The sequence below is a fragment of the Leptosomus discolor genome, chromosome 6, assembly GCF_034619465.1.
Source record: "Leptosomus discolor isolate bLepDis1 chromosome 6, bLepDis1.hap2, whole genome shotgun sequence".
In the NCBI taxonomy this organism is placed as follows: domain Eukaryota; kingdom Metazoa; phylum Chordata; class Aves; order Leptosomiformes; family Leptosomidae; genus Leptosomus; species Leptosomus discolor.
Genome location: NC_141396.1, coordinates 60,492,700 through 60,636,878, shown reverse-complemented (window position 1 = coordinate 60,636,878; position 144,179 = coordinate 60,492,700). Strand labels below are relative to the sequence as shown.

At 44.4% G+C, this 144,179-nt stretch overlaps 2 protein-coding genes across 3 annotated transcripts; both read right to left on the bottom strand.

Moving 5' to 3' along the window:
- Nucleotides 1-467: 467 nt before the first annotated feature.
- Nucleotides 468-22,821, bottom strand: EXOG (exo/endonuclease G). Of its 2 annotated transcripts, XM_086466946.1 has the most exons (7): nt 22,671-22,818; nt 21,202-21,351; nt 17,572-17,711; nt 17,417-17,478; nt 15,712-15,819; nt 12,561-12,675; nt 468-1,059 (listed from the first exon to the last, which is right to left on the bottom strand). In XM_086466946.1, the coding sequence occupies exons 1-7, from the start codon at nt 22,816-22,818 to the stop codon at nt 598-600; spliced, it is 1,185 nt and encodes a 394-aa protein (XP_086323072.1). In that variant the 3' UTR covers nt 468-597. The 2 variants fall into 2 exon arrangements, with proteins under 2 accessions (XP_086323072.1, XP_086323073.1); XM_086466947.1 differs by lacking the exon at nt 17,417-17,478 and having other exon boundaries at nt 15,712-15,788; nt 22,671-22,821.
- Nucleotides 22,822-33,261: 10,440 nt separating this feature from the next.
- On the bottom strand, nt 33,262-129,904 carry ACVR2B (activin A receptor type 2B). The gene is made up of 11 exons (XM_086466773.1): nt 129,853-129,904; nt 52,726-52,933; nt 48,916-49,025; nt 47,403-47,554; nt 46,132-46,275; nt 44,910-45,053; nt 43,881-44,029; nt 40,129-40,243; nt 37,085-37,223; nt 34,609-34,739; nt 33,262-33,456 (listed from the first exon to the last, which is right to left on the bottom strand). The coding sequence occupies exons 1-11, from the start codon at nt 129,902-129,904 to the stop codon at nt 33,262-33,264; spliced, it is 1,539 nt and encodes a 512-aa protein (XP_086322899.1).
- Nucleotides 129,905-144,179: the final 14,275 nt, after the last annotated feature.

Here is a 144,179-nt window from a genome sequence, read left to right as displayed (position 1 = left end):
TGCTAAAGTATCCAAAGCACACAAGGTCAGGAGAGGTAAGGGACAATCTGGTTTGGGTAACGCAACTACGTAAAGACTGTAAGGGATTCAGATGCTGTCTTACAGCTCTCCAGTAAGAAAGTGTTAAATGAAATCTTTCTAAATTAATTTCATTTTTAAAAATGCCCGAAAGTACCATTGCTTCTACAGCATCATGCTGAAAGCCATTTGCAGGCGGAATTACATTTAAACACGTTCCAGTTATACTCCCAAGGTGTCTACTATCTATTTTTATAGTATTCCTAGAAGGGATTCCATACAAACCCCAAGTCTGACGTCTCGCTTGCAAAATAGCACAAAGCCTTTTCTGGAGGTCCAGTAATCTATTCATGCCAGAAAGGGGTCATTTTCGTTTCCCACATTTCAGTACTGCAGCAAACCACGTGTGTGCATCATGTTACAGGAGAATGAACGTTATTCCAAACCCATCAGCTTCCAAATGTTTCTTTATTGTTTTCACGGTTCAAAAAAGGGTAATTCACAGAGCCCTTGTCTTTGTGTTTGCCTTCAGCTCCCCTTTCAAAGTGCAAACCCCCAAACATCTTCCTGAACAAGTACTCAGCCAGCTTTCCCCTCTCTAGCTGCTAGCTCTTTTTCCTGCAGTAGTTCTTCTTCCTTCTTCTTGTGAAGCTTTAGAAGATATTCATCGGGCTCAATTCCTGCCTCCCTTAACTCTGACATGGCTTTCTCCAGCCGGTGCAACGTACGGGCACTTTGCACTTTTCGAGCGGTGATGTACAACGTAAATTCCTTGAAGCCCATCAGTTTACAGGAATCCACCTCACAGATATTTTTAACATCTTTGCTTTTGTCCACCTGGGGAAAGAAAACTAAACCAGACATTTTTTCCAGATCTTCAATGTTTACTTGGAACTCAGTCAGCTGGTGACCGAAGCCTATGGGATCGTTTGGCACCACAAAAGCCCCCAGGACCAAGGGCTCTGTAGACATTCTGCTTCTTCTGGCAAGGATCACCTTGTACAGGTGGGATGGCACAGCTACATCATCCTTCCCGATTACCTGTCAAAAGGAAAGTTATGTTAGAGACACAGATCTTACCATTTGAGGGGGAAAAAAAAAAAGGGAGACTAATCTTACTACCCCTAAAAAGGAGCCACAGCACATAACTCCACCATAATCACGCGCAATATTATCAGACTAGACCCTGAGGTGGAAAGCACCATTTCATTGCAGCTCCTTATATAGCTGGTCAGGAATGAGCTAGTTATTTGCTGCCTGATTCTCTCTCTCAAACACGGAAAGCAGGGCAAAGAACACTTTGCTGCAGGGTTTTTTTGGCCACTGTTGGTAGGAGACTTTCCCAGAAGGTTCTCTGCCTTTCTCCTATAACACCATTGACTTTACATCATACTGTTAAGAAGAATGATGCAGACAAAAGGTGAAAAGATTAGTAAAAATCTGTAAAGATCTGTGACAAGGAGCTCTGGTAGAAGAACAAACTCAAATCTCCCAACGCAACTTCAATTACAGCTGAAACTGAACCGGAACCAAATCTGAAAAATACATTTGGAAACAGGGAGTCAGCCATGACCCCAGCTCCCTAATGCTGGCGCAGATCTGTAAGCGTAGCTGACTTGAAGGGATGGCAGAGCTCCTTTCTCAGACTGCATCACCTTGTTAACGCTTGAAAAGCTGTTTTCAGTAACAGTGGCTCTATACTAGGTTCCTGACCTGACAGTTTCAAATCATGCAGTTTTTCACATGCATTTCAAATCAAGTCTGACTTACCTTCTGTTAGTTACTTTTTTGTATCTCAATTGCCCATACACAGGCTGTTTTTAAAAGCTCCATTACCTAAGTAAGCATTTTTTTGAGGGGACCTGGATATGAAGAAGTACATTCAGTGACTCAGTACATTCAGTGACTCAGACTCTCTTGGAACAGAAGTCTACCCAAAGAAAATGCACCTATTTCTTCCATAAATTCACTATGATTCCACTGAAGAGCTTGCACATGTTGGGTTTCCTGCTCTGTCACTCAGACCAGGATCCAGGAATTTAACTCGAGCACCAGGAGGGATCAGGACTCTGAATTCACGTGAAATCTGTTAAAAGCTCACACACATACGTATACACTAGACACCCCCACCCTGTGTCAGGAATAAGTCCAAGGGAATATACCTATTGATGATAAACGTAATCTCTCCAGTACTCAAAAAGTGGTGCTCGTGCATGCACTGTATTAGGCTTTTTTTTTCTTCAGTACTGCTGAACTGAATCTGCCACACTAACGATGTGTAACAGGCTCACACATGGAAAATCTGAGTTTTGCATAACCCTTCTGTATAACTAACCTTCTAAAATTTGTACTTTTATTCTAACGACGACAGAAAAGATGCAGACACCTTACAAAAACTACAAAGGCATCTTGTTTTACACATAAAATCCAGTAATTTGGTACTACTTCCCATATTTGCAATACCTGCAAAAGCAAAGACTACTTGTTTTGATTTTTTGACAGCTTTTGTTAGTTAAAATGCAACTTCAGAGAAAGCAGGTATTTATTTCACTGCCACAACCAATCACATTGATTGAAAGTATTTTACAGACTATTCCAGTTCAGACATGCTTTGTCCATTCATATATTCAGTATAACTCAACCACAAAAGAAACACTTCCTATGTATGCTTTATTCTGAGAGTATCCAGCACTTCTGCCAAAGAAAGTACATTTTTGAAACTAAACTTTGCCTGTGGCTACTGAACCAAGGTTCGCATCAGTCTGTTCCAACAGTTAACTCACTTCAGTTATGAATTCTTCCAGTGCTTCAAGTGTGGCTTCTAGCTCTGTTACCATTTTTTTAAGTGACCGGTCTTTAAGTCTTACTGGTTAGACCAAACCCAGAGAAAGTACCTTCAGGAGAAAGGGAAACCTCTGATGAAGAAAGTTTTTTCATGTTTTCTCCAACAATGTATTAGTAGCAGTAATGTTTCTGGCAAACACGTGCTCTTTGATTTCTTTACTCTGTTACAGAGTATTTTCCTCCCCTTCCCTAAACTAGGCTATTTAACAGCTTTGCTGTAGTTAAAATGTTCTTTGTTGTGGTGGTTTTTTGTTTGCCACCCCCCCTTTTTTTTTTTTTTTTTACAAAAATGATCTTGTTCACGCCACCAGCCTTCTAAATAAAGCTCTGCCTAGACATCTAACAATCATTGAAACTGGTAAGCAAGAACTAAATGCCTTATGCCAAACCTACCTTCCCTTTCAACAACGACAGATGTCTTGATGGGGAAATTAGAGCTCCTGAGTGTCACAGCACTTTGCATTTAGCAGTCAGTGTGGGTGAAACCAGAGTTACAGCTCCTCAGAATCAACTCCATAAATAATCAAAACTGACTGACGCTCAGGTGACTTCAAAATACACTAAAAACTACGCATCAACGCACTGTTGTATCTAGAGGGTTAAAACCAATCTACAAAATGGATGGTGTTGGGAGTGTAACCTATTTGAGATAGACGGCACTCAAACTGGGGAGTGCATGCAACGTATGGGGGGTGAGAGGGAGTATTGGGGGTGAGAGGGAGCGAGCCCAGGAACAGGAGAAGATCTGAGGGGGAGAGGAGGGGCTCCTCGTTTCCATATTCACCCAAGTACAGGCAGTGCCTGACACTGTGGAAGGCAGAGGGGGCTGGAGCATCTTTTCTCCCCCTGGAGCAGGCAGCTTGCAGAGCCTGCACTGCCACCCCACCTCCTGCACACCCCCCAGGGCAGGGCAGAAGAGGAGGAGGAGGCTGTGCCCCGCTGCACTGCACCCTGACGCGGCTGTGGCCTCCCGAGAGAAGGCAGAGGTGAGACTAAACCCTGTTCCCCAGATTCTCGCTGGGCCAACAGTCTCCTGACCTGCAGTGCCTTTTCCAGGCTTTTTCACACAGTTTTTTTCCACATGTATATGTACTAGGTTCTCCTTGCCTCCCTCCCCTTCTCAACACCTCCCACACACAGACACATACCAACATCCTCTGTTGGTTGTACACAAGACCAGAGGAAGGGTGAACAAGCAGATGGAGCTGTTACAAGTATCTCCAGTTAGGGGGTACACGGCATAGGTAAAGCAAACAGGTGAACACGTGTTGAGTGAGCCCGCGGAGGGAACAGGGGACTGAGTCCGAGGACTGAGTGGGCAGACGGAAAGGCTGGGGAATGAATAGAGCTGCACGTAGAATAGTTCGGTATGAAATGGAAATGTTAAATGCCTGAAGAGGGTGTTAAGGGAAAACAGACCCCGTGCTTATGTAATATTATGCAAATACATACATTCTATGCAAAATAATGCAATTTATGCATAGTATATGCACCTATGAAGGAGGGAAGGAAAGAGAGGACTAGTTCAAAATGAAGGAAGCGGTGGCCTTTGAGAAATATAGATCTAAATACAACTCTATACAGGCAATGGCCATACATGTAATTTGTGTACCACTTCAGTTCCACATAAGCTCTCTTCTGAGGATTTAAATAAAATCTAAGTAGTGCACAGGCTTTACACTAGTCCTCTGAATAGCAGTAAACTGCATCTGTAATTATTTCACTGAGTTCTAATACTGTTAAAGTGATTAAAACGAACTTCAGCCTGCCAAACGGCCAGAGTCCCTAAGTGTCCTTCCCTTATACAAAACAGGGCATAAAAGTTCTATTCCCTGGTCATTCTGCTGGAAAACACCATCAAAGGAGGGTGCCTGATTTCTCTAACTCAGTAAATATGCATAACAAAGAATACATATGATTTTTTCTGCAGTTAAAGCTTATGTGAACCGTGCACAGGATGCATCGCCAATAATTTCTGCAGTCAGTGTGACCCAATGGTTTCTGTTAAAAAAGGAAATGCGGTTCTGGAGCTCGCCATACTATTTCCATCATTATGCTCTGGAATACACCACAATTTGCTTTTTCATGGGACTAGATACAGAAGCTGCAGATAAATATTTCCATAGGGTTGCTCCCCCTCCCCCTCCAGCTCAACAGCCAGGGAAAGAAGTGTGATTCTGTAGAAGTGAAGTTTGCAACAGAAGCAATAAGCAGGAAAAACAAACTCAACAATTCATTTCCTATTGCCACCTAGAGTTATTCCTACCTAACTGCAGCAGTCTGAACCACCATTCTGACCTGCACCCACCCATTTATCTCAATGTGTGCCTAACAGAGGCAGATAGCATATGCTCCTATTGTAACAGAACAGAAAATGGGTTAAGATTATCCATGCACAGATGTTGACTTTGATTTGTGCTAGTCTATCCACAGGCAGCAGACGATCTTTCGGCAATCAATGCCTGAAACAGCTATCTGTCCCAGCTGGAGAAGAGCAACAGTTTTTAACAGTATCTGTGATTCAAGAAAAAAAAAAAAATCTTACACGCTAGTATAAGCAAGAAAACACAGCAATGGCCTGCTGAAAATCCCTGCTGTCCCACGTGCCTTCACACCATGTTTATAACAGGCCACAAGGTAAATTTTTGTGTAATCCTTTGAAAATTTCCATTTTTCTATTCCTATAAAATTTTGCTTAATCTTTCAAACTTTCAACAGCCTCATAACAGGAGAAAAAAAAAAGCACTCAAGCCAAAAGCCTTCTTTTTCTAGCATTAAATATATTCCTTTCCCAACATCATTTGGGAAACCAATGGGACATTTCAGATACTATTTCCCTTTGCTGTCTGGATCAGTTCAACATAAAAATGTTCATTGCTGTAACTTTTTGCAGCTGCTTATTCCTTTCACTTTTCCTTTGCTCTTGTTTTCTTTGGTGATCTGGTGCTGGCTGAAGCCCTATGACTGAACTGGTGACATCTAATAGCGCAACATTACAATAATGTCATTCTCACCACAGTGTTTATTGGTTTTTATTATTATTGACATTGTTATCGACACTCCACAAGTGTATATAAATCTGTAATACTTCTCAATGCCCAACTAAACGTGGACAGCTGTCATGAGGATGGGCCACTAAAACTTGTGCAATTCCTGACATTTAGAGGTGTTTACATATTGCTAAAACAACAAACGTGTTGGTAAGCAGTTAAAAGAGCTCACAGGGACAGAGAAAGGCAAGGGCAGAAGTAAGATGATTTCTTAAAACAGAGAGAACTCAGTGAGCTTTGATAAATTCAAAGCAAAGTCACTGGATGGGGATTTGGCTTAAGCTTGGCTTTCCTCACAATTTTGGCCAAATCCCTAAAACTACTCTTGGTCGTCATTTTTAAAATTGGAGGAAAGACAAACTTGATACTATCTGTGGAGTGCTTAAGCATCACAATAAATAATGAAGACCTTTGCTAATGGCATTTAGGGTAAGTTTAAGCATATGGCATTAATGAATGTCACCTTCGTGGTGGCAGATAAATACGCAGCAAAGCAGCCCCTAAAAATGACAGTTCAGAGCTTATGAGAAAGAAAACATCATTCTTACATAAACAGGAGAAAAGGAATATCTAAGGTGTAATGGCAGAATGCTTGAAACTATGTTAGAAGAAAACAGTGTTACACTCGCTAGAAATTTTAAAAAAAGTTTAAAACATACACAAATGTTATCATATTTTCCTTTTTATACTGGACTTATTACAGCTTCCCAGAGTGGTAAGAAAATTATTATCTTCTGAAAGGGTAGGAATAATTTTTAAAGAAAGGAACCATGAATATAAAAGTAGTATTTTGCCACCTAGTGACTAGAAAATGAAAATCAACCGTGATAGCCTTTCATCAGTGAGAGCCAGCTTTGGATTGGCAATTATCCGAGATTCTCTTAGAACCTGGTAAACAGAAATCACATTCAATCACGCCTTAACTGCTAGCACACACTGAAGAGTCCCTGCATCAAAGGGCACCATCATCAAATACATTAAAATGATAACTCCAGAAATTTCCTCTACACTCTAGTAACCGTTTCTTCACTCCCTCTGTATAATAACCAGAGTCCAGAACTAAGCCTTACTGCAAACCAGAACCGCCTGAAAACAAACATACGCACAATTCTCATGTAGCAGCACTTCCATCTACATCCGGCAGTAACAAAATTAAGACTTCTGTCACATTTCTTGATGGACAGAATTCAAGGACATCATTCCTGTCACCCAAAACAAGACTGCAGCTTTCTCTGAATAGGGATTCGTTCTGTTTTAGCTGTAACTAGAGGCACAATACTGACCGGGCCCATCAGATGTTTTACTGTAGATAGTACCATTCCTGCTGATATGACCCCAGGTTTGACAATCCAGAGTTTTATTATAATTTGATACTAAACTCCCTATAGAAACAGACTTTCTGGCAGTATAAAAAACTCCCCTTGCTATCAGTATAATTTTATTTACTTGATCATTGTGACAGCATTAACTGCCTTCTCTCATATTTGTGACAGGCAGCACTGATTCTATTATAGTGGTTTTTCCCCAATATTTGAGAGAACTGTCATACGGCATTGAAAAGAACTGAGGGGTGTGAAGACAGACCTAGGAATACAGAAAATACTACAGATAAAAATCATAGTAACAATCTACAACAAGACTGCAGAGCCAAGCACTCCAAAATGTAAATGTGTGTTGTTCAGGAAAACTTAATTTGCTACGGCTGGTCTGATTGCTATGGCCAAATCATTTGGCAATCCTAAAAAAGAAAGAAAGAAAGAAAGAAAGAAAGAAAGAAAGAAAGAAAGAAATTAAGATTAAAAAAAAAAAAGAGGAGATGGCAAAAAAAAAGCTGCCCCTAAATACATAGTTAGGGCATTAAGACAGACATCTCAACTCCCCCCCCACCCCTTTTTTTTAAAAAAATAAAGAGTGTGTGTATACACATTATGCTACTGTATTTACACGACGACAGACTACTACTTCCACTGAATCCATTTAGGTTACTTAATACTGAATCCACTACAGTCCCTATCACCACTCTTCCTATAATAAAAGAACCTTTGGGACGGGTACAGTGCTAAATAAAAGCAACCCCATAAATCTATCCTGCACCTTTGGTGTCTCTTCTCCTCCACTCTTAACCCAGTGTCTATTATTTTCATTTGTACATCACGTCTAAATTTAGGGCTGACAGAGCTCTCGTCATTTACACCAGCTGATCCAAGATCTAGCCCTTTGTCTATAAATTTTGCAGGACATGTATAGTGGACCTAGATCCAGTAGTTGCCCGCACAGCCTTGAGCCCAACAAACAGTAACAGTCCCCAGGTTTATTCCCTTCTTTAACAAGGATTCCTTCCCCTCTAGTATCTTGACTAGGAGGAAATCTCTACTACTTCTGAAAGTTGGCTGGGGAAAACCATAAAGTACCATCTTACATTTGAGAGGTGCAATTTGTTTCCCGGGGACTTATTTGCCACAGAACTAGATGACAAGTAAGTGTATCCTCTGGTACAGTTACTGCGCACCTCTGGCCCAGTCCAATCACTCAGTTTTGAAAATTAAACAGGAGACACGATTCCAGTATGAACCCAGTATGTCACTAAAAAGTACATCAAAATGTCTTCTTAAGAAAACGAAACCGTTATCTAAACTGTGCTTCCGTTCACCAACCATAGCCAAGTCTTCTTAAATTAGTATTTACTATGATGGCATTGAGGATAAAAAGGGTGGAGCATTGAGCATGACGCAGAAGATTTATTGTAAAATTTGTATTTCAAATTCCAAATCTGCTGACAGAGTAAAATCATTAAAGTGACAGTCACTGGAGAGCACTAACGTATAAAACAAGACAACGTCATTTTGATTTGATCTGGACAAAGATGAAAAACCTGCATCTGCCTCTCCAATTACACAGAACAGATTTTTCCTGTTGGCGTCCTATTTTACATATATTCTCAAAATATGCTTTCCAGATACCAAGCACAGTCATCAATCTGCTCTGCAATAAAAGCCTCTGCTGGATACAGATGAAATGACAGAACATATCTGAGGATACAGCAAGTTCAGCCAATAGATAGAACAACACTGGCATCTAAGGAGTTCAAGGTTAATTCCCTTTCTGGAATTAAATGGCAAATGGTACCAGAGTCCAAGCAGGAACTGGGAACAATGCCATGACCGATGCTCTGTTTTTCCTCTATAGTCATCTAAAAATAACCTTTTTGGATGTCCGATGAGAAAAACACCAGCCTGTAAAGCCATGGATACGTATTTCTCCGCTCCTTTAGCCAAAACCAAGGAAACTAAGGTTGAAGAGAGGATCTGAAACAAATCAATGCAGACACATTCACTGTAGTACTTCTGTTTTCTTTTTTCCACAGTTCTAGTCTCAGAGGAGAAGAAAAACATTAGGAAGGAGCTCAACCTTAACAGTCACATTGCCAGATTACAGGTTGTGAGTTTCGGCGCTATTGTGTACACCACAGCACTTCTCCTTAAACAGCACATACAAAGAAAAAGGACACCTTCTCACATCAGCTTCATAAGCCCAAACAATGAAGACTAAAAGCCTTTCATTTCTAAGTCACTTGTTTGAACCTAGCAGAGTTCACTCTGAAAGACAGCTAAGAGGCACCTTCCCTTCTCGTTCAGCTGCCAACTCCTAGTGTTCTTGGTTTAGGGGCGGAATCCCAGACTACCAACATCAACAGCAATGACTGCAATTATATCCAAGGAATCTGTTTGAAAAGAACTTCTCTCCAGTGCTTTGACAGGTTGTGTTCCCTCTTCTAAGTGTATGTGTTGATGAAAGCAGAAGGAAAAAAAAAAACAACCAATCCACAGAAAACCTAACACACCACTCTACTCCACTCTGAAGTCTCTCTCCCCAAAGGACAACTTCAACGGCAAGCACACAAACTTACGCCATAAAGATATTTCAAACTATCAAAACAATTCACAGCCTATATTCATTCACACTTAGGAGTGTAGCCAAAGAGGACCCAAATCAAATATTTTAATATTTAATACAATTAATTAACAAAATTAATTAAAAAAACCCAAAATCAACATTTTACTTTTACCACCTGTAGACGGCATTATCTGTACTTAAATACACCTTAAATACCAATCAATTTACACAATGAACGTCATAAGAAGCTGAGTGAAGGATTTACAAATGTGGCCAAATGGTGAAATGAAAACACGAATACCATCACTCTACCATTTTCAATCTCACACCGAACTTCACTTCACAGTTTATATTTAAGACCAAAACTGATAAAATATTCATAAAAGACCAGAGTTGTCATTAAACCCCAAAGACGATGAAGACATCCTGGCAACAGACAAGAACAGAACAGTATGATGATCAAAGCAGCACGGACATTTTGTGCCACTATTATTCCACCACCATATCCTGGTACCAAGTTATTTTGAATAAAGGCAGTAAGATGCAGCGCCTGCTCTTATTTTTACCTGGGGAATACTAAAACTTACATTTCAAAACCAAAATGGAGAGCCACAATCATTTTTCAGAAAGGTAATCTTTCTCATCTAAGTAAACACCTTCTCTAGAGAACAACTAGTAAAAGATGACCAAGATTGAAGTGAAGCAGTTGATAGATGCAGCTGATTGACAGATGATTCAACTGCTTCCTGGAAAATAATTTCCAGTTATAAAATGTTCAAGTCAGCTCAGGATTTTTAATTCTTTGCTATGTAAGTTGAATATGTCTTTTTAGGGATAAAAATACATATGCAATACCCCAACAGTTACAGGAAGACAAATTCCAGCAAGCTGTGTGCAAGCTTGGAGAACTCTTTCGGTACCATTCTGCATGACAGTAAGCCAAACACTCAGCCTGAGACTGCTGAAAGGGAACATCTCCCTCTCACGAAAGGGAACATGTTCCCAGCTATGCGCTTTTGGCCATATCTCATGCTGTCACCAGTATGGACTCCTCTGTGTGCTGCTCTATCTTACTACAGCAGTAGAAAACAAGCCCAGTAAGCAAAGAGAGAGTCCACTATGGATGGTTTTCTATTGCATTGGGTGATTGAGCACCTTGTGGAAGGATCTGACAGTCATCAGCGCTGGCAGACAAGGGAAAGGACTGGAAAGTATAATGGGCAACAGCAAAGTCATCACTCTCCCTTTGGGTGGCAAGGAACCATTGCCTGTCTGAAGCTGGCTTTGCCACCAACTTATCATGTGGCACTGGTCATATCCCTTAACCATGGCGTATTTATCCACTCGAAAACGAGCACAGTTGTCACCTTACTCACAAAGATGTGTGGTGAGAGCTGAAGTTTGGAACTGCCACTGAACATGAAAAAGATAAATTACTATTACTGCATTTTCATATCCATAACATATGACTGTCTGGAAAAAAAATAACACCAAACCCAAAACCAAAGCTGTGATTTTGTCACAATCAAGGTTATAGACATGTGCGGATGGAGACAGTTTTTAAAGAAGTAAAAAGGTAAGAGCGAACAGGAGAAACATTCTCTCATGACTGAGTTCCAAGTTCAATCAAATGGAAATCAGCTGTGTATTTATAACGGAGAAATAATGCCTAAATCTTACCGCTAAACAAGCCAGTGTTGAAAGCTGAACATCTCTCTCTTTTGTGTCTCTCATATCCCTCTGAAACAGGGGCTTGTTATAACAAGCTCGTTCATTGCTCCTCAGAGAACTAGTTGGACAGCTGAATCACTCACGAGCTGAAGCTGCAGTTGATCCAAGTACTTATTTTCAAGGAAAAGTGTTTTTTCAAGAGGCACAAAATACAGCATTTATTATTTGCGTTACGCAAGCTTTCATCTACCAACTGAAAACAGGAATAATATCTCATTACAGCAGGGGCAGAAGGTAACACTCCCTCCCTTGAATATCTTACTACGCTCAGATCCTACAGATGTCTAAACACATGCTTACAAAGAGTAAGTCAGGATAAGGAATAATAAATTCACCTCTCAACTTGATAGCCTCTCCTACCTGTCTATCAGTAAATTTCTAGAGACTGTGCATGATCAATCCTAAATCTTAAGGTATCTTAAGCAGGTAATAAAAATGGGGGACCAAAAGAAGAAGGGGGGTTATCAGTACCGTGGACCAGTGATTATACTGCATTCAGCTAAACCTACTGAACTTGCACAAAATATACTCAGAATCTCAGTTGCAAGGCCCCACCTAAGTGATGCACAGGGGACATCAGCAAAGAATTGCTTTTGAAATTAACAGAGCACGGGCATTCCAACACCCCATACAGTTCTGAGAAACCCATACTACCTTTGTATTGCACTGGTTCTAAAAAATATCAATAAATAAATGAATAGATGCCTACACATCAGCAAAACCCACTAACTCTCTGCTTAGATACTGCCACGTATTATACAAGTCAGAAAACAGCTTCACTGCAGAATATGAACAGACATTTAGTAGATTCCTTTGAAACGAAATTATTTTAAAATCATACTTTTTCACGTGTAGACAAGATAAGAACATCTCTACTGAACTTGTCCCATCCAGTATTGGACATTTTGTACACTTCGCATGAGCTAAGATGTTTAACTTTGTTTTATTATGCTACAATTTCAATTTTAAATAAATAAATAAAGCATTACCACTGCACCATTACCCAGCAACACATATACATACCTGGTAAGTAACGCTCTTCTTTCCATCATCATTCGTTTGAGGCAAGGTCAGAGGTCCAGAAACCACCCAAACATCCTCAAATCTCTCAGTCAATTCCCGACAATACATTTCCATTCTGGAACACATTTGTCAGACAGGGTACAGTCAGCTGGGAAAACTTAAACATAATAATCTCTGAAACATACTGGGAAGGGCAAGATGAACTACTGACAGTTTGGCAGCATTTTTCCAAACTCGTGTGACTGACTCGCAAGCCAAAGAAGGCAAAACACAGGCCCAAGTCATGCTTCCCACTTGTCCCAGGTTCACTTTGTTACAGACAGGCATGAGTTTACCACACGCATTTCAAAATGGTTTCTGTAGCCTTACCACCTGTCCTGAAAATCTGAGTTCTCTACTTACTCCCACACTTGACACTAGTAAGATACTGTTGATGGTCACTTGGGATTAGTAAAATACTTGTTTTAAACCGCAAATTCTGGTGTTCTTACTCCAAAAGGTTTTACCACATTACTGAATTCGTATGTTCCTCCCCAAGGAACCAGCATCCTGCAACAGACAGCTCCTTCCGTAGCTCAAAGGACTTAGGAAAGTTTCTACGTGCCATTCCCACTAAGTCTACCCATGGGTTTTTTGTATAAAACTCTTTAAAAATAAAGTAGCAACTTCAGAAATACTAACATTATTTTTGCTTTTTTAAACTAATCGACTCAGCATACAATATTTCTCCAAATAAGGTGGTTTCTGGAGCATGTCTATTTTACACAGAACAAAAGATTATACCCTGTCTTTGATCTAACACCCTAAGTGTTTAGAAACCACGTAGAGTGAGCACCCATTGGTCCTTTACTAAAGATAGAGTTGCACTTCACTCAAATGGACAAACACACCAGAACATGAGACAGATGCACCCAGCTCATTTGGCTGCCTCTGAAAAGGGGAGGTTTCACCCCCTTCTCTGTCTCATCCCTGTTCCTCATCCCTCTCCCACGGGCCACCTTTAGCACTGTTCATCTGTCAGTAACCCTGAACAAAACCAGCCTTTTTTTTTTTGTGCTGGGTTAGTGAGTTAAATCAACTCACACAAATCAGAATCGGCAGGAATGAGCCCCACGAACCAGAATTAGCAGGAATGAGCCCTTTCTTCCTTGGTAATAATGAGCTGCCACGTGGTACACCAAAGCATCGACCACAAGCTGATTTTTTTTTTCCTGCTGTCATCAGCTTTGCTTCCAAGCAGCTCAGCTCCTCAGGCTGTCTCACTGCATGGCAATACAAACACCACCTGGCACAAGGAAAGAATGGGAATAAATGCAGCTACAGAGCAAACTGCCTTTGGTGGCAGCAGGGACAGAGATCAGATTACAGTGACCATGAAATCGCACTCATAAGAAGATAGAAAATGACAGTTATACATCAGGAAAGAAAGCAGCATGCATGTTGGTGGGATGAGAATGAGGAATAAATACCAAGGGGCAGTTAGACCACACCACTGAACCAATCTAATAGCTTACTATCTAATAGCTTGCTGAAAGATGCAGTCCTGCTCTCCCCTTTCCTACTGCTCCCCTTGTCTGCCCAAGCTGAACAGCCCTACTCCATCTTCTGTGTTGGCTCTGGCACTCATCTCACCAGTTGATCCAATTTTCTAATCTGGCAGAAACATACCCAAGCAAAACAAAATGCGAATCAGTTTAACTGGGTTAGCAAATGGAATTGACTCGCCGCAGTCAGGCTAGTACCAGAGCTGGAACTGGGAAAACAGCAAAACCACATGGCTGGATCACTTCAAAAAACAACAGGCTGTTAACCTGGCGAAGCTGTATTGTCTACCCACACCTCAGAAGACAATTTGAGAAGCAAACCATAAAAAAAAAAAAAAAAGAAGAGAGTACTGAAGCCAGGAAGGGATAAAACACATGTGAAATCTGGTACCCTTGAAACTATTTATCATTAAACAAGTGACTGACAAAACACGTGGCACAAATATCTTGTTCATGTATTTAAACTGTGGGGATAGGGTGCTGGGGTTGGGAGAAAGCGGTAATAGCTGCTTAAATTGTGTGGCCAACAGTGCCAGGGGAAATTTTCAAGCACTCCCCATGGCTTCCTGATCAGGCAAGAGATCCTGCTCAAGACAAATAAAGTGTTTCCAACCTTCAATTAGTACAAATGCCTAGCTTTGGTATAAGGAAATTTTATGCTCAAATACTCGAGGTATTAAAACAATAATAAAAAAAAAAACTTAAAAAGTTATAGCATTTTATTTGTCTATAAAACCGTATAACCTTCCTGAACGCCTCATATGATTTTATATGCATTCTTGTAAAACTGGAAAGCCGTGTGTAGTTGAATGATGATGCATTTTTGATAGACTCTTAGTACAATACCATACATAATTTTGCTAACCTTCCCTTGAGCAAATCTTGTGAAATTCATCATTTCCCCCTCCTGTTTCTGAGCCTTAACATTCTGTAAGTCCTCTGCAAGAAGCACTGGATGAATGCGACTTTTATTAATGTTTTTCTGTGCTCAAAGGAAGGAAAGAATAAAAATCCTGCATGAACAAAGTTTAAATTTATCAACCACTCACTTCACCTCAAACCCAACCCAGCCAGCTCTCACAAGTGACAGAGAACCTGCCTGACTGCTACTTGGAAGTCAGCACTCGAAGAAGCACCTAAGACCTGAAGTAGTCACGACTCAGTGGGGAGCCCTCAGTTCTCCAATTCAAAGTGAAGCAATATCCACATACAGAGATGTGAATACTTTCACACTGGAAGTGCTTTTTTGAGGCAGAGATGTTAAAGCAAGATCTAAACCCTTTCCTTGCTTCTCTGGAATCTTCCTTAAGGACAGAGATGTTAAGCCTGGTACCTTTACCCACATCAGCCAGAAGAAATCGTATCTATTCTAAATAAATGTTCTCTACAGTCTGACTGAATAAAGAACTAAAGTAGTCATTATATTGTTCTTGCACTGCGAGGACTGAGCCGCCTTTTATTTCACAGAAAGTTCCTATGCTCTCTACCGATAGCCTATAAAGTGCCCTGGAATACTTGGAGGGGAAGAGGCTTTATAAATACAGCATTTTTGATTTATGCCACTGCCTGATATTTTTCACTTAGTTTACTTACAAGTAATTCCTCACCTGTTCCAAAATCCAGCATTGTTTTCATAATTCTGAGGCACAATGTTAGACAGATAAAATGTTTCGGCCATAGCTCTCTGCATAGAGAAAGAAAATAGTATGATTTCACTGAAACATTTATGAGCTGAAAACACATTTTACAAGTTTTTGGATCCGAATCTATTTCTACTTCACTCTTAATATCATCAACATAAAAGGTCAGATAAAACCTAAGTCGGAACATCTACAAAAACATTCTGGATTAAGAGGTGCATTACTGAGGTGCAAACCTTGCAAAACGTACCTTTTTTTTTTTTTTTTTGACAAAAATGTAGCACAAGAACACCCAATTTTAGAGGCAGAGGAATGACTACGTCACCCAGTGTCAGTTTTGTAATGTCTTTGGAAGCAACCAGCTACTCTTTTTGAACGGGGAGGATGCTTTCAGCCACGCTTTTCATTTATTTCACTGCCTAATGGCTAGCTTCTTCCTTCCCTTACAAGACAAGGTTTTATCAAAAATGTTCATCTGTATTTTACAAATACATAACATGCAGGCAATGAAATGATTTATGAGACCATAATGGTCAAACACCTACGTATCTGTTTGATTCTATATTCAAAAAGTGTCATAAACCTCTCTGAATTGAAGCCCACATCTCTCCAGCTGCTAAGAACCTAGCGCTAAAAAACTACGTATATGGAGGGAAATACAGGAGAATAAATTTCCAGGATCTTAACCCAGATCTTCACAGGTCCTGTACTTGTCAATATTTTTCAAATACTACTTCTTCAAAGTGAAGGGGCTGACAGAACTCCTTAAGATAATGAGCAAACACTACCTGCACTAATTAAACCGTGAAATTTTGAGCAAACACTACCTGCACTAATTAAACTGTGAAATTTAATTTTTATAATCCTGTATTTGAAAGATTGTATCATCCCACTGCATTTCAAGCCAGGTCCAGGATCTCTCTGCACAGGTAGCTCACCAGCAAAAACTCCCCAGATATCACAAATAACTAACCACAAAGGCACTTCCAGCAGAAATAAAACAACCGGCTCTTTCACCCACCACATGCCAGTGCTCTGTCACTCTGCCCCACTGCATGCTATTCTGCCTGGCAGAAACACAAATTCAAACTGCTGCTTAATTGACAAATTGCTGCATTAGGCACATTTCACAAGAAGATCCAATAAATCCAAGGCTGCTTTGTTAGTCAGCCAAGGCATTAGGGCATGCCTTTCTTACAGCTCAAATCAACGGCAGGTGAAGACATTTTAGAGACTGAACGAACTATGGCAAAAGAAGGTTCTAATTTACCTCACACACACCACCAGAAAGAAAAAAGCCTTTTAAATCATCCAGGCAATCCCCTTGCCAACACAGAGCAGTACTTAACAGCATCTTTGCTGTGCCCAATCTAGCCTTAAACACCTCAGCACCTGCTGGGCAGAATGAAGTCATCGTTTCCTCTCTCCCTTTAACTGAGCTTTGGCAGACGCTTTTGAGGTTTGTTTGGTGAAGGCTATCATCTTCATTTAACAGGCAATGTGATGTACAAGAGGTTGAGAAGACTTCACACTATAGTGTACAAGATATACTCACATCCCCTCTGCCAAACAAGCTACTCTAGGTGTGATTTAATGAAGAGAGGTATGTCACCAGAGGATGCACCTGAAGCAGACTGTGAGAGCATCCTACGGTGCTCAGCCAGGAACAGACCTTGTAACTGCAAGTCCAGGTCTGTGCATCAATAATGAGATCATGTTCCATCTCAAAATAAACTGCAAAAGGAACATTACACATTACTTTTAAGGGTCTTTTGACCCTTTCTGACTGATAAAACACAAATTAGAAAGAAAGAAAAAAGATCCTACTGTTGAAAATTTGTTATCTCCTGCTGGTGCCATGTGTCCTCGTGACCAGCCGCTCCCAAGGTAGTCTTCATTGACAGCACTAAACATTAGAGGGATGTTAGGATCTGGCCTGAATTTACAGTGCCTTCGGTCTGCATTGCCTGAGAAACAACATGCTAAATTGTTAGGTCAGCATTAAACCATCACAACAACTAGACAAAAAGAATTGGTTCAGTCACATCTTGCCAAACGACCTATGCTTAGGGGACTCAGCACGTTGATCTAAATTGAGTATTTTTCTCCTCAACCATACACGAGAAGAATTCAACTTAAATATCTGTGCTCCAGTCCTAAACTCATTCCCACTACACATTAGAAATTCTAATTTCTAGAAATTCTAGAATTTCCTTTTATAGAGGAAAACCAAAAGCAAAATACATTAGCTTTATCATAAATGCAGATTAATATAAAAGGCAAGACTGCTAAAGGTATAAACCAGCATAGATTCACTTTTTAGGACAATGAAGATATGCAGATCTTCACCAGCTGCAGGTCCATCTTATGTTTGATCCACTACAAGGATTTCTTCTTTTTCCAAGTCTAGCCTGGAAGCAGAATGGGTTTATCTTGATAAAGTTACACTTGGTAAAATGATAAGCACATTCAAGAGAATGGTGTTTTGTTCTTCATGGGCACAGAAGTAAGCACAGAGCTTTCCCATTCCTTTCCAAGATTCCCCTTCTGTCTTTCCAGACATTTGGGAATTACACAAAAAAATAACTAGGCCCAAGTCTTCTGGAAGACAAAAACTTGGGGGGGGGGAGGGTTGTGGGGGGAGCTAACTTAACTGTCACAGAGATGGCAACCTGCTCTAAGCTGCTGTCTTTGCTGGGGAGACTGTGACTTCTTCCCAGATTTACTGGCCATACACCTGTACTTGCATCCTTGCACTGTGTGGAGTCCCAGGAGACCTGGAAAAGAAGTCACTCTGAGTGGGCTGCAACTTTGAGACCACTTCATCCCAAACAGGGACTACTTCCTTGGAAAAGTGATGGCCAGAAGAGACTTGCATGAATTTTCTGGCACTGACAACCTCCAGTAAGACACCATCTTTCTTAGGGAATGGCCTGGCACCCAAGATCATCCATCGTTAAGGAAGGTGCTCCAAAAAAGCAGCAGAGGCACACGCAAGGGCTGACTCGGCTGTGCCTGTGCAATGTGTCAAGAGAGCTGCAAAATAACTGGCTTAGAGCACCATCACTGCTGTCTACAAATTTCTTTTTTCCCCAAATGACAATCCAACTCGAAGTAGCTGCAGCATACTGAATTTTCTTTATAAAATTCAGGGTGTCATCTTAGGCATCATGTCACAGATGCAATACACAGGACCATTACAAAGTCTCTTTTCATTTAAGCATGGATCAGGGCCTGTACACACCAGAGAGAACCTTCCTCAAACTTGGCACTTTATAAAGCACTTCCCGTTGCAATATAAGGCGAGGGGCAATTTTCCATAGTGATCACTGCTGGTGCTTAGAATTGCTTTTTCTTCTATAGCTGACTGGGCATACACACACAAACTGCAGGTGCTCTGGCTTTTGTGTCATGTCAATACCATCACCGAGCGCATATGTGCCCTACGCTGCCCTGTGCGCCGCACTGAGAACAACGTGTGGCTCAGGCTCTCCACTTGGCAGCTCTCTGAAGAACCCCAGAATATCCAAGGACCACAAGGAAGAAGGGAAGAGGTGGAAAACGAGCATGCATATGGATAATGCACCTCTTGGAAACCAGTGCCTGTAAGCAATTTCTTTTTCTTTGCTGACCGTCTGTGCACAGGTCCATGGAGATGATGTCAAAAGAGAGAGGTGGTCAGAGCATCTTTATGCGGGGCAGGTAGAAGGACAGAGCTTCACTCTTCTTTTTTGGTAAAGCATGTGACACAGGACTGATGCTTAGGAAGCAACACCGATAAGTTTATCAGCGTGCAAAACCACAGAATTCTTACTTGTAAAAAATCATATTTAATCTCAGTATTTAAGACAAAGTGTAATTTATGAATTAAACTTGAAAAATGGAAAAACAGATCCTCATTTATTCTCTGTTCACTGCTTTGCTAAAGATGGCTAATTTCTTCCGTAACCAGTTTTGTACGTCTCACATTTAAAGCTAATTTCTTTCCACCATGTTTTTTAAACATTTAAGTTCTTATTATTGATATTAAAATAATTTTTTTTACATCACATCCTTTCAAAACTCCACGACAAGGAACATTTTTGTGACCTTCCCCGACCAACACAGCTCTGCCTCAGATCTCAATTAGAGGAGCTATCAGACATAAATCAGAGCTGAACGCCTCAAGATGCTTAGTTTCAGCTTGCAGGTTAGTCGTATCTGATCATTTGGAAAACATTTTAATAACTCAGCTGTTAAGGCTCACTTGAAAGTAAGCCTGGAATTACTGCTTTCCTCTCAGAAAGAACTGGAATCAGCAATGCTACTTAGGGGTTGGTTATAAATATTTTCAGGATCACGCTTTTAATTTTCAAAGGTAATTTGAAGACAGTGATTAAGATATATTTAGAGGGGTACTGCGTTCATAAAACATTTTACAATTATACAGTTACCTCCATTACTAATAATTTGCCTTATAAAAACTGAACTAATGCTATAAACTTAATTTACAATGACTGTATACCACTCATATTTCATTCACCAGTGACAGCAAAAAATCACTGAGCCGCTGTCTTGCATAGAGAACAGGGGAGAGCATTAGATAATGCACATCAGAAAATACAACAAAACTGCATCAAAGTAAGTAATGGCTGCAGGGAGTAGGTAATGCCCTATGTAGCTTTGAACAATTACAACTCTTGATGCCCTTTGCTCCATTTTTATCTCGCAAATGGACATTCATCTTCCCATTCTGAGCAAATGTCTTTAAGATCTGTGGATGAAACAGTCTGGCCACTAAAGGCGTTGACTCCACAAGCATCCACACATACAGAGCAATACCTAAACTGACATAAATTGGACCACAGAAGTAATGACACTAGCTAAGGACACAACAGCAATTTTGATGTGCTTGAGCAATAACAATGAACTTTGCAGGTCTGAATCAGGTAAAGAAAGTTTAATTTTTGGTGTTTCATCTTCTCTCCATTCATTAAAAGAGTTAAGTTAAGCTTCCCTTTTGCAACATGGCTTACAGCGTTTACACTGACACAGCTACATTGATCTGGTGCTTAAAGACTCTTTCATAACAGAAATGTCTCACAGAAGGTAGCTCCGGTTCTTCCTTGTTCCTCCCTTTCGTACCCAGCCCTTGGGCCAAGTGTATCTTGCAGGCTTCACAAGACTGAACATACAATATCAGACTAGTCCCAACAAGAGAAAGAATACTGAAGAGGCCTGCCAACCTGCAGTGACAGATCTCTTTTAAATCACTGGCAACATCAGCCTTCATACTGTCACAAAGCTGACATCCACCCAGAGGCACACTGCCTCCAGTGGGACTGTGAATAGGCAGAAAAATCCCTACCTAGAGATCACTACAGGATTTTTCTCCCTGCCTACTCCTGGGTCTGCCTTCTGTGAACTGCAAAGCCCATTCTGGGCATCATAAAGATAAGTAAATAAACACCTACATACCCAGTGTCTTCTGTTTTGAAATATGTTCTATCACCCATCTAGGCACCCGCTTTGCCTGGTCATAAGACAGTGCATGATTTGTGTAACATCTGGTCTCTGTTCCAGCTTCAGGGAATCCGTATTTTTCCAGTAGAGACTCTTCCACTGGTTCTAAGGAGAAAAATAAACAGAAAGCCATCCAAAGATGAAATGTGATCAGAAAACAAGACAGTAAGAAAAGCATCCCAGTAGATGTAAACATACTGTATAGGGAACTACTTGAGATTACTGTCACAATCAACACCTAAAAAAAAAATACAGAGCATGCTATCCAGTGAAACACCTTTCTACCAAAAAAGCTGTGCTTTTCATCGTGTCCTCACATGAGGATCTCAGCTCTAGGACCAACTCATCCACTCCAGTGCCTACACACATCTACCTAGCAGTTGCTCTGTGCTGGCCTTCAGTAGAAAAGCTACCAGATATTTAGGGACAAATCAGGCAACACGGAGTTACAGACACAGGAGATCAACACACACAATTCACCCTTCAGAGCTGGAAATCACACTCCTCCTCACAAACTGAGATGTACAAGTTGAGCAGAAGCGCGAGTCCTGCCCTCACTGGAACGCTTACACTCTGCTGAATGAATGAAAGCTTTGCTTTGAGATTATTTTATTTCTGCAAGTAACATTCTTCTGTCATGGAGGAATATTTACATCCGTCTTACTGACTTCCTTGTCCTCCAGCCATCTGTTCGACAGCAACTCACATTTTTAGAGCCATTCTTCCTGTGCTTTCCAACGCTCCAGTACTTTTAAACCCTTCAGGCTGCAGAGAAAGCCATTCATTCCCACCGGAGCCTGGTGCCCCCCAACAGCCCCCTCCCTGCACCTCACACCCCTGTTAGCCCCCACAGCGAGCGGGCCGGGGCCTTCCCAAGCGAACAGCCACCACCCGTGCTGGCCTTGGCAGCGCAGGGGAAGCAACAGCTGAAATTTAGTTACGGCCTGACCTGAATTGTGTGTTTAAAAGTAAATATATCTGTATATGTACGCACGTATCTTTTATGGGGATGTTACCAGGCACACAGGACAACTGCTCCCCACCCCCCACTGCAACACGGGATGTTTGCAGCCACGGTGGAAGCCACAGCAAACCACTTTCCTCGCGTATCGCCAACATTTCGCTGTGAGCAGGTGCAGCAAGGGCAAGCTGCGTTTTTAGTGCAAGTTACAGCCCAGCATCCTCAAGCAACCTCCCCCCCCCCCCCCAGCCCGGCGCAGGTAGAGCGAACTCCCCGCCCTTCCCGGCACGCTGTCCGCACCCCAGGACGGAGGCAGCTGGGACAAGGCCCCTCTGAGAGGAGGGAGCGGGCTGAGGGGCAGGGGCGGCTGCGGGCAACGGGGCCGCCCTGAGGCGCCGCCGCTCCCGCCCCGCGGCACCACGAGGCCGCCGCGCCCGGCCTCCCCTCTGCCCGCGGCTCTTACCCTCCGGCAGCGCTCTCCCGGGGACCGGCTCCGGCTGGCTCTGGCTGCGGAGGAGCCGCCAAGCAGCCCAGCAAGACGCGGCGGCGCCCGCGGCGGCCCCGCAGACGAAGCCGCCCAGGAAGCGGCGGTGGCGGGGGAAGGCCGCCATGGCGGCGGGCCGGCGTGAACCCGCGGTGCCGCGCTGCGCCGCAGCGCCCCCTGCCGGCCCGCCCGCGGCGGCGCAGGCGCCTGGCCGCTATGGCGGCGTCGCCGGAGGGCGGCGGCGGGGAAAGGCAACGGGCCCAGAGGGATTTGCCCGAGAGCTGTGAAAAAGGGAGAGCGAAGGAGCGGGGCTCGCCCTCACGGAGACTACAGGGAGAGGGGTGGCTAAACTAGGCCCCAGCCAGAAAGGCGAGGGGCGGTGGCCCTGGGCTCCAGCCCCAAAGGAATGTGTGGGGTTGGGTTTAGTCGCCGTTGGGTGCTTTGACATCAGGCTGTTCTCAGGGAAACCACCAGCCCAATTACTATTTTTCCCTCAGAGATGGCTGTTAATGCTCATATTGGCCTCATGTGGGTCCACAGTAAGCGTTTCCAACCCAACACCAAGCGAGAGGCTTTTTTGTTGGAAGAAAGGACCAGTTTAGCAATGGAAAACGCCGGAACATGAGGGCTGCGTTGCCATGCCACCACTTTACTGCACGCATCGTGCCCAGAGAGGTCCAGCCATGCTTCAGTGGGTGGCTGAGGACATCTTCTTGCCTCATGTTGTGGGGATAACAGAGCTCACTGTTCGTACGAGAACAGGGAGCTCAAGCTTTTTTAATCTTTTTCCAGGCCCAGTCCGCCTGCCCCAGTGAATCTTGTTTGGTGCTCAGCTGAAGCTGAGGAGGGGAAAAAAAAAACCCCAAACCGATGGTGTATGGAAGCTGCATCTCAGTCACAGGTCCGATGCTTGCCCTGATGGCAGGGACCACATGTCAAAGCTATTTCTGACTGGGAAACCTGCAGCACTTGTGCATGCTGCATGTCTGCTAACAGCCTCCCTTGCCCGAAGAAATACCCAGCTGTCCTCGCCGAGGAGGACCTGGCTGCGCAGTTGCAGTGGGCACATCTCGAACAGGGGCACGCTGGTTCACGCTGTTCGTGGCTCTAACAGCAGCTGCACGTTCAGTGTGAGTTTCCCTTCCAGCAACTGTTCAGGCATGAGCGGGCAAGTTTTAAATCAGGCTGGAACCGCGTAGGTGATCCCTGTCCCTTGTTCTCTGCTCCTCTGCTAGAGCTGGTGGCAGGGAAGGGCGGACACTTCACTGCAAGGTCCTAGGATTTAGCTAAACCCTCCCATCAGTGGCAGCTGCAGCTGGACTTCATATTGATAGAGCTTAACATACACACAATTCTCTGTGCAAACGGATCTTCGCTGGGAATGATAAGCTACGAGAGGCAACACCCTTAGAACAACGCAGCGATTCAAACTAATTCCCTCTTCCCTTTGGAAGAGCTCACAAATGATGGGTAGTAGAGGCCTCAGCTATGCCTCTGCAGGGATTTTGTTAGGGATTTTGGATAGCATTAAACCAACAAAACATTCTTCTATAAAAATGGAAACACTCCAGCTAGATGCCAAAGACAATAAAATGGCAATGATTTTTAACGTCGCACCAACAAGAGAAGCAATTATTTGTAATTTACTGTTTATTTTCATATACAAAAAGATAAACTTGAAATAAGTTCTTTCTAGTTTTTTTCCTCCTATCTGTTGGGGTGTAGCTGCTTCACACAGGGCAAATACTACATTCATACTGGTTTATTCGGACACCCAGTGCAAAGCTGAAGCAGCAAAACTCCAACTTGGCAGATCTAATTTCAAACTTGAGACTCATTTCTAAAATACCACAGTAAAAAGGAACAAAGATCCACTGCAAATTCATGAACTATGATACAATGTTCTTTCCAAAATGTCTTCATTTCATAACTGCAATACAATGGATGTCTGCATTAGGCCATTTTATGTATACATTTTATATATATATACTTTTGCAGAATATATATATATAAAATATACATATATAAAAAATCAGCACACTTCAATCCAAAAGGGGTTACAGCAACGAGCTTAACTCTCTGTATACTTTTTTCTTTAACAGGATACTTTAGTATAACTTTTGTTAACTCAGTAGTACAAGCTATCTCTGTTCTACATTTTTATAGCTACAAGAGTGAAATATAACCTACAACATTTACATTTCACATATCTTGGTATACAAACAGTACTTATTGAATTTGAGCCAAGGACCAAAGACTCTTTAAAAATTATTTCACCATCTGATAGAGCTTCCTGTAATTTACACTGTTTATTCTGCAATCTTCTAAATCATTTACTTAATCTCATAGTTTTGAGTTTAAATCCATTCAAACTGGAAATCCTGGAGAAACAGGTTACTGCAAACTCTTATGTATACTCTATATATACAAGTTAAGTAACACAGCGTAATAAGACTTAGCTATTTATCCTAAAACTGATATACACATATTTCACTACGCTAGACAAGTCTTAGGATTTTTATTTTGTTTCTTTAAATAAAGCACAAATTTAGAAGTAGCTGGTAAAACTTACAATAAGATGGTTTAAAATGACAAATGGTTAGGGCGAGATTTCTTTCTGCTGGTGCCAAAACATTTTCTGGTGAGTTTTGTACTATGCTGTGTTGTTTAACTGTATGTGTCTAATGTTACATGCAGAAAGCTCTTTCCACAAGAATTGACATCAAACTGTACTTAAGTCAACTTTACAGTATAAAATTTGTCAAACTTAAGGACGAATGTGAAAATATTAACAGGTGAAAGATCAGGCTTTCAACTCTATCATGAGGATCATGCAGAATTCATAAGCAGATAGTTTGAGCAGATTGACAATGGCATTGTGCGGACTTATGGCATAGAATTGAGGTCAAGAATGTTACTTAGTTTGCAGTAACCACCTCCTTCAATTCTCATCCACCAACAGATCGACTTTTGCATCATAGTTATTCCATTGGAAGGCCAGCAGCATTGCAAAATGCCTCCTTCTGGGAGATTTTAGTGCTTTTGTAAACGATTTACCAAAGATAATCATAAACCATCAATAGCCACAGAAACATTAGACAGTCGAGGAAAAAATGGGGAAAGAGAAACATCTCCTCTTCTTCCTTTAGTAACAGTAAATTAATTAAATTAATTAATTAAATGAATTACTAGTAATAGTAAATTCAATACTGTTTGGACTGGAATTCATTACTGTTTTGTCCAAGTAAAATACAGACTGTAACGTTACATCAGCCACATGGATACATTTTTTAAAAACAGGAACACGCACAGTAAAATGTTAATGAAAAAATGGTCTAACTTTGTTTTTCCCCAGAAAATATATCCTGAACAGAATTCTCTTCAGCAAAGTACCATTAAGAAGTCACTGTGGTTGAAGGTCTGCTTTTATGAGAGGGTTCTTGGGTGAAGGTAGACGGAAAAAGGGATGGGACAGACAGGTTCTAGGTCTTGCCAACACATTTTTTTGCTATCCGCAACGTTGCTCTGATGCAAAGAACACCTTCAGGAGCTATGAAACGCTCCAACGTCCTCCTCCTCCTCTGTCATGGCTGGATTTTTGGTTTGGGTTGGTTTTTTGGGGGGGGTTGAGGTGTTTCGTTTTTAACGGGGGTGGCAATGCAGAGATGCCAGTGACTACTGAATTTGGATTTTAATTGACTAGGATGGTTACTGGTTAAACTTCAGTTCCTCAAAACAGTGGAAAAGTTGAATAAAGTATGGCCAATGCCTTCCTTTTCACAAAAACAGAAGCTATTAAGTCTTCCCAGAACATGTTTTAGTTTTGCAATACTAACCTTACTGGAATGTTATACACTGAGGTGTTTTTTTGTTGTTGTTGTTGGTTTTCTTTCAACAACTGAAAAGAATGAGAGGCCTCTGCTTCAAAATGGGCCAAAAAATGCAGACATAGTGTTTTAATCACATCATCTGCCCCATTAAAATACTGAAATAAAACGCTAACAAAGGAAGCACTTTTCAGAAGACACTTTCTTGATATATATCCAGCACAATGCCATTATAGAGCTTCAGGGAAGCCCTTTTGGTTTCAATGTTGGAAAACAAAAAGGTTTTGCTTTTTTCCTTCAGTCCTTGGGGATCACTTTCCATTTACATATACGTATCATATACATATACTTGTATGTATGTATATGATACACATATATAAACACCCATATATAACAAGGTTCCTGTTTGTGTATGTTACAATATTGTAGTATCAAGGAGAATCCAGATAGCAACACTGTTTAACATGAGGTTTGAGGTAATTGGTTCTTGAAATACCTGGATCACAGACTGCATCCAGAAATAACAGCTGGGCAATGAAAAGTGTTTTTTCAGACAGAAAAAACTAGTAAAAGGAAAAAAATAAAAGCTTACAGCAGTTGCTTTTACATGGAAAAATAAAGGCACAACAGAATAGCATTACATTTCAGAACAGCTGGATGGACATAACACAAGTATGATCTCTTTCTGTGGAAGTCCCGACAAAAAGGATTACTGCTTACTTGATCGGTTAATTCTTCAGTCAGGGAACCGAGCGTTACCCTAAAACTAGAGTTTTAAAAAAGAAGTCCCATGTACGTAAGGGACCAGGTGTGTTTAGAAAGTGCTTCGGGAACACACGCACACTCATGGTCCCACAGAACAAACTGGATGCCAAGTCTCCCCCTGGCTTCCACAGGGCCAGGACTTCACCAAGAACGCAGATGTAGGACTCGGCAATTGCAGGAGCCTGCTCAAAGTCGTTTAAGCACTAATTTCAAAAGGCACACTGTCAAACCAGCTTCAAGGTAGTGCAATGCATCATTTGGTTTAAAGCTTTTGTCGGTAACTCTTACTGAACTCTGCTGCCAAGGGGAAGGGAACCAAAAAGACCGGCGTTAATTTTCAGTCCAATGGGAAAAGTTAGCGTAAGTGAAAAGAATACATTTAAAGTTTTTTTTCTTTAATACTTTTAGAATACCTTGGATTGGTTACATAAATTTGGAATGCTCTTTTTCTAAGTAGGACTTTGGACATGACAGTGCTCCTTTCCTTTAGTGCCTCCGTCCCAGACCGTAAAATCTGACGTTGGGAACACAGAGCACATATCTGTGTGTTCTGGTGAAGCCTGATTAGTTGTGTCACTTCAGAGAGAAGGAACTTCTAGGAATTGGTTTTATCAGGACTCTACTGGCAACAGCTCCTTACAGATCATATTGTCAATGCTGCAGAGGCAGCTGCTATAAACGGATACGGCGGTGAGCGAGATCAGCCCGGCTATTTGGTCTCGGTAAATTCGTAACGCCCTGACTTCACAACTCTCTGCAGCATCACGGCATATGCCAAAAGACACACTGCTCACACACGGATACTCGCGTGAATACATGAAAAAAACTCCTCCTGGTTAAACTGAAGATGGGCATAGAAAAGCAATCAGCATCTTTAGCAGAAGGGATGTGACATGCAAGATAACCTAAACATATACTCAGTGCTGTCCTCAACGCATGTCCAAGTACATCCAAACTTGCTCCTCAAACTGGTTTCAGGCTAAACTTGTTCTATCCTCTAGACTTTGATGTAGTGCACACAATTTAAACATTATATATATATTTATTTATTTATTTGCTGTGCGTACACAGACCTTTCTCCCTTTTCCCTGCAGAAACATATTAGACATTACAAAAATAATTTGTGGTATAAAAGAATTCTCACACAATGTAGAATTTTTGTTTGTATATGTAACTAAAATATATATTTTTTTTCTAAAAGTAAAAAAGTCAAAATGTCCTTATTTTCCTCTATTATATAGTCTATTTTATTTACAATGTTACCAAACAATATTCTGTATGTAAAAGTGAATAGTTTGCGGGACACTTCCTGCTTAGCAACTTCTCAAGCGGAGTGTGGCTTGAAGAGGACTGCAACAACAGCACTGTCACGTTATCCACCAGCACCTTCCTCTGCGATACGAGTTTCTTCCACGCTAAGTGAAACCAGATCTTTCCCCTGCGAAACAGGGCAAGTTCTGTCAGCCTGCCTAGAAAGTAGCACAAGAGGAATGAAACGGGTGTTCTCCAGTTTCTGTGCTGTGATATTAATATGAACAAGATTCCTCATGGTGAGGCCTGACCCAGCCAACCTGGAAATACCCCCCAGCAACGTTGCACTGAGTGGACCCAAGGCTTCTGCTGCTTCTACTGAAACCAGCAACTTCAAGTGGGAACAGCAGGGAGTCGCTGTGCAGTTACTGGGGGGGGGGGGGCACTCACGGACCTTCTCTTTGAAACAAACACAAAGATCTTGGCATTTCCATAGGTGTAACCTTATCTACCGTAGCATATTCTCTAAGAAAATTTCAGCTGAAGAATGAGGCAGAATAAAAAGTCGTTTTCTTTTGTCTTAAACAGAGAAAACTTTATGATCAGGACTAGCTAAAATCCTTAATCATAATGAATAACCCTAGTGCTACTTAACTGATGATTAGACTGATTTATAGCCATCCCTTATAACATGCACATGTATTTCAACAGGAGCCACAATTTCCAGCCTTGCTGTCCTAATGCAATTTCATTAGCAAGTCACAGCTCTGTCATCTCAAAAAAACCCCAAATTGAGCTCCTGTGGTATTTCCAGTTTCAAAATGTGAACTCAAACTTCCTCCACCTAGAAAACCAGCCCAGCCAGTGCAATAAATTCCTAAAGGGAGTTACACCGGAGAGAGGGGAATCCTGGCTCCTAAAGTCAAGGAGAATTTTCACCCAGAATATTCAAGGTTAATATTCACCTAAGAACTGCCACACAAGAGAGGAAGGTCAACGACAAAATTCTACAGCAAAGTTTTTGAAGAGCTACTTCCTCTAAGTCTGAATGGGAAGTGAAATTTAGTGCCTGGGAAGTAACGTAAGAGGTGTTGTACCCATCGTATTCAAGGGAGTGTTGAGAGGAAAAGAGCCGCAGTTGCTTATTACAGCTACACCTATGGATGTGCCTGACTGCTGACTTGGAAAAAGCCTCTGCAGTACTGAACAGAACCAAAGTCATAGTCAATGAGAGTTCAAATGCTAGATTAGCAGTGAGGAAACTACTTGCTTGACAGCTCAAGTGTTGAAAGACCAATAAGTTAATCAGAACTTGACTTCATTAATAAAATAAATAAATACCAGTTTAAAAGAACAGCTTTAGCTAAACTGGTACGAATTGGTAAATAAGCAGAAGTTCAGGATTTCTTTCTCTGCTGTAATCGCAAAGACACACATACCTACATACATTTAAAATTTGTAACTGAGCACACACGCAATTTGGAAATTCTTTTTAGAATCAGTTTCTGAATCCTGTTGACAAGATGATCTATAAGGAACCATTACACCAGGGAAGATGTAATACTTTACAATCAACATTTGGTCAAAGTTTGTACGGTCGTGCAGTTCCCCGCAGTAAGATACGCTACACGTGAGAATTTTTGTTTATGCTTTCTCAAAAGAGAAGATTTCAGAGACTGTCTAATAGGCTATTAAAATCATATGGCACTTTCAATAAATACTTTAAAGCTTCTTAAAGAAATCAGGACAAAAAAGCAACTGCTGTAATTAGCCTGTTTTAGCCATAACACATAATGCTGAAGGAAAAAATCCAGAACAGCAAACAGATACTAACAGTTAAAAGACAGTACAGCTTTTTTCTTTCTGCAGCAATATGAACTGGCTCCCATTCCCAGGGGAACGGGAGCAAGCCCACCTCGAAACAAGTATTCACTCAATCGTAACTGTTCTACGCTCCACCCCAACCCTTACATCACTTCACTTCTAAAACATAGTCACATTTTTATATAAATCTCAGTGCAGAAATGTATTAAACATGAAAAATACTGATCCTGCAAACCTTTACGACCATGCTTAACATTGAGTGCCTAACGTCATGACACCAGAAGAGCTACCTACACGCTGAACGCTAAGCATAGGTATGTTGCAGCATCAGGCCCAAAGATGCCAACCACCACCGGGGACATCGGATGGGTCAAAATGGTATCGTTCTGTCTGGTTTTGTCAAGGTGTTCTCAAGAGAAGCACATCAAGAAACAGAAACTTCCAAACCTACACACAGAAATACAGTGACATGTGTGTACATACTAATATGCAATATACATTCAGTAACTTGAAAGAATAGGTTAAGACTTTATTCAGATAGACAAATTAAGGCAATTATCTTAATGTCTCTTCAAGATAAAGGACCGTGTCCTCATTTGTGACCTCTAGGTTTTAAAGCTATATTTTTCAAGAAATATATTTCAATTTTCTTTATATTTTCTCCAATTAGCGATTTTGTTTGCTTAATAAATTATACCTGTGCAAGGGTGCACGCTGACAATTTGGCAGTGGCAAGAAGTCCAATTCATTTATATAATACAGACTTTTTACATTTTAATTACAGGGTGATTAGTTTAGGACTGCATTTTGGCTTAACACAAAGAAAAAATTAGAAGTTCTGGCCATCCAATGGACATAACTTTGTCAGTCTAGCAAGACACAGAATTCATGTTATATTCAAAGTCAAAAAAATAAAAATAATAATAAAAAAAGAAAAAAAAAGATGTACTGTCCTTTCACTAAAACAGACCAAAAAAAAATGACACAGAATGGAAACAGCCTTCACAAATAAGAGTGAATAATGCCCAGGTACCTTATATAGGCAGTTATTCTACAACTGTATACAGTTATTTACAATGGTGCTTTATAAAACAAAAAAAAAATAATGGTAGCACTTCCTAAAAGATTTTGGAACTTTTTTTCTTTTTTTTCTTTTTTTAAAACTCCCTTGTCATAAAAGCCAACTTACATTAAAATATACTTACTACAAGACAACACAACTAACAAAATATATAATAAAACTCATACAAGTAGAAAATTCTGAGGTATTTCTGGTTTGAGGTGGTCTGTGGTCATGAAGTTTTAATTTTTTTTTCAGTTTAAACCTCGGAAGCCACGTAACGTGTGTGTGTGTGTGTGTTTTGTGGTTTGTTTTTTTTTTTTTTAGCTTTTTTTTTTTTAAACATTGCATGTTTTGCAAATTAAAAAAATATTTCAATGTTGAATCAGCAGCATTAGGAACATTCACTGACCAGAGCGAGTTTATGGCATAATAAGAGTAACGGTATTTTAGAATATGCACCACTTTAAGACAAAAGAGTTTCGTCACAGAGTAAGGAGAAAGCAGCGTCAAAGAAACCAGCCGGAGAGATGCTGCGATAATCACTGCTGCTGCTCAGCTGCCTCTGCATCCTGCAACCGGGCAGTTCATAGGCTTCTCGGATGCTACAGGAGCCATCTGCCTCTGGTTCAGATATTTCCATCCCCCCCCAACCCAAAATTAAAAATAAAATAAAAAAAGCAACATAGAGCCAGTTTTCGCACTTTTCCTCTTTTCACCATCTGCACCGTTGGCTCGGGCTGACGGATAATCAACCCCAAGGCTGAACTGCCTGAACTGGCTCGCACCGAAAGCAAGATGCAAAAATTTTCCCGTCTTCCAGTATTTTACCAAAGTGCTTCTGAAAACACACTTTCCACCTCTTCCGATTACACTGCTTAAAAGCATCCTTCCCATCGCTATTTGGAGTCGAAAAATTAAAGGTAACTGTAGTTCTACTTTGTTCTCTTACGACCCAAGCCCGAGATACTGGAGGAAGAAAGAACTAGCACCTTGCTTACAACCACTGGCTCTTTAACTCAGCTTTCTCCATACACTGCAGCTGTTAATACTCTGCCCAGAAATGTCCTTCCCCTCCTCTAATGGTTACCTGAGAAGTAGCTCCATAGCAAATGATGTTTCCCCAAATGCTGCCAAGTCCAACGTCACTCTCCCCACCCCTATTCTATGCTCCCCCCTTCAATTCTACCATCAAGAATTAACATTCTCTGCCCAGTTACTTTTTTTTCCATGTTACAATGACACCCGTTAGATCCGTAAAAGACACATCTGCTGTTTTTCGTTGAAGCTCACTTCCGAAAAAAAAAAAAAAAAAAGGAACTGAACCCAAAACCAAAACAAAATGGGGAAAAAATCCTTTTGAGGAAGGTGTATTCTTTATATAACAGTCTTAAGTTTCCTCCATGGTTTGCAGCATTGCGTTTTCTAAGATGGTAGGTGGTTTTCCTTTATGTCACAGATGCTCCACTCAGAAGACAGACCAATAAAGAGAAACCCAGAAAACTGAATAAAATAAAACCAACTGAAGTGAGTTTGTTGAGGTTCTGAGGTACCTGCACCTTTTCTGCATTCATTAGTCGGCACCTGAATGCTTGCTGAAATGTCCATTTTTTTAATACAGTAGAGCAATGTGCTGGTAAAATTGATCCAATCCAAAAATAATAATAATAATAATAATAACAATAATAATAAAAAGTCAAGATAAAATAGCAGCTGCATTCATGTGTTTGTTGGATTTTTGTGGTTTTGTTTTTTTTTTTTGTGTGGGTTTTTTTTTTTTTTTAAACTTTTTTCCTTTTTTTTTAAATCCACTGAGTCTGGAAAGACAAAAGTGAACCAGGACTTAGATACTAGACTCTTTGGGCGGCAAGTCCACGTTGGTGACGGACGTCACGATGGAGACGAGGCAGTCCGAGGTAGTGCCGTTTACAGACTTGCGGATCTGCGCAATGCGCTCCTCGACACAGCCTGCCGAGAGCCGAGCCTCCGCGTCGTGGTCCCAGCACTCTTCGATGGTCACGCAGAGCTGCGCCAAGCCCTGCGGACAACAAGGGGGAGAAAGCACCTTCAGCAACAAAGTCTGCTCTGGGGACCATCTTTGCAGCAGACGGGGAGGTCCACTTAACACAGCCTAATGCTGTAAGGAAAAATTAGGCATATTTTCTCCACAGTATGCAAATTATCATGAGATTAGCTTTAAAAATTACTTTAAATATGTGTTTTCGTGGTTTTTTAAGCTTCTGCTTTCTAAGGCTGTAGGGCTTGGTCACATACAGCTTTTTTCAACAGCTCCAAAAGCACTTTTTAAAATATCAAAATACATCCTGAGATTCAGCAGTTGAAGTTTTAAAAGACAAGACATCAATATTACAAATCCCATGATAAAACCGTGAGAGCTGGCAGCACCGTATTAGTTACTACGAAACCTTTGCTTTGCAATCACTTCTGTAGATACAACCAAAATAACCAGATTTAACACTGCTGGAAGAGCACAGCTCTCATTTGAACTGGAACACTCATCTTTATCTACAACCCGCAGTTCTCCTTGACTTCTAGGCAACAAGTTAGTACACCTGAGTCTAGCCAAAACCGTGGTAGTTTGGTCAGAATAGAGGCATTTAGCTTCTTACTGGAGTCCTGTGAGATTTCATCATCTGCTTAGCTTCTCAGTTTGAAAAAAAATCACCTCTTTTATTAGAAACACGAGCCTGAAATGATCTACCTCTGGGAAACCCATGCTGCATTTTGCTTCATTGTCTGCTTGCCTTCATGTCTAATTAATTTTTCCTCAAAAAATTGTTCAAGTCTTGCATGCTATCTAGCTTGTAAGGAACGTGCCTCCGATGGTATGGATTGTTTTCCTTTTCTTAATGAAAGGGACTTTACTTTCCAGTCTTTCACCATATTAAATGAGTCCTACTGAACCACCACACGCTCCACGTTCAGCACCGTCTGACCTTACTCAGCTGGTTTACTCTCTAAATACAAGGGACAAATGGAAAGGCGTGCATGAAGATGTTGAGCAACCCCTCATTCCCCAGTGCCGACTCTCTCTAGCACCAGGGAGCAGGTCTATGCACCAGGGCAGACTGGTTAGATTCCCTCTGAAGCTAACAAGTTATGCATACCCACATCCCTCATTCCCGTCACACAGGAAAACATTTTCCACCGTTAATCAGGAGGGACGTACAGGGTGTTTCAGCCAGTGATCCTTGAACACGGGGCGCATCTTCTTGTGAACCACCACTTCTTGCAGGTCCTCGAGGGATGGGTGCTGACCTATTTCTTCTTCGAAAGGCAGCATGTATTCATCCACTGGACCTAAGGTGCAGATGGAGAACCGTATTAGTGCTGAAATGTCCTCTGCAGAGCCACATCCTCCCCACGCATGAGTGAGCTGCGACTCCAGAGCGACCTCAACCCACCGCAGCAAAGCCTGAAGTTCACATGACATTGCAGACAAACGTGATTTACATTCCTCCTGCACAACGGACTTTGCTGTCCCTGCTGCTTGTCTGGCCATGCGTTTTCCACCTCATTCAGTTATGAATCCGAATCCTCAGCTGGGCCTCCTGATCCCACCACTCTCCTTGAGGAGGCCGGCCGGGTAGTCCACGATTTATTTTAATAGAAAGAGCAAATCAGCCCGTCCTCCTCACATTTTAGCATAGCAATTCAACACACAATAACCTAGAGAAAGGTTTCAGCATGAGCATATTTTCATTTCAGGCACTGATGAGCAAGGTCAAGCATATACAACACTTATAATTTCTTGCTTTGTGATCTGGCTTGTTCATAGGTTTGAATCAGCCCTGTCACACTGGAGCCAGATGCACTTGTCCCAGGTACCAGCTCCTAAGTGCAAAATGATTTCTGAACACTTTAGTTATACCACTTATGGCTGTGAACTACCCTGGGCCACGGGAGTGAGACAACTGTTATGAGTATCAGTGCAGACGCCGGACAGTAGCAATAACTTCTGCTCATCGAAACGTCATTTGGCTTTTGGCAGTGCATAGACACTCTCTCACAAACAGCAGCCCAGCTTAACTGATGGGCTTCCTCAGGCTGCTCCGCAGCACCACGTACGGTTTCTCGGTAGCAAAGAGTGACCTCTTTCAAGAGTGGAGATATTTCAAGAGGGCCTTCCCAGACTTAAAAGAGCTGACTACTTCAGCTGGTCATGAACTGTGACACTAACATGATGTTTAAGTACTCTAAAAAAAATGAAATTACTAAAACAGCTTATGATTGTTCTTGTTGACACAATGCCAGACATTAAACCAAACTGAAACACTCGTTGCAATGGCACAGTAAGGCTCACGACCTTCCCTTCCAAGAGGAATCAAGGCTATGAAGAACTGCACTGGTGATCTCCAAGCCAAATCTGCCGTATACACAACATCACTTCTGAGCTAGAAGTGCAGATGAGGTTCAGCGTAACTCCCCATCATCCCAAAGGAATCCTTCCCTCTGATTTAACAGTGCTGTGCATGGCACCTGGAGTGTCTTGGCCAGCTGCTGCCTGAAAAGAGTTGGAAGGAGATCTCAAACACGACAGGCAAAAATCCAAGTGGATATTGGGGGGGCCTCAACAGAGAAGGGTTTTTATTACATGAGTGATCTGGGTACCACCATTTCACCCCACTGTGCTCCCACCTCCCTGCTCTTCTGGCATTTTATCTGGTTAGATGGTAAATTTTTGAAGAAAAGACCTTCTCTTACCACACACCTATACAGACATCCTACTCATCATCAAACTCCTCAGTCCTGCTGCAATACTAACAAAAACATTTGAAGTCCAGGTGAGGTACTGTTAATTTATGAACTTGATATTCAGACCAGAGCACCCGTATCTATACAAGAAGAAGTTGGAGCAAGTGGCCTTGGAGCTACCACAATGAAACGATCAGGAAGCCCCTGACCAGGGGGAAGGTCCTGCAAATGGCAGAATGTGCTATTTGTACAGAAAAGATGCCCCATTTTGCAGCATCATTTGAGGATATAAAAACTGAGAAAGGAAAGACGGTGGAAGTTCATTCTTTCGGATCTTCAGAAGAACGTGAGATCCTCCAAAGATGGAAAAACAAACTCAGCCCATTGCTGAGAGAGGGCTTGACCAGCAAAAGTCAAAGATTAATACCTAACGACTTACAATAGCAGGGAAATGGGCTTGCTGATCCAAGAAGATCCTTCCAGCCCTGTGTTCCTGCTATTTCACTGAGGTGCTTCACTTCTGGGCTTTCCATTCAGGCTACCACACTGCCCTGCACAAGTGAGGTGTGACAGCCAAGCTGAACACAGCTCTCCTCCAGATCTCAAAGCCTGCCTTGGTCACAGGCAGGAATGCAGAGTGCCACAGAGAGCAGCACAGAGCAGGCTCAGGACTAAAGGACACCTACCACTGATGGAGGAATCACCTACTCCTGCTCTGAGTTCTCTGCCAATTTGCGATGTAACCGGCGTAGTTAAAAAGCACTTTGAGACTTGAACACTGAGAATGACAGTTTATGTTAAAGAACAAGCAAGTGAAAAACAGGTTAGCCGCTTAATAAAAATATGTCATTGATTATTATGTTTTTAAACAAGGCCAGGCCCATTCTCTGGACCACTAAACCGCACTGAAACAGAGCCCTCCCCAAGGAAAAGATGATCTTCATTCTTACCATCAACTGCTCTACATCTGGAGACTAGCTCCCACAGCACCAGTCCCATTGCATACATGTCTATTCTCAGGAAGGCGTCTCGTTGGAAGTTGATTGCTCCCTCTAACACTTCAGGAGCCATATACCTCCTTGTTCCCACCTACAGAGAAAAAACACAACTCAAGTTACATTCCAGTTGGGCCTCTGCTGGTTGGAGATGAGTGACAGTCGGTTTCATTAGCCTTAAGGCTACTTCTGCTAAAATTGCACCTCACTTGAAAAATAAGCAAAAGGGAGCTGTTTTTTCTGACACCGATTCTCATTAAGATCACTCGATTCTAGATAAGCTACCTGAAGGAAAAAGCCAAAGTGCACGGCTACATGTGTGATATTCATTCAGCGTACGCTACAGGTCTAATTAGCATGCAGCATGGCACGGTGAGTATGGATGAAATCCTGCCTTCCCTGTGTCCCACTGCATCTTGCTCCAGCAGCACATGCTGCATGAGAAAATGCTGTCTTTGGAGACACACAAAACACCCTGAGGTCAAGTCAGACTTGGTTATCGTAGTTGTTGAAAGTTCAATCCCCTTTAACTCCAAAAAATTAAATATAAAAAAAAACCCCAAACAAACCAAGAGAAGAGTAAAATAGATATATCCTGAAATGGTAAGAAAAGGTGTTGGTTTGACAACCCTGGGTAAAACAAGTCTCCTGCATCCACAGGAGTAGCAAAGCATGAACCCTGCAAAGTCTACCCTGCCCTGGCTTGCTGCAATCTGGTTTGGGAAAGATCCCCTCTTGCTTTGAGGGGATTCAGTCCTCATTATAGTGCCTATCTTGTTGTGTTTAGTCCAGGTAAAGCCATGCTGAGCTCCTCATATAGCTGTGGTTACATACATGGCGGAATTATAGCCCATAATGTAGGAGAGTGGAAAGGAGAGCAAGGGAAAAAGCACCTTGTTAACACGGAAATTTAAATGCCTTTAATATTTTCCTTCAGAAAATTCTCATCTGTTCTTGCTGTCACCTGAAGCAGTGGGGACAGGGGGAAGCCAGGACGTGCAAAGGTGTGCAAAATACTGAAGAAGTCCAAAAAAAGGTGCAAAAATGAGGAAAGTGGAGGAGAACTAATCCAGAGAAGTGTTCACTCCTGAGATAAAGGTAAAAAGGGAGCCTGCACTGGAGATGGGCATTCAGAAAACCCTGGAGGCATAAGGATGAGACGCTGGCCTTGGTGTGCCCCAGCACGAGAGCAGAATGAGAAGCCGCTTGCTGCAACGCAAAGGCAGAAAATGAAGAACCCATAAAAACGTAGTAAATTGTTTACGCAGCGCAGAGCCAGCTCGCAAGATCTGCCGTTGCTAAAGGTCACCCAAGCAGTCGGCCTGGCTGAACTCTTAAAACAAAACGAATAATTTTAGGAGTATTAATATTTGTACTGTAATATTAGTATTAGTATTTAGGAGTCTTTAATATTTGTGTTATGCTCTAGATAGGTGGTCTGGGCGGTGGGTGGGAACTGGCTGGCAGGCCGCACCCAGAGGGTGGTGGTAAATAGCTCCTTTTCAAATTGGCAATGTGTCACAAGTGGGGTCCTCCAGGGATCGATATGGGGCCCGATGCTGTTTAGTATCTTCATAAGTGATCTGTACGATGGTATTTCTTCCCTGTGAGGGTGATGAGGCACTGGCACAGGTTGCCCAGAGAAGCTGTGGCTGCCCTCTCCCTGGCAGTGCTGAAGGCCAGGCTGGATGGGGCTTGGAGCAACCTGGTCTGGTGAATGGTATCCCTGCCCAGAGCAGGGGGGTTGGAACTAGATGATCTTTAAGGTCCCTTCCAGCCCAAACCATTCTATGATTCTGTGATTCTATGATCAAGTGTACCCTGATGAAGTTTGTGGATGATACCAAACTGAGTGGGAAAGTGGACGCTTCAGAAGGGATAGCCACCCTGCAGGAAGACCTTGATAGGCTGGAAGAGTGGGCTAACAAGAATCTTATGAAGGTCAACAAGGACAAGTGTAAGGTCTTGCACCCGGGAAAGCATAATCTAGGAGGGCAGCACAGGCTGGGATCTACCCAGCTGGGGAGCAGCTCTGTGGAAAGCAACCTGGGGATCCTGGTGGACAACAAGCTCAGTATGAGTGAACAGTGTGTGCTGCGGCAAAGCAAGCCAACAGGAGGCTGGGTTGCATCAACAAGGGCATCACCAGCAGAGACAAAGAACTCATTATCCCACTCTACTCAGCACTTGTCAGGCCACCCCCAGAATACTGTGTTCAGTTTTGGCTCCCGCTACGCAAAAAAGATGTGGACAGGCTGGAGAGGATCCAGAGAAAGGCCACAAAGATGACCAAAGGACTCAGAAGCCTGCCATATGAGGAAAGGCTGAGAGAACCGGGTTTATTCAGCCTTGAGAAAATAAGGTTTAGGGGAGACCTTATCACCATGGTCCAGTGTTTAAAGGGTGGCTACAAAGAAGATGGAGACTCCCTTTTTACAAGGAGTCACATCAAAAAGACAAGGCGTAATGGGAACAAGTTACTTCTGGGGAGATTCTGACTGGACTCAAGGGGAAAATTTTTCACAATGAGAACAATCAGCCATTGGAATAATCTCCCCAGGGACGTGGTGGATTCCCCAACATTGGACACGTTTAAGATTCAGCTGGACAAGTTCTGGGCCATCTTGTCTAGACCCTGCTTTTGCCAAGAAAGGTTGGACCAGATGATCCTTGAGGTCCCTTCCAAGCTGGTATTCCACAATTCTATGAATATTTAACACCCAGACAATAAAGATTCACCAAGCACCATGCTTGAAGGAAGGAGCTGCCTGCCCCCAGGCCTGGGGGGACCTCACCTGCACAGTGGTCAGGAGGGTTCAAGCATTCTCCCCGCTCACCCAGATCAAAGCAGCTCCTGGAATTTATGTCTGAGCACAAGCTTTTACAGAAAATACATATCTTGAAGAGAATTAAAGGCATCTATACAAACTACCCCCTGCTCCCGAGGAGGAATGGCAAGCCCAGCTTTTTAAAATGTTATTGTTAAAGATAATCATTACCTGTCCATGAGTGTCCCCTGGAGGTTTTCCAGGTTCAAACCGTACAGCTAGTCCAAAATCAGCTAGCACTGCCGTCAAGTCGTTCTTCAGCAAGACATTTTTACTCTTGAAGTCCCTACGGACAAGCCAAGAAGCAAGTTTGGGAAGGGTTTATTACAGCACGTGTCTAAATCACATTGCAACACACCGTGTTGTTAAGTCTATAGGCTTAACAGCCCCCAGTAAATCAGCTCCTTCCTTCCTTCCCCAGCTGCCCAGCACGGCCAGTGCTGGCAAATTTGGCTGCTCCTCGCTGCCCTTGTCCCTGAAGCACAACGAAGCAGCCCTGTGCTGCCCAGCACAGACTCAGCCAAACTCTATGGTGGACTAACCTCAAAATAAAAGCAAGGAGTGCTATTAAGGGGGTGTTTTAATTAGAGCAGGCAGTATAAGACTCCATTTCTTGCTTTGAGCACCAGCTGTGGACCCCCACCTCTGGGCACTTCTTACATTTCCCACTCCCAACAACAAAAGTAGGACAGGTTAAGGGGGTGCATTTACTTTTTATCCTAGAAAGGATGTTTTCTCCTATCTACAAAATTAGATCTTCCTGGAAAATAGCAGATGCTGGTGAGACTCTCTTCACCCTGGCTACATGCTTCAACAGACTTTTGCCATAGTCATCTATTACACTTATGTTTTAATTGCTGGATTGATCTTCCCTGGAGAATTTGGAGGGCTGGAAAGCGAGCAGGGAAGGGGGTGAGCCCGCACTCAGACAAGCTGTCAGGATCAGACCGGGCAGCTGACGGGCAGGTGTCAGCGTTTGCAGTAGAGATGGTGGGTCTGTGCTTGAAGGTGGCTTAAAGGGGACATTTGTGTCAGTTCTGTGCTGCAGCGGAATTGTTTCAGGGCAACTCAGGTAAATCCGCAGGGGCTGGAAAGCAGGGGTGAGGAGTGGAGGAGGGTCACACCGAGATGCCTAACCAGTCGAGCCCTGTTCCCTGGGCTTCCCGCATTTTCATCTGAATAGGAATGTTTGGCAATCTAATTAAATTACAGACCTTAGACAGCAGATGGCAATTGTCCTGTATGCTCAGCATTACAATTTCCCTATCATCAATTCACTCGGTGACCCTGCTGATTGCAGGACATTGCAGGCCTGCACAAAATAATTAATGAGGGCAGATACAATTGTTCCGCACTAGAGAGACCTGTCAAAATTCTTTGGGAAGAGAGAAACTGCTGGACCATAGAGAAGGGCTGCTCACTGCTGCACTGGATGCCAGAGCACCACTTCAAGCACCGCGAGCAAAAATTGTCCTGTACCACCCAGCCCCTGATGCTGAGCTTAAAAAATCAGAAGAAAGGCTTTTTCCTTTCTAAGCTAAACACAGCATGATGGGCATTTCTGGCTTCAGGATCAAGACAGGGCAAGTGGGTGTGAAGTTGGAGAGCATCATGCAACCAGGGAACCCCAGCAGAAACCAGCTTCCATCACCTCAGGGGGACACAGGGGGGTTCTAGGGACACAGTACAGTTTTTCAGAGCCTGCAAAACATTTGTACTCCTCCCTTACACAGAAAAACACCATTTACCTAATACTTGTCATCTCAGAGACTGAATGCTTCCTTGCGATAGCAGTTTCCCCACACATCCAGAAAACAGCCATCATCTAACGACACAGATAAACTCCTTTGCTCTGTCAGCATTAGGGGATTATGCCCTCCAGGATGGTACAGATTGTACACGAGATTTTTGCAAGAAGGTGGCTGAACAAGGAACATGCAGAAATTATTAGGCAGTCTGCCTGAACAACCCATTTCCAAAGTGAAGCGAGATGTAAACCAGTATTATTGTATGGGCATTTGCTGCTGCTGTTCACCCGCTCTGCCCTTTGGGCATGCAACAGTTAACTACCACCTCTTGATACATGATGCAGGGATTTCCCTTTGTCCTTCCTTTTCCACCCCTATTTCCATACATTTCCCCATTTTTCCATGCTTTCCTTTCTTCCACAAACCACCTTGAACTGGCAAGTGTGAGCTGCAGTGCAAATGTACACAGGACAGGGAGAAAGGCCTGATCCAAACCACGCCAAGTAGAATTCCCACTAACACCGTATGCATTAGACCATCCTACCACAGTCACTGATAAAGGAAAGAGACCTGAAAAGAAGAAAATATCTTTTTCCGTGTAATGCTTCAACCTAGGGAATAAGAGACCGAGCGGACTACGAACGATGGGTGTGTTAACTCCATTCAGACACCAGAGATTTTATTTTCAGCTTCCACGTGGGGGCACTTTCGCACCAACAAGCGATCCCATAACCTTAATCCTCTTTGTAGTGCTGGGGGCCAGTAAGGAGTTAGCTGAATCCCTGCCCAGCAGTGACTCGGGGAGTCCCACCTGGCAACCCCAGCATCTTCGCATGCATTGTGTGAAGCCATTCAGAAATACCACCCCCTCCCCCGATTTAAAACGTATTTAGTGTTTTCTTTTAAAACAAAAATAAAACTAAAAGCAATGGGATAATCCAAGGAAAATCCTCTGTGTCCTGAGATCCCTCTTCCGTAGCTATGTGCTAAGTTCACACAAATGGTGCATTCTCCATCTTTTATCATTTGATAAATGGATGGGGACACTAATGAGCACGATCTGTTGCTTTAAAGTCTTTCTATAGCCTTTCTATGTTCCCCACCCTCAGGAATTTTCATGTATAAACCACTGCCTTTATTCCACAGGGACAAATGTCAGGGACACAGGGGTCAGCTCCAGGAGCAGCACAAAGGCAGCTGCAGGCTCTTTCAACAGCCCCCAGCTCTCAGAAACCTTCAGGTTCAGGGAGGGGGGTTGTTTTGGGGGCAGGGACACCCTCGCAAAAACAGGGATTATCTTGCCATACTGTAGATGGGGTACAAATTTCTGCAGCTGGACATGGGGTCTAAGTCCCTCCTAGATGGGTGGAGGGGGAGTATGGCAGCGGATTATGGTGTGAGCCCACATAAATCCCTTCTGGAAAACTCCCCCCTCCTGCCATGCCACTAGCAAACCCATCCAGGGCGACCAGTGTGGGATTTGGGAGAAGGGCTAAAACAAGTATCATCGCAATGAGGATGGTTTAACTCACAGCTTTCTGGATTCCCACTGTCCCCACAGCGCTGCCACCCAGGTGGGCTGAAGCGTGTGCCAAGACGCCTCAGAGGCACCGTGGTGCCCGCTCTGTCTCTCACAAGCACCCTGGCATGATCTGGGCACTGTCAAACTACAGTGAAAAATAAAGAGCAGCCATTTTCTGCATTTCTGCAGTTTCTCCATTTCCTACCTAATGACCAAAAGCTCTGTGGGAAGTTATCAGTCTAAAATACTTAGGGAAACACAGGGTGCAAATCTTGGTACAGCCATAGAAATAAACAGATTACAATGTGATTTATCAAGCACAGTCCTTTCAAAGAGCAGTTCTGCAGCAACCAGATTTCCCTTCCCACTACATGTCAAGAGAACAGTTGATGGAAGAGGGAAGCACCTACCCTTCAGGCATTTGCCATAAACCACTACCAACCATACTGACTGTTTCACGGACAAGACTCTCACTTGCCCTTCACCATTTCATATCTGGTTGAAAAAAAATAGTCTTAGCACAGGATTTGTTGAGTTAAAAGGCATTTACTTCCTCAAAGCACGACCTCCTCCTCCATTCAACAGCATAATTTCGCAGAGGTTGTGAACATTTGAACGCAGCACTTGAATGGCATCAGTGAAAAAGGCAGTACCTGTGTGCTATAGCAGGCTTGTGTCCTTCACCTTTGCACCAAGGGACATCTTCATGAAGGTAGGACAAGCCACGGGCCATCGTTTCTGCAACATGGCAGAGCTCATTCCAGCTGATAATATTGCCCTTCAGGTAATCCGTCAGAGAGCCCTGTGAAACAGGACATTATACATTCTCAATCGCAGACCCTGCTACGTGACAGATGTGCCAACTCATCAGTTCAGAAAATTGTTTTAATGAGTGCTTGAGAAATTTGAACCTTATTTAATAGAGGGAAAAAATCACTAGTGAAAGTAAAAAAGAAGAAGAAATAAAAACCAGAAGCCTTCATGAGTCCTCACCCCTTGACAGCACAGAAAGTATCTGAATGTCTAAAAGGAATCTACTAATCTGCCAGTAAAGAGGAGGGAGGTAAGAAAGGGACAAAATAATCTCAAAACAGAGCATTTCATCTAACCTAAGGGGAAAGCCTTCCATGCAAGATGATGATGCATTCTATCAGCTGGTTGTTGCAGTAGACCTTGGATTATACAGAGGGATAACGCTGTTGGCTCAACCCCGGATTTGTGCATGTTTGTTTTATTTTCAGTGTTAGTCATGTTTGATAACTAAAGCAATCCATGAAACAGGAGATATGTCCCGAGCTTCAAAAGGAAACACAAACCCTCACAAGCAAGGGGTGAGTTGGGACTGCCACGGTCTGCAACACCCAGCTCCCATGTGCTCATCTACACACGTTAAGAGACGGTGACCACTACATACGTGAGCTGTGGCCTTTTGTGCCTCTCTTTCCCAAAGTCCCACCTTTATTAATCCTATGTTTGTGTAGGAAAGCCTTGAAAGCTAAAGGAGGGGCCTTTGAAGGAGGGGAGCAGAAGCACTTCTCCGCTACCACTGAGCCATGGCTCACCAGGGACAGACTGGATGGATTACAGGGGAGATTCTGGGAGAATATTAGACACCAAATCCTGCTGCTTCACAACCAGCCACCTCTCCGCCTTCCCAAAATGTACGTGCAATGATACGTTACCTTGTCGTGGAAAGCTGTGATCAGCCAGAGCTCTGTCTCTAGGTTTGTCCCTCTTTTCTCTGCTGCGATAAACTGCAAAAGGTTTTCATGCTTCATGCCAGGAGTATTGAAAATCTCCCTCTCACTCTGCCAAGACTGCTTATCCTAAAGCAGGGAGAAATGCACCGTCAAACATCATGCTTCCCTTTAAAGCAAACAGCTCTTTCAGCTCAGTCATAGCTGCTCATGGTCCTCTTAATATCATCCTCTGGCATTCAGGTGTGATGTATCCCTTCAAAATGAGTCTTTTTTCATAAGGAGTAGATGCTGGAGAAAGACTGGAAGTTGCTATTTTCAGTCTCTCTTCTCCAAAATTATCCTCAGCTATTCCTAAAGCACATGTGTGGGGAGGAATCCAAACTCAACCTCACTCACAAGATTTCCTAAGGATGCTTGAAAGAATAAAGCCTGTGCATACAGCACCCAGACCTGCATTGTAGCCGTAATTGTTACAACTGCAAAGTCTAATCTGGCCTCTATTGAATATTTACTAGTAGGTCACAGCTGGCTTGGACAGAAGATGTGCAGATCTCCTTTAGCAGCGTTACAACAACAAATACAGGGCAAAAAATTAACAAAGAAGCAGATAGCGGAGGAGCATGAAGATGTTTCAGTCATTCTTCCTTCGTTTGACTTTTGATTGCTTTACTCTTTCCATCTGCAATTCCTAGAGAGTCAAGTCAGGAGTGTTCAAAGGTTTCCTAGAGCAGAAGACGTGAGCTGACAGAAACGCTGCAGTGCAGTTAGCTTTCACAGCGCTGGGGCTGTGCCTCTGTAAGCCGTAAACTGTTTGCTAGGTTTGGGTTCGGATTTACTGTCTGCCAAGGCAGGACACACAAAGCCGGGGCTTTGGTCCTTTGGGTGCGCTTTGGGCATCACAGCTGCACACTGCCTTGCACATCGACTTTAACAACACATTTGCAGCAAAGTTAAAATACCCTGTAGATTTCAAAATGTGCTTGTTTTTGCCTTTCTTGCAGCAATTACTATTAAAGGAAGCATTTGGTAATGAGATACCACAGAGAAAAGTGTAGGAAGGGAGGGTCCTCGAACTTTTTCACCAGCAGAAGAGTCCAAACGCATCTTTGCTATGGTCTTAAAAACACCCCCATAAGCACTTAGAGCATCTCAGTACCACTGAGGAAGCCCGGCGAGTGAGAACCTAATGCAATGCCCTTCTCACCTGAATAGGGAAGATTTTAACTGCTACGTAGTCATTCATCAGCTGAGCCTTCCACACGCAGCCAAAGCGTCCCCTCGCCTTGATCTCCAAGAGCTGCAGAGGCTTTAGGCCAACCAGGGGAGAAGGGGGTGGTGGGCCAGGGTCCTGCATGAGAAAAACATTGTCACCAGCTGAAGCTGGACTGTAAAACAAAGGGAGGGGAGGAATGAAGAGATTGCTTATGGGGAAAGAGGTGTAAAGAAGTGACATTTTATTTAATACAAACTATTTCGATGTACTGTTTGCAGCAAGAGCAGCCCAAAATTCCCTATCTTGCTTTGTAGGGTATTTGTATAGAACATATGTAACAATCTACACCTCCAAGTGTCACTTTGTGTGTCAAACTACTGCCTGCCATCCTCTGGCAAAACCTGAATCCTCCTGTGTTTTCAAAGCAAAAGCTATTTTGGGCTGTAAAACACCAACGAACTCAAGGCTACCTCCTGCCAAAAGTAGAAACTTTTTGATCTTTGTGACCCAACAGCCAACTACACCTAAAACCTCCCACTGCTTTGCGCTTCATTAGATGTGTTTCACATAAGCCTAGCAATGGGCAGTAAACAGGTCTGTCAGCATCATAAAGATCTTATCTGCTTAAACTCTGCATTTGTCCAGGAGAACAACACAACCCTGCAGGACCCATGGGCTTGGAGCTCTGTCCTATCTGCTTTCAGATGGGAAAGGTTCACAGTATGGGCTGTAATGGGCAGAGGAGGGAGGGAGAGGTAGCTGCTCAGCCCTTCAGAAGATACTAGAAGGCTCAGGGCACAGCAGAGCCAGCAAGGACCAGTTCTCGATGGCTTTGGGCAATGAGAATGACCTCCTGCATGCATTCTCTGATGGCTCATAAAAACTGAGCTTCCACAGGGAAAGCATCTCCCCTCACCCCATAAAGCTGGTAGGAACTTCATCATCTCTAATCTCTGATCCTCTGCAAAGTTGGCTGAAATCAGGCAACTGGTCTGAGAGTCTGGACAGAAGGGTAGCCACCAAGCAGGGCTGTGTAACTCCATCCCTTAGGAATTTCGGACATGGTGATAACCCTGTCTAAACACCTCAGCTTCACAGGGGATGCTAATGCCACCACAGAGGCCAACTCTACCACCAACTTCAAAAAGACAGAGAAGAAAAGTTAAGCCACCTGAAAAGAGAAGCAAAAGTGGATGTGAACATATACTAAGCAGCTTCTGTGCCCTTTGTAAGGTCCAAATAAAGAGCAGCAACTCCCTCACCTCATTAATGTCAACGTGCCCGTAGGGAGGCTTGCGGTGACGGTACATCCAGAAGGCCAAGAGGATGGCCATGGAGAGGACAGCAATGGGGAGCAGCGAGTACACCAGGATGTTGAGCAGGGAGGGTGTTGGTGGCGGCGGCTCGTATATAACTGCGACAAAAGAGCAGGGTAAATGAGGGAAAGGACCCTTCAGGCATGAAACAGCACTGTCAGCTGCATGTCCAGATACAACCAAACCCCATCTTTCCTTCTACTCCAAAGCTGACAATGCTTAGTGGCCTGTCTCGTCACATCCAACAGCATTCATAAGGCTCCGTGGTTTACCCTTTTCCATATGGCTATTAGTAATGGAGTTACAATGGTCCAAACCACACTTTGCAAGCCGAGCCTCCATCTGACCTTTATTTAAGATGGGTATTTCTTGCTGGGATACGTAAAAGCAGGAAATTTTCCCCTCTTAACCCTTCCAAATGTATTAAGTAAGCACGAAATCCCTCGCAGCGTTGCTTTGCCTTTCACAGTGATTGACAAGATGTCAGCTTTTAGTAAAATGCTGCCGGAGCCACAATCAAATGCACTATTCCCACAGTAGTTCTTGTTCCAAATTACATCAGTGCAGTTGAGACACAAACAATGGGAATACTAAATGGAGCCATGTTGCTATGTTGGAGACAGGGAAGGAAAAAATAGCAGGACTTTCCAAATTAAACAAAAAACTGTGAGACAAAGAATATTTGCTACTAGGTTGCTACGGGTACATTAATAACAGGAGATAATAAAACCCATGTAAACAATTAAAAACCTAACAGGAAAGCCCAGGAAAATCTGATAACGGTCTACTGGAACATCTCAGTAAATGTAGGTAGTTGATAGCAAAAGAAACCATCCTAAGGAAAAGATCCACCTGCTTTAAGAGTTTTTATTGAATGACACTTTAGCAAGCATACAGCTAAAAGAAACATCATTTTTCTATTAGCCTCTGAAGAAGGACCTGCTATTACTTTTCTTCCTTGAAGTACATCCACAAACTCTGAAAGCTGACACAAACATCCATTCCCTTTCAATCCCCAGACCAACAAAATAGCGATCAAATGCAAAAATCTCAGATGCCCAAGGTATTTGGAGACCTGTGACCTATGAGAATTAATGAAGGTGCCAAATACCTTTTAAGAGTTTGAGTCTTGATCCATGCTGTATAAATCACTCTGCCATCTTGCCCTTGTGCAGGATTTTGTTTTGTAATATCCCACTGTGAACGTCCACCCTAAAGAAAACCTAATCCTTACTGATGGCATCCAAGGTGTTGGTACAACACACTTTACTCACAGAGTGAAACAACCTTAAAAAACTATTCTTAAAGAACTGCAGGAGAATGATTTCTGGACGTTGTAACCAAAATGGTACTGTGTGCCCTGTCGATGTATTTTTTGCTCAACATCCAACAACTCAAAGTCACCACAAACTAAGTCTAGAGGAAAAGACCCCAACTCCCCGCCCACCCAGTCACTCACCTTCTGGGCCGGTGACTTCAGGCAAATGGGTAAATTTCTCATTGCAATAGTTGCCCTCGCAGCAGCAGAAAAATACTTGAGGGTTTTCTTCTGTGGCTACACACTCCTGCCTGCGTCAGGGAGGGACAGACATGTCAATGAAGGAAAGAGAAAAACAAAGTCAGGCAACTCCTGCCTCTTGTCTTTGGGAGCCGACATGCCCCAAATTGTCTTCTCCACGCGCCTTCGCCTGCTCCTGCGCTGCACAGATCGGCAGTCTCCTCTTACAGAAAACAACTGGGCACTCCAATACCCCAGTGGATAGCAAAGACTCTTGAAAAGACCGTAAAGGAAACAAATGCTTCCATATGTACTGAAGGCATTAGATGGTGAGTAATAAATAACAGCCCCTGCCACTAACTGAATGAGACGCAGAAAAATGATGGAGAAATGTTCATTCCCTGAACAGTGTCTTTCCCGCAGCCCCTATGTATGCTGTCACGGGAGAGAAGTATTTGATCATGCAATTAAAAGATTGGGCCATAAAGCACATAGGACGAGGGCTGAGCTAAGACTGCCCTCACAGCCTCAAGCATCACTAACTCCATGCACTAGAAGGGCACCGGACACCAGCAGCAACAGTCCTGCTGCAGGCAGGAGGGAGGCTGAAGGTTTGGGGTGCGGGGTGGTTTTTTTTGAAGTTTAATTTTCAAATGCTATCTCCTTCTCCTTTAAAAAACTTAATCCTGCACAAAAGCCTTCAAGAAAATGACGTTGCAGCTCTCATTTTTTGTATTTGCCCGTTATCCAGGTAGCACTACAGCCTTCTCAGCACTGAGGTTTCCTTCCACTCTGTGCAGGGCTTTAGGAGATTTCCATGGATCAGACCAACTCCGCTTCCACACATCCTCCCTCTCCCACAGATCAATGCCAAAAGAGAAGTGCAGTGACTTCTGCAGTGTTGTAGAAGTCATTTCTTTCTCTTTCTTAAATGCCCACTTCCCTTCCCTTCCATGGCACCCTCTGCTTTTAGCTATTAGGGTTGCAGAGCTGCTCTCCTCAGAGAACTGTATCAAACTATTTCCTGAAGCCCAGCTAAATTATATGCATAACTTCCTTCCTTCGACCACTCGGAGGAAGTAGCAAAACAATCATATGTGTTTGACATTATTACTCATTTATGAACCCATGCCAAGCCTCCCTTTCTGTGGTATCACTGACATACTGCCACGAGAAGAATGGAAAGCGTCCTCTTCAATCAACACAGGGCAGTTTTCAGCGCTTTATTCCTTTTGGGGGAAAAAAGCGGCTATAGCCGAAATGTCTCCTGCAAGGTCTCAGCTGGGAAGGACTTGGTTTGTTTTTCAGGCTTTTATTTTTTTAAACTTCAAAGAAAAAAAAGCAGCTATTTGACTTATTCAAATGAACAAAGACGTTTCAACAAGTTAAGCAATGTTTCCAGATGCTTTTTCGTGAAATCAGATAACAAGCCGTTTGGATTTAACAGCATCAGTATTGGAGTCTTCAATAGAAAACACATCCTTTGCTAAATCTGTTGGTTAAGAAATCAAGCTAATGAGTGAAAACAGCCTGCTCCACATCTGCAATTCATTATCCCTGTCTTTGAGTTGGTGTGCACTCAGGGCAGCCATCCAGGTACATATGACATGTTATACTTAGCAAATATTACAAATGAGACAGTGGGGGAGAATGACACATTTTTCTATGGCAGCGAGGGCACGCTTCAGAGCGGTTCACGTGCTCTTCAAGGGAACGTGAACACCACCGCTCCGGTGGGGCTGCGTAAATAAACGAAGAGCACGCAAGTCGATTTTTAAACAGTACCTTTTTCCTACAACCTTAAATGTACATGTGCCACGTTCTTGTTTCCTTAAGATAAAGAGCAGAGTAAGAAGCCATCACCCTCAACGTCCCAACCCTTGCACTCCTGAATTTTTCACCTTCCAAGCAACAAGGAGGCAGCGCCTGGTACATACCAGCACATGCTGCCTGTGCTGAAGACAAGCTGCAGCCTGGCAGAATAGGACCATGCCCTGCATCCAGGGGACACTTTTGCAGGTATAGGTGCATCTCCCGAGGCTGCACCCAGGAGCTCAGCATCCAAAGGTGCTGAAGACAGAGACAAAAAAGGGTGTCAGCACAGCATCATCGATGAAAAAATCATCTTTTTAGCCATTTTTGCCATCTTGGGATGCACACCACCTGCATGAAAGACTGCTAAGGGCACCCAGGGGAAGGGAAAAAAAAAAAAGACATTTAAACAGCCTTTATTTAATTAAAGCTAACCTTTATTTCAAATGTTGCTTTCAACACTTGTACTGTTTGTTAATTCTCAGAAGATCTTTTAGCTTTGCTCTGGAACTGCAGCTTTGAAGAATCAGGCTGAAGGATAATGGATGCTCAACCCTGAGGCTGCCAAAAGGCTTGTGAGGAGCCCTGGAAACTTTTTACCATTGTAACAGAGCAACACATTATGACAAAGTTTAAGAACCACTACATCCCCACACAGAGACACTCAGTGACAATACAAGTGTCACTGTATACGAGAGCAGGCACTGAAAGGAGAAATCTGTTTACTGTAAACACTTCTGCTTGGAAGTAGGAAACAAGAATGACCTTCTGTTCTCAGAAGGATCGACATTAAGATGACTAATGGGCCAAGGAGGATTGATTTATCGGGAAAGAATAAAAATTTAACTATATATAGAGCTTGGCTATGCAACTGGCAAGGGAATAGGTGTGGTGGGAAAGTAACCCCAGTGCTAATAATAGAAGGAAGATGAGGAACGACTCACAGTCAGGATAAGCTAAGACAACGGGCACAAAAGCAGGGATAGTGTACAGCACCAAACACAGAAAACTCTGCAGCCATGGGACAAATCTAGTCTCAGCTTAAGCCTCAGGCCTTAGGACCTGATGTCCTAAAACTTTTGGAATGAGAAGCTGCAGAGATGCGCAGCTGGCAATTGCATAAAGGTGAGATCAACCTACACTAGGAAATCCCAGAATGTTACGTTCTGTTAATCCTTATCGAAAGGGTTCGGTTTGGGTGGGTTGGTTGGTTGGTTGGTCATTGTGGGGTTTTTTAACAGAAACACTGAGTCTAGAGCTACTGAACGTTGTCCTTTTAAACTGTGAAACTTCAGAGGGCTATTTTCTTTAGCTGTAATTCTTTTCCCCTCCGTAGAATTGCATCAAGGGAAATGAGAAAAGGCCAGTTTATTTTTCCAGGTATTTAATGAGGCTGGAGTCTTTGTGCTACAAAACCTTGCTCCTTTTCAGCTTGCTACAGGCAGTGACACACAAACATGCGTATCGCTTTTGCTGCCCCACTCTTTCTCCTGGCCTATCTCTTAACTCAGCTGAAGAACAGTGAAACTTTTTGCAACATCACAAATGCCAGAATATCTCAACCTCTAACCACCCCCAGATATCTGTGACTTTCTAGAGAGCTCCAAATGATTCCAAGTTTTCCTTTGTATCGCCAAATGCTCTTGGAAGAACATATTGCTCTTCATTTGATGGTACAGGACACGTTTTTCAACGCGTGCCAGAATTATCAAAGCTTTGCTATGGAAAAAAAACAAACAACCACAACAAAAACCGCTAAAAGTGCCTTTTGCAGCTTCTATTTAGAAAGTCAAGGCAGATAAGTGACAATTCTGAGAGCTACATTAGCAACAGAAGTAATTACAGGGGATGAATGGGCCAATTGACTTGGACTTTCTTTTCCTCGATGCAAAAATCATGAGCCTTTGCACTCAGAGGAACAATTAAACCTGTATTCAGAAAAAACAGTTAGGCTATTACCTGTCATAACAGTTGAAGTCATCTAACCAGCAGCCTTTCTTCACCAGCTCAATGGAGCCTGAGTTGTTTCTCCAGGAGGCGTAGCAGTGGAGCCGCTTGTCCTTCTCCCCCTCGCAGCGCTCCACGCCGCTCTGGTTGGTCTTCTCCAACTCCCAGTTGGCGTTGTAGTAAATGCATTCCCTTGTCTCAGCCTCCCCACGGCCCGGTCCTGAAGAAAAATTCAAACCCCAAGTATGGTCAAGCCAAATCAGAAACAGATCCCAGGAGACACACCTCCATGTGGCTGTGCTTTTAAGCGATGCATGCATTTGCCTCCCTGGGAGCGAAGCAGCTCATCGATGTGAGCTTCAGCAAGGTGTGGAGGGTTATTCTCCTTTGCTGGTCTGAGGTGGGGAACAGAGCAGTCAGGTTTGCCTAGGCTCACAACAGGAGCTCATGGTGAAGTCAAGAGCCCAGCTGAGAGGACCCCTAGGTCTCCTCTGGCCAGTGCTTCAACCACAGGACCCTAATGGGAGGATGTACAAGGCAACCCATACCCAGTATTTTCTAACCACAGAAGCTGGGCTTAGGAAGGACAACCTCTTGGGGTGCTACTTGCTGGGATGTCACAAAACAGAATTACCCTCCCTCTCCACCACTATTTTGGGAAACACCACCTAAAAATAAATGGTTTCTTATGTGGGTGGGATGTAACTGAGAACAGATAATATTCATCCTGCAGAGAAGGGCCACACCAGTGCCTATTCCTCACTTAGCTCCCAGTTCAGGCTTATTTGGATAAGTCTCCATACGATAAATGCCATGTTTTTAGCTGCAGTTGACACAGCTCTCGCTGCCTCTCCACCCGAGCAAGAGCTTCAGCAAAAAGCAACTCTGTTCCCCAAACAACTCTGGCCACCCCAAATGGATGTTTGGCCACCTCCAACAGGAGTCTCCACAGCCTGTGGGTCTTTCCCCCTTTACAGTCTTGTACCAAAGGCCCTAGAGTACCTACTGCCCCAAGTGAAACCATGGCACAGCACTGAAACACGATTACAGACACCCATTAAAAATGGAGTCAAGAAAGGGAACACTGATATCTGAAGGTAACATGTTTTGCCCTAAGCCTCAGAAATCCTCTTTTCATTTAGAAATATTCTGCTTTGTGGCATTTTGAGGATTAGTTTAAAATGAGAAGAATGAAGCAAACACACGACACGTAAGCATGCAACCAGAAAAGGTACCATGAAGCTTGTGCTTTCATAAATCCTGAGATGCCCTGAAGCCATCTCTCTTTGGGATTACCCAACCTAAGGCAAGGTCAGACCTGGCCATTATTTTGATGGATTGCAACCATGGAAAACATAGGTATCCCAATAAAATGTGTTGACAACTGAGTAGAAAACACAAATGGGTCCCACAGGATAGTGAAATGAAAGTGCTGCACTCTCAGAATAGCCAGACCTTTGCAAAGCGCAGAACAGTTTCTGGCTGGAAAGTTTTGCAGTACTTTCATGACTCTGTCTTCTCCAAAGGCTGTGCAGCCTTTATGTTGAGATTAAGGCAGTCAGGGCCATGTCTGGCTGACCTAAATGCAACCCAGCCCATGATTCCCACTCAACATGGCTAACCAGCCACTTCTAAAAGGTCTCTACAAGGTTTTCATAAGACATTAAGCAGCATGTGGCTTACAGCCAGCAGAGAAAACACCCAGCCTGGGAACAGACATCAGCTCCAAGCTTCAAATATCTTCTGTAGCTTCATTGTTTCCACACCTGAACACCCATCCACTACTGATGTAAGCACCCTCAAAACACCCAGCTGGAGAAGGGAGTATTACTTCCTACTAAAGATCCAACACACCACAATTACTCAACTTGTCTCAAGTGAGCAGGATGCTGGGGGAAGCCTGACCTGCCTTTCCACAACCTGCAACTCCTCAAGTTGCCAAGTCTCCAAGCTGCTGCTACCTGTTGGCAGGATTCACCTCCAGTTTTGCAGTGCATTAGAAACAGTGCTTGAGATACAGATTGCATTCAAGCTATAATATAGCCTCATCTGCTGTAAGGAATCAACCTTCTGCTGCCAACAGGCATCAAGCAAGGAGTGCAGCAGACCTGGCATGGAGTGGAAGTGGAACTGCAAGAAGGTTGCAGGAGAAACCATGGTTTCTGCACAGCGAGGCGTGATGTGTCCAACCTGCTCCTGATACCAACACCTGGTCAGTGATGGGTAATTTTCATGGTATGGAGCAAACTCATCAGACTGGGAAGATCTCTTTGCAAGTGGAAGAGGTGTTCAATCCTTCAATAACTCTTTTTTGGGATGAAGGTTTAATCTGCATCGTGGGAGAGACTGCAAGGGAGGAGGGACATGAGAAAGGCATAAAGCTGACTTCTGAAACTGGAAATTATATTCGAAGCACACACGAACAAGAGCTCAGTTTCAATAGCACCTGCAGGTTTTATCGGCACTTGCAAAGCTCCATCTGAGTTTTCTTCTGACAAGTTGCTTACCATAATAAAAACAACCTACCAATATCCCTCAACACAGAACAGTGTCAATATTGACACTCCTTGTTAAAGCCTTGATATTCGTTCTCTTGGTACTTACACCACGCTTTGTTAGTGCAGATTAAGAATTTTTGCTAAATACTGGTTAAATCAGCAACAAAGTGAAGCAGCATTGTCTTGTATGCAGGGAGAGTGATATCTTTTTATTTATAAAGAAATAAGTAACTATCTTAGCTTCATTGCAATACTACACATGGCTTCCAGCTGACACCTGATAGCTAATACTCACTATCGCCGTCTGGTCCAGTCCTTGAAATACATTTTGTAATATCATTTCCATCATCCCAAACTGAATCCCTAGATAGACATTTCCTTTCCCTCCCCAACCCCATCTCGCAGAAAGCAGGAAGGTTTAATGAACCATTTGCCTGGGAAACAGCCCCAGAACCTAATCCTGGCTCAGCCACCTCCATCTGTAACCTCGAGCAATATTGTGTAGCCTCTGTTTTCTCCACCTGCAACGAGGGCCAATGCAATGCACAAAGCTGCGGTGAGATTTGACGTTTCCACTGTGCTTTGAAAAGGGAATGTTAAAAAGATGTGAAGTAGGAGCTGTATCAGCTCTGGGACCAGCAAACCAAGGCTGCTAAATCCTGTGCTGAGCCCAGGCTCCCTTCCCCCAAGACAGTTGTCTTTTCTGGAACAAGTTTCAGCTGAAGACTAAGATCTGCTTGCAAACACGCAAACCCAACTCTGCAAACAGCAACCGTGCCAGGAAAAAGGCCTTTCGCAGTTTTTTCCTTGCTGTCAAAGTTTAGACGAGTTGAATAAAAGCAAGTATAAAGTTTTGGATGACTAAATTTACGTACGTTTTCCTTAAAACAGCTCCTAAGGATGTCTGCATTAAGAAGACACTTTAAAAACCTGCGTGTTTGCTACCCGCTTTCTTTTTATAAAGCCATTTGGTAAGGATCATCATCCTGCTGGGTGCTCACGAATGCAAGAAACTCTTCTGTTTGTGCCCAAGACGGTCTCAGCAGGAAGGGGCATGGCTCCAGGACTGGGTGTTAATTTACCTGCTGCTTTAGCTCATCAAGAAACACTCACACCTCGCTCTGTAACAGATCACGCAGAGACCAAAGTTTGTAGCTAACTGCCTTATCTGCACTCCCTGTGTTAAAACCCTGAACTGAACGGAGAGAGGGGGAATTGAAACAGGGTTTTGTGCCTTTGAGGGAGAATGGTGGGGCGGTGGTGACTAAGAGGAGGAAATCTGAGCTCTGCTCCTGCATCTCTGGGAAGCCATGTGGTTTTTACCGCCTCCTCTTCTGCTCTTGGGCAACGGGTATGGAAGTGCCCGTTCACCCAAGGGCCACTGGAGGTCTGTAAGAAAAACTAAGCTGGACACTTCTGCAGAGCAACACAGGTGGAAGCGGCACAGATCAACCTGTCCTGCTTCTTATTTCAAGTTGCAAGAAAAATCAGAGGGTATTGCCCCAAAATGGGGGCAGGAAGAGCTTATCTCCTTCCACCAGGCACAGCTGATGCATTAGCGCAAGAAGGGTTTGGTTGGACTTGAGTGGGTTTCCCTCAACACCGAGCAGCACAACCTGGCTCAAGGGATGTGTTGAACCAAACCTGAGCAGCTGAGGGAAGGGACAGGATTAATTTCAGCAACAGAAAGCTTTTCCTGAAACAAAAGCCTTTGGGTGCAGTCATAAACCACAGCTTGAGATGGACTAAAGGGGCTGTGTCCTCCTGGTCCTGCACTTCCCTCCCCATGATGCTCTTGCCATCCCTCTCACGTCAGCATCAGCACGTGGTAGGAAAGCTCCTGACCTCCTTCATTTGGTGGCATTGCCTGGTAAGGACACCCATGCTTAGCTTTTGGCAGAAAGTCAACAGGACTTGGGCGTAACGAGATATAAAACATTTGCTAAGCAAGCGCTGGAAGACTGTGGTCAGAATTTGGTTTAATTCATTGGGCCCCCGTTCCCCTCTCACCTCAAACAACTCCATGAGACACAAAGCAAAAGTTGAAAAAAAAAAGTTGTTTCTACCCAGCAGGGACTCCCGTTAGGTACAGGAAAGAGGTGCAAACATAGGTGGGATCTGCTGGCCGCCGCCACACGTATGCGCTTTGCAGGGGAGATGTTTCAACCATGTCTGCAGAAACTACTGCAGGCAGAACTGCCTCGCCGCATAGGCAGCGCTTTGCAGAAAATGCTCAGCAAGGAAACCAGGAGCATGAACACCGGCAGGAGCGTGGCATCTCCAGCAGCGCAGCCTGCTATCAGCCCCACTTCTCTCCATGGAAAAGAGCCTGGTACCAGTGGCTGGGCAAAAATGTTAAACATTTTGATACCATGATACACAAATAGACATTTAAGGGATAAAGTCTGAAGTCCTGTTTGAAATCGAAATCTGAGGAAGAATCAGGCTTTGCAGGAGCAGATGGGTTTCTGGCATCCCACGGCACCCACCTAGCACTTCAGGGGTAACACAGTGTGGCTACTCCTAACACCTTCTTCGAACAAAAGCCGCACACAAATACCTTTACACAAAACAACACCGAGCCCAAATAACTCCCAATACCTCATGAAGGCAGAGGGAGGCTACCCACCATCACCCATTTTTGGGCTGGAAATGAACTTTTTGACCTCAGTCCTGAGAAACTATCATTACGCCGATTCCCTTGGGTCAATTTTCTGCTCCAGATGACTGAAGCATCACTAGGATTTTGCCGAGCAAGACCCCCAGCACCTATCTGAGGCACGTAATGATGGGAAGAGCAGTTGAAACACTGTGCGACATGGGAAGACCTCTCTCCTCTACTTGGGAGTTGCAAGACACAGAGGGAGCTCATTAAAAAGGGTCCTCTTGAACTGAAGGACTTCAGCCTGCTGAGGCATGGGACCTTCCTGCTGATCTGAGACTAAACTCTGCTCTCCTAATTTGGAGCTGCTGACAGATCACTGAGGCTGTGTCATTATCCAACAGCTACTAAATTATAGCCAAGATCCAGTGTAGCAACTCCGGGTCTAGGTGTTAGCAGTTGCTGGGCTCCTAACTCATAATTAGATACATAGGGAATATCTTCCCCAAGGCTGAAGGCTGCTATAAATCTCAGCTCTTTATCTCTGCCTGTCCCCTTTTTAAAACCTAAAATGAAAGTATATATGAAAAGATGGAATGTGTCAAAATAGTCTGCATAAACACTGAGTGATTTACCAGACAGTCTGTTTGCCTAACTGTCAAAACCACCGGGCTTTATATATGAAACTGTGTATGCAACTGAAGTTATTTGCAAACACTGAGTTGTGTCCCTATATAGCTATTTGTACATGTAATTTTATAATATAAAATGACAGAGATTGTACACTGAATTGGGGTAATTGCCCTCTAATTTGGAGGGTAATTGCATGTAGCAATTAAGCAACTGCAGATGCATTCTTGCATGTGTGATTATGAAAGTCGGGCCCTTTGTTTGAGGTTTGGGTTTGTTTTCAAGAGCTATCCCTCAAACCCTGGCATGGTTGAGCAGAGCTGGGAAAGAAGAGGCTGCTGGGTGCTCACCTTGCGGCACAGCATCTGCTGGGATGAGCCATTTCAGCGCTGGCTCATTCCTGCCCCTTCCCATTGCTCAGCGCCTGTGGGGATGCTAAACCTGCCACCTCCGAACCCAGGGCTGCGTTTTGGCATATCCTTCAGTGGGGGGACCATGATCCAAGCACATGTGGAGCACATTGGGAGGCACTGGTAGCGAGGGAAAGGCAGGGAAAGAGGACTGTTGCCCCTCAGCTCTCCCTCTCCCAGGCACCTCCCCAGAAGTTATGTGCAGGACTGCAAATTACAGAAATTCCGATAGTTATTGTTAGCATTTTGGATCCCAAAATCAAGCCAGAGGAAGGCTTGCAACTGGGAAAGTTTGGAAAATGTTGCTCTGGAGAGACCACCCAGTTGCATCTCTACAGAGTCGATAATGAATCCACAATTAGTAAGTGTTGCTCCAGCATTTATTCCCCAAGCAGGGTGATTTCATTCCTGCTGTACTTAAATAATAGGGTCTAAATACGTTTTTAGGCAAAGCATCGAACTAGCGATGACATCTGCGGTTAAGCACATAACTGTACAGGAGGATTTAAAGACTCGTTGCTTGTATCTCCTGTTCTTTCACAAAAGCTTTGAAACGGTAGAGCCCCACGTAACAGAAACAAGCCTCCTTGACTCTGCAGAGCCCCCTTCGCAAGCCAAAACTTCACCCCACTTTCGGAGACCTCCATGGCCACCGTACACCCAGGCACGGAGTGATCAAACATGCAGGGCTTGCCCCTTCCAGCTGTCTGGATGAAGGGATGGGCACTGCCCTGGCTAATTAAAAAAAAACCCAACTGGTAAATCATCGACTACTGCAAAGTGTTTTGGTTCTTAAGCCAGGTCAGGCAAAACCAGGCCCATGCAGACCAGGAACAGCAACGGTGTAACACCAAGGGAAGCTATTACTTTGAATTTTGTTTTCTGTCAATACATTTGGCATATCCCACGATAAAAGAGCTCTAAGTTTTCTAGTCAATCAATGGCTGTTAATCTATTATCTCAGCATATATTGCCATGGTAACCTGCAATGATGCCATTGACAACCAGTCTCAAAAGGACAGGAGGCTTTAAGTCATTTTCTTTTAAAATTAAAAAAGGAACTTTAATATTAAGAAATACATTCTCCTTGCTCACCAGGGATGACAACTCAGGGCTTCTATATTCACACCATGACTCACGCTTCACAGCTTCCACGGACATCTGTGTAGCAATCCCCCCCCCCCCATATATCTCTTTTTTAACTTGGGCTTAAGTCAGTGAAAGATAACAAGGAAATTACTCAAAAGAATTAGATCTTTATTAGAATTTTCCCCCAAACTGCTAGTAAAACCTGTTTTGTAAAATATAGGGAAGATGCTTTAAAAGTCATTACTACCAGCTTGGGGAAAGGACGCAATAAAGGTTTAATTCTTCTGAATAATTTCCCTGGTATTTTAAGTCAAATAGGGTGGATAGAAGAAGGATTGGGAGAAGGACATGCAGCATCCCAGCTCCTTAAAAGTCCATAAAGCCAGGCAGATTCCTGTTTAGGGAAGATGGAGCTGAGCAAGATGACAGCATTATTCAATGTAGTGAAATACGGAGTGTACACACACACACACACACACAGAGCTGATGAGATTAATCTGTTGGCCCAAAGGGGAGGATCACTCAGGGAAAGGTTTAGTAAATCATTCCTCTGGCCAGGCAGAGCGATCCAAGGAGGTTTGGCCAGGTCACCGGCTGGACTGGTGTGCAGCAGGACAGAAACGTTGCCAGCAGTTAATCAATTTTTGGAAGCAGTGCATTTTTGACTTGAACTCAGCTGGTCATTTCTATATTTTATTTAAAGAAGAGATCATTTTAGTTATCCATTAGAAAAATCCTATTTTGTACCATTTCAGTTAAGGACAAAGCCAAAATGTAATTAGATTTCTCCCTTCGCATTGCTAACTGTATCTGTCTCCCCAAAAAAGGTTTTAGTTCTTTAATAAAACCATCAGGGAGATCAATCAAAAGCATTTAATGCCGTGGTGCTTCTGCAGTTCATGTTTAAATGCACTTTGGGTCACCAACGAGGCAATTTGGACAGCAGAGCTCAAACTGGATTAGTAATAACACACAAAAAAGGCCAAATTTCTTTTTCTTGTTTTTTTTTTCTCTATACAGATACACACTCCTCCGCTACACCCAAGCGGATAAAAACAAAATCAAGTCAGCCTCGATGAACACAAAGTCACACATCCAAAAAGGGCCCTGCCACCGACAGCCTGCAGGGTGGTGAAGCTGCAGATCACCCATCCAAACTTCCCGAGATGCTGAGCTGCCGACTATCCATGTGTGACCGTCCCCAAGGATGCCACATTGTGCAGGACCTCTGCCACAAGTGGAGCAGGTGAATGCTGACCACTCCTCCATCCTCATCTCCTGAAGAGCATATCAGGAGACACCTCCTGGCTTGCTTTCCACCACTACACCAAGAAAATGCCTTGCTTCATACAGGATTTCCATAGATGAGAGGCTCTGATTTCCCCCCAGACCACAAGTTTTCAAACAAGCATATAGTTATTGAAATTATTATTTTTTCTTAAATTTGAAGTGTGCATTTATAAAAGCATTAAGCAGACCATTTATCTGGCTTGTAACAGCAATGACTACTCTGGCATGAAAAATGGACCCTTGTGGGCTAAGCACTGTGCAAATAAGCTACCGAGAAGGTTGTCTCAGCCCCCAAACTTTGCAGCCTCAGTGATGGAAAATATTAGAGTTTAATGACAAGATTAAGATATTTCCAACCACACTCCTTAAAATCAAATAGAGGGCAGATTTTGACCAGATGCCACAAATCACTAAGTAAAATATGCAGCAAATTCTGAAATGACATTTAAAACATAATCATTTGTTCTCTCCCATTCTCCTCAGGAGCCAGCATGAGGTCTCTGAAGAGCATGGGAGGAGGAAGTAAATCACGTATGTTCGTAAATATTTTTCCCCCACACAGTGAAGCTTTGAAAAGCTTTCAAAGCAAGCCTACAAAAGAAATTTCCTTCCAGGCAAAGGGATGAGGATACAGGAGCATCTCCTTGTGGAGTACAGAGATTTAAAGAACAGCAACAACCACATGGCAATAGACATTTCACGTGTGCCTGCTCCATCCCACCATCCTCATCCTCCCATGCCACTGCCACCAGCAGAAATACTTTTTAGAGCTCCTGATTTCTAAGGTCTTCTCCAGGGAGAGACCGATGTCTGTCTAACAAACACACCACAGCACACCTGGCAAGCCGCAGAGAGCTTCGGTACCCAAACGGCAGCACCTCAATTCATAATGTACATGTGGTCCTCTGAGATTTATCAGCAGGGACATTTCAAATATGCTTTAAAATGTGCTGAGTCTACTAAGATTGGGCCCCAAGTGCTTTTCTATTGATTCTGCTTGACATTTCCAAATACCACAATTCCAAATTTAATTCACTAGTAATTGGAAAAACTGTAATGCATGTAAATGGACAAGAAGATGTTGGAAGTCCAAAAGGTCAAGCATCAGGAAAGCATGCCCCCAAGAACTAAATGATGTTTGTTTGTCTTCTTGTCACCCTCTTCCACTTGAATAATCAAAGCTCGGAATTGGGCAGTTTTCTCAGCAGGATGAAGGAAGAAAGGAAATAAAAAAGCACAGTCACTCTGAACTGTGGGACGGGGTTCAAAATCACTCTTTTAAACTCCATCATTGACCAAAATTCAAATACATGATAGAGATGACTCACTTAATCAGCAGATTACATGAGCAAGTGGGAAGAATTAATTTAATAACTCTGTCAGTAGATGACGACTCTCTCTATCTAGAAATCAGGTTTCTAAGATTACCTTCCTGCTACTCCATAGCTTTACAGGCATTGAGCTTCTCCTTGCCAGCCAGTTGAAGGGCAGGCAGTGGCAGATAGAAAATCTTACCAGACGTAAGCTCAAACCCCAGTTCCAACGTGATGATGGATGTTTGTTGGTTGATCCCAACTGGAGCGTCTATTTACCTGAGAAAACCAAACTTCTGCTTCAAAGGAACCAAGGGCTTCAAATGCTGTGGGACCATGCAGGGGATGCTTGCTCAGCTCTTTACGTAGAGCCCCGAGTTGCAGCAAAGCCCACGGCTCCCTACAGCATGCTCGAGGGTTCAATGTACTGATGGGTAACTAAGCCCTTTTGGGCAAAGACCATTCGCATATTATAGAAAGTATAGTATGACAAAATTCTCACATTTCTCCATGTTGTAGAGAATAAAACATGCAAATTTTAGCTGCCAGTCCGACATGCATTCCCCAGTGTGTAAGCAACCATGAAGCTCTGACACCCTGGTGCATTTTAGCTCAAAAGGTAAGAATATGATGAAAGCACAGCGCACAAACAAGCACTAGCACAATTTATAGCCAGTGCTACACTGATGAAGGACAAGCATGTGTTACAATATCCCAGTCAGAGCTTCCTCAGTTCAGCCCACAGCAGTATGTATGAAAATACTTGGCAATTTCTTGAAGCAAGCAACATCTTTTACATTACATCCTAGATCTTCAGATCATTCGAGTTTTGCAAAAGAAGAAACCACTGACTTTTAAAAGCCTCTTTCCCAGTGTACACTGGTATTTCAAGAGTTAACAAGCTTCAGTCAAAGCATGCAAAGGCAGCTGAACCTATCCTGAAAGAGAAGGGAGGCAGGAAGAAAAGCAACTCTCTAGCCCTGGCAATCACACACTAGCCTTAAGCCCTCCAAAAGGAAGTAAAGACATTCCTAAAATTCTTCGGAAGATGAGAAGCAAGTTGTCAGCCAAATCAGAAGTCCATTTCTCCGGTCTTTACACACTTAATGGCAAATCCCACACGAGCAATTTTAAAAGCCTCTTTTACAATGGAGTTTTCTCCCAAGTGGCTACAGCACATCTAGGACTTGTCTCATGTTTACAGAAATGTACCTTTCTCCTTTGGGTCTATTGAAAAAAGCTCCATCAAATGACCTGAGGAAGGAATGTAGCACAATCCAATACCATCATGCAATTTCCAGTGATTGTTTCTGCTACAATAATGAAAGGCACGGAAGAAACTGCTGGATAACTGCAATGGTTCTCTAAAGAGAAGTTATAAAAGAGATGCTGAAGAGATATTATGTAAAGGGGATAGGCTGGGTAAAGTCACCTATTAGCTTTCATCTTGATTACATGCACTTACCAGCATCTGGATTCCACTTTGAAATAAAAGTGTTTCTGAGCAGATTGTCCTAGCAAGTGGAACCTCTGCCTGTTTCACAGGTGGAAAGCAATAAAATAATTGCACGCTCTTGGGCAGGTCTTCCCCTTCCTGGTGTTCCATAGTTTTCTTAAGCCATAAGGAAGACTAAATCACTTTGGACCACAGCGTGCACATGGCATGGAAGAAGAAGCACTTACCTTCCATCCGTGTCCAAGCTTTCTCAACAGCTCCACCCCAGAAACTGGGTACATTCCCTTCCAGTCCAACTTTCTATTTAGACGCCTGTATTTAGATGCCTGTTCCCATGGTGACCAGGCTCCAACATCACGTAAAACAAGATAAAGTAATATTCCAAGATTCAGTATTGTAGTCCTAGATAATTTCCTAACCTCAGACAGGTGGGAATCTCCACAAGGCCCATCTCTGATGCTGATCCCACATACTCAGATGCTGATGTATGAGAACAAGGAGACGGAGATGCCCTTGTCTGGGCGCTTTCAGGGACACCACAACTAATTACAGTGATTTATCATGGGAAATGCAATGAGAACCCAAGAGAAGAGAAGGCTCCGGGGAGACCTTATTGCAGCCTTTCAATGTATAAAGGAGGCTTACAAGAAAGACAGAGAGAGGCCTTTTAGCAAGGCCTGTAGTGACAGGACCAGGACCAAAGTTTTAAACTGAAAAAGGTTAGGTTTATATTGGACATAAGGAAGAAATTTTTTATGATGATGACGGTGTGACACTGGAACAGGCTGCCCACAGAAGTCGCGGATGCCGCATCATTGCAAGTGTTCAAAGTCAGGTTGGATGAGGCTTTGAGAAACCTGGTCTAGTGAAAGATGTCCCTGCCCATTGCAGCAGGGGTTGACTTTAAATCTTTAAAGGTCCCTTCCAACCCAAACCTTTCTGTGATTCTATAATGGAGACAGCTGGGTCTCTCAGTATACATTTGTCAGCCACAATTACAGATCTGTTGCGGTGACAAGAAGATGTTTGGTCCCTGGTGATTCTCATCATGTTCAGTGTTACCAGGTGGGATGGACAGCACACAGCACTACTCTGCTGCCAAAGTCACCATTCTGATTCCATCAAGGCCACTAACTGTCCCAAGTCACCCCCTGACTTGCCATATCTTAGTTTCCCTATAGACAAAAACGACTATCAACAGGCACTGACATCTGAAGATCTAGCTGAATTTCTAAGCAATCATATTACATAAATCCTCCCTCTACTAACCTGAACACGCAGTGGAGAGACCTTTCCTGAGATCAGAGTAGGTCAGACCTTGACCTCGACAGAGCAAACCATTTCAAAACCTGAAGATGCTTTACGTTTCTTTCTCTTCCTTCTCCTCCAGATTTCAGTAAGAGGGCAACCAAGGATCAATTTATCCTTGTTTAAACCACTCTGCAAAAATCTTTCAAATACTCCCTCCATAACCTGCTACGTGATCATTTTAGGCTGCAGTCAAACCCCTTCCTTCCTTCTCAAGAGCTTCATCAGCAAGATGCAATAATTGCTTGTTTACCTTCATGTGCATCAGTCATAAGATAGGAGAGGTGCCTGCAGGAACATACACACAGAGGCCTGGCAGCTACACTGAGATAAGCAAACTGCAACCCTGAACACACCTTCTCCCTGCCTCCCCCTCTCAGATATATCCAGGGACACAGGTGTGCAAACTACTCCCAGCTCTCTAATAAAAAGGTACTGCATGAGACATTACTGTTCACTCCCGTTAATCAGCAGAAATAGAAATGGAGGACATACCACCAATAAATTCCATTTTTCACTAAATAAAATAATAAAAAATTCCAAGGCAATGTGAAAAGTTTCACTGTCACGGCAGACAGTTGAGCAATAAAACCACCGAGCTACCCACCAGGTTTGAACACAGAGGTCTCAGTGCTCTTCAGCCAATTTTCCTGAACTTTGGTAAGGTGTTGCAGCTCTCTGAGAAGAGCAAACAAAACTTTCAATAACTTTTCAGGGAGTTCAAGACCGTCCATCTGCTTCCACAGGAGGTGAACACATCTGCCCCAGGCAAGGCAGCAATAAGGATGGGAAACTCTCCACCTTTTATATCTTTCTTTTTGAGGCTGGAGCAAAGATAAGACTACAGGAGAGTTTCAGCCCACCACTACATGTAGACATTTCCCCTGGGTATCATGTCACAGTTCAAGCTTTTCAATATAAATATTCTAATACAGTATTCGCTTTCTTTAATATAATAATACCAGGAAAACATAACCTGTCTTTCTAGCTATCCTGAGACCTCTGGTGAGCGCTAAGAGATGTGCTGTCCTTAATGCTGAATTAAGACTGGAGAATAATACTGCTGATCAATCTCCTCCATCTCTTAAGACGTCCCCTAATTTGCAAGGCTGAGACAACCGACGAAGCGTGAAACAAGTGATGAAGGGTGAAACAATCACAGCTGGTGGGATTCAGGTTCAAAACAAACCTGGAGAAGGCGGTTCCTCACACAAAGGGCAGGCGGTGTGGGGAACCCCTTCTCAGAAGATGCCCCATAACGTTTTAAGAAGAACCATGTGCACTTGCTTGTTCTGCCATTCTTCTCCAGGCATCTTTTGGCAACAGATGGGGTCAGGCCACCGGGCTGTGTGGGCTATTGTTCTGGCCCAGTCTGGTCATTGTTCCATTCCTATACTGTCTTCAAACTAAAAAACATTATTTAAAAATACTTCAAACACTGCAAAACCCAAGCAGCTACTGGTAAACCAAACTCAGTATATTATTGACTGTGACTTCATTCTTGATTTCCATTTGACTTATCCAGACAGTCTGCATTTCTTTTCATGTTGGGATTCAAGGAACCCAATCCCTTCGAACAACTGCCTCCAGCCCAGAAATGCCATTTGGAGCCAACAGCTGCTGGGAGAAGGACAGAACGCCTCCACAAGCTCCTCCCTGCCACAGCCCATCCCCACTCCCCTTCAGATCAATGCTTGCAACCATTTCTCAATGGGCAGAGATTTTGCACAGGGGTTTCATCTGTTCATTGGTATTTTCCATCTTAACAAGTTTTTAATGTTTTATGTAGCAAGGATGCCCCTGCCATTTAAAGAGGGAAGCATGCAGTAGTAATTATTCATTAACAACACATCATAAGTGACCTTTACACTGAAGCAGAGGAAGCAGCTGTGCCTGTCTGGCTGTATTCTGGAACAAGATGTGGACCAAGAGTTTCAAAGGGAGTAAATATTTTCATGCAGAGTAGCCAGCCTAAGCTGTCTTGAAAAGGTGCCTCACTCTTGAGGGGACAAAAGACGTTTAAAACGTCTCAAATTAGATATCCACAAGCCACCACACAGTTTTGAAAAATCTGAGCAGAGAGGAGAAGTTACCATAGTGGTCGGTCCAAGCTGGCGTCTCACAACTACCTTTGATCTCATCATAACAAGGAATTAACATATTGTCTTGCTTGCCATAAAAGGTACATTCTAGCATGGGCTAACTAATGGGGATTAGCTCTCTTGCCACGAAATCTGAACGATGTGGAGTTTCTACTGAAACGCCGCTCTCTGGATTGAATCAAGAACAAGGGCAGACCCACAAGCCTTGCAGCAAGAGCTGGAGTCCCTTGTTTATAGCAGGTTTTTCTAGTGGGACAGGGACTACATGTTAGTTACGCTGATACAAGCCACACTTCCCTAGCGTAGCAAAAATATAACTCCTGTCCCTGTGCCACTGTTTTTTCAGGAGATAATTAAGCTCTTTCATTCTTGGAAGAGGACTACTCCCATCTTTAGGTTGCGATCTCAGGCACACATGGATGCATGTAGGAAGCAGAGCACCGTACACACAAGGGAGAAGCGGAGCCAAGACACACACACACACAGAGTCCAGGCACCAGAATCGTTTGCAAAGTAAAAATAACGTGCATCACTCTATGGACAATTACGTTTTCAAAAGCAAAAAGTGTTTGAAAAATTTTTTGAAGACAGCCAGTAACATTTTGCAAGGATCGCTGACTCAAGCCCTCGATCTGGCTGTTTAGCTGATGACTGGAAAACAGCCCTGGCTATGTTTATTCTTTAGACAAAGTCCAGCTAAAAATGCATCCAGGCTTAAATAATCTGTGTAACAATGACCTCAAAACCCCAAATACAACATTGCATCGCATGCAGGTTTCCCAACAGGATAAAGCATTGTCAGGGCTGATACCCAGCTATCCCCTTTTGATGCGCAGTCTACCAACACCATGTTTTCATCTTTACACCACCATTACTGCTCTTGGAAGTAATACACTATTTCACTTCCATTTGCATTTCAATATGGCCCCAAGGGCTCAACATACATCTGGTCCTCACTGCACTAGCCTTTTCCCAAAGAGGATGCTGCCTAAAGAAGGCAAGACAAAGGATGTACCGTGTCTTGCGCAACCTCACGCATCAGCTCTCGGCTGAAACAGTGAGTGGAGCCTCCTGCATCCTAGCCCAGCGAAGCATCCTGGTTATTTGCAGCTCTCCATGCCAGCACTGCTTTACAAACAGCAGCAAATGTTGTTATCCCAGTTATCGCAGGTGGGGAGAGCTGGAGGAGGAGGCACAGCTCCAAGCCCAAGGTTATACATCAGGTCAGGAATGAGCCACTAGGAATATTTGACTCATCAATGTCAGAAGATCCCAAGCTTTCCATGCTAACTAAACAACAAAAGCTTAACGTAAGACACTATAACGGGGCTGTTGAGCACAGCTTGGGAAATGCAGATCTCACACACAGGCTTGTGGCTTTATATCCATCACCTTGCGGTAACTGTCCCTCTCTCCTCCCCCCACACAGCCCAACCCAGCAGTGGTTTTGCTCCCATCACGAACGTTATGTTCAGTGGAAGAGAAGGACTTCAAGTTTCTTTTAAGACATTCGTACATTTATACACTATGATTATTTAGGATTTGTGAGCTCTTCCAAGTAGCAAAATACTGCTTTTTTCCAGATTGAGAAGTATTTTTATTCACACACTTGGTGTCTCCTGTCCCGATGCTGGCCCTATATCCCTCCTTCAAACCCACCATCCTGGGGCTGAGCACAGGCAGCGATGATAAATGAGACCAAGTGCCTCGCACCAGCCACGTAGCTGATTAACCCTCTCTGTTCCTTGGAGAGCTTGGGTCAGTCACATCAATTTTGCTCATGCCATCTGGGGGATTGGCAGTGGCCACGCTGGGCAAGGGGAGATGGTCCCTCTTGCCCAGTGCGGGGTCAGCCTCCGGCCACTGGTAAGCAGAGAACTGCAGACAGGAGGACCCTCAGACCCATTTTACAATCATCTTCAAATAGGGCGATGCCTCTCAATCGAGCAGCCAGCACAAGCTTCGCCAAGACCCTTAAGCTTTCAGCCGCTCACTTTTCACATCAGCCATGTGTGAGTTTACTCCTACCCAACCACCTGCATGTCCCAACTCATCCCCAGCCTCGACCACAAGAGCTGCTGCACATTTTTTTTACCACAGGTATCTTTAGCAAGGGCTCAGCAACACAGAGTATAACACACTTATCTCTCCATCTATAAAACAAATATATAGGGTTTTTTTTTAAGCAAGGACACGTATCAAAGAGCACAGGATGCAGTGCTGTGACTCACGCAACCAGCAAAGTATAAAATTGGCTGCATGCATGCCCGCATAGGGCATTCTGCAGCTCTTCCTATAATTAGTCCTTCAAACGCTAGAGGGGAAAGTAACAAATTCAAAGAGGTTCCACTTCCCAATTATTCACATATTTCCAAATCAAATGGTTGTCTGTCAGAGAGCAACATGCCATTGCCCTAGGATATCAAAATGCAAACTGAAAAGTCTCTCCAGGAACAGGATTTGCTTTCATTACATTTATATCACCTAATTCATTTTAAGATTATATATAATTAGTCTCTCCCTCCATTCCCCCCCCCCCCCCTCCAGTTCAATATTCTCTCCCAAGCAATTTCAGAACATACCACACATGCCAATGGCGCTTCTTCTAAGGCAGCAGTCTCTTGCCTTTCAAACAATATAAGGAACTTTATTCCTTTTTTTAGCATTTTCTTTCTTTAAATTGCTAAATCTTTCGGGTGCGCATTAGCATCAAACTGCTTCCACAAGATTTTTTTAATTTTTTTTTTTTTTTTAAGCTAACACCTCTGAGGAACATTTTATCTTTACTTTTCATTTGTCTTCTGACTGCCTGAGATTTCAGTCTACCATCCCTAATGTTTTACAGTCGTTTCCCATCACCGTCAGACTCAGCACGCTGTCTTCATTTGAACGTCTCCGCTTTCATTTTAAATCCTCTCGATTCCAGTAGGTAAACCTGCTGTAAGGTTTAATACGAGAGAAAATCAAATCGCCTGGATCGCTTTCCCATCAACACACTATTACAGCATTGGTCTCAGCGAGGATGCAATTCTCTTGAACTAGAAAAAAAGTGAGCCCTACATCCTGAAAAAGGTTTTCAGCAAACACACACGGAGACTCCTGAGATGGGCAAGTTATTTCTGACCAGCTACGAGCATAAACGAATTATTCCATTATTGGTTTTTTTAATAGGGAAGGAGTAGGGTCTTTCCCCATGAGGGAGAGATGGCATTTGCCGCTGCATCCTGCTCTGCTCCAACCTTCTGCTGAGATTTCCCTGAATTCAGGGGAAAAATCATATTAATCATCAAGCACTTTAGCACAGATGATGTTGGGGCTAGATGAAAAGCATCCAGTTTCTATCAGAGGTGAAACAGCACAGTATCAAATACAAGAAATATGCCTGGCGTGCCACCACCGACATCCCAGCGCAAACCACCTAGAGGGTTTTCCTAAGATTAAACAAAGTATTCCCCGATGGCAAGAAGATGCCACAGGGTGTGATGACTCTCCACAGTCCGGGATCCCACAGCACTTTACTGCTTTGCTACCACCACCAGCAATTTCAGCTGCAGCCCTGTACCCACCCTCTTCACCCTCTTGAAGCCATGTTTGTAGGCTTTTAAGCAACAAAACAGGGAAATAAGTTTTAGCTCTTCTTCCAACTTGAAAAACAGATTTATACAAAACCCCAAAAGCAAAGGGATGTTTCACTCAATTCCCACAGGTGCCCACGACCCCGGGCAGCCGGTCCTTGGATCGATGCTGTTTAGCACCAGGGCTTTGAGCATCTCTATATGACTAAGAGAAAAATACCACGGCTCCTAACTTGGAAAACTCACAGCCCTGAAGGTAAAGCCAGAGTGAAGATGGGCTCATTTTATCACAAAATAAACCAGGGGAAGGCAACCTCAAAGGAAGGAGCTGGGCTGTACTAAAATAGGGACCGGCACTAGCGGGCAGGGTTGACTGGATGTATAAATAACTGAAGCAGAAAAGCATCACAGTCCCCCATGAAAAGATAAGGGGGAAAAAAAAGGGGAAAAAAAAAAAGAAGAAAAAAAGCATTATTTAATCCTATCAAGGAAAATGTGGCCTCCTACACTGCTTCCAACCAGCGGACACAGGCGAGCGCAGTGGCTGGAGGAGCCCCGTGGCCGCACACCTCGTGTGCCACCAGCACCTATCATCCCTCCACCCTGACCAGCAAGAACCACACTGGGTGCAAGGACACCAGCACCAAGGCCAACTGGTCGGTTGGGACCATCAGCACAACACCAGCGATGCAGGCAGGGAGAGGATGAGGAGGCAGCGCAGTGTGGAAACCTCTGCCAGCGTGAAGGCATCCCGAATGCACCTCAACCCCTGTGATCTGGGAACTTCTCTCCCTATCCCAAAATTTGACTGAAGGGGTCAAGGAGGAGCATTTCTGGTTTGGCATGTCCAGAGCCAGGCACGCGGGTGAGGAATGAGAAGCGGAGGTGGGGGAGCCTGGCTCAGGCATGGTAAAAAGGGAAAATACAGCGACCATTTATACCCACCATAGATTTAAATTTCTTTTTAGCCTAATGAGTTTCTAGAACCATCTTGAAAATTTCCCCATTCCCTTGCACGACCCTTGGTGCAAATGGCTCCTGCAGAGACGCCTCCCGCAGAGCCATCTAACTTAGAGCAGGCCTTGTGCAAACGCCCCAGAAAACGGTGGTTTGCAAGAAATTTTGATCAGTCTTACTGTTTTTCAGACACTGATCAAGATCAGCAGCACTAGCAGGGTTTTTTCCAGTGTTTTTACTTCTTATTCTCCAACATTATAACCGCTTGTATGCCGCACTGCAATTTCCCATTAAGTCCCAGCAGCTTATTTCCAGCTTTACTCGAATTTTTTGCAAGCTGCTCAACCTCAACTGGGAAGCAAACGTGCTGTTATCCCTCCCTCCTGGCTGATCCTCAGGTATGACTGACATATCAGCTGCAAAGGATTTTCCACATCATGGGTTCCCTCTTAAAATCGCAGCAGACGATCGCTGCCTGCAATCGGTTTGCAGCTTGTGCACACACGGAGCTGTGCCAGCAGAGCTGTTCAGGCTCCCGTTCCTCCTGAATACCCACAGGCGAGCACGTTTATCCTGGAATAATATTGTTTTGTTTCAATTTAGCCTCATGGATACATTGAAATGAAATATAACAGATTAAAAATTAATCTCCGCTCCAGATTAGGAATATCTACACGCATGCAGCCATTTAGGAGAAGCTATTTCACATTAAATTCATGTTGCATTTTAATTTCAATAGCATATCTGACCACATCTTTAGCAGCCACTTCTTAAAAGCTGTAGTGCTCAAGAGCAGGGAATCTAATGAGTTCCTGCAAATAGTTTCTGTATTCAGGAACTAGTAACACTTTAAACCGGGTAGGCAAACACGGGCTATGTTGAGAGAGAGCATTACAACAGCAGTCCAAAGAGCTCTTCCCAACGCAGAATCCAAGGAGCTGTTGGCAGCAGCGCAAGGCAGGTTTGTGCCACTGGAGAAAAGCCTCACGTGGATGCAATTTCCCTGGTGAAGGACAGAGTAACCCACCCTCCTCGCAGAGACTCAAAGTCACTCGAGGACTCGAGCACAGCACTCTGACGAGGACATCTTCCCCACTGCACCCAGTGTTGTGGTGCCAGGACTTGATGGCTGCATCCAACTTCCCCAGCACCCCTTCTGCAGGGTGTCCTCTTGCTCATCAAGTAGGAGAGTCTGCAAATCAGAAAGCCACTGCCCTGAGGTCGTCTGTACCGAAAACCCCCCTCACAGCTCCAGGGATGCCCTCCGCGTCTTCTCAGCATACATCAAAGGCAGTGCCAAAGATGCATTGGATGGGGGATAGTCACCGTAAAGGTAAAACATACTGACAGCTGCTGCAGAAGAGAAGTTAGAAGTCTTCAGGAACGCTGACTATCTGCTCTCCACAAAATCTTTGTTTCCCAGAGCGGCAGACAGCAAGATCAAAGCACATGTGGAAGTCCCCACAGACCTGAGCAACTCCAGGAGGGGCTTCCAAGTGCCTCAGCAGATATTCCCCTTGGCTTCTGGAAGTAGGACTGAGTCAATACCAAGTGCTTTTGGGAAATCGAGCCTCGCAAACCATTCACCTAAGGGATGGCAAGAACAGAGCACGCCGCAGCAGTGTTAGAAAGCAAGCGACTTTTTATTATGCATTTCAAAACACAGGGAAGCTCGATGAATCCGCAAGTTGTTTTCTGGGACACAACAGGAATCTCAAAGTCAGGGTACTCTCAGTAGGAGATTAAGGACTGACAAAATTTTTTTCAGAGGAGTCGTCTGCATCAGCCAGATATGCCTTCCAGGTATTTTCTCCTGATACTATATTCTCTCATCTCATTATCCTAGAAATCAGAAGGTTTTTATCTCCCGATTTTTATTTCCATCTTCCACTCCTAGATGAAGGACACAACTTCTCCACAGTTCCTCTTGGAAGCACACTGACTTCTCATGCTGGACTAGCAGAAGAGCTCAGGCAAACGGTTTTCAACTCAAACACCAGTGTGGATATTAGGTTTCATTAGTCAGATTTCTTGGTCCCACTCCTTCGGCAGAGCTTTCCGTCAGTAGCAACAGCCTCTGCCACATCATGGGTATCCCCGCAGGATTTGGAACCGATACACCCAGTATCATTTTGCTCCTCAGACGACCGAGCTGTTTCCAGCTCTACTGACTGCTAAGCAAGTTTAAGGAGACTCTTATCTTGGAACGGATTTTAAGCCTGAAGAGTACCCAGTAGAAAAAAAGGCAGGCTCTGGATATCAGAAAATAAAGTTCCTCTGTCCATGCTATGTAGAAGGTTAAATTAATGCATCATGGTCCAACAACCTGAACAACTACAAAATCTCAAGCCCATCACACTAAGCTTCTGCTGGGTGACTCCTTTTGTCATCTGACCGCTTCCCTGAATGGTCAACCTATGGCTGGTTATCACACAACATCTCCCAAGCACACAAGTGCATCGTAAATCCAGCTGAAGATAGCATCTCTTCAACTCTGTTTGACCAGGGGATGGAGTAAGTTTGACTGGTTGCAGCTTAGCCCTGTTTTTAAAATGTACTTGTCAGAAAGTGAGAAATACGCATGCTGCCCTCCAAAAATGAGACAGTTTGGAGAGTAAAGCACACGGCTCGCATAGAAACTAGCTTCTCTTAATCATGAAGCGCTTCCCCCAGCTGGCCTTGTAAAATGTCACAGTTAATCCAGCGTCATTGCGAGTGAATATTTTTTGATAATGGATCAGGTGCAAAACTGTAATTTCCTCCAGACAAGGCTGAATCAGGAGGGGGCTGCGGCAAAGGCAGCTCCAGCATGGCAGACCAGGATTTCTTCCCAGTATATCCCCCTCTGGGGAAGAGGGACACGTGTCAGAGATTTTCCACATGGGCATTTCATGGGGTAAAGATCGTTCCTTGCCTGCTACAAGGGGACAAGCGGACCACAGCCTGCTTCTTCGAGCCATCATTCACGCAAGCGGGATTTCCCACAGCTGCCTCGTGTTGCCCAGACCTGAGCCCACCTCTGCCCACAGTAAACCGCATCCCACACACAAGATAAGAGAATGGGACAGAAAGGGAGGCAAACAGATGAGTAATTATATGTATTTTATATTTTTTTTTTCCCAGTCAAAACAAACCATCATTAGTGGCAGGCAGGGATAAGGATGTACTTCACATTCTCCACTGAATAACTGCTCTGTTTCAAGAGGATGAGAGATCCAGAAGGTGAAAGAGATACGGTCCTTGAAGCAGTGGTTGCAATGATGCATGCCCACGAGACAAAACCCACCTTAAAAGACACGCTAACAGCGGGAACCCAGCTAGTAACATGCAGTGACACCACAGTATTTCCATGACGGGACACAGCCCAACCAAGGATGCCATGTCTGTAACTAACACAAGGCAGAGGTTTTCATGTCAGTTTGAATAGTCAGAAGCAAGCCTCTGTTTGCAGGATTTACCCCTGAAAACAAAAAATCTGCCAGGTTTCTGGCTGCCTTTAATTAATGTAGCATCTCTGCTCCAAAGCCAAACTGCTTAACCTCTACCCTAATAAAAAAACATACTTCTTTTCTTGTTAGCATTAAAATATTTGTGAGCACAAGTGCCCATTCTCCATTTCATTTACAGTATAGTTAAATTGAGAGTCACTGGCCAAACAAAGGCCATTAGTACTCTAACGCTCAAAGGATGGCTCATTTTTCTGTGTATTATGAAATACAGATAATCAGTCATTCACATATACTTATTTTAAATGCAATCTCCTTCATCTTCTGCTTTCTTTTTTTTTCCTTTTTTTTTTTTCTGGAATTAAGTCCCAGCAGCAGGTACTATTACAAACAACATTTCACATTCAGCAATCAATGGCTGCATCAGTTCAGCCTCCATCACTAACACAGCTGGCTGAGTTTGCTGGTCCCAGCTGCAGCAGGACTGTATGGCAGATACACCTCTACAAGGGGTCACAAGCGCAGGGTTTACATCTCGCAACATAAATCACAGAACCAAGAGATTTCCACTGATTTTTCCTTCTACTGATATTTTTCATCTTTTTGTTGTTGTTGTTTATAAATGGGATGGTGCCAATGTAAAGCACCAACTCTTTATCAGAAGAGCCTCGTCCTATGCTTACAAACAGCCTCAATACATTAGGTAACGTAGACTGAACTGCAGTAACCATGGGAGGAATTAATGCAAAGGCAGCTCATATCCATACTAGGGGCAGAATAAGCCTGGATAGAACCAGCACATCTGCTCCTACCATCCTCAGTGTATTCTTCAAACAATGGGAAGAAAAGCCTGGAGAAGCACTGACCCTCACTTCATTCAAAGAGTGCCCCTGCTCAATTCATGAAAGTTTGCCTTTCCTTTTTAAGTGAAAAGGCCAGAAGAATACTTGGGAAACCAAAAGATTGCTCGAAAAAAAAAATTCATTTTAACTGCAGAAGGCTTCAAACCATCAAACCCCATAAACTTTGTTTAAAAGATTTACAGCAAACTACTGTGCTGAGGATTTAATTTTTTTCTTTCTGGGTTTTTAGGGGGAGAAAGTAAATATAGTTTTTTAATCAATCCTTCCACAAAGACATTTACAAAACTAATGTGCTGAAGCATAAACTGATACAGTGACAAACCCCTTTTCTCCTTAAATGTGCTAATAAGGTTGATCCTTTCTCCAAAGCTTTGTTCTTGGGAGGTTTCTGCAATGAGTTCACGTCTTTCACCGGCACAGAGCCCTGCTCATGTGGAAATCATCGGGCTGAATACATTTGCTGCCTCATCTGCCCCTCAGCATCGGGTCTCAATTGGGATTTGGGGTGCTGGGCGAATGACTGGCCAGCAATGCAAAACAAAAAAAAAAAAGAAGAAGAAGAAAGAAAAAAGGAAAGAAAAGAAAAAGAAGGGAGGATTACTTTTACAATGCAAAGTGAAGCACCATTTAAAATTGTCTGTCTGGGAGTGGGAGCAGCTAGCACAGGGCATGCCAGTGCTTGAGTGCAGCTTCCTGGCACCTTCATGATGATGAGCAGCAGCATCCACCTGCAGTGCTGATACAGCCAGCAAGGAAGCCCAATCCCACAACACAAATCTATCGAGGCAGCAATAACTCCCTGCTCCGGGTTTAAGAATGGAAACACTAAGCTGAAATTATCTGCAGAGGTAAAACGCCCTAAAGTAGAAGGTTAAGCCAAATGTAAGAAATCCCACCCCACTGAGAGACGCATGGGCGCGGTTTGACTTTTCAAAAGCAGTGAACTGATCAAAGGCACACACGGTTAGAGGAAGACAGTCGATTCACGGGGTCAATATCCATTTTACCCGTTAACACAGCAAACCGGGTGCCTTGCTCGATAAGGAATGTTCAGTGTCGTAGACTGATTCCTGCAAAAAGTCAGGCCGAGATGCCTCTCCTCGCCCTCCACCTCTGTGCAGCAGCAGACCATCGCGCTGACGAGCAACCTCAAAGATGCTCCATCCTGCGGCCACCAAAGTTCAACTCATCCCAGAGTAAACCTCCAGAGTTTCTGCTCTTGCAGATAACTGCAAATAAAACCAACAGCCTCCTCCAACCCACGCTGCAAATAGCTGCCTTATAAGAAGTCCTAGTCCACATACATCCTTGGATGCAAAAGAAGGCCAACGGGGACTTTGGCTCTTCTAGCACCCTATGACTGCCACTGCATCACTTTGAAGACAGATAAAGTTTAAAAACAAACAAAATCCCTGCAACTCACAGCTGCTCTCCTCTATCGGGGCTGTGGCCAAGGAAGGATTCCTCCTGCAGTATTTTTAGCTGAACACGTGCTACGTTTATTTCTTGAAGAGAAACCTCCTCAAGGCTGTGGCGATGAACACATGTGAGAAGGCATTTAACTCTTTCCCACTAAAGAGTCCGTGAGACAAATGTGAGGATAAACGTCCCTGCAGACATTTTACGGGAAGACAGGGATTTTCTTTAATACCCCATGGGCTTCAGCTCCTGCCAAAACTTTTTCCTCCACCCCTGAACAGAGGCACCTTCAAACCCCTTTTACTAGTCTGAGTGTCCAATGGCCACTTCACACCTATGTCCAGAGGAGGAAATTGTATATTAAACAATATTTTCCAGGGATTTCACAAGTGGAGTCATTGCCATAGCACAGCAGGGCTCATATAAACACACCCTGCTAAAAAAATTATCACGTGCATGAACCTGTGATTGCTCCCAGCCCAAGGTACCTGAAAATCTTTCCAGTGTTCAAAATTAAGTTGCCCACAGATGGAGGAGAGAGGCTGGGGACACCCATACACACGTGCACATGGATGCCCTAACCTCTACCCCAGGGCAGGACCACTCATCTCCACACCACTAGCCCACTGCTCCCTCTTAGTTGCTGTGCAGTGCATGATACAGTCCTTGGGAAGGGGCTGTATCCCATTTAAAGCCCCCCTCCCCAGCCAGACTCCTCCATCCAAGCTGGACACTGTGCCCTATGGCCACCCTGCGCTTGCTGCTGACTGATGGTTAGAGGAGCATGGCAGAGGTCTTCCTCCATAAAATAAACATAAATGACTTAGCAGCACACACACAGGCTGGACACACAAGGCAGAGTATAAATAACCTGCTTACCCTTAAAACCTTTTTCCAACTCACCTATGCCAAGTGTTTCTGCAGAATCCCTGTCTTAATTTAGAAACCAAATGTATTTTGACGAGGAGCTGGCACTGAGCACCCTCTGCCTCCGGGCAAGCAAGTGTGCCACGCCAGTGCCACTGACAAGCAAGGAGCCGGCTCCTTCCACCTCATGGTTCCACCTTCCCAACAGGAAGATATTGCAGGAGAACGGTAAGGGATAAAATCAGAGAGGAATGCAGAGTCTGTTCCACAGACATACCCTCTCCTTCTTTTTAAACAGGATCTGAGAGCAGCCTGGAAAGGCAAAGCCCAGCCTGGGGTGCTGGGATCTGCTGAAGTGGCAATGCCAACCCCCCAGGAGCACTCAGGTGAGCTGGCCGAAATGGATTTGAGGCTTTGCCCCAAAGCTAGCCATGTGCGTGCCAACTGCCTCTCAAGTCCATTGCGAGTTCGGATGTAACCAAGGCTCTTAAGGACAGGAGTTCAGCTAATCTGAGCTCATCTCACCCAGCGCCACCCTACCGAACTCCAGGTGCTGACTCGGCAGCACCACAGCGCAAGCCCCACGTTCACCCCTTAGCAGCTGCATTTTACTTCTTAATTGGTCCCTTTCTTCCATTTGAAGCTTAAAGAAGCAGCAGCCTCTGGCCAGAAAACCTTTGTTACAGCAAAAACAGTTCCTGGAGCGCAGCTGGAGTCCTGTGGCACCCACATACACCTTCTCCTCGTGCAGCTGTTTGCCTGTGAAATGTGGTTCCTGCTCAACCGAGTCAGAGACAGCTCACCCATGAGCTGGCACTGGGCTCAACCACTGCTCTTGGCAAAGCCAGCCCAGCTCAGCCGCTTCTTGCACCATCCTGGGGTGATGGGGACGACAAGCAAGGCAGAGCTGACGGAAGGCCAGGTCATCACGGCACATCTGAATTTTCACCTCTGGTAGCAATAGGTAGAAGGCCAAAACTCAGTTTATACAAGCTGAAGTTCTGTTTACTTATGCAATAGGAGATGGAGGGGGCAAGATTATTGCAAGATAATTGCTCCCTTGATTAATTACAAAGCAAAGCCAGCTGCTTCCAATTCCTGCACGATACAGGCTGCTTCCCAAGGAACCAGCCGACACAGGGAAGTTTCAATTGCTTTCCTCCTCAACTGTTTAATTCTAATCTTAAGAAAATAATCACACTACAAACAGTCCCACATCCATCCCCCAAAAGTGCTCACTGCTTAAACTGAATGGATCGCTGCTTAAACAGGAAAAAAAAAAGTCACACGAAAACCATTCATTCAAGATTCATCTGCGCTCAATTAAAGAACACAGGAGCAGCTGATGAAAAACATTTACAAGATATTATTAAATCTTAGAAGGTGGGGAAGCCAAGAGGAATCCAGATATTCAAATTTTTCCCAGGATTGATTTTTATTCCACATGCACCAAAAAAAAAAAAAAAGGCAGTTACAGAAGGTTGTTTTGCCTCAACAGAATTGGTAAGTGCAGCTATCAATAACCATTGCAATAAATAAAACATTTGCAGGAAAGAAAATACCTGCATAATCATAAACTCAATGAAAGTCATCTTTCCTGGTGCGGGGTGTGATGAGCACTAGTTACATGGCCTGGCACAAATTATTCAAATAACAAAGTATTCTGGGACTCATAGTCCAGAGGGTCAAATGGAAACTACAATTGTAAGAGCAACGAAAACAGGGACAACTCAGATGAGTCCAGCATCGTCCTCATGTCCTGCAATAGGGGCACAGGTGGAGAAACCACCGAACCTGCTGCGTTTCTTCCCAGCAAGAGAGAGTTGGCAAGTCCCCAGAAGTGATCCTAGAAGGAGAAAATCCCCATTTGCCTCATTCCCCAGTACAACTCCCGGGCACTGGCCATGATGTTGATGGGCAGCATGTCCCCGGAGCAGCCCAGGGGCTGACCGCGTGGCCCGCATCTCCTTGGGGTCCTGCTGTGCACCACTACTGCCCCTCGAGCCTCGGGGAGGAAATGTTCCTGGAGGGGACAACTTAAGCAGATTTTTGTGACCATGAATCTACCCAGGAGGCTAAATGACACTTGTATGAAAGGGAATGTGCGCCATGGAGCTGCTGCAGCAGGGATCAGGTGAGAGCCATGCAAGTATCCCCGCTCGTGTTTCCCTAGCAACTCCAGTCAGTTCCTGCTTCCCCTTACACATTCCCTTTCTCTCGCTTCAAAGTAGGCCAACTGCTCCATCGCTCAGCCACACAAACCAGGTATTAGGGGAGTTCAGTGAGCCTTATTTCTATTTAATAACAATTTTGATGGAGGATGCTTTCGCATTAAATCCTGCCTCTGCACATGCACTGAAGCTCCCCTGCAAATACAGGAGCGACCCATTTGGAGAAGGGGTGTCTCACCATCCCACTCAAAGCCTCTCAAGCACTCGGTAAAAAAACAAGGACAAAGATGGAAGACCAAACTCCAACACTGACTTGCAAACTTGGAGGTGCCTGGGCAGGTATCACCTAAACCCAACAATCATGCAAGGGGTCTGACACCTTTCGAAAAACCAGCTCTACGGCTCAGACCAAGATATTGAGGTGCTTAAGTATTGTTTTTTTATGGCTGATATCTACAACATCTTTCCCATCCTGGAGAACAAAGCGTAGCCAAGGTACGCACCCTGGACTCCTACCCACCATGCCCTTCACTCCCACGCAACACCAACACTTCGCCAGTTAAACCAGCTCCTGCCACTGCTTTTTTGCCTCCCCCTATCATAAAAATGACACTTGAGAGTTCAGGCATGAATGCCCAAACTCAATGGCAGGCATTAATCAGCCTCCATCCATTCAAACCTATTCCACGACAGAGAAATTAGCTCAAAAAGCAGCTATTTAATCATCCAACACAGCGCTTCCCCCAGCATCGTGACCCCATCCCTGGCTGATGTAGCTACGGCAATGAAAGCTCGAGTTTAGGCACAGCGATATTAGTGGAAAAAATACCAGTGGGTTGGATGGTCTCATTCAAAATACCTCTGTCTGCATAACAAGGATTATTTTGTAGTTATGGAATATATTTGGTCTTTTAGGAAAACACGGAGCTGTTTATTTACTCATGTCACGGGCGTAGCTGAAAAAAGCTGGAGGTTTGTGTTAATTTTTTAGACAGATTCTCAGGGAAAGTGGCAGTTCAGGACTTAAATCCTCCCCTATCGAAGGCAGCACCTAACCATGTGTTTAAACTGAGACTAACAAAGATGCTTGAGCTGCTGGGCTTTGTGGAAGGTGCACACTCAAAATAAAAAAAAAAAAAAAGACAAGAAACAGAGCAAGAAATGCCTCGGGGGAAAGGAGGCAGCCAGCTTTCTCATTAGGAGAAGACATGCCAGATTGCAGCTAAATCTAAATCCACACCACAGGAACACATCTTCATGCCCTCTGAAGCCAAGACCAATTTTCGGTCCCATGGACTAAAAGAAAAAAAAAAAATCCCCCAAAAAGCCCATCTCCCAAACAAATTATTTGATCACTGGTTATTTCTCCTGGTTTTGCACCAATGCAGAAAGAAGGGATCTAGCTAAATTGTTTTGATGCAGCTGGAATTAAAAGAAAACCCGTTGTAATGCTGGGCAATTCGGTGCTGCATGCATATGCACTTTGCTGACTGAAAAGCCTTGCGACGTGCTCGACAATACGCACTCGAAACTTGGCCACTACGGCTAGAAACCACACATGGCCAGAAAGAAAAAGCACTCATGCAGCAGAGGAGAGGCTGTCAATGAGGTACCTTTGAGTGGAGCTTCTCAGTTTATCTCCTCGACTGCACAAAATCCATTACAGCCAGAGATGAAGTCAAAACACTATTAAAAAAAAAAAAAAAAAACCCTGCAGAAAAAGGCAGCGACTGTAAAAGCATGCGGGATTGCACCGGCGCTGGGATGCCCCATCGGCCAGAGGTTTGCTGAGCAGGTCACTGGAGGGCGCTTCCTTCTGCACCTCCATCTGGCAGCTGGGGTTTGCACCCCAACACCCCAAACAGGCCAGATGGGAAAAAACGCCTGGCCAAGAAGATGGCAGAAACACAACTCTTCCAACCCAGCAGCCTTTTCGAAGGAGAACCGTAGAAACATGCGTCGCCTTCGAAAACTTCATCCACTGAGATGGCACCAACATCAAAAGGCTGAGAGGGAGCAGAGCAGGAAAACATGTGATACTATCACCTAATATCTCATTTAAAAACTCTTGGGATAAGAAGAGCTCATGGAAGGAAAGCCCTAGTTTTGAGAAAGTATTTAAACAATTTTGTTGAAAAATGGTTAAAACCAGGAACGTTCATTTTCATCTGCATCTGGATATAGAAATGTGGATGATAAACAACTTAAGTGTAAAAAGCAGAGCATGGTAGAAAGAGCTGCCACTCCTACCCTCCATCTACATACATCCCCCCCAAAATAGGCTGGTTAAAATCTGGTGAAAAACCCCAATTCAGAGAGCATTCAGACAACATGCTTTAGTCCATATCTTTCAGCAAAGGCTTTAACCATGACATCAAGACAACATATATAAATACATGATGGGTCTACACTAGAAACACAAGATGTGCTCCACTGAACAGGGGCCAAAACTGGGACGCAGGAAGACATCAATCAAAATTTCATGTTCTTTGAGTGAATTGTTCAGCTTCAACTGTGCAAAAAAATGAAAAGTCAGAGAAGTTTTGCTCTGGAAACATCAACACGCTCAGCTCTACCCTGCAGGGCCATCCCCCAGCTGCCCTACGGTGAGGGACTTCACTGCAACCTGGAGACTGCAACTCCAGCTGCAACAGGATGGCAGGCAAAGTGTATTTAAATCAAATTAAAACAGTAATGTACCATCAGTAGCACTGTCAGTGAATATATGTTTATTTTATATTCACGTAATGTATTTATGCATGCTTGTATATATATGTGATATTTTAAAAATTCAATAGTAAACCTTTCATGGGCTACAAATCTCTTTTTTTCTTCCACAAAAATGAAGCATTGCCTGCGTTAACTGGCCACAAATCTCTGCAAATTTTTCTATTTTTCTTCCTCAAGAATGAAGTATGGCATATGTTCAGAGATGAGTGCCATGGATCCAGCCCAGCTCCATCATACGTGAATCCTCCTCATGCTGGGGAACACTTTGCATCAGCCCCGTAAGGTTCTATAGGAATATGATTAATAAGGTGACGTATTCCACATAAATAACTTATAAGAAGCCTGCCACCTGGAGAAGAGATGGTTGCCAAATTCACTCTAATAAGAAATTGGAGAGAAAATACAAATACTGGAGTCAAATATCCTCGACTAAGAGGAATCTGCCTGGAAAATACTCTTTTTTTTTTCCTTTCTTCCCCCTCAGCCCTTTCTGGGGGTGAAGGGTGTCACTTGGGGCACATTACAGTTTGAAGCTAGTGTGAAAATGTATGAAGGCAGAACTTATGGACAGGATGGGCTTTCTAATATCAAACGTCCTGCAATGAGTTTTAGGTATCACCCACCCTTGTCCGTCAAGGGTGTCTCTAAACCGCAGCCAAATCCGGATGAGATGCCAACTGCCGGCCAGGAAAGAGTTTATGAGGAATTTCGAGGAGCTGCAGATCAGCTCTTTATTGAAAGGCAGAATAATCTATAAATCACTCCTTCAAATAAATGGATTTGCTTTTGAGCACAGTAATCTGACAGTCCAGCTACACAAACACAACTGCCCCTCAAATAAGAATTTTAATCCTTTAAATATCCCCAGTAGTACACATTAAACAACTTTGAGGTAATTCAGTTTATACTAGAGCTGCCATCAGCGGCCTCCTCTTTCTGGAGCCCCTCTCCTTTTCCATCTGTGCTACGAGTGGGGAGCATCTCCACATGTCCTTCCTTTCCCTCTGCAACCTTCTGCCTTGGCGCGGTCACCATGAAGCCACTGAAGCCACCAACCACCCCAGGTCGCCCTGACAGCGGGGTCTTTACACCCCTCTCCTGCCCTCAAGTTAAAGCCAACTTTTTCTGCTGCTTTGCAACACTCCTGCACTGAGAGCTGGTGGAGAGGCCAAGGAGAAACCACTGCGAGGTCCACCAGAACATCGCTCCTACCAGCCTTTATGAAACGGCACGGAGCATTTCAGGCGATGTATTAAACCCGCAGCTATTACACGCAACAGCTCGAGATTATTTGCTATTTTATAACAACGTATCATGGGATGCTCTGGCATCGCTCCCACTCTTCGAGCGTAACTAACCTCCAAGACTGCTCAGACTGTCAGGAGGCTGATTACACGAAATAAAACACTGTATTTGACTATTAATTAATATTGACTTCACTGCTTGACCCCCGAACATGTAGAAATTTATAGGATCACTCTCCAGGTTTATTAGGGCACTATTAATAATCTGAGAAGTATTTGGAGTCAGTTACCTCAAGGAACTAAAAAGAGCTCTTTGGTATGATGCATACACATCATCTCAGGCTACTTTTGGCTGGGAAAAGCATTTGGCTAATTTTCAATTTGTCAAGTGAGTCCCTGACAAGTTGGTAACGTATAACAGTGCAGATCTTCGGGAATCTCCAGCAAGCTTTTTCTCAGCCGTGGCCGGCCACAACAGCATGGCACAAGGATATTACAAGAAGCAAGATAATAACCAGATGGAGCATAGCAATTATCTAGACTATTTTGGTAGACCCACTGAAGATGAACATGATACAAAAGCCAATTAACTGCAATATAGCTGACATGTAAAATAGTTTCAAATTGAATATTTTTTTTTTTTTTTTTCCTTCTAAGTTTTCCCCCAAATGCCGGGACTTCTTAACATACGATATTCCAAACTGCTTCAGCAAACACAGAATTAGACTTTTCAAAAAAATTTCAAAGGAAGCTTTGAACAAGTATAGAATATTTTAAGTCCATAAAAGAAGTGGAAAAACTTAACTACTTCTGTTAAAAACCTGGGTTTCCTTAAAAAACCAACCAAACAAACAAAACAAAACAAAAACCACAACAGACAAAAAATCCCCCAAACCAAAAACACCTACCCCACACATTATTCTTAAGCTTTTACTTGAAAACTAGAAAGCATCTCAGTTTCTGACATGTATCACATATTAAATCACAAATTAAATCACTATATTTTTGGGTAGTTTATTCAGTGAGAGGGAGGAAACTTAGGAAAAAAGTCTCCAGAAATCTTGCTTCTAAGCCATAGTTTTCTTTACAAAACCCAATGTGCTTTTTAGAAAGGCCAAATCTGTGAATATCAATCTCTAAACACAACAAAGGGTAAATTTAGTAAGCGTGCTTTCTGCAAAAGAAACAATAAGTAAAGTATGTGCAGAGAGAACTAACAGCCTCCAGCATTTCATCTTCCAAATCTATTTGTGACTTACAGATGCTTAAAAGCAGTGGTCCAAGGCCTGGGAGCTCAGTGCCTGAGATGTTAAAAGCACTTTAAATCCTTTAGGCTGCTTTGAAAAATCTCCGCGTCTTTGCCACGTGCGGATATTTTGCACTGCGGAGCCAGGAATCAATGCAAGCATTTAAACTTTCTTTTGTCAGGAATGACTTAAACAGGGAGAGCACAGAGGCTCGTAAACAAAACTGCTGACACCTCCTGCATTACAGAAAGCGAACCATGATGCAGCATTAATTGAACGAGCACCTTCAATCTGTCAAGTCAAACAACACCCACAGGGGCTGTTCCTGGCAGAGCACAGGTTGATGCTGCAGCTGCCAGGGCCATGCCATTAAATGGGGACTTTTTCATGATACCTGAACAACCACGGTAGCGCTCAGGTCTTCTTGGAAAGATGAAAGGACCAGCACAGCTGCTGAGACCGTCTTTCACAGAGCCTGGGCTTGATTATCAGTAACCACGTGGTTCCTGGGAGTCTCACTCCACTCGAAGGTTTCTTGCAGACCGGCTGATTGTAACCTCACTAGCAGATTGCCACCTCCACTGAGTCTGCACAGCTCCTCCAGCCCAAGAAAATGTGTGTTCTCCTCCTTCATATCCCCCTGCACACACTTGTGCTATTTCCACCACAGGAAGTATCACGTGCAAGGGACAGCTCCGTTTTCTCAACAGGCAGAGAGAGGATCAGGTACTCAACAGCTCATCCCAACACAAAAAACCAAACCATGTCCTTCCAGCACTGCAAACTCACAGTTCTGCACAAGTTGTCGAGATGACGCCAAATCCCTTACAGCAGAAAGGAGCTTTCAAAAAACCAGCATCATAAGGAGGAAGGTCTGGGCCACCACACAGGCACAATTGCTCCTGAAGAGCTTCTGCCCTCTCCAGACCAGTAGACTTCACTGTGAATGAATGATGCAGGGGCAAGAAACAAGCAAAACCAAAATCTGACTTAAATGGCTCAACTGCTTAAAATAATTTTTATCATGAGCAATCAATACTTCCAGTTCCCTCCACGCCAAAGCAAAAGCGAGAAATGGGAAAGAGTAAGAAGGTGCTTGATTTTTACCCTTCTTCTCCAATTCCCTTTACCATCGCTGCTCAGAGGAGACCTGCATTACGTTTGCTTTTAAGTGAAGGGTTAGAGTATGACATCTGCCCCTTCAGTGGAGAAAATATAGCACAAATTTAAAAACTACCTCACTTAGGACCAAGTTGACAACTAGCAGGGCTCCAAACTGCTAGAAAGAGAGGTCAGAAGAAAGGCAAGACCAACTCAGGACAAAAACTACCTTCCCAAGGATCTCCTCTGATGGGGCAAAGCAGAAACCAGTGAGGTCTGACCCTATGCCAATTTGATACAGCTAAAGCAACCACTGAACAGCCAATTATCCTCAGCACCTCACTAATGAAAAGACTGTTTTAACCTTTCCTTTTAACCATACTCCATCTTCTCCACTTCTTGAGGCCACAATATTTTGCATCAGGAACTTCTGCTTGGCACTAGAATTAATTCTCCCTACTGACTCATTTTTGGTAAAAACCTGTTAGTGTGAACACTTGAATTCGACAGACATTTGCATTATTCACTCCTGCAACTCAAGGTACTAGACCCCTCTCAACTCTCTCTCGGAGTGAAATTATTGGGTTTTTTCTTAATTACACCATTGGTTAATGCAACCTCTGACAGAGGAAAGGTTGAACATTTAATTTGGCAAGTTTTAGTGCCAATCTGCAATTAGGCCACAGTGATTTAACCTCTATCTCCATGGCAGTGTGCCTACATCACTCTCCTAATAGCACGCATCCCTGCCTCACATATTTCATTGGGATCCTTGTGGCAGCTCTGCCTGAGTGCCCTGGAACAGCAGTTCTCAGCGCAGTCATCAGGGACACTGTGCAACCCCATCACAGAGACATGTATTCTTCCCAACCACCAGTACACTATTTTGGATGTCAAAATCAAAGCTTTCATTCATTAGAAGGCTAATTACACTGCTAATTACACTGTACAGTCAAATACACTGCTTTTCATGCCTCAAAACCACAACTCTGTACAATCTCATACTGCAAAGTTTCAAATAAAGAAAGAAAACATGATCTAGCAATGCTTGCAAACCACTCTCCAGCAACTACAGGCATCCAGATCACTTACGGTGTTTTGCTTCTGAAATAACCCTGCAAAACCCTCTCCATTAATTTTAATGCATGTATGTATAAGCAATCACAAGAAGTACATAACACTAGCAACAAAGAAGAGATTTGCTGGTTGGGGATGACACATCTTGTTCTTCGCATACTGAACGCACTTGTCATGACCTGGCAGTCCTTCAACCCAACCCAAACTGATGCAACCTGATCACGTAAGACAACGAGTACCTCACACACACGTGGGTTTATCACAATGGCAATTTCTTGTACACATCACCAGGAGACAATTTCAGCATGCACACGCTGGGTGCACACATAACATCCACTTAATAGTCTTGAGTACCCTGCAAACACTGATGTATTATTTTCAGCCTCCCGTTGCAGCTGGAAAGCATTAGGTGCTTAGAGAAGAAAAAACTGTATCATGCCAGGAAATGTTTTAACTAGAAAATACATTTAATACATTTAAAAAAAAAAAAAAAAAAAAAAGAAAAAATTCAGTGTAAATTGCAGAGGTACTGCACCATAATCAGCCACAGCAGATTTTAGCCTCAGAGCCAACAGTAACATCCTAACAACCCTTATGCTGTCCATGGACTGTGCAGCCCAGGAGCACACTCAAGTCCGCACGGGAAGGGAAACATCACCGATGGCCCCCAAAGTACTTTTGGTGTTTATTGCTCATGCAGCACCTTCCAGTATTAATGTGTCCTTATCCACTACCTCTCATTTATTAGAGGACAACACTTCCCTATCAACAAGCTATGCTGCCACAAACGAGCAAAGGCCACTAAGGAGAGGGAGTTCACAGGGACTGGGCAGCAGCTCGCTTGGCTCAGTCCTCTTAAAGCTGGACAATTTAACTCCTCCAGTAGTCATGACTGTAAAGGGAGAAGGCTATTTGCCAAAAAAAACATAAACAGCGTTTTATCACAGCGATAACAGCGTTTCCCTGGATAGCGAGGTCTTGCTGTCAGAAAAGGCTCCTCCGGTGACCTCCTGATGCAGCTCAGCATCGTGGTGATGCCTGGGAGCAGCTGGAGGGGCGGCCGGTCCCTTTGCACCCCAGCTCAAGTCCTTACAGACCTTTACGCAAGGAGAGGGGAGGAAAGGGATAGAATCACAAGTTGATGATAAATACCTGCTTCAAATTATCTAGATGACAACCGCAAAGGAAAAAAAAATTTCAAAAACTTCCAACATTTCAAATGGATTCTATCAAACCAGGGCTGCTCGCTATGGGGCCACAGTCTCTGCTCCAGCCCCAGCACTCAGCAAAGCTCACCTTGCTGGATGGCAGATCACAGATTTTTATATAGAGAGATATTCTAACAAACCACCTGGGGGAATCAGCCAAGAGCGGCTTTCTTAAAACAGCAGGAAGGAAAATCACCAGAGACCTGACATACCTGGCAGGACGGGACACCATATACCTGCAGCAGCAATTACAGAGGGGTCTGGCCACCACAGGCTCGGTCTTCCCAACTGCGCTGGCAGGGCACGGTGCAGGCTTCACCCCTTTCTCCTCTAGTCTTGCCTGTGCAGACAGCACGGCCAGGCACCCCTTCCCCAGCTGGGCAAGGGCTGGGTTTGAGGAGTTGCCCACTCCTTAGTGTGGGCAGAGACATCAGCCCCGTGCCTCCTTCCAGGGCTTCAAGACAACTTGTTTGCTTGGCATTGCAAGTAACTGGGGACAGACACACATGGCCAGGCCACCTACCAAACCCCCACCCTAAACTGGGGTTGCTCAAGTAATCAGAGCAGCACCACTGGAAACCTCCCACATCCACGCCCCGTGTCAGCACCAGAGTGAGAAAGCACAGCTCAGGAGATGCTTGTGGCGCCCTGCTCAGCCTGGCATTTTATCTCTGACTTGGGTTAGCAAACACCACCGTGCAGAACACGGTGGAAAAGGGAAAAGCCGCCCTCCACGTCTCGGTTTCACCTAGGAGGTATCCTGCAGCCTCAAAGGGGACGGTGCCCCACCAGGACTTGAGGGTCACAACCTTCGCTTGGCTTTAAGGAAGGGCTCTGCCGATCTTCATCGCTCAAATTCCCCTAATGGCATTTCCAGCCTGTGTCCCCCACCCTGTCCCGCTCCCTCTGGAGGGTCCCTCTGTGATCCAGCCGCCTGAAGAATTTAAGGGGGGATAAAAGCCCCCTCGGTCTCTCAAAGCAGCCCTTCGTTTTGCAGCATCTTACATTTCATCACAGGAGATCAAAGCAGTCCCGATATCCCGACAATGCAAAAGAAACTTCCTATTTTGTGTTGTCCTGCATGAGTTCTCTGTCTTCTGCTCCGAAAGCAGAAATTACAAAATCCCAACCCAAACCTCCACAAAATAAACATCAGCAATTCAAATGAGGCAGCTTTTTTTTCGGTCCTTTTACTCCAGCTACATAAATCAGACAGTGAAAAATAAGACTGTAACACAAAAGACCAATCATAAAAATAGCCCAATTAATTTTCCTCTAAACAGTTCAAATAAATAAGAGTTCCATTTCTGCATTTTGGAACTATTCAATTACAGAAGGAAAAAATAAAATATCCAGCAATATAATGCAGCTATAGCACTTGAATAGCTATGAAAGCAAAAAGAGGAAGATTCATTTATTTATTAAGTTAATGTCGCAATATCTGTACTGCAGGATGATCAACACAATTAGAAGGAAGCTTCAAAACAAAATGCTAAGTCCCCAAAACATTTAAGAGAGCAAATCGCACAGTATATGGCTTTTCTGAAGAAGACTGTGCAGGTCTGAGGTCATTCTGGGCAGTGATGGTTACAGTAACTGCTAACTCATAGCACGACACAGCATAGACAACCATAAACATTTGAACATACTGCTCTGCCATTAAAGCAATCATTAACTCATTACCATCACTATTAAAAACTAACGCTGCCTTCAACAGCATACCAGCTGATCCCTAATGTCCTGCTTACTTTTTTGTAGTGCTAATTCATCAGTTTTGAACGTTTAAGAAATCTTACCCAGTTAAGTAAATCATTAATTGTACTTCTTAAAGAATATATATTTTTTTTAGCATAAATGTTTCTCACTGAGTTGGCAAACAAATTATAATAGGGACAGGGAAGCATGAATAAATTCCCTACATATTTCTACTTCTCACCCCTGTTTTTAGTATCTCATTAGTCATTGAAATACTCAAGTTTCAGACTAAAATGTAGCAAATTCAGCCAAAAAGGAAATTTGATGGGTGTTTTTACTGTTTTTCTTTTCAAAACTGAAAGCCAAGGACAGTAAACTCTCCCCTCATCCTCTCTCCTTCCCACAAACCTGGCAGGCTCTCCAGGCTGAGCTGTGGCTCCTCCTAGAACATCTTTCAGCTGAAATAACTGGACAGAGAAAAGCCAGGTTTTCCCCAGTCCAATTCAGCCTTTATTGAAAAAGCGTCTCTAAGTGTTCTGATAGAAACTCATTTAATTCAATAGTAACAACGCCATTTAATCCTAAAGGCACTTTTTATTTTCTTCTTTTTTATATATATAGATAAAGACTTAAACAAAGCCCTTGATTAAAATTGTTATCTATGCATTGCGGGGAAAAAATATATTTATCAAGGGTCGATTTTGAGTGTTTCCTTCTAGACTATTTGCACAGCCCCAATTGCACCGGGGTCCACTCGGTGCTACAGTAATTCAAGAAATCATCACCAAGCCCTGGGAAGGAAGAGCCTGGGTGCAGGGAAGCAGGCTTGGGGTTATGAGCTCTCTTTGGGGTGCCCAACCAGTGGCTGAGCCCCAGAGCTGATGGGGGTAAAGGGAGGGATGCATGACAGTCCCATGCCTCCCACTGCAGAGGGACCATTCTCACTTCCCAAGCTCAAAAGTCCAAAACCCACCAGGATCACGACCTGTTCTGAGAAGCGCTGGAGATGGGACACCCATAACCACGTGCAACACCCCAGTTTGAATGTGATGACGTGTTTCCAGACCAGAAAAAAAGAGAGAAGAAACTTGACCGATGTTAAACACATCAGCAGCAGGGGCAAAATCACAACCAACACCTACCTGATTCCCAACCTGGCACCACCTCGCCAGGGATCCTCCAGAGCATCCTCACCGCTACGTCCTTCCCGAGGCTCGCTCATTAACACCTCGAGGGATCAAACCTCACTAGGAATCCGCTTGCAGCCCGCAGCATCCCCGCCGGCAGCGCTGCCCTGCCCACAGGCAGCCATTCATAAAATAAAACCCCAACAAAAGACACACACAGAGGCATCTACACACACCTCTAACCGGAGAAAGACCATCTTACTCACTGCTCTCTCCTTCCCACGCTACCTCAAAACACTCATCTGCTGAAGCAATGCGCTGCTTGGCCGGCAGCCAGCTGGAAGCCAAAAGGGGCTTTTCCTTTCCTGCCGCTCAACCTCATTCAGGCACTTCTTGCTTGTACACAACGCTATTTATAGCTGCTGGCGAGCAACCAGGCACAACCCAACCGCAGAGCCCCAGCGGTTCCAAAAAAAAAAGAAAAAAAAAACCCCAACAAAAAGCCCCACCAAAAAAAAAACCCACCCCAAAATAATAACAACTAGAAAACACACTCAAGTGCAATCGGTTTGTTGTTCTGCTCCCACAGATCCCGTCGCGTGCGAACGCGATGGCAAGGGAGAGGAGAAGCGCGGATGGGCTGTTCTGAGTTAAAAATAACCCAGCCAAAAAAGCCACCGCAGGGAAGCGTGACCTTTACTACTACTACAGGAAGAAAGCACACTGCACCCTGCCTCTGCCTGGGTAGGTAGCGCTGCTTTGTAAGGCGGAATTCAAAATAAAAGTGGTGGGGAGAAAGAGAGATGGAGGGAAAACAAGTGCACCAAGAAAAATCTTTAGATACCGCAAATAAAAATAAAGATTTTTTCAGGAATGGTCCACCTTTCCCACCTCCAGAAAGCAAAGCTCTCGTTCCTTTGGACAACTCTTCCCAGGGAGTGACCCTGAAATAAGGTTTTGGAGGGGGAAAGGAAGAAGCAGCTTAGTTTCTTGCATATTATTATTATTATTATCATTGTTGTTGTTGTTATTGTTATTGCTGTTGTTGTTGTTGTTGTTTTGGAAGGAAAAGATAGTAGAGAGGACGCAGTTTCAGTCACAGGCAGAGCTGGCCCCCGGCAAAGCCACAGCCAGGGAGTTCCATCTTCCCATGCCATCCCATGAGTGCCGGGTGCTAGCCATGATGCCACGATAAAACCCACCCCTCAATCCTCCTGGTTTACACCCATTTTCCCCTCAAATCACATCTAATCCCAACAGAAAGACGCTGCTGCCCGTTATGGAGACTTCAGCTGCTGCTCCCATACACCAAAAACATCCTTTGACCTAATTTGACCACTCAGCACTGAACTGTCCCCAAATCAACGACCAGAGGAGAGTTTCATGGCCACTGCTTTGCCCTCCCCCAGCAAAGTGACTGGAGCTGAGATTTTCCCAAAAAACACTGGGTTTTGGCCCTTTCCTCTCTGCTGTGACCCACCTGGGGTCAGTACATGCATTTATTAGAGGACACTCAAAGTTTCTTAGATTTTGGGGAGTAGTGGTGTGACCTGCCAATGACACGTCTTGAGCAAGTGTGCACACATCAGTGCAATTAAACACTTGTTGTAAATTGCACAATTAAAAAGAAAAAATGCATTACACCTCGATGAGGGTGTAAAATGGGGTTTGCGGGTCGGAAAACATCAGCGACCCTGAACTCGCTCTTTCCTCCTCTCCCCTATTTTTCTCCCCCTAAATGAAAGCACTTTGATTTTGCCGAGACAGGTGTTTCAGATACAGCCTGAAAACTAATTAAATCATATCTGCAGCTTGAAAACTAATTAATCCTTTATTCCCTATTATAATAGATAATTACAATGCATGATAGGAAACGACTTGTCAGGTTTTCTGTTTAAAATGCTTGCGCTTTATGGAAAAGAAAACGAGGGAAATGGTTACAGGGCCTTCCCATCCTCCTGCAGCCCACCAGTTGAGGCTGTTAAAAGGGCTGGGGTTTTTTTTAGATGTAGCACAAACAAAAACTACAGTCACTGAAAATAGCTTTGAGAATGAGAGACAACGGTAGGTCAATTTCTCAGGTCATTCTTGTTCATTTGAGTGTGTGGTCAAGGGGCTACCAGCAGTAGCATCCAGGTAGGGATTAGGAGTTTTAAGGTATCAATGCATAGATTCTTAAGGATCCCAGGACTACTTGTGAAGGGTCAAGGAAAGCAGCAAATCAAAGCAACTCTATTGCCAATATTATTGGCCAATTATGCCAAAATGTGGAAGGGTCCACAAAGCCACGTAGGATGAAACCCCCAGGTTCCAAAAAACAGTCATGCCAACGCCAAACAAAGTGAGATGACTCGATTTGCACTCAACAGAAAGCAGCCTACAACAGAAACACACTGTATGACCATTTTCCAAAAAAAAAAAACAAACCCAGACTAATCCTAGTCTTGCTTCCTCCTCCACCTGGTACCTATTCTGCAAACTTCATGACCTCGATGCATCTCCACACTGTCATGCACTCCCATTTTGGGGGAGCCAGAAAAAAAAATAAGGGCAAGTGATCCTGCTCATCACTTCTTTTGTTCTACACCTTCCGTCTGTTTCTGCTTTTTTTTCTTTTAGAAACAGATTTTTCTGAAGCACCTTTCAAAACCACCCAGCTCTCCACTGGGTCCACATGGGGTCCCCCTCCAGACCGCCTCCACCTCCTCAAATGCCCCAAAGCAGCACTGGAAACAACCACTGCCATATAAAATGATCAAAAGTACAGTCAAAGTTGTTTTCTTTCCAAGGAAACTCTTTGCTGTTCAGGAAAATCTCCAGAACTGCGCGTAGCTGGCAGCAGGGAGGACGACACAAGCAATTAGCGCTACGGACAAAGATCTTCAGCACGTTCTGGTGCCAAACGCACTTATTGTATAGCCCTTCAGCAAGATATCCTTGGGAGCAATCGCCTAGAGATTGATTGAGGCACCGTATATCATATTAATGAGGTTAATTATAAACTGTGTTACCAGCAGGGGGACTGAAGGGTGCAAAAACAACTCAAAAGGGCCAGCTCCCCTCTTCCCTGCCCAGGGAAGGTGTCACCAGCCTGGTTTTCCTCTTTCCCCATGGCGATGACCAAGGTCCCACATCCAACAGTGGGTTTAGACCACACTACATCCCAGCAGAAACCATTCCCCACCGCCAATGCATCCAAACCAACTCCTCCATTTCCTCCCTCTCTCCTAAAGTAGCACTCACCCTGCAATCCACAGTTTTCTAACCCAAAAAGGTCAATACATCACCCAATTTCACAACCAATGGTCTGTCGCCAACAGGATGAATAAGTAAAGAGATTTGAGGAGGGGGAAGCAGAAAGAAAAGAGGGGAAATGGCTTTTAAATCAACACAATTAATTGCTTCGGTATTTGTTCCTATATTAGATTAGTAGACTTGGAGGCAATTAGGCATCTTTGACAAGAGGATGCCCTGTGGCAAAGCTTACCCTGCTCCTCCTGCTGTTTAAGAGCTTGGGATGGAAAGGAGAGAGGAAATTCCACTGTTTCAGATTATTTTGTGATAAAAGAAGATCTTTTCAAAGTTTGCACAATAGGTTAAAATATTAATGTGGAACTAACCCTTTGCACTCATCACTTTCCTTTAGAAATACAAAATTAAGTAACGAAACTAACACTGTGTATGAATGAAGACTACCAGGGAGAAATTAAACCCTCCGCCTTGTTTTGCCTATACTGATTTATTTTCTGATTTTCACCCCAACCGAAACTGATACTCTTCTAATAACAGAGTAATAATTAAACCTACAATGGGAAGATGTGTTTCTTCAAGCATTAAATCATCTGAGGATACTTAAACGGACCTTTTACATATACTAGATATCAAAAAAATCTCATCTCTTCACCTACTACTGACCATTTTTGTTGCTTTTGTCAGTATCTCATGGACTTTGCCACCTACATAACAAATACACCCTCCAAAGCCACTGAAGCATAGCTTTGGGTGTGGACTGAAAATACAAATGAGGTTATCTCCTGGTTTTAATCACCCGAGCACAGCCCTCCCTCCACTTCGGTATTACTTAATCTCCACCACAATCCTAGACCTGTTTTCACCCAAACACTCATTGCCTACACTTTCAGTAATTAAGGTTGCAATGGAACAGCCTGGCAGCACTTAATGCTGTTTTTATTAATGCTGTAATGCCTCAAGTTACAAGATATTGAGCCATTTTCATGTTTTTGCAAATGAGGCTAAGGATTCTCCCTGCTCCTGCAGGCTTTCTGGCTCTCCACATTCCTATTAAACGTATCTTTTCGATTCCAGTGCAACACAGACATTTCTAAGGAAGGCATGGCCCAAAAGGCTTTCCAATTGAACTATAGAGTCTGGGCACAGAGAAAGAATTTTTCAAAACTAATTATATTATAGCCTTGATATTTTTGATGTCCAATTTGCCCAACCTTAAAGCTTCTCAATTTTCCAAGAGAAAATTCCAGCTTTTTAGCCACTGAATGTAAACCCCTTTAAAAAGACACCTCTACTTTTCAGCCTCTGAAGGCACTGACAATATTTGCAAAACACTGGCCCAACATCTTGCTGTTATGCTGAGAGATACTCAGTGGCATCTCTTTTGGTCAGTAGTAGCAATATTTTCTTTAAGGAAACTTTGAAGTGGTTTCAGGCAAGTTACAAGACATATTAAAAATGACACGCCATCTGCTTCCCAATGCGATGTTTTGCATTGTGTAACTAAACCAATTTAAGAACTGAAGTCTATTTGACATCTAATTAGTCTGTTTGGTAGCCTGATCACTTGTAGATGTTTTGGAGGAGAAGAAGCACTCTAATAATCTTGATTTTTAAAAAAAAAACAAAACAAAACAAAACCACAATTAAAAATAATTTAGTCACAGAACTGTTTTTCCTTCCTAAATATTTTCTTTTTCCCCATTTAGGAATCAAGGCATATGTTTCTCCCATGCTACCCTCTATTTCTGGTAGAATGTAAATCTAGCCATCCTTTTTTGGGTACCACAATCACAGAGCTTTACCAGAGCCCTGGAAAAGGGAAAGGAACATTTCCTGGGTTGCAGAATCAAAGGCTCCATCATCAGTGCCCAACATCATATGGCAATTTGCCAGGTCATTCATTAGCTTGCTAAAGTTAACACTATTTCTCAGGAAATGCGTGGTCACCTCAAGAGTGATTTATCCTGGCAGGGTACCACTATGGTATAAAAGTGGTAGGCGCAATCCAAACAGAAACAAAACAACCCATACCAGAGCATTGAAAATTCAAAGTCTAGACTGCAGCTTGCATGTTGCTCCAGCTTCCTCACATGCTACACCAGCACAAAGATGAGGACCACAGATAGCTACTAGCAACATGCCACATCTTAAAATATCGAAGCAGGTCAAACTCAAAATGTGAAGTTTTTGAGTAGCTGCTATCTGCTCACCACGGATGGGGATGTTCAGATTCACATATCCATTGGGAACATGCAGCAAGAAATAGTTAACGAGCACCTTTAATAGGGTCTGCCTGTATGACAGTCACACCAAGGAGAAACAACTATTTTTCATGCATAAGCAGATGACAGAGCAGGAAGTGCATCCAACACAGAATCATAGAATGGTTTGGGTTGGAAGGGACATTAAAAGATCATCTTTCCAACCCCCCTGCCATGGGCAGGGACACCTTCCACTAGACCAGGTTGTTCCAAGCCCCATCCAGCCTGGCCTTGAACACTGCCAGGGAGGGGGCAGCCACAGCTTCTCTGGGCAACCTGTGCCAGTGTCTCGCCATCCTCACAGGGAAGAATTTCTTCCTTACATCTAACCTAAATCTCCCCTCTTTCAGTTTGAAAATGTTACCCCCCGTCCTATCACCACACTCCCTGATAAAGAGTCCCTCCCACCTTCCCTATAGCTCCCTTTCAGCACTGGAAGGGCACCATAAGGTCTCCCCAGAGCCTTCTCTTCTCCAGGCTGAACAACCCCAACTCTCTCAGCCTGTCCTCATAGGGGAGGTGCTCCAGCCCCCGAGCATCTTTGTGGCCCTCCTCAGGACTCACTCTTGGAGAAATCAAAGACGAGTTTCCAGCGCTGCAAACTCACTGCATGCACCCACACATCAAATGCAGACGCACGCCAGAAGACCCGAGACAAAATTTGATTCCAGCATCAGCCATGACCAACAGCACGCTGAAGCACAATGCATTGCTCCACACACCGTTCCCCCAGGAAAGAAAAAAAGGAGGGGGTGGAAATCAAGTGTCAGATTGGAGGGATCAGCTGGGGAAGTTAATGACAAGGTCCAGAGCCCTTCCCAAGGAGCAACCACCTCCAGCCACACTGGGAGCTCCTATCCCACCTCTGTTTGGAGACAGCCCCATCTCCAGCAGTCTCTGCCCACAACCCACACCAGCTGCAAGCCTTAGACGTACAAGATTTGGAGCTATTTGGATAGGTAAGGAAGGTAAGTGAGCAAGAACCACAATTAGGCAAAGGTAACAGTTGGACAGAGGGTCAGATCAGGTCATTCCCAAAGGATGTTGTTCCTGGAACCGCTGGAGCTACGGTTTGCAACCTTTATCGGCTCCCACAATGAAATACGACCACTCTTCTGGCCGGTCTTGTTTTCTGAGGTTTATTTTCTATTGTTCTGTACTAAGCAACTGTCAGCCCTTATCAGCACCAACCGGGGCCCACTTGTTTTCCTGTTACCTTCCCTTGTAGCACACTGGTTTTTCAGCCTTGACTGGACAGGCATTTTGGAAGCTATGATGAGCCTGATAGGCTGATCTAATTAGCGTCTTCCCAAAACAAGTCAAAAAGAAGAAAGGAAAAAAAAAAAAAAAAAAAAGAGACCATTTCAGTTAGTTAAACATGCTGCTACCCAAGAAAAGAGCTGGAAGGAGACGGGGGGAATTTGCTAACTTTCACTCGGCGGCGGAGCAGAGCTGCTTTCAATATGCCATATTGACTTACCGCTGCTGGAGGCACAATAAAGGCAGGCCTTGGAGTCAATGCGGGCTCCTGCGGCTCTGTGTAAACTCCGCTTAAAATGTATTTCAAGGAACTTGATCTATTGACATGGCAACTGTGAAAACTTGAGTCCATTTGAAATTTAAATAGCATTTCCACTCCTCTCTAAATGCCAGCCACGGGGTGGGCCCCACAGCCGTTGTGTGGAAAATGCTTTCACTGGAAGACATCTCCCCCAACAGAATGCCTCCAGACACAACTGCTCTCCTCAAAAGCAGCCAGCACAACTGATTGGGACCCCTTTTTGATGCAAATGCATATTATTCTGTTGGGGAACAGCAGGTGTTCAGCCATGCTTTCCTTTAGAAAAATTAGGACCTTGCTTTCTCCCCCTCCTTCTTGCACTTGGCTCCCAGTTAGCTTCAACTGCTCTCACCCTCAGCGCACACTTGGGTGCCTCCTGGGCTGTGAAGTACAAATGAGCACTCCTCAGGAACGGGACAGTGTGCACTACCGATCCATAAATATGACTTTTATTACACATGACAAAAGCGACATGGCAAATGCTCACAGCAGAGCACGCTGAGTCTTCCCAGCGTGGTGAGCACAAGTCCCCTTTCCCACTGCACAGCCATTGAGACCCAGCATGGCACGACTTGAGGTTAAAATACAGGGGAAGCATTTCATAACTGATTTCATTTCACTTACAGAGCTGGATTACCAGAAGCCTTACCAGCAACCATGCCACATAAGTGATTTAGTCCTTAGGAAGGGGCCAGAAGAAAATAAAATGGGTCATTGTTGAGTATCTCAAGGTCACTGTGGTCTACATAAAAGACATGTGATATCTGCCTTCCCAGCACAAGCTAGCCCCAGGAAAGTGCCAGTGGATGGTGCTGCTGAGGAATTATGTGTGTTACTCAACAAAAAGGTCTACGTTAAAGTAGTATCGACAGGTACGAAACAGGACTGAGCTCGCATTGTGGTAGGAACCATTCAAGAACATAAGGAAAGGTTCCTACCCTTCCTCCTTCTCTGCACTGCCATGCCCCCATTTGCAAGTTAATTTGAGAAGAAACAAGGGAAAGGGAGAGCAATAGCAATAAGAACAGAGGTCCACAACAAGAGACACAGATAACATGGTTTTTACACACACACCATCTAAAACTGATAGGGTTTGGAAAGTTAAAATCTTCAGCCTCTATGGAACTGTATCTCCAGGACTGCTTGAATGATCTATCTGAGCAAATCGGAAGGGCCTTTTTCCTAGCATGTGTGATTACCAACTGTCTGTCGGATCCCTAGAGTCATAAAGAAAAATTTGAAGGAAAAAGAAGCATTTTCATGGACCTGTTTATGGAACACATGAAAGAGCAGCTAAGGACGCCCACAGGAGAGCCAAATTGATGATTAAGGCTGGCATCATCGAAGTGGCACAGCCAAGTACCACATCACCTAAGCAACTGGAGAGCGAGCCGCGAAGAATCTTTAAAGATGAGGAAAAGGTGCTTAGAAAAGACTGTGCGATACTGGGGATGCAGGAGAAGTTGTAAGGGGGAAGGAAAAGCTGGGAGACTTCCACAGAGGTGATGCAGTAGGGATGGCTGGAGAATTGGTGGCTGGAGAGGAGATGCCAAAGGAGGAAATGCCAGGAGCCTAGACACGGGCGAGTATACAGCATTTGCCCATCACTGCAACTTACTTTAAAAACTAAAAATTAAAAACCAAACAGGATGGAAATCTGTGCCTGCCATGTCTTCTACTCAAGCCTCAACTCAAACCTGGTATTTGTAGTTGAAAGCGCCTATTTAAAAGTTAAATAACCAGCATTTCATCTGACCACATTTAAAATACTATCAGTTCAGTCCTCTTCAATAACAAAAAGGAAGGGGGATGAGTGATAAACCAAAGTGATTTTATTTCAGCTCTTTGAAGTCACAACAAAAATCATGAAACTTGTGGGGAGTATTAGTCTAATTTAAGCCTTAAATTCTTAATTTGAGACCCATTTATTTAAGCATAAAAATAAACATCTTAAGTTTCAAAATTACAAGACCCTTCCAGAAAATTTGCCAGTTTCTATTGTAATAATGCTTACTGTCTCTGTTATGGGCTCCAGTTAGGACTGTTTTCCCGGACTCTTTATAAAATATAATCCATACCATTAAAAGTTTACCTGGCTGGCTTACAGCAGCTGGATGATACAAAGAAGAATAAGTAGTAAAAAACTGAAAGAATGTTTTAAAGTCTTCTCTGCGTTAAAGTTTTCTTTAAAAGACAATAAACCAGACCATTATTCAGTGGTTACAGCTGCAATGCTTTTTAACATATATATTTATATTATTTTTATTTATGTATACATAGACATACATATAAAAATATATACATGTATATACATATGTATGTAGCGTGTGTGTATATATATATAAAACATTTGTAAAAAGCTCAGGCATGCCTCTTTGAAGCAGCTTGGTGCAGACACACAACCAGAAGCCACAGAAGCAGTCCCAGGAGTTTAGCAGAGATGAGGCACATGGACTGAGGAATTCATCCGCCGAGAGCTGCTCACAGCACTAATGCTGAAGTGACAATCAAATGTTCAGTGATGAAGCCTGAAATACTTTTTTTCCTCTCCTCTCAGCCATACAGTCATACAGCAAAAGCAGGCATGTGCTGATGCAAACTAACCAGCTTTAAAAAATATCAAACTTTTAGCTCTTATTTGCCACCAAGTGATCAACAATCAACACTTCCACAGCCCCACTTGAAACCATATATTCTTATTGCAGCAAGAGAAGACCGATCTCTGTAATGGCACAGCACTTCAAGTGAGGAAAAAAGGCAGAAAACTAAGTAAAAAAATTGAGGACATAAAAGGGTCATGCTGCTAATATTCTTCAAGATGAATGGAGATACAGCATTTCCAGTAACACCCTGGTCTGCCAGGAGAATGGCTTCTTGTGACCAGCACGCAAGGAAAGGACGCAGGAAGAAACTCAGATTGTCAGAGAGAAGCCTAGGATATTAATGCAATATTGAAAGTAGAGGTTTTACACTAAATGTAAAAAAAAGTGGCAAAAAATACTTGCATACCCATCATTTCATATGCCTGGCTAAATATCCTTTAACAAGTTAAAACTCTGAAAGACGTGGTGAATCAAAGTCAATGTCAAAGAACAATGCTTGACATTTGTTTTCCAAAAATTAGTTTCCAAAAATTAGTTACTGGCAGCATCTAAAATGCACTATTACACCAGAATTACAGCCACATAATTCACTTTTTAGCTCCTCAAAAACAGGGATAACAAAAATGCATTGGCCATTCACACCATGGTTTGTACTAACAGCATTCCCGACATCCGATGTTGCTCCATTCTGCCTTTGGCAGAAGTTTGGAATTTCATTCTTGAAGTTGTATAATAGACACTTTTGATTTGAGATTGAATGGAAGATTATAATCAACCTTGGGACATTCACTCACTGATGGAATAAAGCCACCCGGTCCACTATAAATATTTATAATTTTTTCCACATTTGTTAGTATAATTAAAGGGAATGAAATTCAATGCAACAGTTGGGGGAGGGAGGGAAGTAAAACCTGTTATTTACAGTGTCCTTTAAAATTAAATGTATAGACATTAATTGCTTATTATACACACAGTTATTCAACCAGCAACACACAGAAAACTGAGCCAAAGAGAAGAGCCTGCTGCTTATAAACACCCTGCAATAATTCGTCCCAACCGGTCATTCAGACAAGAAAAGGCACAGGGCATCCTGTTCGCTTCATTTGCGCCAGCAGCGAATATAAGATGCTACCGCAGCAGCACGGTATTGTTTTACACACCGCAGCACCCGCGTGAATGACTGTGCAGTGTCAGATGCTACCAGCCCAATTTAGGAGTATTTTATACCGCTACATCCCAGGCAAGATAAATACAATCGGCCCCATTATCACTATATATAAACCACCTAGGAGCGCCTGGCAGAAATGCAAGGGCATAGAGTGGTTAGGAAAATGCTGTCTCCAGCTCCATCCTTGCTGCTGCAGCTCTTGGGAGGAAAAAAAAAAAAAGAAAAAAAAGACAAAACCACCACCCATCACCTGGGTACTAAATCTGCACAGGGAGACAACAACCTCACCACAAGCTGAGAAATTAAAAGTTTACACTGCAGTTCCCGAGGAGGAGTGCTCATTTTCAAAAGGGTCAAATATTTTGGCTTAGAGGTTTTTAAAGCTTGTCTTCAGCGGAAAGAGGAATTTTTTTTCTGGTTCCATCGCCTATTCATTCTTTCTTTAATAATACATGCTTCTGTTAAAAAGGGCAGCACGCTATTTTTAGACTATCCCATAACGTATAAGAAAGCATCAACTAGGGTTTTTTTTTAAGCCCAGTACCGCAAAACGTTTGGGAGTCTGGAAAAATGGGGCACAGGTAGGAGTTGGTCCCAGGTTGCAGGGAAGGATTTGCAGGCTAGGTGAGAAAGCATTGAAAACATGCCCGGCTTTCTTCGACTCTTCTCAAACCTGAAATGTGCCAGCAGAAAAGTAGGGAAAGAAAGAAAACAAAACCACTGAAGTGCTATTGCTTGGAAACCACTTTAATGAAAGCCACCGCAGAGTATGACAAGACAGCTAACCTACACTGACAGGGAAAACAGGCAAATGAAATCCACACAGCCACTTTTACGTGACCTCTGCTACAAAAATAGCTGGATAATAACCATTTCGCAGCTGAAGACGTTTGCAGGATCCAACACCTCTCTGAATCTAAAGGCTGCTGCTGCTCACGGAGGAAACCCTTCTGGAAGCATCAGCTTTGAGGCAGGAAGATCCTTCTTTACTGCCGCTGTAAACAACAAAGAGCTTATTGGAATTAAGGGATGTCTCAGTCCCTTCTCAATAAAATACTTGTTTTTCTTATTTGCTTTGTTACAAATAAGCTTAGATTTCTCACACACACACACACACACACACACACCCCCCCTCTATTTTCAACACGGGAGCATGGTACAGAGATCTGTTTCTAAAGGATGCTGCCTCTGCAGTCATTTTTAGGAGACCCATGGGGAGGAGTCCCACCTCACTCCCCAGCTCCATCCATTCAATACCCTGGGAAGGGGAGTGGGAGAAGACCACAGTCTCTCCCCTTCACTCAAATTTCATTCCACTGGCGGTGGGCAGGGGGCAAGTTTCTCCTTCTGGCACTGAAACTGAACTCCTGTCCTGGGATTTGATAAGCAGTGCTGAGTTAGGCTGATAAAGCCCTGACTCCAGTCACAAACACAGGGCAGTCAGACACCAGGATCTACAGCAGGATCACATCCAAAACAATACACGTGGAAAAGGTCAGTGCTCCAACCTTTACTCATTAAATCCTTCCTAGAGCCCAGTACAGTTTGCTTGCTGGATATCATGGCATCCCCCAAAAAATGTGTCAGTGATACACAGGCTTTAAAGATCATCTCTGAACCCAAAAGACAAATGCCAAGTCAGATGCAGCTACATATGCCAAGGGACTTTTTGCTCAAATAAACCCAAATGCATTTTAAACCTGCTCTGTTGGACAACTGTGTCCACCTAGCACTCCATTCTCCTCACTGCCTACCTGGATGTATTCTTGTACCATTGACAGGGAATGTCACTTGTTTCTTTCACACAAGAACAGTGAAAAGCTAAAAAAGGATGATATCATCTTTAGAAAGCCCAATGACAAATGGGTAAACTGAAAAAAAAACGAACACCAAGCCTAAAACTAGAATGACTGTTCTCTAGCCCAATATTTAAAAAAAAAAAAAAAACAAAAACAAACCCACCCTGCTGTACAGGGTGCCCAGGTCACACAGCCAAGCTTCCTTGAGATTTATATCCTAATCCCACCTTTACTCTTTTCAGGCCATCCACTATTTTTTAAAGAAATCTGAGTTCAATGGGCCCGCACTTTATAAAGCACAAGGAGAAGCTCTCTTCTTTCAGAAAAACCATAAAGTGACCCGGTCAGGTACTAACATCTCGGACCAGCAAAGCCCTGTGATTGAGCATCATGCCCTTTTTGCTGGAGCATTTGCAGGTACCACTGCACTGCAGTGGCTCTTCCAAGAGACTACACACACACACGCTGGATTTCCAGTTCAGAAAAGCACATTTTTCACTTTTTTTTGGCAACACCTTGTATGTGTCCCCTGCTGCAGTCAGCCCAAACTAGGAGTCCATATAACCACCCTCACCCTGACCCCACCAAACTCATCCGAGAGAGTAATGGTCAGGGACGAAGGCTGAGCTCCCTGAATTTTTCTGTATCCTCAGATCCCTCCTCCAACATCAGCTGTTGCAGCATGGGGACGGGAATAGCCCCCCATTAATCACTCCTCATTTCGGAGACAACATATTCGTCTGTCATGAGAAGCTATTCTGTGACTGAGAAGACAAGATCATGACAATCTCCACCTGCTAAGGAGCAGGAAGAGCTCTGCCCTCTCCCCCTTCTCCCAGAGCCGCAAGATTTCAGTACCTTATATCCTCTTAAGAGCCACCACTGCTCCTCACCCCCCGGGAGACTTAGAAAGCCTCAGCAGGAATACGCACAAAATCCTCATCAGCTGATCAAAAGCTTTGCTTACTACCACCCTTTACGTAACCAGCTAGCAGCATCCTAATTATCCAGCTAAACGTAATGAATTCAATTCGCCTTGACTTCACGCACTTTCACTTCCACACTAGATGTAACGTAAGGCACGGGGCAACTCGCCCCATAGTACTTCAGTAAAACTAGAGAGTTCGGGGATGTGGAAACGCTGGGTGAAACCATCCGCCAAGCCTACAATTGAAACATTAACCTAGACCAGGACCAGCAAAAACTGAGTAAACCCAGAGGAAAGCCCCTCTGGGCGGGGTTTTTCAGTGCTTTTTGTGTAGCCAGAGATGGAGAAGCAACAGAACAGCTGCAGCAGAGGAGTAGCTGGATTTTTTTTTTTTTTTTCTTGGTCCAGTTCCCTATCACGCTGTAAGTAATCTCTGCTCTCAGCATCAAGAATGCTTGTAATGACTGCAGAACATAACCCAAATTTTCTCTGTTGGGTCTCTCTACCCTGGCTTGGGTTAACATCTATATTAAGGTTTCGTTTCCTAGCTTTGGTTTTCAGCTTTTGGGTTTGGTTTTTTCCTTCATTGAACCTCACCGTACGCCATAGAAGCCTTGCACACAACGAAGTAAACAGCACCACAATGCATTCCTCAATGCTAGCTGAGCCACTAAATAGCTGCCTGGAGTTTGAGGCTGAAGCAGCTGGGTGTTGGATTACAAACGCAAAACAAATGCCAAGGCATGGCCGTAATATGTGCAATACATTGATGACCTACTGCGCTTAAATAACTCCTCGGAAAGCAGATCCACCATTCAAAATGTTTTTTTTACACCTAAGAGAGAAGAGAAAGTAATTTGTACTGATAAGGCAAATTTGAAAAATTCAAGGCAAATTTTTTTGCACATATAAAAATTACACTGGCGGGAGGGGGCAGGGGAAAGATCCAGCTTTGTGGGGTTGGCGGGCAAGGAGGGACAGAATTTCACGCTTCTGAAACATTTCCAAGGGTGATATCCCTCCCCACCGATGCCAGGAGCAAGACTCTTGCTCAACATAGTCAGGGAGAGGATTTCCGAGGCCGATCGCGGCAATTTGAGCCCCCTTAGATCCTCCTTTTTCCTGCCTAGAGCAGAGCAGTGCTCTTCAAAGCACGTGGAGTCCATAACCAAAAGTCCCAGCCAAATAGCACACATAGCATTTTAAAGCATTGTATCAGCATACCACAATCTCAAGTACACCTAGTAAAGCTATCCATGGAGTTCACCGAGAGCTTTTGGGTTTCAAATGAGGTATGTAGGGTCTCTGACCCCTTGGCACAGCAGACTGAAATGGGTGTTTTCACTGAAGCTACAACTCAAGTTAAAATAAAGCAGCTAAAGAGTAAAATTCCCCCAAAAACTGTATTTTTACCATAAGGTAACAACTGCACGATAGTTATACCACTCTAAAATCGTCACAAAGGCAAAGCAGGGAAGTTCTCACCCACAGTTAAGCAAGGTCCTGGGAGGTCGCCTAACCACGTCACCATGAACGCTACTTGCGTCTCACCTCCAGCAAAATTTAACGCAGAGGAGGGAGGATGCAGTAGCTTATCTCCCTGCTACAACACGCCTACTCAGCTGCTGAGTCGCAGCTCCCCATTGCCTTGTCTTCCCCAAAATCAGAGCATGGCCTACTTTAAAGCTGTTCTTTAAAGCCACGTGTTGTTGGACCACAAGCAACGTTTCAAAACCTTAGTTTATTGCTGCCAATATAGCTGCAGGAGTTTGCATTGCACAGCTGCTACTCTGCAACAAGAAATGAATTGCCAATGCTCCCAAGCATGGTTTTGCTAAAATGCATCAAAACGGAAGCAAGCCTTTGGCCAAGGCAGACTGGAAGGAACTGGAGGAAGCAGTTCCTCCCGTAGCACTTCCAAGGTTTTCTACAGAAAGAGTGACAAGAGTGGCTACCATCCACCTACCCCTTTTGTTTTTAAATGCTATGTTCAGTGCAGAGCATGAACATCTCAATCTGCAAAGACTAATTTACGTTGTTCTAAGGGAGTCAAAACTTCTTCAGTATGTCAGCTGCAGATGGGATGTAACCAGCAGCATCTCACCAGTTCTGTCAACCACTTGGTCAACCGGTTGGAGAAAGCTGCAGACTTGTGAATACAATGCTGTAAAGTGTTTAGTTTTTTTTTTTTTCCTTTGGGAGACTGGGAAAAAGGTCCCTCTCTCATGTTCAGATATCCCTGACAGCAAGGCACTAAAGCTGGACTCATTCAGAAAAATACGGTGGCTTACTGTAGCCAGCGGTGGCAAGGTTGTGTCTGGACTTTGCCGTTCCTGCACAGGCAGGACAGAGTAGCTGGGTCTGTCTGACCCGGCTGGATACCCAACAGTAGACAACAAGCAAGTGCAGCAAGAAAACAAGAACAAGACTCTTACCTGTGCACACCTGACTGAAACCCTGACGAATTAAGAGATGACCCAAACTGGAAAGGGAAAAGTTTAAGAAGGGAGTCAAAAAGGACATGTGCTTCACGAACGAAAAGAGTAGCACCAGGCTGAAGAATTTGGTGCTCTCCATTTTGCTTGATGATAATATTCTTCCCCATGAAAGAGGAGAGGTGCTGCTGTGAGAATTTTTGACTACACATCCAAAAGAAAAACAACTCAAAAGCCACCGAGGCTGCTCTGTGTTCAGTCCCCATCCAGCCTGCTGTGCCTGCCCCAGCTGCTCAGGCAGAGAAGGCGGCTTGTGAGCCCTCATGCACAACCTTAACTTAAAAATTAAGAGTTAGGTTATATTCTCGGGAAGGCAGAAAATTGCCAAGAAACTTGATTGGGCCCGAGACATTAGACTGAGGCAGACGTGGAGAGACCACTAGAGGAAACAGAGATGTTCACAAGTGCCAGCCTGGGTTAAGATCAGCGCAGGTCTACCTGTCCCCAATGGACCCCTCCTGCTCCCCACTGGATGCTCTGCTGAGTTACCCCAATTCTTGCAAACTCTTCCTTTACTCCCTCTGATGCTGGGCCACCTGTTGAACACAGCAGAGGGACCGTCAGCTCACAAAAGAGGCTGGAAAGGCAAGGAAAATTCTGCTACTGGAGGGAAAAAACCTCCAGTCTGTCCCCTCACGCATGCTGTTGTCTCAGGTCACCAACCACCCAGTGGAAGCAGAGAAACCAGCTACCATGAAGGAAACGACTGCCCTTTCATGCTGCAGACCTACAGCCCTCTCCTACTGCTGAGACAGCTCAAATTTTAATTAAAAAGTGCAGGACTGTGCTTGTAGCAAAATGAAGAGGGGAAAAAAAAAAAAAGTCACTGTGGTAAAAGACCATCTCTTTTTTTGGGGGCCCAGTGAGTATGAAACCCTGGCTAGTTTTGCCAACAGCTGGTCCATAACCTGCACAGAATTTCCAGAAGTGTTTCCAGTCCAATCTACTCAATTTAGCAAGAATAACTCACTCATTTCGTAACAGCAGCTGGAGAGGTTTGCAGCCCTGCTGCTTTTAAAGAGGAGAAAAAGTCTGGATGATTTTTAGGAATGCAAACAAAACAAACAAAAAAAAAATAGAAGCAAGTCTTGGTTCAGCTGTGATTTCAAATTAGAGGGCACTCTCAAACATGATCCTACCAGGACAACAGCAGCTTTTCCGTGCAGGGATTTTCACCCAATGCAATTCCTTCTAGGAAGGAAAATCCTGAACAGCTCTCTGAAATACAGGCTGCTGCCTGGAAACAAGGGTTACGGGAGAGCTGCCACATGCACCCTTCAAGTGGGTGGAAGCTACTTGCCCTCCATGGATGGCTCTGCTGAGGATCCCCCAGTGTCCTTCACCTTCCTACTGCAACTCACATCCCACCAACTGCACGTCCTCATCAGCCCTTCGCCCATCCCCACATCCATCTGGGGCAGGATGGACGCATGGATGTCCCCAACACTGTGGCAGTGGTCCACCTGCTCTCACGACGGCTGGGCTGGACCTCACCTCAGAGAGCAGCTCCCATCCCACAGCCTAGCCAGTGACCCATAGACCACACAGAGCCATTGTCCGGATGACAGTAAGTTTTAAGGAGCACCCAGCAGGGTACCTCCGATACGAGCGCTGGACCAAGGAAAATCAGGAATGTTGGATGAGATGCAACTGTAGAAGGGGATGAGGACAGAAGGCGTAATGGGAGAGCGCCCAGCTTGCTTGCGGCCACAGCGCTCCCCTCCCTACATCCTTGCAGGACAGGGATCATCAGATCATTCTTCTGGCCCTTCCCACTCTTTAGTTGCACTCAGCAGAGAGTACGATGAGAAATGCAACCCCAGCGCAGCATGCTGGTGCACTAAGTGGGATATGGGTGGGACAGAGGAGCAGCCACCTCGCCAGCCAGCTGCTGGATGTTGGGATAGAGGGGACGAACAGAAAAGATGCTGCCTTTCCTCCTGAAGACACCACCATGCTAATCAAAAGTAAGAAAAACACAATCTTTCAGTAACTTCTCTTCCCAACAACAGGCATTTCATGCCCTAAACTTCTCCACAGTGGCTGCACCTGTTCTGCCAGTCCAAGTACCAGTAGCTGGAACAAACACAGGGCACATAAGGGCTCCCGAGCCAAGGCAGAACCACTTGGTATCTGCTGTGTACTGATGGCATGCTCCAAACTGTATGGTCATGGAAAGCTGGATGGCAGCCTCGAGAAACCTTCAAGCTGACTCAAAGTCAACACAAAATATCAAGATACCTCAAAGCTAACGCCGTTTCACAAAGACTGAAGAAGCAAGCAGAGCAGCAGTCTAAATTTCCTACACACGCTTATAAATTCGAGACCCCATTTAAAACAAAAATACTATAGTATGGAGAGGTGCTTTATTTTCTGCAACTTCTAGCTGAAGGCTTCCTAAGGGAGAGGATCGCATCTGCCAGAGAGCAGACAGGCTGCAATAGTAACTCCTGTCTTCAAAGCACACTGCAAACTTTCAGCTTCTCCAAGGAGGGCTAAAGAGAGAGCAAGAATATATTGGTCTCACTTACAAGTATGGAACATGCACCACATCATCCATAAAACCTAAGTGAAGGGATAATCATGGATGCTTTCATTTTACAGAATTAATGCACATGTTTCACTAAGTGTACAATGGCTTCCCAACATGCTTCAAGTGAGGCACACAAACATGTCAAGGATCCAAGCAGACTTCAGTGGCCCATGGAAGAAAAAGTCTCTACCACAGAGTAAAACCCCGTGTTTTATAAGGTTGTAATTCACCCTGAAGATTAATACACCATAAGGGGCTGCAGCAACTCGGAACTAGCCCCACCATTTCCATACCAAACCTCCTCTTTTCAAATAAGCAAAACGTCAGATGGCATCAGGTCAGCCTCAAATGGGATTTCTCTTTCCCTGCCTTAACTGCTAGCCACTTACCCGGCTTACCTTGAAGGACAGGTGGTACAGATCAACTGAGGTGAAGCTCGAAAGGACAGAGGTTATGTTATTCCCTTCACAGACAGAAGGTTTGCACATATACACAGTGACCTTTGTGTTTTACGGAAAAGATGATTTCTTACTTTAAAATTCCAGTTTGCGTCAGCCACCACGACCGCTTAAGGAGGAGAGGCTGCAGTGTGCTCTGGCAGGCAAGAAACAAGAAACCACTGCTGGGTTTTGGAGTGATATCCCTGTTACAGAAACTCTCCCCAACTGGTTTTTGTCTTTTCTTGGCCAGCATGGCGGCAGGATTTCCAAAGGCTGTACTTTTACCAACAAATGAGGGGAATTAGTTCATCAGTTAATTCCAGAAAGTCCATATCTTGCACCAAAATCTGATCTTAGTTACCGTCAGTCCCAGCTTCCAGCGCTGGCTCAATGCCACCACAGCTCATGGGTGAGCCCCATGTCTTTACAGAGTTGGCAACAGTAAAACAAAAAAATTAAGTAGCTGTATCTCAAAAAAAAAAAAAAAAACAGCCTGAGACTCCTAAATACCTTCCAAGCTATTTCTTTCACCTGTATTTTCCTGACACCAGGGATTTCCAAGTGGTGCTCTGGGACTCACAAGTGCCCCAGTGCCGGTTTGCGTTTTCAACTACACTTCTGACAACAAACATGAATGTCTTGAATGTCTTTAGGAGAAAATCAAAGGGGGCGTGAGTGCTGAGAGCGCTCAGGAACATCTCCTCATTACTTTATAATCACTAATGCACATCCCAGGGAACCTGCAGCAATCACTGTGCAAGCCAGCCCCCAGGTATGCTCGCACCCCAGCGCGTGCCACCACCTCCCTGCACCACCAGACGCCCAAGTGTCACTTGTCCAGACCCGATGGATGAAAGCCAGCGTGCTTTCGACAGAAGGGGTTTAGCAGAGGAACCAAGAGATGGGTGGGAGATGCCAACATCAGAAGCGTTAAGGCGCACGATACCAAGATCCGGAGGCAAGAAAGGTGCAGAAACAAAAAAGTAAGGGAAGTGGTGAAAGGAAGCACCGACAGGCCGCCTTGTGTCTCTTCCTGCAAGTCTTCCCATTACCCCAACTCCTTCCTCTCCAAATCGTGTCAACGGTTGATGTTCCTCTTCCTTCTCTCCTCTGGGAACTGGGCTCTCCACAGCTCCAAAACCAGGATAATTAAACAAAACAAAAGAAAAAAAAAAAAACAAAAACCAAAACCCACACCACTTCCCCTCCAAAAACCCAAACAAACAAACAAAACCACAAAATAGTATAGCTTTTATGCCTTATCTTTTTTAGAAAAACCTTTGTGTACTGCTAAAATGTAGCATTATTTTACATAATCATTTTCTGCCGCTAGCTCAGCTTTGGCAACAGAAAGGAACTGCTCCTCTTTTCAGGTTCCTATCTGGTAAAGAAATACCAAAAAGCCAGGGAAACAAGCATTTCCAGGCTATGAGGGTTTTCTTGGGTTTTTTGAAGTACTGTTAAAAAAACGAACAAACAAAAAACCCCATTACTTTAATGACGATGACCACAACACTTTAAGCCAGTGAGGCCTCAATAAATAACTTTACAATGAAGCCTGCAAGAAAAGATAGTACTTAAGACATTTATAGGACTTTTGTTTCTTTGTAAATGTATCATGAAAGTTGAAAAGACAGAATGATTACTTCTATTCTAACCTTGGAAAAATTACGGAAGAAAAGAAAAAAAGATGCCGTAACATTTTACTAAGAAGAGACTTTCTTGGGAGACTTCTCTCAGGAGCTCCCATTAACTCATTCTTGCAGCTTCTTTGAAGCAACATAAGCGACAATAATTTAATTTACAGTCCAGATAAAAGGCATTTCCAAAGATGTGAGGGGAGGGAGAAGGGGTTTAGTAGGGCATTATCACTTTAATTCAGTCCAGTTACCTGCTGCCTGTTTGAGATTTAACTCCTGACAGCTCATCATCCACCAAACAACAGAACTGCTGTAGATAACAGCATCCCAGATACCACAGGGGAAGAGGGGGAGGGATGAGTGTCACTGCCTGTACACGCAAGAGGACCCTGTAACATCTTTAATTTGCAGCCAAAATGGATCAGATCACAGCGTGAACTGCCCAGACCTTGCAGAAAAACGTGACAAGCATGGTCATGCTGGAAACCGGAGTTCACCCCAGGGCAGGGGATGCTCCAGCCTAGAGGGTTTGATTCGGCTCCTCTCCAGGGCCTTTTGAACACAAGGAGCAGGAGAAGAATTACAAGCATCCACTCCCAAACACTTGGGAGAAAGATAAATAAAAAACCTTTATCAGGCACGGTTTTAAGGACTCCTGACTAATGGCAAATCATTTGTCACTAGGACTCCAAAAAGCAAGTTGGAGAGGACCGTCCCCTCCGTGGGCAAAGGGCAGGGACAGGTTTCTCCATTTCCAGTTAGGCTCCTCCAGCTGTGAGAAGAAACAAGCACGTGAGGAGGGGAAGGGAGCAGAGTTCATTGCAAATGCAGAAGGGTCGATACAACCACCACCGCAGGACGACCTCTCTGGTGACGGAGATGCTGTGTGCGGGTCCCTGTCCACAGCGCCCATCACCCCTCTCCTCTCCTAGCAGGCAGGAGGGCGAGTCAGTTGGCAAAGGCACTGCATGAGTGGTGGTTACAGCCTTCTCCTCTACTGAACTGTCAAGACTGACTTCAGGCTACCCTTCCCTGCAAACTGGAGATAAAAATCTGTACAGATATGTAATCTAGAAAGGAGCCTGGCTTTCCTGGCCCAGCTGCTGCTGACAAGCTCGACAGCAGCACGCGTAAAAACACCGACACGCTCCCTGCATGCACACACACACACACACATACACACGCACAAACGAAAAACCCACCAGGCTCAGCTGCTTTTTGTTCTGACAAGTGAGAAAACATTTACTGAAGTCGGAACTGACAATTTCTTCTAAAGAGAGAGAAAGGTGGAGAGAGCACAACCAAGAAAAAAAATAAAGAGGCAAGAAGAGAAATAGGCAAGTTACATGAGAAGTGATAAAAGAAAAAGGTTAGTAAAAAAACCACAAACCAAGCCCATATATCACTTGCTACTGGTCATGTTTCCCATTAGGAGAAACCTCCTGTAAACACCATGTCTGAGCGGTGTGCAAACGAGGACAGACACAGAGATGAAGTGGAGGTGACCAACATGAGGTATGGATAAGTTCTATGTCTTGTAGGAGGTGCCTGATCCTGCATCCTCCTGGATCTGGAGGCCAATGAACCCACTAAACAACCAAAGAGAAGAAAGCTGCCCTAATCGCTACTGTTCTTCTAGCACAGAGTAGGGATGACATTTTAGAGCTGCTGTAAGAACGGTTTACCTTTCTGGGGAAAATTTCACCAACCACAAAGAGCTCAGGGACATTAACTACATTCTGCTCTTCGTGGAAAGCCCTCAAACGACAAGAACTGCTCACATAACCCATCCTTTGGTACCTTAACCTGCAGCACTAAGAGAGCTGCTAGCAACTGGGTGGCCCCATAAAAAGACAAACCCTTTGTTGGAAGAAAGCATGCAATGACAAACTTCACACACTGTCATATCCAGCTGACAAGAGCCAACTTGTCCCTGGAGATATGGTGGCATCAGTTCCTGCCCTGTTCTTCCTTCCCAGGATTTCTCGCTACCCAGTGAAGAGCTGGATTTTTGTCTGCTACAAACGCACCCCTCAGAGACATCTAGAAGACGTAAAACATCACCTTCCATTTAAAGAAAAATATTTTCCAGCCCTCAAGGAACGGGAAAATAAATATAAAAAGCACCAAAACGCAACCAACATGCATTCTTGCACCTGAAACCCCAGAAAGCAAATAAAACCAACCCAGTTATATTTGTTGTTGTTTGCTTTCAATTCCCAATATCTGCAGCCAAGTCTGCAGGTTTTACTGCGGGAGAGGGAGAAAACAGGACAATGAACTCATCACTTCTTACATACTGAAAATAATCTGCTCCTCGGACCAGTCTGTCCAGCGTGGTGATGGAAGAGAAGGAGCAGTAGTATTTCACACTCCCAGGTCCACAGTCTACATCCCTAATCAGCCCTCTGGTACTGCCACGCACTTCAGGAGAAGATCCAAGCAGATTTATAGGAAGCTGATTCTGGATTACAAGTCCCCAAGGAAATTTTCCTCCCAACACCCACAAGTCAGAGGTTGATTTATACCCAATGTATAATAGACTATATTCCCTAGAGACAACTCCTTGTCTTCAACCCTGCTGCCATTCCTGCAACAGGAGGCTTGGTTTGCTTTAACAGTTGTGGAGTTTATAAATAGTGAAAGCAGCACTCAATTTAGGTTGGAGACAGTGAAACTCACTTAGACCAACAGGACACCAAGCGGTAAGGAACAGTAATGAGATGATGACACATTCATAACCTAAAGTTTTCATTAAAAACCAGCAGCCCAAGAAAGTTTGCCCCCCTCAGAGCAGAAACATTCAGTTCTCATAAATTGCTTCAGGAGCAAATTTTTGCACAAACCAGCGAAACCTGGCGAGAGCTCCCGAAAAGCACATGTATCTGTTAAGCAGAAACTGGGGAAGTACCAACCAGGGGGTTATAAATGAGGTAGTGCACAACCCATTTCAAATGCCACTGAGCACTTCATCCACGCAGCAAGGAGCCGCTAACAGTGGTACCCGCATGAGATCGGGAGCCCTCAGCAAGTAGATTCAAGGAAGAGCCGGACTCCTGAAAAGAAGTTGCTGGACGCCAAAAGTCCCTGGACAGAGCTTTCTTCATCCACAAATACAATAAGGTCTCTTTTCCAGCTTTTAATTAAAGGCATAACATGTTACTCTGAGCAGAGCACATAAACTAACCAACTGCAAAACTACACGTTTGTCACAGCATCTCTGCTTGACGCGAAGCCATCTACATGGCACATTATTAAAATAATAACAACTGTAGGTATCTACCTCCCAGCATGGGAACACTGAAATGATTTAGAGGTCCACATACAAACCCCTGTCTTTGGGGGACTGGGACAAGACACTTTAACTTGCCCAAACACCACCACGGGTCCAAGCCTCGCTCCCATAGAGCACATCTCTCTGCTCCAGTCCTCACCTGTGCATGCGAATAACAGCACTTGCATGTCCCACTGGGGTGGTATTCTTGGATTATCATCTTTAAGATGTATGAAAGTGAAGTTGGCAGGGGTACTGCAGAAGACAGTCCTTTACAGAGACAAACCAACACCACTGTTCCAGACTCTGCAAGTGTTTCTAACACCATTGAGTGTCTCAAGGACATAGGCACTGCCAGCACATCATCCACCCAAATATAGGTGATGGAAGGTACCAAAATTTAGAGTCTCCAAAACCTTGCAAATGAAATTCTGCCAAAGTGTGGGTCTAACTTTTACAGCTGTGCAAAATCAGATCTAACTGTCCAGTAAGTGGGAAGATCCATTTGTCTATTCAACTAGAAAAATAACGGCTGGTTCAAGAAACAGCAATCAAAGAGATAGTAAGTGCCAGCTATGTTTTACAACGCAGAAGTCAGAGCCACAAAAATACATCCCTGGAAGTGCTAACACCCTAACAAAAACAAGGCCCAGAACACAAAAAGGGGCAAAAGCACAGAACCTCTTTACTTTCCTCACAATTCTGCCCCATGACCATGTGCCACAGAAAGAGAATTCTGGTAAGGGTTGGGGGTTTTTTTCACCCCCAAAAAATTAAACCCTTTTGTTTGGATTTAAAGAAAGAGAAAGTTAACGCCAACTACTTGTTAAGTTACATTTTGGTTTCATGAAGTTTTGCGGGTTTTGTTTTTGTTTGGGTTTTGGTTGGTTGGTTGTTTTTTTTACATTTAACATCGCAAACCTAAACAAGTGGCTACTCTTTCCAGAATGGTCTCCTCCTGGTTCTTTTCAACACAAAAAGACGAGAAAAGGAGGTTGAACATCCCAGCTCTCAAAAACCACTGTCACATATGGGAACCTTCTGGGCAAAGAACATCTCGAAAAGGACAAACCAGCAACTTTTCATCCAACTCATCTTCAGACCCTTCGCCTTCACAGGGTTTGTGAAGGAGGAAAAGAAAGGGAAGCCGTAACACAAATTCACAGACAGAAGTACATTTAAGAAAGCAAAGCACCGAGATTGATTAGAGTGTTCCGCTGCTTTAATAAAGAGCCTAATGATGTCCACATTATAGCAAAGCTCAATTGTGTAACCAAGGAGCCAAGATTTCATCCTTGATAAGGACATAGATTTCTGTCTCGCAGGAGAAGCCTGCAGTTCACTAACAAAGATGACCTTTTATATTATACCCTTCAAGGCCACAATTAGCTGGAGAAATACTGTACTAACTTGGCAACATGAGTTTTTGTACACTGTGCTAATTTTTCGCAGAATCTTGCCAAGACCATTACCATCTTCTAATAAGAAAAAAAAAAAAAAACCCACCACCAAATACAAAACCCACTGCTCTCCAGACCCAAATTACTTTCCACAATGCAAAGCATTTTTAATTAAGATGATTAAATTACAGCAAAAATGATTAAGATGATATCCCGCAGCAAACCACTAAAGGTATAACACCTTAATCCAGAAGAAGCTGGCACACACATATCCATGATAAAGTATTCATGAAAAGCTAGAATTTTACACATGAACCAATTTTACATCACTCAAACAATACCTTGGGAGATATTTGTCACAAGTAAAAAAACAGTGACATCCATCAACAGAGCACAGGTTTTCTGAGACTACACAGAAAGAAATCTACACAGAAAAAATTGAAAAGGCTACAATTACTTTGACAATGTTTCTACAGCTCAAAGGAATTTGGGGGTTGAAATAAATGGTTTCCTTCTCCTTCCCAGGGCTCCCAAAATCAATTTTATATATAATTCTTTTTTTTTTTTTTAAACAGACGTTAGATCAGAAATGCATGTGAAATCAGGTCACTGCAATAATCATGTACATGGTACATTTCCACTATTGCCTATTAAGTATGAGGTTTAAATGAATGAGGAAAGTCTCAGATCCATATTTCACCAGTGGAAATTATTAATATAAACATAGCACAGCTCAGGTTTTAACCTTACCATCCAACTGGGCCCACTCTCCTTTGGAGAAGGGTAAATGGTATTAAATTAACAGACGGGGTTCAAAAGGCAGCTACATGGAGGCGTGTATCCCATTAAGAGCTGGGAAAGGATCCTGCAACGGGGGCCCCAGGCTTCAGGTAGCTTCTTGTGGTGCTTCAGCACTGGATAAATTCAAGTCTGTGATCTTCAAGGAACGGTAGCTTCAGCCTATTTTTAAAACAGCTGTGCCTCTGTGATGAAAAACAGTTGCAAACCAGCTATTTCTAGGCACAATCTTCTGGAAATCCTCTGCAGGGACAGAGCCCAGTCACAGAAAATGGTAGGAAAGATTTGCAAAGAGGAGGAACAGCTGATGTGGCTCTGAACAGTGCCTCCCCCAACCCATGCCCAGGGGATGGGTCAGGACAGGAACAGGGCTCGAATGTGCCCATCCTGCTCGGGTGGGAGGAGAACTGAAGCATGTGGCACCAGTTGTGCCATGCCATACCACTTGCCCAGGGACTGTTTCATTCTGGAGAATGGATGTAACCCCAAATTGTATTTAAAAAGTTGTGGTTGAACACAAGAGAAGGTACCAAGTAACTGAGCTTTGCCTTGCTCTGGACTTCCGCGACTCCTCTAAGACCGACCCATACTAGGGGGTTTTGCAGAGTTACCTACATGAACACAAAGTCCCACCTTGTAGATCCATTCCTGAAATGCTGCTATGCTTTGCATTTGGGACTCCTCTGAAGCTGTTTGCTTATTCACACTAACTGCTAGTTCTCAAAATCGGCGGGGGGGGGGAGGGGGGAAATCCTTAAAAATTAAAGGGAAAGAAGAATTCTGCACATCGCATTACCTGGCCATACTAGGGACCTACTAACAACCCCACAGAGTCACCCAACTGCTCAGCAATTCAGGACACAAAAACCCTGAAGAGCTCTTTAAGGACAAGTGCATTAGTGAAACTAGGAGATATGGTTTTTTTTCTAAAAATATAACTCTGAATGCCCAGTTAACAGCTAGCTTCCTCCCAGTAGTAATCAGCTAGATCTGACAAGAGGCAAGACCCAGTCCAGGTGAGAGGGTAACTTTGTATTTTTCTTTAACAGACGAACAAACGTCTAAATGGAGAAAGATAAAATTCCAACATAAATCCTCCACCAAGGCTGCTATGAAATAACTCTTTTGTTTGGTTATTATGAGTTGGATCAGCAAACACTAGATCCCGATGGACAGAGAGCAGCTGTTACTATAACAGAAAGACATTCATCTTCCCTTCTCGGGACCCTGAAACTCTATCAACAATGCCTGTAAAACGACCCTCAGCTCCCCCCTCTCCGAGGTTTCGCCTGGCTTTCATATTCAGACCTATTTTTAGCCAACTTTATCTTGTCGTACCGCACTTCAAAGTTTTGCACGTTAGCTGGTTCGAAATCTTTTCCATGCACAAAAAGCGTCGGGGACATCAACGGGGCAATTCTCGAGCGCAGGCTGCAAGAACAGCACATCTCCCTCGCTCGGGGTTTCTTCTTTCATCAGTAATTCATTGAGAAGGAGCCTATAGACACAGTTACACAGCCAGATACACTTGCATCTCACTTATCTAACAGAGGAGGAGTGATCTCATTTACCTTTGGGGCTTACAGTTACCTTGGAAGGGCTTCTTCTAGCTGTTATTTACATAATAAATAGCCAATCTGTACAGGATTGCATGGGAAAGGAAATTCTATTACCAAAAAAAAAAAAAAAAAGGCTTCTTATGTTTGCTTTTAGCAGCACTAATTCTGTCCCATTAGATGATAGCAGAAGCTATCTACAGAAAATTATCTATAGCCATAAAAATTATCTGTAAGACTTCCCCATTTATCTCAGGTACAATATAAATGTTAAAATACCCCCCTAGGAACGGACGCATCGGGCCAAACTCCCTGCGATACAAACAGGCACGGTGCCAGGGCTTCAGCCAGGCGACAGCCTTGGGGACGGTATGTTCAGTCGGGGGGGTTTTTTGTTTGGTTGTTTCCTTTCTTTTTATTTTTTTGCATCTGTCACCTTCAAAATTCAGGCTGAATGAGCTTTGTGCCACCAAGCTGCACCCGCAAGGGGAACTGCCCAGCAACAGCAAGCACGCTCATCAGAAATGCTCCATCAGGCTTCGCTTTTCTTTATCGCCTGTGTAAAGAAGCCTGGAAACCGAGAACGAAGGGCCACCGTGTTGCTTCAAAGACTCCAAAAGGTGATTTAAATCTACATGGGAATTTCTTGCTATAACTAAGCATGCCGAGCCTGCCCTTTCTACAGGTCCCTGCTTCGTGCTTTCACTTTAAAAAGATGCTCCAGGAGCCCAAGGAAGGGACTAAGTTCTGTTATAACAGTGAGGCAGTAAAACAACGATCAGATAAAAATGTTCATCTCCATGAGTTTTCGTTTGTTGGGGTTTTTTGGTTTGTTTGGGTTTTGTTTTGTTAAAAAAAAAAAAAAAAAAAAAAAAAGGCATTTGTCTCTGAAATATTTTAGAGGAAGCCAAGGAGCATGGATGAAGCGGCTCAGTGGCACGGCACATCCCCACCAAAGGGTCCACACGCAGCATTTCAGCCAGAGGTCCTACGGCTCCAGTATTATCACCAGAGCCAGGCACTCACAACTCCACACCACGCCTGCCTGCAGCCAGAGCCAACATCCCGGTAAGGCAGTGCCAAGCATCAAATGCATCATCCTGTTGTTGTTCTTCTTCAGGTTGTGCAAAGCTTTACCGCATGTGCATCCCAAGCTCCTCACGTAAACAGGAATTTCACAGCAGGGAAATGCTTTAGCTGTGTCAGCAACAGCGCCTATCACCATCACCCCAAACTCGCTTTTTAGGAGCCAAGCAGGTGAGTGTTATCCAGTGCAACTGCAACAGGTTTGTGGGAAAATGTCTTGCCCCAAGCATAAGAATTCACTTTAGCAGACACTTTCCTATAAAAATAAAAGTGCCTGATAAGTTGTGGGTGCATGTGAAAGCAAGGGATTCCGAGCCCAAACTTTTGTGCACCCAAGAGCTGCCCAATAGCCGCCAAGCTGTAACTGGATACTCCCACCATGAAAACCCAAGGACAACTGAATTTCTCAGCCTGCACATATATAGGGGAATTAGCATTCTTAACCCATTAATTACTCTCAGGAACTAAAGTGGCAATACAAATCCCGCTGTGTCTCAGTTGCCATACTGGGGAAAGAAAAACAAAGCCGTGGAGAGACAAGCGAGCGGCGTGCCCGCAGGTTGCATTGCCGTGTCTCAGCTGCCCCAAGTGCGAACCGGCCAGGACAAGGCTACCGCCACGATAACCACAAATCCGCACTTTTGCTGAGCAGCCACATCTCAAGTCAACCATAGTTTCCCTCTGCTGAGTGCAGGGACTTCTGCAAATCCACACGGTAACATACAGGTCTGAAGCAAAGCAAATGCCTACTCGCACGAAGCTCACAGGCTCTTAAGACCAGCACCATAGTCTCCCTACAACTTTAATAGCGTAAAGCTCAGCTTGCTGCCTTACAGAAAGGCCTATACATCAACTGTGCAAGGCTCAAGTGCCCTCCTTTCCCAGAAAAAAAAAGTCTCAATAGCAAATAGAGCGACCGGAGAGGGGAGCTTGCAGACAGCTCAGCCAAACTGCAGCAACAGCCACCAGCCTGCAGAAGCAAGCCAAAGACTGCAAAACATGAGGGCAGCACTAAAATGGCTTAAAAAGCCTGAAATACCCTCATTTTATGAAATGCTTTTAGAAAGTCACAAAAAGGAGACCAAGCTTGATTGAACGTTTCTTCACTTCAGACCCATAGTTGCATTCCTCCCTCCCCAGGAATTCAAAACTGCCTGCAGAGGTAAATTATGTATAAGCCAAATATTCCTAAAAGCCAAATTTAAAAAGTTGCACACATTACACAAGGCATTTTAAATAGATAACATCGGAGGAAAGAAGGGTTAGCCGCCTAGATTGACCATTTGATAGATCAGGCACAAATGGAGCTAACTTTATCCCTCTCATCCACTCAAAGGCTTATAATCTCACACCTTGGAGCAATAAATTAGGAAGAAGCATTGCATTAGCACTACAAGCACCACATAGACAATTTAAAGTTCCTCTACCAGTTAGAAAACAAGTTCTATAACGGGAAAAGCTTTAAATAAAAAAAGGCAAAGACAGTCACAGCACCGAAGACACTACACAGCAGCGTCAGCTACCGTGGACTTTTTAAAATGACAACCTTCGCTGTGGTTTGGGGCTCATTCAGCACAGGCCTGGGATTTTGGATTGATCTGCAAAGCGCCAGACACACACTCATCTCTCCCAGTTTTTGTTTCTTTCTCTACAAAACTGACAGCAATACATTCCATTTCCAACTTTACTGAAGGAGGACTAATGCACCCCTTCTGCTCCCATGAGCCCCTTTTTCTTCTGTTGTCACACAAGGGTACATATTAGACATGAAAAGCGGAGTTCAAAATCCAGGTCTTAATTTGTACGAGTACCTACTTAGATGAAAATTAACATAGCTCCAACTGTAAAGCACTGCACCTTTTCATGAACACGCTTTATTCTCTGTAAATAAAGAGGAGGAACTCATATATGGATCTATTAGGATGAGACTGGGAGAAGAAAAAGAAAACAAAACAATACCTCTGGTTTCACAAAATTATCAGAATATTCCATTGTTCCCAACAAATTTAATTCCAGGTGGACAAAAAAAGGTAATGTGGTGGTCAGAGCACCAGCCGTGGACCCAAGAAGATGGGGAGCAACACTCTTGCCCTGCCACCGACTCCCAAGGACTCGGAGAAGTTACTCCCGCCATAGGAACACCTCGTAAACTTTTGTTACATCCCATAAATTAGGCACTATAGGAATAAGATGCAAACAGCCACCGATACAAGTTTTACTTCTCACAGCTCCTGTGCAAACATTTTAACAGGCTCATTTCAGCTCCTTAATACACCCTTGCTTCCCAAACCCATCAGCGAGCCAAAAAATGATGCTTTGGGTGGGGGCTGCCTCCTGCCCAGCGCCCGCGAGGCTGCCCTGCCTGCGTCCAGCCCCACGTCCTCCTCTGAGCGACCTCCTGCCCCCCACAGAGCCCCCCCAAGATCCGAAACCGAATCTGCGATGAAACGGCACACCAGGCTGGAAATTGCAGAATTATTAATGAGAAACAGGTAATTCGCAGCTTCCTCCAGCCAAGCACAAACAGGCTCGCTCCTTCCGCTGTGTTTCTTTTATATTTAAATTTACAAACCCGTACGCGTAAGCCCATCCCTGCTTGCGGGCAACCCAACCTTAGAGGAAAGGATCCTCTCTAAGAGTAAAAACACACCAACCACCCCCAGCAAAGTCATCAAAAGAAAAGAAAACAAATCACGTAAGGTAGCCAGAGCACGCTACCAGGTTAAAGCCTGATATTACCCAATACAGAAATACTTCCTCATGCAGCTTATTTTTTTAGTATAGGCACAAAATATTTGGTGTGACCTTGGGCGAGTCACTTCACGATACAGCAGGGAGCACTTGCAGACAGTGACATCTTCTCATGCTTGGCCCCTCAGCTCAGTGGTTTCAGGGCAGGGACCTTCTCTCTACACAAACAGCACTTTGCAAAAGAGGAGCTGTATTTTTCAAGGCACCTCGACATCAGTAACATTTTTTTCTTAAGCAGCATGATGGACCAACGCCACATGCAATAATATAATCAGAGCAACAAGACTCAAATATTGGCAAAATAAGAGGCACTTGTGTGCTGGAGGGAAGCATATTATTTAGACTGACAATTGCTGCTCTTAACTTTTAGTTTGGATTGAAACTGTACCATACTAAAGGAGGAAAATGACAGAGAGAAAAGAACATGAAATTGGTGAAAAAGACCCAACAGTTATATTCAAATCTAAGCATAAAATGTGCTGGGTCTGCAGAACGCAGGCAGAGTGTTTCATCTTTAATTTACTTTTCTGCCCCTCTGACTTCAGTGGCCCCAAGAAAACTTAGAAGGATGATCTGGGGGGCAGGGGTAAGTGATGTATGCTTTTTTTAAATGCCTTAAAGGAACAAGTGACTAAAGAGATACAAAATTATTTCAAAATTAAGTAATAATGAAGAGGAGAGATTAGACATTAGTTGATCCTCAATAGTTAATGGAGGGGAAAGGCAGGGGAGAGGAGAGCTTATACTGGTGAATGCTGCAGCCACAAACACCTCTCTTAAACACATCCAATTTCACTGATGTGAAAATCTCCACATGAAGGAACAGGCGAAAAAGAGCTTAAGTGGGAACAGGGTGCAGAATGCCAAGTGCTACACTGAATAATTCAGATCCAGGCAGTGCTATTGGCCAGGCAAGAAAATCACACCCCCCTGCTAGTTCTAAAATCAAAGGCCAAGGAGGGATAAAAGCGAAAGACTACACCTCTTTAAAGCAGAGATTACGCTCTGCGGTTCCCATTCCCCAACTTCCCACAATGTTTTGTCACAGCGAGAGCGCCGGAGCCGGGGTACTGCGGCAGTGCCAAGGCATGGCACCGCGCTGCCCGCAGCTGACCAAGGAACCTGGAAAATGCTGCCGCCTTCTTGAAACCACTCCTTCGCTCCAACAGCACGAGAAAGCCAACTCTGAAGCAGGCACCAGCCAACCCCGACTTCACACGAGTTGCCTTCGCAAGACTTTTTCAGCACACAAGCAGTTCTTCAGACAGGGAAGCTGAGGGTGAGATCCCGTCAGCGCTTCCACTTGGGTCTTGATCACCACTGAACTCGACCAGGTCCTCTCCCCTGCCTCCACCCTTCCCAAATTACAGCAATGCTTCTCCAGCACCGGCCGATAGGGCTGAATACAGAGTTTTCCAGGCGAGGGACGGGAGGCACCCTAAGGAGAGGCCGTGCTCCCAGCGCTGGGCGCGGTACTCCCTGGGAAAAGGGCATCCAGCAAGTTACCTTGCCTTGGCCACGTGCAGCCAGAAGCAGGGGGGTTATCAAGTTGCTTCTGCAACTTTTAGACTACATCTACTACGTTATGCTCAAAATAATTGTCCTGGGTGTGTTTGGTAGAAAGGTGTTATATTTTACGGTGCTTGAAAGATCCAGTGCTACTAAACCCCCTTTTAATTCTGACTATTCTAGTGCAGCTCCACATGGTCAACTACCATTAACATTAAATTTCAGAAATGTTTCTAACAGCATGCCCCGAAATACGACAGCAAAACACCTTCCACTACAGGGCCCAAAAGCAAAGTAACTTCACCTTCTATTTAGTTTATTTTAAAGGTGCCCTGGCTTTCTAGGAACAGGCACCATGTGGACAGAGCACACAAGTACACCTTTGCTGGGTGCCCAGCCCCAAACCATCTCTTCCATCCACCTCCTTCGCTCTCGATAAATTAACATCCCTTGGTTCCCTTTACACCTGCAACACCTCTGCAGAGGAACCCACCCCACGGACAAGCACGATGCAAATCACAGCAGCGGGATTCCTGGGCTGGTCCTATTACCCCATTATCAATGCTCCAAAAGCTGACCCTCTTCCATCTCAACCTGCGCGCGGGTCCTGCTTCCCAGAACCGGTGAAGCCAGGAAACCCCTCTAGGTTGATCTGCAAAGCAAGGAGTGCGTGCGTGGTGGGGAAGGGTCAAGGGGGGGGGGGGAAACAGTGGGAGGGAGAGAAGAGAACAAAAACAACCCCAAAAAAAGGAAGGAAAAAACTGAGGCTGGCCTGTTTCTTTCTTCTCTACCATCTATTCAGTGGCAGCAGGGGAGGTCTACAACTGTTGCGTCACATAAAGCACAAAAAACCCTGACAAGCGTGTTTTAGCTGATGGAGACCAGAGTGGACAGGAGGCTGGTGACAGCTCGAACGCAGGGAGTAAGAGACCTCCGCTTTAATTGGCTGTTTCTTACTATCTCATCAAGCGAGCAGGAGCGTTACAGCCTGGATGGGCTGCTCAAAGGCACAAGAAATGGCAGAAATTTCAGCGTGTAAATACTTTGGCTAACTACCCAGGCTCAGGTTAGACTCTCACTCCGGTCCAGGGATACTGAATTTTTAACCCTGCTTAATCCACACCAAAGGGAAGGTGTAGAAGATGCTTTGAAATGGAGCGGGGAGGGGAGAAGGGGGGAGTTAAAACCACAGGCTGTGCAGGACCTGGAGAGGTGTTTATAAATAATGCCACTAAAAATAATACGCTGCGCACTCGCATCTCTAACACAGCATTTTCTTCTCCACAGAACTGTGACAATAGTTATCTTGGCGGTATAATTATCTAGATTTGATGACAAACTAAAAAAAAAATATATATATATATATATAACCTAGACACCTGTTCAAGAGTTTTGTGTTTTTAAAGGCCATTGCCATTAACCTTGGGCCGTGCACTTCATTGTGTTTAATTAGCAAGTTAATGAAGCCAGTTTTATTCCCTTTCTCAAGCACAAGAGGATAAATACAAGACAGTGAAAGAGGAGACCAGATCCATTTGCAGCACAGTTCATTGCTGCATGGCATTACTTAAACTTGCACCAAAATAAGAGTAATGTAATGGCTCGGGAAAACGTGTTAGCGATGCATTTTGTGAGACAAATCCTTTTACACCTTCTGTATTTTCTAAAGCTCAGAGATTAAAACATGATTTCTGAACATTTGGACTGCAGAAAATTTGCAAACAAAGGGCTAAAAATGAGCATAATGTTTTCCTCAACGAATCCTCAGTATTCCAAAAATTAAGCATAACAGATTTTTTTTTTAATTAAAAAAAAAAATTATAGCAGCCCGTGCTTGCTTTGTTACAGCTAGCAAAGGTAGTGATGAGAAGCATCAACAATGGAGGTCAAGCGATTTTTGAAAAGCCCACCACTTTCACACAGTCCTAACATATACACACACAAAAGACATACTTCAAGCAAAGCCCAGTGCTGTGAATCCCAGCAACACATTGCAACTTTGGGTATTTGAGGTTGGTTGTTTGGTTGTTTTTTTTTTTTTTTTTGACTGAACAGCTTTAGGAAAAACTGGACAATGAAGATCACACTGATAAATACTCATAAATATCACCAGAAAGGCAGAATGGCTTTAAAAGAGAGGGAGGGATTTACAGAATTGCTAATGCACTGATTTAATGATTCAAGAGGACCTTTCCAAATAAACAGAATCACGTTCATTTTCTGGGGTTTCTTTACTGCATTTTCAGGAGGGAGAAAAAGTCAGCATAGGTATGCCCTATCAGATCTTCCTTTTCATAACACGATACATTTAAGCAGCTTTCAGGGTTAATTTTTTTAAAGCAACTGGGTTTTTTCCACCAACTTCGATTCCTGCCACTATATGCACACAGCCACAGAAGCAGGTTAAAAAACAAAATCAAACCAAACAAAAACCCAACCCCACAACCAAAACAACAACAACAACAAAAAACCCCACACCAACCCGGAAGCCATCTCTTTTATTGAATCACCCGAGATAAAAGGATTCCAAGATATATGGAAAGAAAATACATTGACCATAAATCTCCTTTATGCACATAATAGAATTTTCCAGCCAAGAGAGCTGTTGTGATGATAGCAACGCCGAGCACCACGAATACTGATGGCACACACACACACACACCCCGCCTGCTTCTTCCAAAATACCTGCTCTCCCTCAGCCCTGCTATGTAAATACAAGCCCGCACATCCCCCTTCCTAACACATGGAAACAAAGCTGCGTACAAGTGTCCCAGCGATCAGATTAAAAAAAAAAAAAAAAAAAAAAAAAGCCCAAGCTGGCTTTGCTCACCATCAAATCATTTTATTTATTTTTTTTTTTTAGTATTTTTATTGCGCGCTCCCTTTTCATTGCCGCCTCCCCCCCCGCCTCACACTTTCGGTGTGACTTAAAAAAATTAAAATAATTAAGCGATGGCACTGTTTATAATGCCAAAGGCAGGCGGTGGCAGTGCATATTTAATGGGCACTCGGAACAAAGGAAGCCCGGCTGCAGGAGCGCCCCGGGGCCGGCTCCGCCGCCCGCTCCCCCCGCGCCCTGCCCCGTGCCCCGGCCCCGGCGGGCAGCCCCTTCCCCGGGGCACGGGGGTGGCGGGGGGGGCTGGGGGACACACACACGCGGGGAAGCCCCAATTCACACACCCCCACACCCCCCCCCCCCCCGCTTTGCAATACAATGAAGCCGAGGGGAACTCCCCGGCTGCCCATCGCGGAGCGGGGAAAGGGCACGGCTGCAGCATCGCTGCCTCCCACACCCTGCCCCCGGGAAGCCCCCCGGCCACAAACAGCCCCCCCCGCCCCTCCTCCTCCTCCACACACACACACACACACACACCCCCACGGGCCGGGCTGGGAAATGGAGGTAACGTAACAAGTTAATGCCCAGCGCCGGGGCGGGGGGCGGCGGGCTCAGTCCCGGGGGCGGGGGGGGAATCGGGGGGGTCGTGGTGACCAAGCGCGGGGGGGGGGGGGCAAAATTGCTGCCGCCCCGTTTTTTCCTGGGGAACATGCAGTAGAATAAAAAGGACTGGGAAAATAATAAGTAAAAACAAGAAGGGAAAGTGGGGAGCGTGGGGATTTCAAACGCGCCCGCGTCTTCAGTGCTGGGGGGGGGGGGGGGTGTGGTGTGTGTGCACAGGGGGTCTGACCCCTCCCGCCCCCCGAGGGCTGCGGGATGAGGTACCCCATAGAAACGCCCCCGCCCTCCGGAGCGCTGCCCGGGTGCCCCCTCCTGCTCCCCCGGCCGTGCCCGGGCTCTCGGCTAACTTCCACCCCGCGTCCCTCGGCAAAACGCGCACCCCGCAGGCTGAAGCTGAAGTTTAGGGGCCAGCCCAGTCCCATAACATAAATGCGATGAAGAACATACAAAATAAACACCCACCCCACCCCCTACCACAAAAGCCTCTTCCCGGGGGATGCTCCCCCGGGCATCCCGCACACCCCCCCTTTTTTCCCCAACTTTCTCCCAGCTCCCCGCAGCGCCAGCCAGCCCCAAACGGTTCGTGCTCACAGGCAAACCCCGACGGGACCTCGGCGTCCCGGGGGAGCTAAGGGGGAACTGAGGGGTCCCCCGAGGGGAGGAGGGGGGGGCTCCCCTCCACACACACACCCCCGGTTACACAACCGCAGCCCGGCAGGAGCGGGGCGCACACATGGCCACTACCTGAGCGGCTCCGCAGCATTTCGGAGCAACCCCCAGGTCTCCTCCCGCTGCTCCCAACTTGTCCCCCCACACCTCCCCCCGCCCCACTCCGGCAGCACCCGCCCAGAAGTAAATGCCCATTTTTGTAAAGTTTCCTCGATATCGCGCCGTGTTTACATTGCCATTAATTCCCACAGGCTGCCTGAAGGGAACAAAAAGCAGCACGGGAAGGCTCGTCCTGCGAGCAGGGAGAAAACGGAGAGGCAGGGTGAGAGGGTGAAAAGCAATAAAATAAATAAAATAATAATAATAAATTTAAGCAGATCGCAGCGGTGGGGTTATTCCTCACTTTGCGGCTCGCTGGTCGCTCTGCTCTGTTTTGGAGGGTGGGTGCGAATAATTGCACGGCCCATTCAATTCTGCATTTGGAGAGGCGAGCGTAAGCCCGAGCGGGAGGTAAACACGCAGAAATGCACTTACCTGCACAGAAAGTTCCACAAAGCAAGGCGAAAGTCAGCCACGAAGCAATCATATTCCTTTACTTTTTTTTCCTCGCGTGCCCCTCTATCCCCAAGGGAAACAAAAATAAAAATAAAAAGACCGAGAGAGTCAAAGAAGGGGGGAGAAGCGAGGCTCTGCCCTCTCTCTCTCTTAAAAAGAAAAAAGAAGAAAAAAATCCTGGAAGAAAAAAAAAAAACAAAAACACAATAAAATCGGATTTAATTCCTTCGCAGTTGCAAAATGTATCCAGTGGAGAGGAACAGCCCCGGACGGTTCGACCTGCTCCTGCCTGGCCCCGGCGTTTGCTCCGAGCTTTCCAAGAGTTTCTTTCCCTGGGCTTTTGTGCTGGGAGCGCGGCGTGCACCACACACCGACTCCCCCCCCCCCTCCCCCCCCCCTTCCCACTCCTCCTCCTCCTCCTCCTCCTCCTCCCAACCCAGCCCCTCCGGCTCCCCCAGCAGCAGGGGCGAGAGCACACGCACACGTGCGCGCACAACCCCCCCCCCCCAATGCACGCGCGGCCCCGTGCAATGCACGCGCAGCCGTGTGCAAGGCGCGCAAGCCTCCCCCCCCCCCCCCCCATACACACACACACACGCCGCTTCCCCGTGCAACGCACACGCGCTCCCAGCGCCGGCGGCGAGCGGAGGGGGGGGGTTGGGGGTTGGGGGGAGGTGGGGACCGCGGCGGCAGCGAAACTTTTCGGGATTACCGACCCCGCATCCAGGGCGGCTGCTGAGCGGCAGGCAAGGGCCCGCGGAGCGGGCGCGGAGCGGCGGCGGGGGGCTGGCGGCGGCGGGCCGCGCCGCGGCATCGCGGGCTGAGCGGGGCGCGGAGCGAGGGGGCGGCGGGAGCAGAGGCTGGGGCGGGAGTTGCCATGTACAGGGGAGGGGAGGGGAGGGGAAGGGGGGGGGGGGGAAAGGCGGAAAAAAAAAAAAAAGCGGGGGGGAGGGGGGGTGTTATTTTTTATTTATTTTTTAAAAATAATTAAAAAAAAAAAAAAACCTGAACCGAGTCCAAAATGGCTTCTAAAAAAAGGGAGAAGCCAAAGCGGAGCCAGCGGGGGAAACCCGGATGTTTGATACAAAGAGGCTGGAGGGGGGCGGAGCGGCGCGGGGGCTCCGCGGCCGCTGAGTGGGGAGCGGCGCTGCCCGTCACGGCCGCGCCCCGCGGAGCGGCCGCGCCCCGCCCGCGGGGAGGCCCGGGGTGAGGCGGGGGCGGGGGGCGCAGGGGGTGGCCACGGGGGGAGGTGGAGGGTGGAGGGGCGGGGGGCGAAGCCGGCGCGGGTTCGGGGGGAAGGGGGTGGGCGCCGGGAAGTCCCCCGCGCCCGCCGCCTTCCCAGGGGGGAGAGCAGCGCGGCCCCCCCGGGGGTCGGAATAAACCGTGTCCTTGTAGGAAAAACTGCCTTTCTTTTCCAGGAAAACATTCCTTCTCTTCCAGGAAAACGATCCTTCTCTTCCAGGCTGGTGAGAATGCTTTCTCTGCTCGTGTCCCGCCTGCGCCGGAGCGCCCTGCACCCAAAAAAAAAGTCCCTTGACCCCCAAGATCTTGCAGGAGCGATGGCTCAGGGACAGTGTCCAGCAATGCCAGGGCTGAAGGGGCACCTCAGCAGAATCGGTGTTCAGGCCATTTCAGGGTTAATAAGGTTTTAGGTATCGCCAGGGTGACAGGAATTGAACTTTCTCCACCATTTGTTTTAATTATAACTAGATAATACGGCATTGGGGAGCACCAAAGGAATCTTAAGGGGAAGGAAAGATGCTGAAGTTGGTCATTCCCAAGACTTTGGGTCTGTGAGGGCCACTGACTCCTCGGGAGAAAGGGCTGCGGCACGGTGTCGGCGGAGTGAATGGCAGGTCAGCTCCCTCCGATTTGTCCAGCGGGGAGTAAGGCTGAAAATATTTCTAAAAACATTTGCTTTTTCCTCTGGAGGGAGATAGGAGTAAATATCATTATTTTAAAAGTTTGAGAAGCGTTTTGTTCCAAGAAGAAATACGGGGGGGGGGTGGGGGGGTACAGTAAGAAGTTTGCAGGAACCTTCAGGAGGCTTTTATAGGGGCTTGTAACCTCTTTCAAGCTGGAGACATTTTATATATACATATAGCACTTGTGTAACAAGGTCCTAACTGTGAATGGGATTCCTAGGTGCAGTTGCAATAAACTGATTAATAGTATCATTCATGGTGTCATACCTCATTCATATGTTTACTCTAAGTAAGGAGGAATACATTGGCAGGAATATAGTGGTTGCAACTTTAAACACGATACTCTTGGGGGAAAGTTAGAGCTCACGCGTGCACCGACAGGCAATGCAATTGGTAAACCTACAGAAATTGCTCAAGAAAATAAGTTTTGGAGCAAAAAGCAGCAAAAACAAGCCTACGAGGAGCTAGTGCTGGGCAGGTCTGTGGCACGGAAAAAAGCGAGGTGGGTAACGTCACCCAGCTAGTCAAACCAAGGATGGAAAATAAGAAGACATGTCTTGTCAAAGGGGTGGGTCAGGGGTGATCCCTAATTATTCAGAAACGAGCGCTCACGAGTAGGATTTGGGCTTTTTTAATCTGAAGGCAGCAGGGACTGATTTTGTCACTGGATGCTTGCGGGACAGATCACCGAGAAGGCCACGCAGGGTGCAAAAGGGAGAGCAAAACAGTGGTCAAAGGAGGAGTAAATATCCTGGCCGCGGGCTGCAGCAGCTCAGGATACATTTGAAGCTTCAAGAGAAGAGACAAATAATGGGTCAGTATTTCCTATAAGGCTGCTTACTTCATTCGAAAGCAAATAATGGGTCAATATTTCCGCTTATTTCATTCGAGGAATAGGTTCTTAAACAGCTACCGAGTGGCCGAAGTACGGAGAAGTGTGTGGGGTGATAAAATGTGGCCCAGTGTTTCGCTGTACAGGCGTACCCATGATTAGCTAAAACGAGGTTATTTAGTTTATACCAAGAAAACACCAGCCCTCGGGAGCAGGCAGCGTGGCTAACGCCGCGATCGCTCGAGCTGCGTCCCTGCCCAGGCTGAAACGCTCCCTGGCCAGGGCTGCTCCTATTTTTAATCGCTGCGCTATGAAAAGCCCCGTTTCACGGTACCTGAATTTGCGCTTTACAGGCAGAGACCTGGGAGCACATTTATCACGAGGCTGTCATCGCTTTTGAGGAAACGGGCCCGGAGCGCTTCGGAGGTTGTCCTGAAGCGGCCCAATAAGGCGGGCGTAGCGTGGCCTTTCGCACTTGGACGGCGCGCTGCTGCGTGGCGCAGGCGACGCTGCAAAGAGCGGAGTGACAGAGCGCCGGACCCAGGGCTAAATGATACCCTGAATTTTCATTTATTAAATTGCAGTCCGCCTTGTTTACATTGTTTCACAGGGAGATGTTTACTGTCCTGAAAAGCTGAAATGTTTCCTCTACTTGCAACATAAAAGCCCGGGAGTGAATATGGTCACCGGAGATAATATTACAGCCTTAGCAAGATGGCACTTAAAAACTCTGTCAGCCTCTAAGAATTTTGGAAATAACGATGAGCAAAGGTAGCAAGTGTTAAGAGCAGGCAGGGCTTGCAAGAAGTGCGCTTACAAGCGGTGTTTTCAAGAGCTTTTTTCTGTTTCCAGCTCTCAGTAGAGCTGCACAGCTCAGACCGTTTTTAAATAATTATGCTTAACAGTTATAAAACCCTCCCGTGCTAAAATAAATTGTAGCTAAGATGGTTTTATGCTTTGCAGCCTCATATGACACTCGATCTTTCTCGTGTCACTGTTGTAACAAGTCAAATTCATGTATTTTGATACCCCGCACGTGATAAAGATACTTGGATCGCTTAAGCCTGTACAAAACTGCAGTGCTCGCATGTCATTTATCTTAAAGTCCTATTGTAGCTCTCGTGAAATGTAATTTCTTCAGTGAATGGAAATTTATACTGACAGAGGTGTTACAAAACATGGAAAATACTGGGGGAAGGGGATCCGATGTTTCCTTTATCACTTTGGTTGTTCACTAACAGGGATTTATTTCTCAGCTCAGTGTTGGTTCATTGCAGGTTACAGAGCTCTGGTGCAATTAAAGGGACCTGTTTCCAGTCTGCTTAAGCAAAACTTGCATTGCTTGCAACAGGTGAGAAATGTGTGCTGTAGCCCCGAGACAGCAGGCTGGTCCGCAGGCTGCAGTTCCCGTATCGATTCCTAAGGCTGCTGGTAGGAAATCACTCTGCCTAAAGAAATGCCTGGGATCCCAGCCTCTGTCTTCCCATTTCAAAATGCATGGGTAAGAAAAAACAATTTATATTCATAACGTTGAGTAAATAAATTGTCACTGTAACTACACATTTTATTGTAATTAAGCGCTTCCCAGTAATAACCAACCCACACTATGAAGCGGTTTCTTAATATAACGGTAAGTGAAGTTCTGGGTTGTGAGCAGAATTGGGAAGCTTTTAAAAGCACAGACCAATTAATACAGCAGGGCGATGTTGTGCGGTTCTCACCATGTGGAGAAAAGGTGGTTTTGCTGAAGAACTTTATCTTGAAGAAATGCCGTTGCTGCCTGGTCAGTATCTCGCCTGCAGACTTTCCCAGTAGGATTTATACCCAGTATTAGCCTGACTCTGCTCCTGGTGCTTTGCCTAACTCTAAAGGCAACAGACCTGAGGCGGATTTAAACCTTCCTCAGCTTTCTAAGGACTCACTGCTGTCACCTCTCCATAATGCAGCTACAATTAACTTCGCTGGAATTTCTATATTTGAAGCAGCTTTAAATTAGAGCCTGAACTTCCAGACGTGGATGCAGATGGTCTTTGCTACTGTCTGTACGAGCCCTTGCTTTTTGCACTAAAAAAGCCCACCCACGTTGACAAATTTGCCCTTTGCGGTCTGGCTTCAGTGCAGCCGGTAAAAATAGCGAGTGTTATGGCAGACAGAATGGGCCCTAAACTATACGAAGGTATTTTTTGATAGCTTTTCTTAGCTCCAGACTAAAGAGCAAGGCATCAGATGCTGACAGATTAGGGGGGAATATACCAAGCAAAGGGATCTGTTACCGAGATGCTCATAAACCGTTTTGCCACCCTCCAGAATCTGAACTTTTCCCTTGGTTTTCAGTTGTGTTTTGATTAAAGCGTAAATACCAGCCACTGGCACGTGTCAGCTGGTGTCAGAGCCGCATGCTGAAGCTTTGTTCAGGTTAGATCCTTAGCGTTGCTTTACTCGTCCGTGGATTTTGTTAGGACTTCTGGGACAGAGCTCATTATTTTCACCGCTGTAACCAGCAGTCGTCATATAATTATTTCCCTTTAAATCGGGGAGAAGTTGTCTGGCTTATTGGGTGGGGAACTTAATTGCAAGACTCCTCTGGAGGACAGTTGGCGCTGGATGGTAGCTGTACCATTAGCATGTTACCCTCCCCCAAACAGGAGAATCCAGACTCCAATCCATACCCCCAAGTCATGCCAGCTCGCTGAGAACCGAAGCACGCCCATGCTCAAGTCGGAGACTTCTGTGCTCGGACGAGGATTACGGACATCATATGACTAATTCTGCAATGACGGTGTATGCTTAACTGGTAAAGGACTGCATTTTCTATCTTTTTTTAACCCAGGACATAGCTGGGTTATGACCCATGACCATAGTCAAAGGTCTGCCTGATCTTTGAGGTTTCTTTCAGGTATTTTCTTCATTGAGATTCCCTGTACTTAAGGTTACTGTGGCCACCATCTTTGTCTTATGCCCTTAAGCACTACTATGCTTGTTAATGATTGAAACCAGCATTCAGATTCCCCTGAAACACCAGGCTCTGCTTCTCTCACAGCTTGCAGAGGGACTTTCCTGAACCTCAGGTACGAAAGCTCCAGCTGTTGCAAAAGTCGGTGGCCAGGAGTCAGGAAAAGCACAGTAGTGTTTATGTAAGCAGACTACAGTACCAAACTTTAGACATTCATTTTAATTGTCCCACTTCCAAGCTCTCTGCCTCAGCTTCCCTGTAAAATACAAATACAGCATTTGTGATGCTTAGCTCATAAAAAAATAAATATCTCTCTTAACTTCCAAGGGTGCATGTTGCAGCGAGTTGAAGTCAATGCATCTTAAATTCAGTGGAAGGAAGATGTTTCTACCAGCTGATGGTACTTAACCATTCAAACAGATTACTGAGTGCCATAGCAGCAGAATCCCTTCTGCTTGAAATGTTTAAGGCTGCCTGGATGCCTGTCACGAAAATGCACTCCCAAATTTGCAGTAGCAACACTGGAATCACTTCTTGGTGACAATTCTGGTGACTGTGACAGCCTCCAGTAATGGCAATCTATTAATCTCTTGTTCTGTGCCCATAAAGCACTCTGTCCTCCTTCCATTAAAAGCTGAAGGTAAATAAATACAGGTTCCATCATCAGGTCATTTTGCTTGCGTAGAGGTTATCTACAAAGGCTCTACATGAGACGGACAAACAGAAAGGCAAAAGGAAATCTTTCTGTCCTCAGTGTAAGGCTAGCCAGGGTGCAGTGCTGTGAGCTTGGGGCTCAGGAGCTGTCGAGTCACCCTGGGCATTCCGCTTCTCTTTGAGCAACAGCTCATGTTGCCGACACCGGCTGGGGGCGGCAGGCAAAGGGCAAGGTGTTCAACCTCGTCTGTGCTCGAAAGGTGTTTGGACCAGGTTAGGGCAGCCTTAAGCACTCTGTTGGGTAGCTGCCAGCAGAGCCCATGGGGTTTTGCAACACCAAAAAAGAGCCTGGGAATACAACAGCCCTTGGATCTGCAGAGTGAGAACAGCATGTTCAGTCACTGCCTTTAGACTGTTCTCCAACCCCGTCCATTTAAGTTACCATCCTCTGTAAAAGACGATAGTCGGTATTTACCCACATTGTCTTGAGCTGTTGATGTTTTACCTGAAAATGCGATGCAGGTGCATATGGTGGCTACAGCAGCTTAGAGCCGAGGCCTGTCATCTCTCCAGCTCCCTCGCCTTCATCCCTCCACACATCTTTGGTTGGCAGAAGGACATCTTTCAAATTCCAATTTTTTTATTTAAAAAGCTATACTCGGGGGTTTTTTTAATTGGTTGCAATTAAGCTTTAACAACGAGAAGGTTCCTACAGAGGTGCGTGTCTCTCTTTGAAATGGCTCTGCCTGCGAAAAGCATCTGTATCCCTCCTGCAGCCAGCTGGACCGCACTGCAGGGTTTACTTTCACTGCTCTTACCTGCAGCCTTGTGCATCCCGACACGCTCCAGGCGTGTATGGAAGGCCCAATAAAATATGTCCTGGAGTGTTTCATGTATTTTTAGAGTTTGTCCCAGATTATTGGCCTTTGTCCCAGATTTCAGTGGTTATAGGGTATAAGAATGCCTGGTGGGGCTGAGTGCTTCCTGCATTGCTCTCAGGAAGGCATTAATCAGGAAAAATACCCTCTCAAAGAAGGCAAATAATTAAGTTTTTGTGGCAAATACTCTACTGTCGTTAGCAGGAGGTGATAAACACTCAAGACTACAGTATAAATAGAGCAAGGCAGATGCACTAAGCTTTAAAGTGCAACGTTATTGCGTTACATGGTATTGAGTAATGAATTGGGTATCACTAGCAAGGTAGTTTTCCTTTTGTCTTTATTGGGACCAGAGTTTGTTTTTACACCATAAATTGTCTGTCTCTGCTGCTCATTGTGGGGAAATGCTGGTGTAAACCGCCTAGAGGAAACTCATCCCACACGCTGGCAGCTGACACTGTGCAAGTGGGGAGCTAATGTTGCAAGGGATCTTCAGGTGTCATCCAGTCCATCCTTCTCCCTTTGGTGTAATTCCTGGGAAATGCTCATCTGACCTCTTCCTGCAGTGCTGGGCACTGCACAGTGCTCCAGGCTGCCAAAGCTTCACAAGCTTCACCTGCAGAACATTTTCCCTCCTGCATAACCTCAGCCTTCCCTGCTGCAGTTTAGTCCTTACTGAGCACGTGTGGCATGGATTGCTCCTTTTCTCTCTGCTCCAGATTTTACAGGAAGGATGATTCTGTCTTTTCAGTCTACCAAAGCCAAAACAGGCCAATTTGTTTGTCCCTTTCTCCTAGTTCTGTCTGTGTACCATGAGCCTTGCTCCATCCCCTGGGCCGCTTAGCCATATCTCGGGATGAATTCCCTTAGAATCATAGAATAGTTTGGGTTGGAAGGGACCTTTAAAGGTCATCTAGTCCAACCCCCCTTTGATGAGCAGGGACATGTTCCACTAGATCAGGTTGCTCAAAGCCCTGTCCAACCTGGCTTTGAAAATTCCCGGGGATGGTGCATCTACCACCTCTCTGGGCAGCCTGTTCCAGTGTTTCACGACCCTCATTGTAAAAAAATATCTTCCTTATACCTAGTCTGAATTTACCCTATTTTACTTTAAAACCATTACCGCCTGTTCTATCGCTACAGGCCCTTGGGCCTCACGACATTCGCCATAGCCACCAGCTTTGATGCAGTCCTAGACTCCTCATGCCACCATCTCTGGCAGGCGCTCCTCAGGTCTGGGGAACTTCTCTCTGTTCAGCCCTCACAGTTACACCGCAGGTCTTTGGGATGCTGAAGGGCTTCCTTATGGGCTCGTCCAAGCAATTTCTGGGTTTCATGGGCTTCCACCTTGATCTTACCTCTTTACCCTCCTATCAACTGCTTCTCGCCCAGCTGCCCTAATACCCTTTCTCAGACTATTTCCTTAGTTTCAAAGCATAGGACATACCACATGTCATAATAAGTACAAAGTATAAGAACTATTTTGTTAAGAATCCAACTAGTCCATTGATGTTGTAGAGAGATAAGAGTGACACATTGCCAATACAGGTGCAGGTAAAGTCCTGCTGAACTCGGTCATGCCTGTGAGAAGAACCTGCTTTCCTTCCCAGCACTCCCCAGTGTTCAACTCTTGGACATTTTTGGCATATTATCAGTGATAAATGTATTCAGAAGTGAGAGCAGCCAGCCCTGCAGGCTGTGATACCAGGGTATTGTGGGTTCCTGGATTTCAGAAGAACGAGACAGAAATATTTTTGTAGCCAGCCTCAAGTTTTTGTCTATTTGTAGGTGTCTTGGTGTTCCCTAAATTTAGATTAGGTTCTTTGGCAGGAAGACTGCACTTAATGTCTTGACTTTCCTGGCCCAACCCTCTCTTGCTCCCAAAGGCCACTGATCTTGTCCTTTATTTTTGCCACCAAATGCCACTCATTTGTGTTGAGACGCAGGAACTGGCATCAGGGAAATTATCAATAATCCAGTAAGCAACCAATCTGCTTCCTATGTTCTGTGGCCTATCCATGCTGTGGGATAGTGCACATACCCTTAATTATTCACTTACCATAGTTTAACTGGTTGCAAGTGACTGCTAACAGCAGTTTTGAAAAGAATTCAATAATAATGGAGGGAGAAAAAAGATTTTTTAAAAACCAAGGACAGCATGGAGCAAGGATGAAAAGGGTAAGGACATATGTCAGAGGTACAGGTTGGGGGTATTCCTGTGGCCTGGGTTCCAGCCCAAGCTTCTGCAGCATCTCTGATAGGCTTTGCTTTGCTTATCTCTTAAACCCTGATCATAGGGAGCAACGGGCTTTATCCACAGAAGTAATTAAAATGTTGCACTCCCTGGCAGGGGAGTTAAAATCAATTTCTCAAATACAAGGTGAGGAGCAATTGGCCAGGCTGCTGCCGTGCAGAAAACGATCCAGGGCTGTGATGCTTGGGAGTACCGCAGAAATCCAGTGCTGCAAGAATCCAGCAGTCCTCCTGGGTTGCCTGTTCAGAGGGGCACACTGCAGAAAGCATGGGTCAGTCTTTCCATTCAACTTGGCAGTGGCGGGATCTTGGCTCAAGAACAATTTCCACACCTCGGGAAAGATATGGCTCAGCTGGGAAAAGCCCGAAGAGGTGCAAAAAGAGTTATTGGAGGCGTAGAAAACCTGCCTTTGAGGAAAGGCTGAGGGAGGGAGAAGCGTGTGGTCTGAAGAGGGGCCCAAGATGAGACAAAACAGGTTGCCAAATACGTGCAAGGCTGATGCAAAGAGTGGAGGCACAACATGTTCTTGTACATTCTGCAAGTAGGGCTAGTAATGGGCTTCGGCTTCAGCAGGAAAGATGTAGGTAAAAGATCAGGAAAAACTTTCCGGTGCTATGGGTAGTTCAGCCCAGGGATATATTCCCACAGGCTGTTGTGGAATTGTCACTGCAGGAAGGTATTAGACAAAGATCTTGCAAGGATGGTTGAGGCATCGTTGATTGTACTGGGGGCCTCTTAGAAGGCTTTATCCAACATTCTTTTCCTGTTTCCTCCGGTTGCCACTGAAATCATTGGAATTCAGCACTTCAGCATTTGGGAAGACTTGCCACAATAGCAATCCCCTGTTTGCAATCAAGGCGATTGCAAGAGTGATCACATGCGTTTTTAGCTGATGTGCAGATCCTAGGATTGTAGGGGTACAGAAACAAGCTATGAAATAAGCGTGCCATAACTGTAGAAGTTGGTTATTCTAAAGTGTCTAAAAATCCAGCCTTTCTTTGACAGGGAAACACTGCACGTGAGTGGAGCTTTTCCATGTGAAATATTGCAAAGAAATCTCAGTTAAGTTTAGTGTTAGAGCAGCACAAAGGATATCTTGTTATAGCCCACCAACAATGATCTGTTATAAAAGGAACAGGAGCATTTCGTGAGCTCTCGGAAAAATAGAGTGCATCTCTGTTCTGTCCCTGTCCTCACGGTCTCCTGCTACTCTAGGGCACAGATTTCCTGAGAGAAGGATCTGTGCCTTCTTGTTCAGTTAGCTCTCATACATCACGTTTTATTTGCTAGGGGACTTGAACGATGAGCAGCAAACACTCTTGTTCCTATTTTAAACACATGGAAACTGCAGTACAGAGAAATAAAATGACTTGCGCAGGGTCACAGAGCAATTTTGTGGCAGGGCTAGGACCAGAACCCAGCTCCCTTGCTCCCAAACCCCTGTGCCAGCTGTCAGCTCTTCATTGACCCTTAATTTTAATCACCTTCCAAGGAAATCTGTAGGCTTCTTCCAATTGACTTCCATGGGAGTAATGCCAGGTATCAAATTAAGTCACTGGGAATATCAATGCAAAATAAGCCAATATTAGATGCAAAGAAAGAACTGATGGAAGGGGAAAAAATAGATTTTACAAGAAAAAAAGGAATAAGTTCTAGTGCCACTTCCATAATATCATTCCCCCTTTAATTTGTGCCTGGTCAAAATTAAAAAAAAAAATAGATTGCTAATATTAATAGATGAAATGAATCTTGAATTTTATAATAGTGGAGGAAATGAAAGGACCAAAGTAATATTGTGTTGTTAACTGAGATTTTAATAATGATTCTGTCCTCAGTTGGTGCATTTATTCCACAGAAAGTAAATCATTAATGAAGAGGCGGGGAAAACAGTTCTATGGTGATGGATTTTTGAAAGAAAAGTTTAATCTTGCTTAACTTCTAGAAACTCTGAAATGTGACTGGAACTCTAAAACTAAAAGACAAATACCTCAAAACCCCTCCACAAAGATGAGATTTAGCTGAGTGGCTAACACTGCCTGGGGTAGGATGGAGCAATGTCCATGGCTCCTCTCTGAGTGAGCTGAGGTGCATGGAAGAGGTAGGTTAGAGATGTCGGTTATGTTGGAGGAAGGAAGGTTTGAAGGTTTGCTGTTGGTTGGTTGCATTCTTACAGCTATTTCTGAATGGAGTCTGGAGAGCAGTAAGGACATCCTCCTCACCCTAAACCGAAGGAGATCTAACTGGGCCCATCCTACGGTTTCTGTGGACTTTCGCAAGATCTGCTTTCACCATGTCCTCTGCAGGGGATGGGTGCTCTCCGTGCTGTGAGGGTGTTTGTCTTCCCAGGGGAAGAAAGAGCCCATCAAGGCTAGTGTGTCCAGCGGTGGCTCTTGACCTACTCACCGCTATCTTCAGCCACCTCCAAGGAGTCCCAAAAAAAGGGCTCTCTGGAGCAGCAGCCCATTCCACACCAAGCCCCCTGGTTCGAAATGTCAAGCATACGGAGGATCACGGTCTCACAGTGGCGGAGAAGAAAAGCATCTCTCTAGCTGGGATTTGGTGCCTAAGAAAAAACAAATATGGAACGTACATGCCTGCGTGTGCATGAAAGAGATGGAGGAAAAGACAGAATTCCCCTGATTCCTTAATGAGCACAGCACCCCAAAAACAAATGTAGAAATTTGCAAATTAAATGCTATTTTTGTATTTAAATTATCAAATCAATAAAGAGATGTAAACATTAAACAAAATTATATGAGAGCCTGGAGTGTCACCACAAAAATTAAGACTATGTAATTAAAAGTACAATGCAATTTATTTTTATATCGTTCTTAATTCAAATCAACAAATCTTATTACTTACCCAAAAATGTAAAGCAGGCTGCAAACCAACTCAAAAGATGAAGACAAAGTGGCTATCGAAAAACCTATGTTTCTTGGTCCCTTAGATCTGGCAGCAGTCATGATTTAATATTGTAACTACTGTAAGAGGTTACCCTACTGAAGAAAAGTGCATTAATTACTATGGGAAACCTAAAAAAAAATCTAATTAAGAAGAATAAAATCATTCTTATTGACTGGGAAAAATAAAACTATGCAAAGGGAAATGAAGGATGAAAAAACTGAAGACACACAAGTATTTATAAATGTGATCTGCGCAGGGTTCTACAGTTGCTGGGGGGTGTGGATTTGAATCCGGCTGGAGATCACGGTTTGCTGGGGCTAAAGCTCTTCTCCAGTATCTCAGCCACTGGAAGCACCTTCTAATTAGCTGCAGAACAGGGACTGGTGTTTGCTCTAAATTCAGCTCAGCAGGTACATGCAGAGCTGGCCCCACTGGCTGTGTCTGAAACAACAGACTAAGAGCATGAGGTGGCATTCCATTTCTGGATATAGTATAGGTAACGAAATAGTTATGTTGATAGTTTCTGTCCGTCCTAAAAAGTCACAGAGTACACGTGTAAGAAAACAGTCCCATGTCCCAAACCATACCATACATCGTGTCTGGGCACACCGTGGGGATGAATCGCCTTGGGCAGATGCGGATCTGCCTTTCAACTAGCCAGAGCCCTTTAAAGTAATTTAAAAAGAACCTTCCTACATGAAATATCTACCAGCTTGTTTGTTCATCCCCAGCTAAGGTAATCTTTTGGCTTTATCCCTGACTAGCTGCTGTAAGGGAGCACCTGCATCCCCATCATGTGCCTTCATGGGATCCCCAGGGATGCAGGGCTGCTTCGGAAGCAGGTGTATCTTCTATCAGCCAGAAATGGCAGCCAAAAGCGTTGGGAGGTGTTTGGCCATTTTTTCCAGATGTGAAACTAGATGGGACCGTGTGCGGTTTTGTCATTGCCAGGACTGGGTTCTGGGGCTGTGATCTTGAGCTTTCATCCCAATTTGGAACAAGGGTGTGTTTATTTCATGATTTTGAAGATTTTTGTGATGGGAAAGTTATCTCCTGGCCAGCTTTATTGCGCTCATTCCTAAAGATCCTGCTGATGTCAAAATGTATGGATGTTAAAAAGAAGGGAGAGGATGCCGTAGAGTCAACAGCTACACTAAGTGTTTAGACAAATAAATGCAGTTTAATTACTTCAGCTGATATTAGTAGTATTAATGCCTTTTCAAGCCAGAAGTTATCCTTTGATCACTGGTATTTACTTCCCATATAAAATAGACTACATCAATTTGTCCAGTTATCTCATACTGAATCCAATAACTTGTACATCATTAATGTCTCCAAATATGAAAAATTAGTAGTATAAATTTTGCACAGCCCTTTCAAGATTACAGATCTTCATCAAAGGCAAGAGGAATTGTCTGAGGAATAAGGACTTCAAGATTCAATGAGTGCATACTGTGCCAGAGAGGAAGAAACAAGAAATCTTTGCAACGAGAGATGCTTTTATGGATATATGCTTCCACAGAAAGCCAGCAAAAGGGCACTTGCACCACCCAGGCTATATTTTGGTGGTATTACTGACACCCAGAGTTGCACAGCTCTTTGCTCAAAGGCAAGCACATTCTCCTTTCCAGCCTTCACCTGCAGGAAACAAGGTTGCAAAGCAATAAGCATAGGCAGGGATTGTTTGAAGGGGAGTTTGGTTGGCTGGGGGTTATTTTATAGCACAGAAACAGCTGAGCTGTAATGCCTTTTGATTAGCAAAGAATTTTTATGTTGAACCTTGCAAAACACACAAGGATTGCTCATGGAGGGTATCACATAGACCGTGTGTAAGATATCTGCACAAGGGTTGCAGAGGCAGCCTTTAGTTATAAACCAGAAATGAGCAAAGATTAAATTCACCCTA

What these genes read in the sequence shown, in the direction of transcription:
- EXOG (XM_086466946.1), bottom strand. Translation starts at nt 22,818, where the DNA reads ATGGCGGCCTTCCCCCGCCACCGCCGCTTCCTGGGCGGCTTCGTCTGC. An exon ending in CGGGAGAGCGCTGCCGGAGG is followed by an intron (nt 21,352 to 22,670) that starts GTAAGAGCCGCG and finishes TTTTCTCCTTAG; the next exon opens with AACCAGTGGAAGAGTCTCTA. An exon ending in CCTGGACTTGCAGTTACAAG is followed by an intron (nt 15,820 to 17,416) that starts GTCTGTTCCTGG and finishes TAAATGTTTCAG; the next exon opens with TGAAATCATACTATTTTCTT.
- ACVR2B (XM_086466773.1), bottom strand. Translation starts at nt 129,904, where the DNA reads ATGATTGCTTCGTGGCTGACTTTCGCCTTGCTTTGTGGAACTTTCTGT. An exon ending in TCACAGCTTTCCACGACAAG is followed by an intron (nt 44,030 to 44,909) that starts GTAACGTATCAT and finishes CCTGTTTCACAG; the next exon opens with GGCTCTCTGACGGATTACCT. An exon ending in CAGGGGACACTCATGGACAG is followed by an intron (nt 37,224 to 40,128) that starts GTAATGATTATC and finishes TTTTCTCTGTAG; the next exon opens with GTGGGAACAAGGAGGTATAT.